Source organism: Patella vulgata, chromosome 2, assembly GCF_932274485.2.
Source record: "Patella vulgata chromosome 2, xgPatVulg1.2, whole genome shotgun sequence".
NCBI lineage: Eukaryota > Metazoa > Mollusca > Gastropoda > Patellidae > Patella > Patella vulgata.
The window spans coordinates 6738778-6882956 of NC_065880.2; the positions used below are offsets into that span (position 1 = coordinate 6738778).

Genomic DNA, 144179 nt, shown 5'->3' on the forward strand with positions numbered 1-144179 from the left:
CATGGTTTCGATCACCCACTTGTACGTGACAAGGATAGCTGTCTAGTCGTTCGGATTGAATGACACACCTAGGTCCTGTGTGCACGTAAAATGAATGCAAAGCTTATGTAAGATTACATCAAAATTAATGTAGTTATACAACCATATGCCAGTTTACATTAAGTGAGCAGTATATTAACAGAAATGCCAATATTTTTACAGCAAATTGTAAATTAACTGTCAAATAGTAGCCACATCGGATATTCCCTCTTTGGCCACATGTAAGATTACATGTAGAAATGCAACCATATGTCAGTTTTCATTATTTGAGCTGTATATTAACAGAAATAGTATTTTTACAACAAATTCTAAATTTACTGTCAAATAGTGTTTAAATCGGTTATTGCCCTTCGACCACATATCGAATTTTGTTTAAAATATTTACTGTTATGTCAGTCAGATTTGTCTATTTTAGAGATATAGGTTATTCAAAACCTGAATGCACCTAACAGGCGTATGGAGACAGAAATATACCAAGCATAGGGTTGTGTGGGACATTTTGCTTCGTGTCATGCCTCCTACTCTTTCCATTGTAAGAAGCAGAACAGTAGGACGTTAAACCCCATTTCATTTAATTTCTTTCCATTATCGAATTATGTTTTGCATGCTCGGCTGAAAGGTCCACAAAACTTTATGTGTTCGCAAGGATCTAACTTAGGACTACTTAGCCGAGTGGGGACAAACACATTCAAATTGTATTTTTACCGTAAAATGACTGACAGAAAGTTGCCAGTATAATCACTGTATTTTAACACTGACTTGTAAATGTACCCCTAAATGGTAAATTTAAATTTACAAACACCACGTAAATTTACATTGAGTGCAAAATAACTCTGAGGTAAATTTACAACCACAGTGTAAATTTACAGTGAGTGTAAGAAAACTTTGAGGTAAATTTACAACCACAGTGTAAATTTAGAATGAATGTAAATTTACGTCACTTTCTATTTACAAGAACAATGAAATTTGCACCGAAGTTAAATTAACACTGACTGTAAATTTACATGGTGTTTGTAAATCTAAATCTACCATTTAGGTGTAAATTTACAAGTTAGTGTTAAAATACAGTCAATTTACTGGCAACTTTCTGTCAGTCAATTTACGGTAAAAATACACAAATATTATTTACAGTGTATATTTTCCGCTCGGGATTATTTGTTAGCACGGAGAAGCCAACTATTTTGTTGGAGACATTATGTGTATATTTTCCACTCGGGAGTTTTTTGTTAGTACTTGGAGAGAGAGAGAGAAAGAGAGAGAGAGAGAGAGAGAGAAATGGGGTTTAACGTCCATTCGACACAAACTAGGTCATTTCGGGACTAACACATGGTTCAATTTTATTTCCATAATTCGCTTGCGCGTAGGGGTCTTTAGCAGTGGGAGGAAACCGGAGGACCCGGAGAAAACCCACGAAGTTGAACAGGCGACCCTACTCCTTGTCACGTACAACCGGGGATTCGAAACCACGCCAGTTGACTCATTGACAGACTTCATGATACAGCACGCACGTGCTTACCATTCAGCTATCCAACTCCCCTGTTAGTACTGGTAGGTCAGCCATTAAGTTTAAGACATCATTTGAAATGGTTGTATAAACATCAAACGTATCTGTATACTTTCAACTCGGGATTTTGTGTCAGTACGGGGAGGTCAACCGTTTAGTTGAGGACATCATTTGGAATAATTTTTTATACGTCAAAACTACCTTTAAGAAAACATGACAAAGGCTTAGGTCTGGTATTGTAACGAATTTGTAAAACAACTGACAACAATAACAACGTTAAGTGTTTTATTTGTGTGTATAGTGTGCGCGGTTTGTGAGTAAACGTGTAGTAGATTATAAACGACCATTCAATTCGCCTTGTAAGACAACAAAGACCACCAATAAAAGACTACAAATGCGGGCGGTAATCCTTTATTCCCGATAAACTTCAGCTATGTAAAGGCTATTTACTGACTGTTCTGTTGAACTCGGCATTTGTATTTTGGGCGGATACAGTATTTATACTATAGGAGGTAGGGGTGGGCGAGCGAAATGAGGTTTAATGCCCACTCGACACGAACTATGTCATTTCGGGACTAACATATGGTTCATTTTTTCAATTTTATTTCAATACTTTACTTGCGCGTTGGAGGAACCCACGGAACGCGGAGTAAACCCATGAGGTTGAACAGACGATCCCACTCAATGCCATGTACGTCACTTGACTCAACGATAGTCCTTGTGATCTAAAGCGCATGTATTTGACCATTCGGCCACCAAACCAACCCTTTTTCTATGGCTTTAGGGGCCTAGCTATAAATAGACATTTAACAACCCAGCGGCTTAATTATAGTAAATGTGTAACATTCGTTCGTTCGTTTCTGGAGTTTTACGTCCACTTCCACAGCAGGTGATATCGTAGACAATATTTCCTAAGAAACATGCCAGAGAAAGCCACAAAATAAGGTTTTTTGGGGTAAGACAAAATGTCTTTGCAGGGAAGCGCCCAAGGTGAATTTCATCGAAAGGAGGGGCTTCTGGTTGAAAAATATAAATATGTTATTAATTTGATTTTTTTTATAAAGGGGATCGGGGAGGGTTGGGGGGGGGGGGGTCACCTAACTTTCCCGTCCTAGATCAGATCCCGGTATACACAAAACTTACTTGATTAACATGGCTAATAGTAATGGAATAGTTGTACAGAATAGCTTAATTGTAGCCTAATTATTACCGTGGTAGTCATTAGAGTGCAGTCTTTGTTGGTCACACAAATGCCAACTCTATTATTTTAAAATCATAAAACAAACTAAAAATATTTATTCGTACTAAAAATCAGGATGCAGGACACAAAAACATTCTTTGTCTATAATATACACATAACTCTACTAATAATAAAGTATAACACATCGATTATATTGTTAATGTCTTTAAGTCTAAAAAAGTAATATTTTGTTAAAGATACGTTATGGGAGATTAGTTACAGAGCTGGCAGTTCTCACTATAATAGTTAACAACTAGATAATGTAAAGGGAATTTGATGAAAATTTCAATCAAATTGATCCTCTCTGATATGAGAATTTAGCGATTGAATTTTCGGCCTAGCCTCGATCATTATACTAAAGCCGGGGCGATAAAAAACATAGTCTCCATTATCCATTTCATGATTAAATCATGAATGAAAGTTGAGCAGCAAATCGAATCCTAATCCAGTAAATATCGCAGGCTAGCGAAGACATCGAAAGTTGATTATGATCTGGATAAGTTAATTTATGTTTAATTAATAATTTAGATAACACCTCAGGCCTAAAAGCAGATTTAGCTCTTGTATAATATATGTTTAAACGTGCATGATGTAAGAGCTAAATTTCGATGAACTTTCTCTCGACCTCCAGGCTAGCGAATCTTAGCCACATGGCCTCCATAGCTCCTCAAATCATAAACTTCTCGAGCGTCTTTTTGTGGGTTTGGAGCGCCGAAAGTTCAGGGCTTGCCGGTTGTATAATAAGATCTGTTATTGAGTCAGGATGTACAAGGAGTAAGGAGAGAGAGAGAAATGGGGTTTAACGTCCACTCGACACAAACTAGGTCATTTCGGGACTAACATAATATGTTTTTAAAAAATTTATTTAAATAATTGGCTTGCGCGTAGGGGTCTTTAGCAGTGCGAGGAAACCGGAGGACCCGGAGAAAACCCTCGAGGTTGCACAGGAAACCCTACATATAGGGATCTTTAGCAGTGGGAGGAAACCGGAGGACCCGAAGAAAACCAATCTGAACTACAGATTCACCCTACCTGCAGAGAAGTGAAAAAAGCCAGCTCCCATTTAATTTTCGTACGTTAGTTACGTACGGAAGAAAACCCACGAGATTGGACAGGCGACTCTACTCCGAGTCATGTACAACCGGGGAGTCGAAACCACGCCAGCTGACTCAATGACAGACCTTATGATGAAGCGCACATTCGGCCATCCAACCCTCCATATGAAATACAATAAATAGGCTTTGGATCTGTGGCCATACATTATCGTTTATAGGACAACAACTATCATATAAGTAAAGTGTTTGGTTACCGAGTGTGTTCCCCCTTGTCAGTGATGCAGGGCTTGACAAGGACAACTGTCTAATCGTTCGAATGAGACGAAAAACCGAGGTCCCGTGTTCAAATTTGTGTGCACGTAAAAGATCTCTTGGTAGTTGGAATTCGATATAGGAGTAGGCCGGGCAAAAGCACACTGTATGGCGCATGCCCGTCTTCATTAGTCAAGTTCGGAGAAAAACAGTAGGACGTTAAAACCCATTTCATTTCATTTCATTTTTAATTGTTGCGCTTTAGATCATAAGGTCTGTCGCGTAAGTTAAGTAGTTTGGTTTCAATCCTAAGCTCGTACATGTCAAGCGGTAGGAATAAATTTCAACCTCGTGGGTATTCTGCGTGCTAAGCTGCGGGAAGGGGCTTACCCCAGATAAAAAAAGAGGTATTTCTTATTTGTAACAATTAATTGCAGGACGTTTCACCTGAAATTGTCCTAATATCGAAATAATTTTATGTTACATGTGTGGGTTAGGGGAGCTGGCACACAAAACAGGAAGTCCGACGTTTGATCATATTGGGTTAAGGTATAAAAAAGTAGTTAGCTCGTCCCTCATCGTGTTCAACTGCCTTTACATTATCTAGTTTTTAACTATTATAGTGAGAATCTCCCATAAAATATCTTTAAGTTACACCATAAATTATTGAGTATAGTAACATCCTATACCGAATGAAGTGTTAAACCCTGTCATTTTGGACGCCTAATAAAACCGGAAGTTATACTTCATGACCAAAATTTTTGATAGAAATTTTTGGTATACATCAGGGTCATCATACATACAAAGGCCAAGGGTCATAGACAGGTTAGGTCACCAGATACATGATGAAGAGTCAAACAAACTTCAAAGTGAAACCGGAACTAAACAAAATCGAAATTCAAAAATCGTCTCCCTAAGAACTGTTGCCATTTTGAATAGGTTCAATACAAAAAGAAAAGGGTGTTCGAAAATCGAAATTAAAATGGCAGCTGAATGTAAATTTGAATGTTTTTTGTAAAATCCAATATGGGGGCCAAGCGGTTGAAAAAGTAATAAGCACGGTCTTTGAAAATGAAAAACCGTCAGTCAGACCACATAATATGTGATTCATATATATATTATACATGTTTCGGGATAATGAAAACGTCATATTAATATTATACAGCTTACAGGATTATGAAAACGTCATAACACACTGTATGACGTATCTAGTTGGAGCAGCGGCCTGTTTCACGAAATTTTAACTAAGATAAAATCTAAATTTTAGTAATTTGACTGGATAATATTAGATTGATATTAGTGCTTAGCCAATCAAAATTGAAGTATCTACTAAAATTTGGATTTTATCTTTGGTTAAGATTTCGAGAAACAGGGCCCAGAACAGTAGGACTGACAGTGAATCATATCTTGAATTCACAGATAAAAGGAAGGACAGCACTACATCCAACATCAGCCAACGTACAATCATATTTACACCACAATGCTATACAATTCTCAATAGTACCACCATTAGGTTCTTGGCCGTATGTTGACGAATTCGTCCAATCAAGGCCGTTCACGAGTGTCCCGTCGTTCCATATAAAGGTCCCCTCTTGATCTATGTCATTGCCTCCAACAAAGATTATTAATTCATTCAGACCTGAAAACAGACAGAAATACAATAAATCTTCAAACCTTGTCTAATTATACAGTTAAAACCATATACAGTGCACTCTGTCACATCCGACCTCTGATCACTCCGACACTCTGTTACATCCGACCTCTGATCACTCCGTTACATCCGACACCATTTTCATGTCCCGATTTATTTCCTTATTATTTCAGCCAAAAATCTCTGTATCTTCAAAACTTGTATAATTATATCACTGTAACCCAGGTATCATTTAATCTTGTGTATCTAGCACTAATTTCTTTCACATTCGTTTAATATCAAATCTTTGTTTCGTAAAAATCGTTTAAAATCAACAAAAATCATCTAATTTGTACATGTGTCCAGTTTAATGCTGACTGATTAATTTTGATAATGAGTGTCCAATTTACAAATATTTAATTTCCTGACCACTGTTCAAAAATGAATCATTATACATCATTAATCAATTATTTATTTTTTAACAGTGATTGAGAAATTAAACATTTAGTTATAGCCATACAGATATTTTCTTCCGTTTTAAATTTTGACTGGATACAGTACTCCATATAACATGTAGAAGAATCCCGGACAGTTGGAATTCGAAATACAAGTAGGCCGCAGTCGCAGTATCAAATGAAATGAAATGAAATGGGGTTTAACGTCCTACTGCTCCGAACTGGGCAAATGAAGACAGGCATACGCCATATTGTGTGCTATGAGGGAAATTTTGCCCGGACAGCGGCACTACGGCCTACTATTATATCGAAGTTCAAATGTCAAGGGATCTTGTATGTGCACACCAATGTGTACACGGGACCTCGGTTTTCGTCCCATCCTAACGACTAGACAGTTGTCACGTGGATGTTGCAGAGTAATGGGACGTTAGCCCAATTTCCGGTTTAAAATAGACAACTCAGACTAATAAAAATTGATCAGAGTTAAGAAAATTCACAGAAATGTTTTAAAAGCTGCTTTGATTTTCGAAGTCCGTGATTGACTGAATCCCTGGTGGGGGGGGGGGGTATGGTTGGATGGCCGTCTTTATAATCCCAGTCGGTGCAGACCAGATGGACGGTAAACCCCATTTCACGCAATTTCCTACACACAACTCATCATTATATTGTACGCATGCGCCATCTGTGTTTATAATATATTTATACATATACATGTAGTTTGTCCATTAGAAAGAGCCAAGTGTCCTCATAATTCTAAAAATGGCATAGGTTTTCCATGTTTACATGTGAAAGCGACATGGACCCTATCGTTCTAAAAATGGTATAGGTGTTCCATGGTTCCAGGGGAAAGCGCCAGGAGCCCCTATCGTTCTAAAAACGGTATGGATTGGCTGTGGTTGCAGGTATACATTGGAATGCACGTACAAGATCCCTTGGCAGTTGGAATTCGATATAACAGTAGGCGATAGTGCTGCTGCCCGGGCAAAATTTGCCTCATAGGACACTGTGTGGCGTATGCCCGTCTTCATTAGCCCAGGTAGGACGTTTAACCCCATTTCATTTCATTTCATTGCAGGTGAAAGCGGACAGCTAGGTACACCAACCGGTTTTTTTTTTTAAAAAAAAAAGGTATGTATGGGTTGTCGGTGGTTACATGTGACAGCATTTGGTACTCCCGGTTCAGAGAGTGCCTGGGTTGACAGGAGGGGGGGGCTAAATTAAAACGTCTCGTGACCCTATCCTTCCGGTTGGCTGTGGTTTTACATGGTAATGAGACACGCCCATAGTATGACGTATGTAGGTAAACGACGCATTTGTCATTAAATGTTAACGGTAGAATGTGGACGAATATGGGCGATGGTGGTCGAATGTACGCCTTTGATATTTAGATTGCACGTAGCAGGATGTCAAAATTCAAAACCCCAGTTAACAAATTTGATAAAATTGCGCAAACGTTAATGAAATTGCAACACAAGAACAATCTTTTGATAATGGTCTTTTGACAATGGTCTTTTGAAAATGGTCTTTTGACTGTGGTCTTTTGAAAATGGTCTTTTGACAATGGTCTTTTGACAATGGTCTTTTGAAAATGGTCCTTTGAGAATGGTCTTTTGAGAATGGTCTTTTGAAAATGGTCTTTTGAAAATGGTCTTTTGCGAATGGTCTTTTGAGAATGGTCTTTTAAAAATGGTCTTGATTGATGTCCGATTGAAACAAACCTCTTTCTAGCAGCTTGTCTGTAACCATATTATGGAAACTACCAGATTTGAATATAGCCAGGCGTCCATTAACTGATTCACAATGGAGTTTAGCATCAGCCCAGTTCTTTTTGTCCTGATATAAACAGAAACATACTCCATAGGTTTTATCCTCAAAACACAAATCTAATTCTTCACAAGCTGGAAAACACATGTTAATTTATTAAAATGAAAATCATGGATTAAAACATTTTGCCTGGAGCCACTCTACTTTGTGCCACATTTTTCTCAGGCATCGATTATTATTTGTGAATGCAGCTGCAATAGTCCGATTGGATGGTTGGAAATCAGGTCGGCATAGAGAATGGGATTTCGATTGCAAAACGATTGGAAACTTTGTAATTGTTTAACTCATGGACTAGAATAGCAGAAAAGCGCATATGCGGCGGTTTAAGTTTCAAAATTTTCTTGGGGAGCCCGATCCCCCCCCCACCCCCAGTTACCCCGCGACGATCGACTGGTTGTTTGGGATTCAGGTAAGCCACCTAAGATATTATATAGGCTATATTGGACCACATTGCTGTATTCAGGGACTGGAATAGCAAGAAAACCATCAAATTTCCTTGCGGGGGGGGGGGGGGCCTAGACGTCTGAAACCCGAAAGTTGTCTTGCATTTCAGGTTCTATTCCGCCCACCCCCCAAAAAAAAACATTCATCGAGTCCGTACGCCTATGAGCTTACTATCTGCACCTTCTCCCCCAATTTCTGGAATTCAGGTGGGTTAAAATGACATATGACTACTATCTAGTTGCTATACTCATGAAGTTCCGGAATATGGAATGAACACGTGTTTCGGATGTCTAATTGTCAAACTTATCTTTTATCGGGCATTTCACTTCTGTGGACGTTGGGTCGTTAAAGTGAAGGTCCCGTGTTCGATCCTAGCTCTGGAGAACGTTCATCTCGATTTTGCGACATGGTTCACCCATGTCAGGGGTGTAGGACATAGGGACTGGCAAGGGACAACGTATAGTCGTTAGGTTGGGACGAAAAACCGAAGGCCTCTGTACACATTGGCGTGCACGTAAAATTACTCTTGACAGATAGGATTCGATTCCAGAGTAGGCTAAATTTCCCTCGTAGCACACTGCAGTATGGTGTATGCCCGTCTTCATTAGCTCAGACGGAGCAGAACAGCGGGACATAAAACCACATTTGATTTCATTTCGTGCATTCTCCGTCTACTCGAATTTTTAACGGAAGCTACCATTTATTTTACCTCTACCCGAATTGCGTCCCATTTTTATGCAGGCGCAGTGGTGAAGTTAATATTTTAAAAAGTTGAACATTTCGGATATGTGAAATATACAATCAAATAATGGATTTTTTCGAATTTCTAGGCTTTATATAAGACCCGATATCGAAAGCAAAGGGGTAACAATTCAAGGTATGGCACTAAGTTTTATCAATTTTAATTAAAAAGTGAAGAAATGGCAAGCATTTTACCTGGAACAGAACTATCAGACCAACCAAATCAACAGTTTATATTGATTTCTATCAAATTGTTCTGTCGGCGGGACAAATAACTAGGAAAAAACCTTCAAGATGTTTTAAGCTCTGTTACAATGGGTGGCGCACGCGGAGCTGACATAGAAACGCAGCCTAATCGTTGGGATGGAACGAAAATCCATGACGCCGGTAATATAATGCAAAGGTACTTTGTATTAGCTAAGACAATTTCTCAACTGAGAATTGTTAATAATCCCAAATGCCACATTGTTTCACTAATGATATGGTTATTTATTTATTATATAGTACAATCACACACGGTAAACGTGAGAGAGAGAGAGAGAGAGAGAGAGAGATAGAGAGAGAGAGAGAGAGGGAGAGAGAGAGAGAGGGATTGGGTTTAACGTCCACTCGACACAAACTAAGTCATTTCGGGAGTAACACAGGGTTCAATTTTATTTCAATAATTCGCTTGCGCTTACGCCTAGGGGTCTTGAGCAGTGGGAGGAAACCGGAGGACCCGGAGAAAACCCACAAGGTTGGACAGGCGACCCTACTCCTTGTCACGTACAACCGGGGAATCGAAACCCCGCCGGTTGACTCAATGACAGACCGTATGATACAGCTCGCACGTGCTAACCATTCGGCCATCCACCCCCCTAACGGTAAACGTAGGCTATATATAAATGAAATGAAATTTAACGTCCCACTGTTCTGCTCCGAACTGGGCTAATGAAGACGGGCATACGCCATACAGTGTGCCATGAGGGAAATTTTGCCCGGACAGCGGCACTACGGCCTACTCCTATATCGAACTCCAACTGTCAAGGGATCATTTACGTGCACGTCAATGTGTACACGGGGCCACGGGTTTTCGAACCATCCGAACGACTAGACAGCTGTCCTTGTCAGGCCCTCCGTCCTATATCACTGACAAGGGGGAACCACGCCGGAAAATCTGAACGAACTTTCTCGGCCAATGCAGGAATCGAACACTCGACCTCCAGGTTAGCGAGCCAGTGTCTTACCCACTTAGCCACCATAGGCTATATATAACCCACAGACATGTTGTGTAATGTTATTATTATACTTTAATGTTCCTCTTGGGACACCATTTAAAACGTGACTTTTAACGATTAGATGGCGCCAGAATAATGGTGCAGTTATTGAACGACCCCCATGTCAATCTTCGGTCGCAACATAAATTACGTTTGGTGGTACCCAAGTATAGACTTAAGACATTCGGTCTTAGATGTTTCTGATAAACTGTACCGAACCTATGAAATTCATTACATTTGCCTTAAAGAATTCACAATCCATTAGCTGTTTTAAGAAGCAATTAAAGGCTCGACTTTTTTCAAGTACTTATTAACATTAGCTGTTTTTTTAATGGACGCAATAAGAACTCACTATTATTATTCTTTAATATTCGTCTTGGGACTCCATTTGAAACGTTGCTTTTAACAATAAGATGGCACCAGAATGATAGAGCAGTTATTGAACGATCACTGTTTCATTTCAGCTACTTATGTGGCATGCAATGCTAGATTCCCACTTTCACGATTCGTGCTGTGATTGAATTCGTGGTTTTAATCGTGGTGACTCTACCAGGGCCCGGTTCCTAGAAAATTCTTAAAGTAAGCACAAAGTCATGCTTCACTTTTCTTACGTAAGAAACTTATAAAAATACCGTCCCTAGAAAATTCTCAAGACCATTCTTACGAAAGCACAAGTCAAGTATAAGTCTAAGCACATTGTGACTGGTAAAGTTTACCATAAACTGAGACTACGATGCTCTTTAACGTCATAAAATCAACTTTGGTATGCGAATTACGTCTTAAATTTGTCGTCTGCTTCATTGACGGCATATATGTATATATGGTTCATTTCGATGCATTTGACATGTCCCCTATTCACATATAAAATGTGCCACAAGATAAAAAAAACGCAGTCGCATACAAACTAACTGAATAATTGTGAGAGCGCCTGATCTTAAAGTAGCCTGTGTGTTTGTAGCCTATTGTTTACTAATTGGCAAATAAATAAAATGGTTTCAGGGTAGGCCTAGAAGCGAAATTTTCTATATCATTCTTAATTTGAAATTTCTTCTGGAGAAGGATTTTCTCTGTCTTGTAATTGTCTCTTTGGTATCAAAAGGTGTCGGAAATGCCGTCGAATAACTCTACGGTCAGCCATCTTTTTGAAGCAGAAACAGACTTAAGGTTGGGAAGCAAGCCGTATACCTTGCTTGGGACTTGTGCTTAGATTGACTATGTTTAAAAACGAAGTTGTGCTTAAGTTTTTTCTTGGAACGCATAATAACGTTCTTGTGCTTACAATGAAGTCTACTTAAAATCTAAGCACAAGAACGTTCTTAAGAATTTTCTGGGAACACAAAATAAGGTAAGTTTACTTAAATGCAAAATCTACTTAAATCTAAGCACAAGAACGTGCTTAAGAATTTTCTAGGAATCGGGCCCAGGTCTTATCGTATATTGGGGTCAGTCGTAGCAATCGTGTTGATCGTATCGAAACGTATCTGCAGGTAACAGAGCGTGGACTCAATAGGGATAATCCCATGGTAACGCATCGCACGACAGTGACAACCTAGCATAAGTTTGTTTTTTTTTTAAATAAAGATACATTATGTAATATTTAGATAAAGTGCTGACCATTCTTGTTATAATTGCTCAAAAATAGATAATGAAAAATGAAAATATTGAAAATTTCATTCAAATTACTTCATTCTGAGCCAAGTTATCACTGTTGGTAGTTTTGACAAGATTTCTGCATAGTGGTAACCAGGCCACTGGTAAATTCGAAATTTAGGCTCGCTTTCCCATTTTTAAATTAAATTTTTAAATGGCGAACCGTTCTAATCTAGTTAAAATCTGGAATATCCGATGCCATTGAGAATTGATTATGGTCTTGTTTTGTTAATAAATGTATAATTAATAGTTTATGTAACATTTAAGGCCTAAAGAAAGACCTGAAATAGGCAGATTAAGCTCTTGCATAATGTATGTTTAATTCATTTTCACAGCCAAGATGTCTGAGTTCTACACATTAGTGACATTTCACATTTCAACAGAATAAGGCCTTTCGTCTTGTCAGTCTGTATGAATCTACTTCACGCACACTGTTGCGCGTGCGGTTTACCATAGCAACGCATTCGAACGTCCAGACACTCGTATCTTTCACACTTCAACACTCCCTAAAGAACGGGCGTTCCATGTTTCATGTTAATCGTAATCGCACTGGTGGATTCTTAGGCACACTTTAGAGAGGGTGAACCCAAGAACTAACAGAAGACCAAGAAGACGAGTACGAAGGTTATGGTGCAAAATGGAACAACGATGCGCTGTCGGTATACAATTCAACTTGATCAATCCTGGCAAATATATGAAATGAAATATGCTATGATCTGTCAAGGGTTATTGTAGGTGCATGCCAATGAATACTCGGGCGGGCCTAGGTTTTCCGTCCATTCTGAAGGACTACACGCATTACGTACAGGCTTTAAGTCGTGTACAACTGGGAAACCAGAATTAAAAACACCAAGAAACGTTCTTAGCAAACATTGTCCTGTTGGCACAGAAACACGGAACGTTCAACCCCATTTCATTCCAAAATTTATTTTGACGTTATATATCAACATAAGGTATAATGTTCTAGATACACAATAATTACTGAGTTTAAAGGAGCTAAGTCGCTAATATTTGGAACCTAAAAATTGACACAAATGAGTAGCAACGCATACAATAATGTAATATGAATGCATATAAATTGATTTACATTCAAACGTTTCTGTTTTTACTGTAATTTTTAATCAGTTAGGTTCGGCGAAATACGCCAGTATTCTCAATCGAATTTCAATCTCTAGCTTCTGGTTATTCCAGTCTACGCCGATATTATTTATTGGGCTTACTCTCCAGATAAGAATATAGCGTCACCGTTTGACATGACTTGTGGAATATGCCTAGCCTCGTTTGTCGAGTCCCTTATTACAAATAGCGCTGAAAAGCATTACGGTACACGATTTATAGTGTTCTTCCTATATTCTACTTGTATAATGTATATGTTTTGTAGTTTAGGAGTGACTTATCAAACTTCCCACTTTAAAATGCTATTGCATTTCTAATGATTTTAAATTTATCCTGATATTACATGTATATATGTCTTTGTAGTTTAGGAGGGACCTATGGAAGATTAGTTTTTTTTTTTGCAAACTAAATACGTTGCCTCATTAAATAAAGTTTTTATTATTATTATTATTATTATTCGTGTACAATTGTAAAATGTTTATTTTGTCTTAAATATTGGATATCAGAAGGCCATCTTTCCCCGGTAAGATCACAACATCAATGTCGATTTAAACCGACAAATAAATCGTGTTTTCAATGTCGAAGATTTTGGATGATATTGAGTTAGAGACTTAGCTACTTTAATACTAAGCGACTTTTGGACGAGGATACTCTCGTTAATATGATTAATTACTTAATACCAATCAAAGAAGGTAATTCATCACCCAATAACACATTCTACAGTGTGATAAATTTCATAATCCACTGCGATATTTCCTTAGGAGATATCGCTTTACATGAATTTGATTGGTCAGTTGAAAAGGAACCACCCTTTTGTATTTGCAAAGAACAGTTTATTTTTTTTAAAAGTAACTTCTTTTTTTTTTTTTTATTAAAAATGAATTATTTTTATTTAATTGACCTTGATGGAAACACTGGGTCAATATAAAGGACTTTGACTGGTTGAATTGCTATCAAAAAATGATGTATCACTACGCCGTTATGTACATGTAATCAGGTTCAGTAAAAGTGAAGTCTATAGCAAAGGATTATATTTATTTACGTGTGCATGTAAGAAAGGATTGGGTGATAAATAAAATCTCCTACTCGTCTTTTTTGGTATCAAAAAATATCAACACTCGTCGATAAAGTAAAAAAAACAAAACAAAAAAACTCGGAAGAGTCTCGGTTTTTTTTACTTTATAGACTTGTGTTAATATATTGTGATATCAAAAAAGACTCGTAGGAGATTCTCTATATATCAAATTGTAAATATAGATATTCCACCTTGAATTGTAACAAGCATACCACAAATAAGAAAAACTTAATTTGAAAAATAAAAGGTAGATTTCTGACTTTAAGTTTAGATTTGCTTTACCTCTCCAGTGTTGCCAGCCAATACTAGATGATGTATTGGATACTGGACTCGAACTTGGGATCAGTTCTGAACACAATTTACTTGTAGGATGGTAGTAAAACGCCAGACAGGATGAGGTTGAGTAACATTTATCTGCACAAAACAGTCGGGATCGAACCTTATACGGATTAATTTTAACATCTGCTGATATCATATATTGTCTTTTGAATTTGTACGACGTAGTCTCTGAAAAAAATAGAGAGGAATATTCCTAAAGGGCGAATAACTCTATTATTTGGAACCTTAATATAGACGAAAATAGTACTCATTCATGTAATTGGAGTGTATATAACGTGATTTATATCCAGTAGACGTGGTACAAGGGTTAATCAGCGAACTGGATGTATGAGATGTGTTGTTGACGTTTGGGAAAGTAGGGCGAGGGGAAATGTGTAGGGAGTGAAGTGCTGTAAAGGGATAGTTAGATGTATTATGAATGGTTAGAGTGGCTGTGGTGTTACGGTGAAATACTATGCCGCCACCGTAACACCACAGCTTTATGATTTGTTAGACAGGAGTGATGTAATGGGTGTCAACAACTGGGTATGCTGGTACCGTCGCAACGTAGCCGTGAAATATATATTGTGGGGGGGGGGGAAGGGCGGAAACGGAAAAATATACAATGTTGACAGTATGTGCCAGGCATGAGGCTGCGCAGACCGAGCGGCAGCTCGATAGGGAGTGTGTGGGAGGGTCACCCTCATAAAATTTTTTTTTTTTAAATTTCAGTTTTCTGTAAGCAGTGAAAACACTATTTTGGCATTGTTTGCGGGGTTAAACCTAAAAATCACATTAATACACCTATTGCACGATATTGTGAAACTAGCTGACGAAGACAGCTCGGGCGGCGATTGTTCGACTCGGGGCTGCTCTGTCAGTATCTAACAAACGCATTTAGTTCGCGTACAACTTTTAAAAACCGAATGTCAGTATGGTATTTCTCACATAATTGGTTATCGCAAAAACAGAGTAAACTGAAAGCGAGTAATCTCGACTCAAACCTATAGTCTATAGCCTACTTACTACACTCGTCACTAAGGCTTCCTATATTATTGTTTGTGGACGGTTTACTACTCAGTGATAAGCCTGCGCCGCAAAAAGAGGTCTCGCCTTTTATTATTAGTATAATGACTTCCTCATGTGCGGCAGGTTAGTTTGCTTCTAAAAACACTGTTTTCCGTTTCAAAAAATACAAAGGTAATTTTCTACCAGATGACCATGGTTCTTTTCACCGAGACTAGATAATTTCTCTCGGTGTAAGGATATAGCTATGGATAAGTTCATACAAGGTCAATAAATCCGCGGTCACTTCGGGTCACACTGTTGAGAAAATAAACCGATGGGTTTGTTTAGTAGCAAATCGAGCGTGAATCAACTGAGTTTGTACTGAAAAATTTTTGAGTGATATGTATGAACTGTCTTCACACATTCGGTTTATAATTAGCGATACACAGGTACAGTGGCAAGTGTTGTACTTCACAGACTGTTTACCTCCGAACTACCTCCGCACGAAATCCCCGATTTGGGTACTTGTTAAAAGAAAAAGAAATAGTACCTGTGCGCGTGCCAGTAAAAAAAACCTAAGAGTTCGCGCATAAAAATGCCCGAACGTACCAGGCGCCAGGTCATCCAGTCTTTAAATTTATGATTGTTATTTCTAATCGGTGCAAGGCGCGAACAGTCCAGTTTGAATGGACGTTATCTACGTCTGCTTGGATCATTCTACACGTTGTTTGGACACAGCTCACCAAATATTTCTAGGGCGAAAGTTATTTTTAGTATTTCTCTCCCTTTCCATTTCCCCCATTTTGCATGGGGATTTGACGTTTGGGTGTAGAATCGAAGAACAGGGTTTGAAAATACATTTACTGCCGGGTTTTGGTGAATATTCATGATTTTGAGGCGGAAGGATACAACAGTTTAAAGGTTTGTTAGGTTGAAATGTAGGGCCGAAAATTGAATGTTTTCATGTCTCTAGTTCAAGTTTGTGTATCTCAAGTTTTTCATGGTGAACCTCATAATGGCGTATCCCCGTCTTCATTAGCCCAGTTTAGGAGCAAAAGAGTAGGACGTTAAACCCCAGTGATTTAAAAATGTTCATTGTGTCTTAAATATAGGATATTAGGATCACATAATTTCAAACTAAGATAAGAACAACAATACTGAATAAAATGGTCTAATTATAATTCGTGTTTTTTTTTTCTTTTTTGCTTTCCAGTATGACAATATTCAGTTCGAGGTTTAGTCCCTTTAACATCGGGGTGGGGGTGGGGATGGATAGGCGAATGGTTTAACATACGCGTGTTTGATCATTAGGTCTGTCATTGAGTCAAGTGGCGTGGTTTCGATTCCCCGCTTTTGCGTGACAAGGAGTAGGGTCGCCTGTCCAACCTCATGGATTTTCTCCCGGTCCTCTGATTTTCTCTAACTGCTAAAGACCCCTATGCGCTAGCGAATTATGGAAATAAAATTGAACCATATGTTAGTTCCAAAATGCCCATCTCTCTCTCTTTCACATCCATCTAAAAGCAAATTTGTCCAAACATCAATCAATGCTCAGGACAGTTACAAATGTCAAAAATCATTAAAATCAATCAATGGTAAGGACTGTTACAAATGTCAAAAATCTTAAAATTAACCAATGGTAAGGACAGTTACAAACGTCAAAAGTTATTAAAATCAATCAGATGCTAATGACAGATACAGTCTCAAAACACATTAAAATCAAGCTGTCAAAAATCATTGAAATCAAACAATGCTTACGGCATTTGTTCCACTGCCTTCTATCATATACATGGAATTGAAAACATCCAACGCTATCTCAATTAAGAAACGCATTCATCTCAACTAAACTAGGTTACCATAATGGTTTACAATACCAGACTATCAGATTAACAAACTACAACATGTTCAAAATTCACTAAAACTAGAAAACATCAACACATCTCCCGTGTATTAATTGCAATCTTTACACTGGCTCCCAATTCAACAAAGAATTAAGTTCAAGTTACTACACTTTGTCTTCAAAGCGTTAAACGGCCAAGCTCCATCTTATATAAAAAGTCTTGTAGAACCCTATATACTACCAGCAGAAGTCCGTTCTCAGAAAGAAAAACACCTTCTAAAATCTCCAGCCATTAACTTACAACTTGGAAAACGTTCCTTTTCTTATGCTGGTCCTTTTCTATCACTGCTGAAGACCCCTATGCGCAAGCGAATAATTGAAATAAAATTTAACCATATAATAATCCGAAGATTACTTAGTTTGTGTCGAGTGGACGTTAAACCACATTTCTCTATCCCTCCCTCAAAAGCACAATCTTAATAAATCAAGTAAATAAGAAATGAAATGAAATGGAGTTTAACGTCCTGATTTTCTGCTTCTAAACTGGGCTAATGAAGACGGGCATACGCCATACAATGTGCTATGAAATAAATTTGGCCCAGGCAGCGGCATTATGTCCTACTCATATATCGAATTCCAACTGCCCGGGAATCTTTTACGTGCACGCCAATGTATACACAGGACCTCGGTTTTTCGTCCCATCCGAACGACTAGACAGCAGTCCACCGCCCTGCACCACTTTCTCGGCCAATGCCGGGATCGAACAGACGACCTCCAGGCTACCGAGCCAGTGTCTTACCCACTTAGCCACCGTGGCCTCCAAAAAGTTAAAAAAAAATGATCCAACTTACCGTTAAGACAACAGAATAGAAATAAACAACCACATAGCCAAATCATTTCTGATAATTAGGTTGTTCTAAAAGTAAGCTCCAAAGATTTAAAAACACAATATTTGGAATCACACTGATAATAAGGTTGTTATAAAAGTTAACGCCAAAGATTTAAAAACCCAATATTTGGAATCACACTGACGATCCAACTAACCGCTACCGCTGAGAAAAACAAAATGTACACAAACAAACACCCTGTCGCATATCGGATACAACAAATTGTGATGTGTAAAATGGATAAACGGATAGGTATATAGTCTATCAATAAATTATCATAAAATTAATACTATAATGAATATTGGAAATCGATATACACAATGCATCGCTATACACTGTAACATGCCTTGTAATAGACATCGCCGTTTAAACTGATTAGAAAGCGCATAGTTCCACGTCAATGATTCTTGACTATGAATTTTATTTTAAACACACGAGTTTGGTCAAGCAAGACTTCATTAAATATATTTCGTTCAGTTGATTTCCGGTCCCAAATTTGTTCAGGTGTTTTTTTTAAACTCGATGCCACTGACCATAAGGTTTTACGATTGAATATTAGTCTTGCAGTGTCTGTAAATTGCGGAGAACACGAGTTACAAAAACGGAAATACAACGAAACCACATGAGTTGTCTCCGAGCTGAGAACCGTTATAATCCATTAATTAAAAACCCCCAAAAAAACCAAAAAAAAAACCGCCGACATGTATCCAAAGTTTTGATGAAGTTGGTAACAAAGTATGTTTAAAAGTCCAACATGTAAAGAATATATATTTTTAAGGGCTTCATTGATAAATATGTGAATGAATATTGTCTCGGGAATACCTATTTTGGACAGCGAATACACGTGCCTGTGACTATTCTTTTCATTCTATTATTTGTCATTATAGACATGCATCATGCTGACCACAGTGATCAGCAGTGTATTTTCGCTAGGCCGATACAATCATAGATAAGGATGGCATCAATGCGACTTAATGAACCAGAAATATTAACTTTTTTCCACCGACAAATTAAATTCTAAAACAATTTTATTTAATGTATTAGAATAATAAATAAACAGGTTTGACGTATTTGTAGGTATCAAAATGAGTAAAGGACTCCATTCCACCCGAACTAGAACGTCTTGTGTAAACAATGCGCGCGCCATTGAGCCAATGATTGATGCCGCGTGATGAGACTTCACGTGATGACGGTAGTCATCTTTTACAGAGATATTAAAAGACTTTCATAATCCTCTGTGAAACAGAATTCATTTCTATTAAAAAATCAAATACATATTTCCATTCAACTGAATGTTGAAACAAAGCTTTGATCAATAAATGATAGCTGAAAGGAGATGAAATGAAATGAAATGGGGTTTAACGTCCTACTGTTCTGCTCCGACTGGGCTAATGAAGACGGGCATATGAGGGAAATTTTGCCCAGGCAGAGGCGCTACGACCTACTCTTATATCGAATTCCAACTGTCAAGGGATCTTTTACGTGCACACCAATGTGTACACGGGACCTCGGTTTTCGTCCCATCCGAACGACTAGACAGCTGTCCTTGTCAGGCCCTCCGTTCTGATAGCTGAAAGGAACCGTACTGTACCGGATATGGAACCAGTTGAATACGCGGTTGGGATCGCAGCATGGAAAATCATTTAACATTGTTAGGTATTAAAATAATCAATTGAGAAAACCAGGAAAGTGAATTTCATGAATATTTACATAAGAATATATGTGCTATTGTTAGAACTTACTAAAGATATCCTGAATAAAATCACATCTTATTTGACATTACCATAATTCTCGAAATTATTGAAAAACGTCTTTAATCCGAATATATCACGATTTGCTCTCGGCATTAACTTTTTATATAGCAAGGATTATTTGAATTGTCTAATCTGGTCTTTCTGTTTAGAAAATACAAAAGATATGATGTTTGATTTATAGATTTAACGTCAATTATACCTTATATGAAGAATATTTCAATTGTTTAACCTGTTTCTTTTTTTAGAAAATACAAAAGATATGATTTTTTTGTTTCATGTTTGATTTATACATTTAACGTCAATCGTTGTATATTGTGTGGACGTATTATGCCGCCATTTTTTCCAATCAACATTTGGCTAGTGAAAGCGATAGAGGCTACACTTTTAAACGGATTTTTGGTTTTATCAAATGTGTGGCGTGAAGCATTGAGATCACAAAAGGGCGAACCCAGTAGAAACAAGCATACATTTTACGCATGGCGTTAAACGTCCACTCGACCCAAACTAGGTCATTCCCGGACTTATACATGGTTCAATTTTATATTAATAATTCGCTTGCGCGTAGGGGGTCTTTAGCAGTGGGGGAAAACCGGGGGACCCGGAGTAAACCCACGAGGTTGGACGGGTGACCTTACTCCTTGTCACGTACAAATGGGGGAATCGAAACCACGCCAGCTGACTTAATGACAGACATTATGATGCAGCGCGTACGCGCTTACCATTCGGCCATCCAATCGAACATGTACTGCAGATAAGCTTGACGCTAGCCTGCGGAATAAAATATATAATTTTAATTAGACTGTTCAAATTTCAAACAGTTTGAAACATTACTTTGTACTGATCTTATAGAACCCGAAGTCTAACTGGAGCCGTGGTGGCTAAGTGAATCGGTTGGGAAGGTTCGGAAATTTCCGGCCGCTTTATATGAATGAGTATTTTGGAAATACTAACACTAACCCTAACCATTTTTAGAGGAATAAAATGTAAATTGGACCCACGTTTAGTCTTCTAAATTGGTTAGGTTTACGAATTTTGGGGGAGAGGTTCAGTCTCCACATAAGCACTGACCTAGGATGGTGAAAATTTGGTTCGTGATATTTCCCAGTTTTATTACAAATACATGCAATACATTAGATTATATACACAGTTGGTTGTGTTGTTTTTTTGTGTTGGTGGCGCTGATGGTCTTCCTTGGATGGTGCTTGTGGTCATGGTATTATGGTATTTTGGTTTCTTAAGAAAAAATAAATAAATTTGAGGCTCTCGAGGTGAGAACCACATAAGGATTTTTTCACTATCCCGGGGTTAGGGCTAGGGATTCTTATAACTAGCTGATTTTATTTACTAAGAGTTAGGGCTAGGGTTTGATATATTATTTGCTTTGGGTTAGGGTGGGGACTGGTATTATACTATTCAAAAAAAGTAGGGGATATTTGATTTTGGGGGCATAATACTAAAATATGCAAATGACTACGAAAAAAGTCACTATAGAACCTAACAGAAGAAACATTTCCAGTTACATGTGACGCCCAAACGCACCAATAGCTACCGCATGTAATGCAGGTGATGCTTGGGATCATCATGGGGGTCCAACCCAAGATTTGCACGACTCTGACTGTGAATGTTACAGTCATTGTGGCATTGAATTCCAGGGTGGAAAACAAATTTTGATATGCGTCGGCTTACCCAAAATGAAAGGTTACGTGCCCTTGGCATGCTACAGATCGGCACAACACAGGCGGTTGTGGCGCGGACGATGAATGTTTCTCAGTCTGTCATAAGCAGGCTATGGTCCAGATACCGTGATACACAAACTGTACAGGACAGACCACGCTCAGGTCGACCAAGGGCGACAACTCAAGCCCAGGATCGATTTATCCGTACCTTGGCCTTGAGAAAACATGTCATCATAGCAAATCAGATCAGCGCTCGTCTTCAAACAGACACTGGTGTGAGAGTGAGTGGCCAGACGATTCGGAATCGACTGCATAGGGGTCACCTTCGCGCCCGACGTCCTCGCGTGATCCCTTGTTTGAGAGATCATCACATTCAGGCAAGACGTCGTTGGTGTAGGGATCGTCAACACTGGGATAATCGACGCTGGGGCAATGTGATGTTTTCAGATGAGTCAAGGTTCACTGTTGATTTTTTGGACAGACGTAGGAGGGTGTGGCGTCGTCGAAACGAGCGCTTCCAAGACGTTAACGTCATCAGACATGATCGATTTGGGGGTGGTTCTGTTATGGTGTGGGGAGGCATCACTGTTGCTGGAAGAACGGCTTTACATGTTGTTGCAGGGCGTGTTACAGGCCAGTACTACCGGGACAACATCTTGGCAGTCCATGTTGTGCCGTTTGCTGTTTGACCCCGGGTATCATTTTACCCTTATAATGGTCAGTCTGTGCCTTACTTAGTCTAACGATCATTTGGAATAAATCGATGAATGTGAACTTCATTTCATTTTGTCATTTGTTTCTTCGTCAGTTTCATTAGGTGACTTTAATAACACTTAAAAATCAAATATCCCCTACTTTTTTTGAATAGTATATTTAGTCTAATTTACTGTGCACTAGGATGTCGCTCAGATTTTTATTTTTAGAATATGCAATTCTAAATTTCTGAGTGAATCGGGTGATTTTCTTGGAGATCAGTATAGTGTTTTCTGATGATTTTGGATGCACTTGCTGCTATTGCGCTAAATGGAACTACAAAGGGCGCTATTGCGCTAGCCGTATGCATATGCAAACCTAGGGGACTGTTGTTTTCAATTTGTCCATACAGAATTATTTCTTTTGTTAGCCTAAACGTGTTAATTTCTTCTGTAGTTTCAAAGTCGTATTTGGTCTTTTCTATTGGCGTGATAATGGTTCCAATTTACCTTTTACTCCTTTAAAAATGGTTAGGGTTAGGGTTAGTATTCCCGAAAATACTCATTTATATAAATCGGCCATTATGCACTCCGGAGATTCCCGAAATTACAATTAGCATCTCCCGGGTGCGTAATGTACTGATTCGCTAACCAGTAGGTCATCCCATACTAAACTTAGGCTGTCTGTCTACAGTTAGCTCCGCTCGAGAACAGACACTAAGCTAGTTGACCGACATTTTAAGTCCTAAATCGACGATTTTAGTCGAAAATATTGAGAAGTATTTATTCTGCTTCCATTTAATGGAACTGGATAGGTTTATTTAGTCTTTGTGTGTGTGTGCCAGATGTGAAACGGAGCAGAACCACATTACAAAACAATATGGCGGCCATTCAGGACAGAGAATTATTCTCGAAGTATGAAGTAGATGAATCTCAGTGTGCAGAATGTAGGTTAACCATGCCATCCTGGTGTTGGCATAGAAAATTTCAAGGAATTTTCCAGTGTGGTGTTTGATCGTCTAATGGTTCTATTCTTCTTTTGCCGGGGGGTTGGGTGGCCGAATGGTTAACACGTGCGCGCTGTATCATTAAGGTGGCAATATATCCTTGCAGAGTTCCTTCTAAATCATTACGGTACTCAGACAGAGACAATATAATCCTCTTAAAACACATTGAGTCGACTGGGGTGGTTTCGAATCCCCGGTTGTACGTGACAAGGAGTAGGGTCGCCTGTCCAACCTCGTGGGTTTTCTCCGGGTCCTCCTGTGCTAGTCCCGAAATGAAATAATTGGTGTTGAGTGGACGTTAAACCCTCCCTCTCTCTCCCTCTCTCTCTCAACTTGATGAAAATTTCACAAACTGACTGGGGGTTTGGATGGCCGAATGGTAAGCACGTGTGCGCTGTATAATAAGGTCTGTCATTGAGTCAACTGGCGTAGCTTAGATTCCCCCGGTTGTACGTGACTAGGAGTAGGGTTGCCTGTCCAACCTCGTGGGTTTTCTTCGGGTCCTCCGGTTTCCTCCCACTGCTAAAGACCCCTACGCGCAAGCGAATTATTGAAATAAAATTAAACCATATGTTAGTCCCGAAATGACCTGGTTTGTGTCGAGTGGACGGTAAGCCCTATTTCTCTCTCTCTCTCTCTCTCTCTCTCTCTCTCTCTCCCTCTCTCTCTCTTCTTTAGCCCAAAGCAAAATATCCAAAATGTACCAGGATATTCACTTCATGAATGTGAATTTTCTATTATAATCCCCTAATAAATCAGCACTCAGAATTATATTTGAATCGTTAAGATAGGATGGATGGCCTTAAGGTATTTGATTTACAATTTAAATCAGAAAACAAAATATTAACATTATTTGTTTGACGTCAGAGGGTTGCCAATCAAAATGTCGGTATGATCGGTGCTATGTGTCAATCATTATATGGGTCATGCGCAATTGTTTTTGTATCTATGATTTATGCTCCTATAAAAATGATAAAAAGGCCTCTAAATGTACTATTTCTATACTGCAATGCCTCGAGGATACATACACGTTTTTTTTTCTGTGTTCGACAATTAAATTTAACGACAAACTTTACCTAGAATACCATTGTATCAGCAACACATAGATTAAAAAAAACCCAAAATATTTATTTAGATCTAAATATGGATCTACAAATTAGTCAATTTTAAAAAGTATGATTCATGAGCTGCCGACAGTCGAAGTATGGCGCCGCTGCCCCATTTGAATGGTTCGGAACGAGCACTTTAGATATAACGCACCGGGTTCACACCAATCAAAGGCGGGGTAACAAGACAATTGCTGTCTAATCCTACAGATGGGACGTAAAATTAAGGTAAAACATGAGTCAACCGATGGATTTGGAGAAAATGCGTGCTCGTTGAACCAGCAGGTCTGTCATTGAGTCAAGTAGCGTGGTTTCAATTCCCCATGGTACGTGACAAATAAAATTAAACAATATGTTTGTCCCGAAATGACCTAGCTCTTGTCGAGTGGACGTTAAACTAGGAGTGGACTGCCTCCGGATCCTAATTATTGAAATGAAATTGTATTATACGTTAATCCCGAAATGACCTAATTTCAAATCAATGTGAAAAGAAAGGGGGCAATATATCCTTGCAGAGTTCCTTCTTAATCATTACGGTACTCAGACAGAGACAATATGTTCCTCTTAAAACACATTGAGTCGACTGGAGTGGTTTCGAATCCCCGGTTGTACGTGACAAGGAGTAGGGTCGCCTGTCCAACCTCGTGGGTTTTCTCCGGGTCCTCCGGTTTCCTTCCACTGCTAAAGATCCCCTACGCGCAAGCGAATTATTAAAATAAAATTGAACCATGTATTAGTCTGGGAATGACCTAGTTTGATCGTCTAATGGTTCTATTCTTCTTTTGTCGGTGGGTTGGATGGCCGAATGGTTAGCACGTGCGCGCTGTATCATAAAGCCTCTCATTGAGTCAACTGGCGTGGTTTCGAATCCGCGGTTGAACGTGACAAGGAGTAGGGTCGCCTGTCCAACCTCGTGGGTTTTATCCGGGTCCTCCGGTTTCCTCCCACTGCTAAAGACCCCTACGCGCAAACGAATTATTGAAATAAAATTAAAACATGATATAAGTCGGGGTTTTGGGGTTCAACGATCTGTTCCTCTGAAAATATGATACAATTTGGGACTGAACGTTCTGTTCCTCTGAAAACATGATATAAGTCGGGGTTGACCGTCCTACTGTTCTGCACGGACTGGGCTAATGAAGACTGGAATGAAATGAAATGAAATCGGGGGGTTAACGTCCTACTGTTCTGCCCCGACTGGGCTAATGAAGACGGGCTTACACCATACGGTGTACTATGAGGTGAAATTTGACTGGAGAGGGACACTAAGGCCTACTCTTATATCAAATTCCAACTGCCAGGTGTTCTTTTACGTGCACGCCAGTGTGTACATGGAACCTCGGTTTTTCGTCTCATCGGGTAATACCATATATTCAAACGGTCAGTCTCAAATATAATGTCGGGTTTTTCGCGCTCTGTTCTTTATATAAATGTGGAGATCAAAGGCTGATCGTATATAAATATCCTTATAAGGTGATGAAAAATGTCAAACACAGTTACACGCTGACATGAAGGGCAGGGCTAGGGCTCACGACCTGCCAGTATAATACCATATCGATATAACTTTAACGGTTGAAGGCTTAAACTTATGCAAATTTCATAGCACAATAATTCATGTCACAAAGTGACACAACATGCAATAAAATCTCGCTAATAATGTTCACAGCAAGAGAAAACATAAACCGTCTAGTAGTTCGGTTGTCTGGGGTGAAGACATGCTTGTTAGTCTGTGAAGTGAAGCGTGTTAGCTTGAAACGTTTAGTCTTAGAGACAAACATTATCTGGATATGGCTGCTACTCTGTGTATTTTCAAAGCTATTTTCGCCCTAACTGTTTTCCTTAATTTCGGTAAGTATCTTAGATTTTTTTTCATACAATGTAGTTCTTCAAATAAGTAACACAAAACCCCACACACTTGCAGAAAGAATGCTCCCCGATATGATTGGTTTCTTGCTCAGTTCCGTCTCGGTTTAATGGGATGTGTTCATTCTTTGAGAGAGAGAGAGAGAGAGAGGGGGGGGGGGGTTAACGTCTACTCGACACAAATTGGGTCATTTTGGGACTAACATATGGTTGAATTTAATTTCAATAATTCTCTTCCACGTAGGGGTCTTTAGCCGTGGAAGAAAACCGGGGGACCCACAGAAAACCCACGAGGTTGGACAGGCGATCTTACTCCTTGCCATGTACATCATTCGTTGACAGTAAAGCACATTTTGATTGCGTGGAAGCATCTCGTAGATTCAAAATCCAATTTTAAGCTTTGTCAGTAATCACAAATTCTGTTCGCTCATCCGAGGGGGAGGATGGCTGAATGGTTAATGCGTGCGCGTTGTATCACAGGTCTGTCATTGAATCATCTGGCGTGGTTTCGACTCCCCGGTTGTAAATTACAAGAAATAGGGTCGCCTGTTCAACCTCGTGGGTTTTCTCCAACTGCTAAAGACCCCTACGCGCAAGCGAATTAATTAAATAAAATTGACCCACGTATTAGTCCCGAAATGACCTAATTTGTGTCAAGGTGACGTTAAACCAAATTTCCCTCTCTCTGTTCGCCTAACCGGGACTAAATTTTCACTGTATATTGTGTTCATATTTGTTACATGTTAAATATTCTTATACGTAAATATGTTGTTCCAACTCAGGCTACATTATAAAATGTTAATGTTTAAAAACGAGACAAATTTTTATTCTAAATTTGACTTGCATAGCCTATTATATTTGTTACATTTAAAATATTCCTATACGTAAATATGTTGCTCCAACTCGGGCTACATTATATAATGTTAATATTTAAAAACGAGACAAATTTTTATTCTAAATTTTAATTGTATATTATATTTGTTACATTTTAAATATTTTTATACGTAAATATGTTGCTCCAACTCGGGCTACATTATAAAATGTTAATATTTAAAAACGAGACAAATTTTTATTCTAAATTTTAATTGCATATTATATTTGTTACATTTTAAATATTCTTATACATGGATATGTTGTTCCAACTCGGGCTACATAATAAAATGTTAATTTCAAAAAACGAGACAACTTTTTATTCTCAATTTGAATTATATGTTATATATCATCATATTTGTTACGTTTTAACATATTTTTATACGTAATGGATATTTAATATTTGAAGAGTCCAGGGGAAGAACGATCTAAGTCACATTTTTGTCTTTTCGCATAAAAGGCAAAACAAAATTTTGGACGAGAATGCTTGACGCGAACAGAACAACGAGTGGGTTTAATTAAAGTCAACTGGCGTGGTGTCGATTCCCCGGTTGTACGTGAAAAGGAGTAGGGTCGCCTGTCCAACCTCGTAGGTTTTCTCCGGGTCCTCCGGTTTCCTCCCACTGCTAAAGACCCCTACGCGCAAGTGAATTATTGAAATAAAATTAAACCATATGTTAGTCCCGAAATGACCTAGTTTGTGTCGAGTGGACGTTAAACCCCATTTCTCTCTCTCTCTTTAATTAAAACTTCAAAACGATGTTTAATACAAATCATGATTACCAGTACAACAACTGACATCCACTTTTTAGCCACATTAAGGTCAAATAAAGAGTACGATGGTCGCATTTGTCCGGGAAGCCATTCCAGACTGACTTGGTTCGATGTGACTCCAATCATTTTTACCTGAAATTGATTGTTCCACAGAAAGATTATACAATTTGCTACCAGATGGCGCCATTATCTGGGGTTCTTTGAAAAAGTGACTTAGATCGTTCTTCCCCTGTGCTCTTGATTTGTTTTATTGTTGTTTGTTATCTGTGATGCTTGTTTTATTGTTGTTTGTTATCTGTGATGCTTGTTTTATTGTTGTTTGTTATCTGTGATGCTTGTTTTTGTTTATGTGTATATAGAGAATCACCTACGAGCCTTTTTTCATATCAAAAAATATCAAGTCGATAAAGTAAAAACAATCCGAGGATCTGTCGATTATGAAGTTTATCACACAAGCAATATTTTCTGTAGAATGTATTATTGGGTGATAAAAATAAATACACCTCTGTGATTTTGTTTAATTTATCTCGATATGTTCACTATGTGTTTGTCGGAACATTACCCATTTGGAGCTGACGTGCCATAGAAAATTCCATTTCATTCATTCATTAAAGTGGTATTAGCATCTTCCATTTCGTTCGTTCAGGGGGTGGATGGCCGAATGGTTAGTGTCTGCGCGCTGTATCACAAGGTCTGTCATTGAGTCAACTGGTGTCGTTTCGATTCCTCGGTTGTAGGTGACAAGGAGAAGGTCGCCTGCTGAAGACCTCTACGCGCAAGCGAATTATTGAAATAAAATTGAGTCATGTGTTAGTCCCGAAATGACCTAATTTATGTCGAGTGGACATTATCCCTCTCTCTCTATCTCTCTCTCTCTCTCTCTCTCTCTCTCTCCATCTCTCTCTCTCTATCTCTCTCTCTCTCTCTCCCTCTCTCTCTCTCTTTCTATCTCTCTCTCTCTCTCTCTCTCTCTCTCTCTCTGATATCTCACAGTTTTATTTTTTTTACAGTACAAATTACACAGAGTGAGGAAGCATACGGTTGCTATGGATCACCTGGATCACCATGTACGCAGCATAAATTAGTCTGTCCCGTGGGTAAAGTTATCGCGTTCTATAAAATAGCTTATGGGAAAAAGAAGAGTACATTGAACTGCCCACGAATAGATGTCAACCGATGCGCAACGCAACCGTGCTGTCGGTTTGAAAATAGCACTATGGACATGGAACCGTTTGTTGATGCCAGCACAGCGGATCGTAAATTTGTTAATAATCAATGTTCCAACGAACGAACATGTACGATAACATCGCCGTATACGCCTGGAGCTGATTACAGCTACGTGTATTACTGGTACGGCTGCATTCCATGTAAGTAGTTACTTTTTATCCATTTCACAATACAATAGTAAATGCCTCCACGAATATGCCTACAATCCAGAAATAACATTTTTCTAGCTATTGCTATCCGAAAATTAATACCCTTAAAGATACTTTCCCAGAAAAGTATTTATCGGGTGGTTATTTCCAATAAAACATATGTCAAATTTGGTATATATAGAAAGTATAGACACTCATTCTTACCAGCAAAATACTGAATTACCCGAAAAACGCCCATGGTTCAAGAACTGGCCAAAATTATCAGGGTATCACTAACTGGCAACCCGACTGTTATCAGCCAGCTTATTGTGTGTCTGCTTAAGTGAGGGAGCGGTTGTTATTTCTCGATCAAATGGTTAGACGGTTTTGGGAACATTGCGGGGTGTCAACGTACAAAAGACTCTGCAAATAAACGCTGGAAAAAGAAGCTGACATAAATGATTAAGAATTTACTTAGGCCTCAATATGTATGGTAAATGTACAGTAAGTAATAATACGTACATTCTGAAAATGGACCCTCCCACAACGAAGCTAAGTTGACAGACATTGCGTCTAACAACAGCTTACTTATAGCTATAGGTATCCCCGGCGAATACAAAGTTTTGAGAGGGAATTGAAGCAAATTGGTTATGTTGAATATGTTTTTAGTCCAAATATATCATCAAATCACAAATTGTGTACGCGGGAATGTATCTTTAAACTAGCGGTTTTACACAGTATAGTTTACACCAATACCTAGATACTGTTCGCTCATATGAGACAAGGGGGTTGGATGGCCTAATGGTTAGCACGTGCGCGCTATATCATAAGGTCTGTTGAATCCCCGGTTGTATGTTGCAAGGCGTAGGGTCGCCTGTCCAACCTCGTGGTTTTCATACAAACATTAAAGACCGCTACACGCAAGCGAATTATGGAAATAAAATTCCATCATGTGGTAGTCCCATCTTTCACCCCGTATGGGATAAATGTAATAAGACAAGTTTAGAGTAATCCCAGCGTCACCACAATTTAGCTTTTAGATTCATTTTGGACGTCGATCATACTAAAGACCTGAAATGAAATGAAATGAAATGGGGTTTAACGTCCTACTATACCAAAGGCCTAGCTCCAGATACTGCAGATCTGAAATTATTAAATGTCAAAAATGGCATTCGCTTAACAAATATTGAAAATGGGCATCAAATTCCAATATTAATGGAGGAGGGCCGAATGGTATCATAAGGTCTGTCATTGAGTCAACTGGCGTGCTTTCGAATCCCCGGTTGTACGTGACAAGGAGTAGGGTCGCCTGTCCAACCTCGTGGGTTTTCTCCGGGTCCTCCGGTTTCCTTCCACTGCTAAAGACCCCTACGCGCAAGCGAATTATAGAAATAAAATGAAACCATATGTTAGCCCCGAAATGGCCTAGTTTGTGCTGAGTGGCCTTTGTGTCATTTCTCTTCCATTTTAACACGTTTTCGTGTATATTTGGGATTGTATTTTTTTACAGTTCACATTGCTTTATAGACGTTTATTGCACATGATATACGTACATGATGCGACAAGCCAATAAATCACAACTAAATATCGTCAATTCCACCCTTTGTGTTCCCATCTGACAGATGTCATAGTTTGATCACGTATTTCAGGTTTAATTCTCAGCTTTTATTTTATTACAGCCGCTACCAACTTTAACATCAAAAACATCACGAACTTGACAACCACCAAAGAGTTTCTCCTTTATGTCTCTGGTGAGCAAATGCCAGAACCGGGTCTATCATGTGCCTGCGACGTTACCAGTACATCTCAGATCCGTATCGCCAGTTTATATGTCAATTTAAATGGAGGGTCTTGTCGAAAGGTTAAAATATCTTCAGGGAATAAGATTCTGTTCAACTGTACCGACCAAGGAAAAGTGGTGTTCTTTCAGTACCTTGATATTACCGGCAACAACATCAAATTCAGCATACAGTCAGCATCACTTTTACCTGACGATATAGTATGGCTTTATTTTCACGTGGGTAAGCTGGGGAATATTTTCATCTGAACAATAACTATTTCTGTACCAACAATAATTAACACTGCCCCCCCCACCGCACAAACATAAACACCCGTATCTGTACCAATCACAATTAAAACGGCACCGCCCTCCTCATGTGCACCAACCATAGTTACCCCCCACCCCCCCCATCCGTACCAACCATAATTGAAATTGCCTCCCCCCCCCCCATCTGTAGCAGTCATAAGTAAAACTGTCCCTGCCTCTGCCCCACTCACCCCCCCCCCCCCCCCCCGCATTCCCCCCCGGCACCCCACCCCCCGTCCTTAGCAATCATAAATAAAACTGCTCCACTCCTCCATCTGTAACAACCAGAATTCAAACTGCCCCCTTTCCTTCCTCATCTGTAGCAATCTTAAGTAATACAGCCCCCACCCCATCTGTAGCAATCACAAGTAAGACTGCCCCCGCCCTCTATCTGTGCCAACCATAATTTAGCCACCCTATATGTTTGTGTGACGCGAGACGCGTTGACATACATATAGTTGTAAAATTCGTTTTAGCCCACCAAGTTATCATAAAACATTAATAAAGTATAACCTTCAACATTGAATATACCGTATTAACATAAATAAATTATACAGACCTCCGACATATACCGTATTGATATAAATAAACTATAGAGACCGTCGACATATACCGTATTGATATAAATAAACTATACGAACCTTCGACATATACCGTATTTCGACAGAGACCATATTTCGTGCCCGTTTACCCAATAGCAAACTTTTTTAAGATCTAAAACGCGCGCTTTAAACGATTAAACTCCAAACCTTCCGCCCAACATGTGTGGATTAAAAAAATGTACATAGGCCATACGCTACGACCACTGTAACGTTGACGTGGTTGACTAAGCAACAAATAACTGTTATAAATGAAAATATACGACACTAATAGATCAAAGTCGTCAGTTTATATACATAAAAAGTATTAGTTAGTTAAAATTGTTAACAAAGATAAAATCCGAATTTTAGTAATTTAATTGGATAATATTAGATTGATGTTAGTGCTTAGCCAATCAAAATTGTAGTATCTACTAAAATTTGGATTTTATCTTAAGATAAAATTTCGTGAAACAGCCCCTAGGCAGTTGTCATATTGTGTTTTGTCACTAAGGTGTTAAAACCGTGACTATGCATGATATACACTACTATTGTCCTGGGTTTGTGTATTCAATAGTGATGGGTGTTATAAATAGTCACACTTTTACACCATTAGTGACATCTCTTACAGCTAGTTACACACCTGCTAATTAATGACAACTTTATAATGTCTAACCACTTTCTATACATCATAAACATTAGTTTAGAATACTGACCACTTATATGATTTAATGGAAAAAAAACCTGTTATGACTAAATGACTTAGCTCCAATAGTCAACGGTATCAGCTGATGGGAGACCAAACAGCTCTTTATTCAGTGTTCTTAGACGTTATTTCTTAATTCATAGTTCTTAATTCTTATTTCTTCAGGTGTTGTCGTATTTCGAAATTTGTACACTAAAATTGACATTTGTATCTTAAAAATCAATATTTGTTTTACAAATCAATATTTGTTTTACAAATCAATATTTGTTTTACAAATCAATATTTGTTTTACAAATCAGACATTTGTCATATCAGATTTGTAAAATGTATATTGGTTTAATTTAATTTTATTTTAATAATTATAAAGATAAAAAGTATTTTAGTAAATCAAGAAATAATTTACATTTCATCATAGACATACAGCGGAAAGCAAATCTCGAACAATAAATTTATAAATACAAATCTCCAAATACAAATCTTGCAAAACATTTCTCCAAAAACATTTCTCCAAAAATATTTTTCCAAAAATATTTTTCCAAAAACATTTCTCCAAAAACATTTCTTCAATAACATTTCCCAAAAAACATTAAGAATTAAGAATACTGAATATAGAGCTGTTTGGTCTTCCATATCAGCTTACCAGTGAACGTAGTCGAGTTTTGTTAAGTAAGGCTGTAAAATATTGTAATTTAAATATATTGATATTTGTTTTTTCCAGATTCAGGATTAATGGATATAACATGTGATGGCTGCAAAAACGTTGTTCCAGGTAAAGTAATTACTAAATACTAATTATCCAGATTCGGTGACAAAGCAGGGCCGTAACTAGCGCAGAGCAACAAGGGGAGCGGAGGGTGTTCTCAGGGGTGCTGAGAATGTATATCTATTTTTTTATGGTCGATTTTATTTGCAGGGGGGGGGGGGGCGACAAAGTTACATAGACAATAAAAAGTGAGAGTAGGACATAGCGCCGCTGTTCGGGCAAAATTCCCTCATAGCACACTGTATGACGTATGTCCGTCTTCATTAGCCCAGTTATAGCAGAACAGTAGGACGTTAAACCCCATTTCACTTCACCATAATAAGTAATTTTACAAAAATTCCCATTGATCTAAAAATTATTAAAATCGACCAATGATCGTCTAAGGTTCACGCTACTCTCCGTTTGATATCGATTCACCTTCTTAATAAAACATACATTATGCAAGAGCTAAATCTGCCTAGTGCTGGTCTTTCTTTAGGCCTAAAGTGTTATCTAAATTATTAATTAGATATTAATTAATTGATCCAGGCCATAATCAACTCTCGATGGGATCGGATTTCTACGATTTAAATAGATTAGAACGGTTCAGCAATATTTTTTATTTAATTTAAAAATGGAGGAGCGACACATAGCTTCGAACAACCAGTAAGTTGGTTGAAATTATTGCACACGTCTTGGCTAACATTCAAAGGCTAATATCTTCGCTCGCAATATAGTAATTTGAATGAAATATTCAAATTATTCATTTTACATTATCTATTTTCGAACTATTATAGCAAGAATGGCCAGCTCTTTATCTAAATCTTACATAATGTATCTTTAACCAATGGGTTAAATGTCTATTCATTGGCACCTAAAATGGACACAAATGGGTCGCAACGCAAATAATATGAATATATCTATATATAAACTGATTTACATTCAATCGTTTCTGTTTTTACTGTTATTTCTAATCTGCTATGTTCGGCGAAATACGCGAAGAGTCCAAATTCAATGGCAGTCTTTGGCGTCTGGTTATTCCAATTTACATCGGTAGTATTCTCGTATGGGATATGTTTAGCCTCGTTCATCGAGTCGCTTCATTAAAAATGGCGCTAGAAAGCATTCTGGTACTTGATTTGTGTGCCAATTTTAAAATAATTTTTAAAAAATATATATTACGAAATGAATAATATATTGAAAGTATCAGTAGGTAGCTAGGAGATCATGGTAGTAAGGAGCTGGCTCGCTAAAAATGTTCGATCCCGATCAGTAGGTAGCTAGGGGACCATGGTGGATCATGGTAGTAAGGAGCTGGCTCGCTAAAAAGGTTCGATCCCGATCACTAGGTAGCTACGGGACCATGGTGGATCATGGTGGTAAGGAACTGATTCTCTAAAAAGGTTCGATTCCGATCACTAGGTAGCTAGGGGACCATTGTGGATCATGGTGGTAAGGAACTGGTTCGCTAAAAAGGTTCGATCCCGATCAGTATGTAGCTAGGGGACCATGGTGGATCATGGAGGTAAGGAGTTGGCTCACTAGGAAGGTTCGATCCCGATGTTCCTAGGGATTGGCAGCCTTGTGTCCACTTGTCAGTTGTGCGAGACAAAGAGTCTGGAACCTAAATAAACCCAGGTCCAGCAATGTAATCATTAGCCAATCTGATTATAAAGTACAGATCTATATTTCGTTTTGTTTTTTTATACTTTCGATGGCCTACACTACATGAAGATCTGACAAGTTATAGCAATAGGTCACGTCAGGGTCAAAAGACCGACTTATGACCCTATGACGTCAGACATTTGATTAACCAATCAGCATTGATGTTACTAGTGGATTACCCACAGTTCCGTGCAAAACACGCCTAAAGCTCGCAGTAACAGACCGTTTCATTGGCTTATCCCTGACACCATTCAGAACACGAGTTAAATAATAACTCTTCCAGGTCCAAGTGTAGTAAAGACAAGTAAAACGAAATTTTGAACTATAAAAACGAAACGAAATTGGATCTGTGTTTTAACCAGATTGCTCATTAGTATTCTCCTAAAAGAATAATGGTTGAAAAAAATTCGAACGTTAAACCATATTTCATTTTATCATCTCTAACAGGATGTCGCCTTTAAAAATTTTGGTTCTACTCGTGATATTATAAATATTTAAAGAACAAAACAGTGTATTTATTAACATTTATTACATGACGTACATTGTGTTGAATCGTGTCTGGACGATTACTAACTACACTTAATGTCACTAATGTTTTATAAACTCTTATATAATTTAACCAATGAATCCATCATAAGATAAAATTATTTATTTTTTGTTACCTATTAAATTATATATCTCTGTTGCTGTTTATCCAAATAACAGACGCGACAATCATAAATCGTGTCTGGACGATTACTAACTACACTTAATGTCACTAATGTTTTATAAACTCTTATATAATTTAACCAATGAATCCATCATAAGATAAAATTAATTATTTTATGTTACCTATTAAATTATATATCTCTGTTGCTGTTTATCCAATTAACAGACGCGACAATCATAAATAAGCCCGCCCATTAAGTAATTTGTGTGATGTCAGAATGCATAAATATCCTATAATTTAAACAATTAATCCATCATAAGTTAAATTGATTTTTTTTTGTAACGTATTAAAGTATAATTTTGGAAAACGTATGGTCGTTAATAGATTTAATAGACAAGAATACGCCCCGCCCATCACATGATTTATCGTGTTGATTATTTGTATTCGCGTAAAAACTCGTTCATTGTCCATTAAAGTTTTGAAATCTTTTATTTAAAAGACAGTATACGTAAAGTCCAACCCATAATTACCTTTTGACTAGTTGTCCACCTGTCCTAAAATGTTGTTCACGAGCCACACCGGAAGATGGATAAACTTTGTATTAATCCTGCAATCCATCTCAAAAAAATTAACAAGCGGTAGGTTTATCATCCGGATCCTTCTGTTCGTTTTTTTTTTATAATAATAATAATTGTCTTATATAGCGAGAGAGGGGAAAGAGAGAGAGAGAGAGAGAGAGAGAGAGAGAGGGAGAGAGAGAGATGGGGTTTAACGTCCAGTCGACACAAACTAGGTCATTTCGGGACTAACATATGGTTTAATTTTATTTCAATAATTCGCTTGCGCGTAGGGGTCTCTAGAAGTGGGAGGAAACCGGAGGACCCGGAGAAAACCCACGAGGTTGGACAGACGACCCTACCCCTTGTCACGTACAACCGGGGATTCGAAACCCCGCCAGTTGACTCAATGACAGGCCTTATGGTCTTATATAGTGCTACATTATGTCCAATGGTCATTTCTAAACGCTGTTTAAAAGCCGCTCATATCACCTCTGACGCGACCCCACAAAACAACTTGTCCGATCTTCATGTAGTGTAGGCCATCGAAAGTATAAAAAACGAAACGAGATATAGATCTGTATTTTAATCAGATTGCGTTTATTTAAACATGCAAGAGAGGGTTTGAATAGCCGAATAGTTAGCACGTGCTCGCTGTATCATAAGGCCTGTCATTGAGTCAACTGGCATGGTTTCGAATCCCCGGTTGTACGTCCCAAGGAGTAGGGTCGCCTGTCCAACCTCGTGGGTTTTCTCCGAGTCCTTCTGTTTCCCTTCACTGCTAAAGACCCCTACGCACAAGAGAATTATTGAAATAAAATTAAACCATATGTTAGTCCCGAAATGGCCTGGTTTGTGTCGAGTGGATGTTAAACCTCATTTATCTGTCTCTCTTTTAAACATACAAGAGCTAAATCCGCCTCTTGCAGGTCTTTCTTTAGGCCTGAAATGTTTTATAAACTATTAATTAAACATTTAGTAACATGGAAAAACCCTAATCAACTCTAGATGCCATCTTTTGCGTTGGATTTTTACAGAATTTGAATGCGATCTGCTGCTCAACGCTCATTGATGATTAAATCCAAAAATGAATAATCGAGACTATGTTTTTATCGTACCGACTTTAGTAATGCTGATCGAGGCTAGACCTAAAATTCAATTGTTAATATCTCGGTTCAGAGTGGAGCAATTTGACTGACATTTTCAGCAAATCCCCTTTAAATTATTTGGCTTTTAACTATTATAGTCAGAACTGTCAGCTCTTTACCTAATTTATCGTTAAATCCACGGTCAATGGTCAATATAACTTAGAGGTTCCATCCACAATCCACATGAAATAATGACAGCGCCTTCATAAACTATTTGGTTACGGCTCATGGTGAAAGGTTGTATAGCTACATTATTGTCAAGACCTTGATACTGATTCTGCCGTTCTTGTTATAATAGTTTAAAATACTCTATTCTGAGCAAAGTTATCGGTGTTTGTATTTTTTTTTTAACCAAGATGTAGGCATTTATTGTTTATTATCAACACAGTAGCGGTACCCAATCTGATTAAAATACAGATCTATATTTCGTTTCGTTTTTTATACTTTCGATGGCCTGCACTGCACGAAGATCTGACCAGTTGTCTTGGAAGGTCTTGAAAGGCGTCGTACGAGCTGCTTTTGACCCTATGATGTCAGACATTGATTAATCAATCAGCGTTGACGTTTCTTGTGGTTCCGTGCATGGCACGCCAAGAAGTCGACGTAACAGACTGTTTCATTGGCTGATCACTCACTTCAACCAAAATGCCGGTAATATAACAACTCTTCCAGATTCTAGTGTAGTGAAAACAAGTAAAACGAAATTTTGAACTATCAAAAACAAAACGAAATAGTATCTGTGTTTTAATCCGATTGCAGCGGTACTTGATACTCGAGAAATCTCGATTAACCAGTTTCAAATGAAGTTATTAAATGGTGACCGTGTTTCAATGCATTTAAATCTTGGTCGTCCGATGATCTAGAGAGCTGATTAAAGGCTTGAAATTAGAAATAAGAGCAGGTCGTACCGCCTCTGTCCGGGCAAAATTTCCACCTCGGCAGCAGGGGCGGATCCAGGAAGTTTTGCAGGAGGAGGTTTGCCAGGTTCCTGAGACAGTGTATCCCCCCCCCCCGCATGGTCCCTATGGTCATTTTGGCGTATATACATACACATTGAGCTTTTTAAACAGAGAAATTCAACACCTCGTTTGATGTCAATTTTTATTATGAATTAATACAATGACTTTGTCATTCAATTTCATGGATGCAAAGCATTAATTGTGATATCACATAATGTCTATATCATCATCTCCTGCTTTGAGTGCCCATGCTGTCCCACATCTGACGATAAAAGATAAAGCACTCGGCCGAGAAACTTTTCTCATAAAAAGTACTGATTTACAAACAAAATTATGTAGCTGAGCGGGGGGGGGGGGGGGTCGACCCCCCTCCCCAACTGCCCCTGCAGCACACTTCATGACATATGCCCATCTTCGTTAGCCCAGTCCCGCGCAGAACTGTCTGACGTTAAATCTTATTCCATTTGCTGTTAATCCATTGCTTACTATTTATGCAGCAATGACAGAGTTTCGCTTGGTTGGCGGAAAATCGAAGTTTGAAGGACGAGTAGAAATAAAATACAACAGCACTTGGGGAACCATTTGTGATGACGGCTGGGGAAAAGAAGAGGAATCAGTCGTCTGTAGGAGTCTAGGTTTCAATCCGTACGTATTATTTAAATTATTCAGTACTATTCTACCTATGTTAGTGTCTAGTTTATAGAGGTCCTGGGCTATTCTACCTATGTTAGTGTCTGGTTTATAGCGGTCCGGGGCTATTCTACCTATGTTCAGTTTCGGGTTTAGACGAAGTAAGACTCTAGGTTAATCCACCTATGAGCCCCCACCTCCACCCCCATGCACACACACCTAATCCCACGCTCTCAAGATCAGAGCAAGAGGTGGCATATACTTAATTAAAATTGTTCAAATCTGACCTACTTAGGCGTTGAAATTTGATACAAGAGTAGGCCATAGCGCCGCTGTCCGGGCAAAATGTTCCACATAGCACACTACCTTCCGTAGGAGCAGACCAGTGGGACGTTAAACCCCATTTCATTTTATTTCATTTTCTGACCCAATAAAATAGAGAAAGTTTTAATAATGAACAAAATTATAAACAAGTAAACCCATAATAGAAACGTATTAAAGGACAATATTGGTGTCAGTCATTACCACATATTAAAGCACAATATTGGTGTCAGTCATTACCACATATTAAAGGACAATATTGGTGTCAGTCATTACCACATATGTCATAGAACCAAATATGATTTTAAAACACGAATCATTGCTATGATAGTTGCGTTATTAAGATTTCGAGAAAGGGAAGCGGTGAACGCAAGCGGAAAACACGAGTTATCCTTCTATATAACTGACTGAAGTGACGAGTGATAACAGATACACGGACGAATTTCTGCTCACTAATTATTCCTTCGAGGACCAAAAGTTGTTATGTGAGGCTGTGAGAGGATATCTGATAATTCAAAAAAGTACTTGAATGTTACTAGATATGGGAAAACGAGGAAAAAAGTCGGTGCATTACCATGTTTTATTAAGTATAGAATGAATAAAAACAAGAAAATGTACGGATTATAATCTAGTGATAGTCAATTATTATTTTGAATTGTCAGATATCCTCCCACAGTCTCATATAACAACTTTTGGTCTTCTAAGAAATTATTAGTGAGTAGAAATTCACCCGTGTATCTGTTATCACTCGTCACTTCAGTTGGTTGTTTTCCTATTACGTTCGTCACTTCCCTTTCTTGAAATCGTCATAAGGCATCTATCGTAGCAATGATCTCCGTGTTAAAATTATATTTGGAACGCGTTTAACCAGTTCTATCACATATGTGGTAATGGCTGACACCAGTATTCGTGAGATTTTCTAAAATTAAACTTATATTTGATTATAATTTTAGATCTAACACCAAGGCCGGTCATGTTTACGGAGGTACTGGACCTATTTGGTTAAATAATATTATGTGTGCTGGTTCAGAAAATTCGTTGGCCGAATGTCGACATGATGGATGGGGTGTACATAACTGCAATCATAGGGAAGATGTCGCTGTTGTTTGCAAAGGTTTGTTTGACATTTTACTCATGTCCCGTGGAAATTTTCCAGCTCCTGGCTTTCATTTGTGGTTTGTTGAGGCCAAGGTCCCTTGACTCTTTGACAGACCCTGTGATCGCCTGACAGATGACATTGGATAGGCCTTAGCAAATTTCCCATGTTCCAGGGGGGTTGGATGGTCAAATAGTTAGCACGTGCTAAAATCCTCTACGCGAAGGGGAATTTTTGAACGATATATTAGTCCCAAAATGACTTAGTTTGCGTCGAGTGGCCGTAAAATCCTGGAAGCTACCTTTGAAATACAAATTCAATAGTACAGGAGCAAATGCCTTTTTACTAATTGAAAGTTGAAAGGCTACCTTTGAAATACAAATTCAACAGGGTAGGGGCAAACGAGACACACGTTTCAAATAAAACAACTGAAATAAATAGGAGAACATAAACACCTACCTGGCATATCGCGTCACATGTTTACAATCCGCTGTTAATAGGCATTGGCCAATTCTTGGTTTGCGTACACGTCACAATAACATGAGTACACATATGACCAGTGGCTCACCCTGGATCAATCTATTTCACAGAGGATTACGAAAAGTCTTCTCTGTAAAAGATGACTACCTTCAAAACGCGACTTCTCATCACGCTGCGTCAATCATTGGCTCAATGACACGCGCATTGTTTACATAAGACCTTACTGGTTCGGGCGGAATGGAGCCTTTTACTCAATTTAATACCCACGTACACTAAATAGGAAATAATTTTACCTACAAAAACGTCAAATGTCTTTATTTATTTATCTAATACATAATGTTTTAGAATTTTATTTCTCAGAGGAAAAAAGTTAATATTTGTGGCTCATTAAGCCGCATCAATGTCATCCTTATCAGTGTGACTCTGGATATGTAATTGGTTAAAGTGGGGAGGGGGCTGTGGTTGCAAAAATCGGGAAGTCATGACGATTTGTGTCGGATATTTGAACCCTAATATATTTTGTAGTTTACATGCCGGATTCGCAATTGCGTGTGATTTACAAAACACAACTAATGAAAGTAATATTTTATTGCAGATATTTCTTACCGTCTAGTAAATGGACCTGGCTACCATGCAGGGAGACTAGAGGTCTTCTTTGACAACCAATGGGGTACAGTTTGTGATCATATGTTTGGACCAGAGGAGGCGAGCGTAGTCTGTAGACAGTTAGGATTAAGCCCGTAAGTAAATAAACCTGACCCCAAGTGCACAAATCATTCTCAGACTTCAGTTAAGAATTTACTCAACTTTCACTCACTGTTTATGAAAAATATCTTTGATCCATGAATTCAAAACTTTGCACATAGTTTCTTGTTAGTGTATTTGATACATTAAAACAACAAAAGTTTTATAAAGGGCTATATTTTAGTTAAAATAAGGTGGACAAGTTTGAGTAAATTCTCAACTTAAGTCTGAGAATGATTTGTGAACTCGGGACTTGGTTTATTCATGTCCTCAGCCACGGTGGCTTGGTGTTATCAGAGTCTAAAAGGTCTCGGGTTTCATCTTGGTGTTATCAGAGTCCAAAAGGTCTCGGGTTTCATCTTGGTGTTATCAGAGTCCAAAAGGTCTCGGGTTTCATCTTGGTGTTATCAGAGTCCAAAAGGTCTCGGGTTTCATCTTGGTGTTATCAGAGTCCAAAAGGTCTCGGGTTTCATCTTGGTGTTATCAGAGTCCAAAAGGTCTCGGGTTTCATCTTGGTGTTATCAGAGTCCAAAAGGTCTCGGGGTTCATCTTGGCATTCACCTGACTGAGAGCGTTTATCTGGAATTGACGGTGGCGCACGTCCCGAGACCCAGCAATCACAATCATGTGTTCCTCAAGAATACATCCACTGACAAGTGGAATTCGAAATTTAAGTAGTCCGTAGCGCCGCTCTCCAGACAAAAATCCCTTCACATCACACCGCGGTATAACATATCTTCATTATCACAATCGGTGCAGAAAAGTAGGACGTTAAACCTCATTACATTTTTATATTTCAGATTACGAGCAAACGCGATACCAGGTGCTTTCTACGGCAGGGGAACCGGTACTGTTTGGTTAGATCACGTGGCTTGCGTTGGAACAGAGCCTGCGTTAGACAAGTGTATACATCATGGATGGGGCAGAAATAACTGTAGTCACAACGAAGATGTCTCCGTTGTATGTCAACGTAAGTCTATATTATGATATTCTCCAAACATGTTTACTTTTTTTTATAATACTTTTATTTTAATGGGAGGTGACGGTGACTCAGTGATCAAGAAGTTGGCTCGATAATCCGGAGGTCCCGGTGTTTTTTGACATGCCCCCTCCCTCCCCTTGTCAGTGGATCTGGACATGGCCCGACAAACGACAACGTATAATCGTTCGGATGGTATGAAAAGCCGAGATCCCGTGTATATACACTGGCTTGCACGTTTAAGATCCCTTGGCTGTTGAAATTCGATATAACAGAAGGCCATAAGTGGCGCTGTATGGCTCTGTTATCCCAGTCGGTGCCGAAAAGTAAAATTAGACTTTTAAGATTAGATCTCGAATTGATTGTAAGGCAAAATACACCAATTACAATTATTACACTAGGGGCCAGTATTACAATAGGAGTTAAGATAAATGTTATTACAATTATTATTTTTATTACAATAGTGGCTGTTATTACACTAGTGGATGTTATTACAATAGGGTTGTTATTATAATAGGGGTTGTTATTACAATAGGGGCTGTTATAATAATAGGTTTTTATTTAAACAATAGTGGCTGTTATTACAATAGGGGTTGTTATTACACTATGGTTATTATTACAATAGGGGTTATTATTACAGTAGGGGCTGTTATAATAATAGGTTTTTATTTAAACAATAGGGGTTGTTATTACAATAGGCGTTGTTATTACAATAGCGGGTGTTATTACAATAGGGGTTGATGTTACAATAGGGGTTGTTATTACAAAAGGGATTGTAACCTGGCACTTAGAACAAAGCCGTATAAATTTATTTTGAATGGCCGTAACGCGTATAATCTTCTGCAGTCTCTTTTCTTCCAACTACATAACAAAACGCCCGACCTTCTAGGCCTGTTTCATTTTTTTGTTCGAACTTTTATAGCTGATACATGATCGATCTTCGAAGCCTGTTCCATTTTTCTGTTTGAACTTGTATAGCTAATACACAGTCTGGCCCCGAGTTCACAAAGCAAAAAAAATCTTAAGTTAAAAATTTACTCAACTTTCAATCACTGTTTATGAGAAATATCTTTGATCCAGAAACACAAAACTTTGCACATAGTTTCTTATTGATGTATTTGATCTATTAAAACAACAAAAGTTTTATAAAGGGCTATATTTTAGTTACAATAAGACGAACGATTTTGAGTAAATTCTTAACTTAAGTCTCAGAATGATTTTTGAACTCGGGACCTGGTTTATTTTTTGTTTAAACTTTTCTAGCTGCATCATACAGACTAGTGGGCAGTAATGTACCTTATGAAGGTCGGGTTGAAGTCTTCCACGATAATCAATGGGGGACCCTGTGTGATGATGGGTGGAGTCCAGAGGAAATGAGGGTCGTCTGCAGCAGTCTGGGATACAACCCGTGAGTTATATTACACTGTTATTAACCGACGAGAGAGAGAGAGAGGGAGAGAGAGAGGGGGTTTAACGTCCACTCGACACAAGCCAGGTCATTTCGGGACTAACATATGGTTCAATTATATTTCAATAATTCGCTTGCGCGTAGCTTCTTTAGCAGTGGGAGGTAACCGGAGCAGCCGGATAAAACCCACGAGATTGGAAAGGCAACCCTACTTCTTGGGGAATCGAAACCACGCCAGTTGACTCAATGACAGACGTTATGATACAGCACGCGCGTGCTAACCATTCGGCAATCACCACCACCCCCTTCCCACCATCAAAGTCTGTTCAGTCAATGAAAATTGTATAATACAGGGTGCGCCTCGGGATAGTAGCCATTTATCAACTGTCTAGGTTGTTGCTTGGAGGCCGTCCTATTCTTGTGTTAATTTTGGAGAATGATTCCATTTTCCTCCAATGTCTCAATTAGTCTCTTTCACCCAGAAAAATATTCTTCGAATATTAGTCTAGATGCTTTGTCCACATTTGAGAGAATAATAGGTCATTGGCTAGATTATCCAGTCTTTTACATTATCATAAAGTCTAATCGAGGTAACTAGTCCCGAAACAAGATGTTCACGCCCATGCAATTAATTTAAGAATGCCATTTCAGAAAATCCATTTGATAGCATTGCCATTTCAGTATCCAACACTCTTATTTTTTTTTTATTGTAAAATTTTTCTCTTCATGAGCCATATTTATGTTTTTTTTTAAAATTAATCCAAATTCATGATTCATGATTGTTTATATAAATGCAAGAGTTATGGGATATATTGCTGGAAGGGGCGCAACTCTTACTTGACTTGACCAACAATACTGGATAATTAACAACATAAACAAACAAACTCCCGGTTACGCCTGAGCAATGGAACTTTTTGTCAAATATTGACAACGGTCCCGGACCCTCCGTACGTTAAAGAATAGGAGGTTCTGGGTGACCGAGACTATGTCTCACGAAGGTCCGAGTTTACCTTCACTGTATACACCATTTTACTGTGACAAAGTAGGTAAGACGCTTGCTCGCTAGCCTGGAGCTCGGGTGTTCGATCCCTGCATTGGCCGATAAAGTTCATCCAGATTTTCCTACGTGGTTCTCCCTTGTCAGTGATGCAGCTGTCTAATCGTTGGGATGGGACGAAAAACCGAGGTCCCGTGTTAAAGATCCCGTGAGAGTTGGAATTCGATATTAGTGTAGGCCGTAGTGCCGCTGTCCGGGAAAATGTCCCTCATAGCAAACTGTATGGCGTATGCCCGTCTTCATTAGCCGAGTTCGAAGCAGAACAGTAGGACGTTAAACTCCATTTCATTTCATTTCACCATTTTACTGTACTTCTAGTAACTAGTTAATTCGTGACAGTCTTGGGGTATTGTAATACGGTTCTCATGAACCCAGCCGGGACAGAACAGTAGGATGTTAACCGCCATTTAAATTTGTATTGTAATATTCGTCAATCCCGTGTGGATCATAGTATAGGTTTCAATATATTGGGTATGACGGAATTCATGACTTAAAGCGAAATGAAATGAAATGAAATGGGATTTAACGTCCTACTGTTCTGCCCCGAACTGGCCTAATGAGATGGACATACACCATACAGTGTGTTATGAGGGAAATTGTGCCCGGACTGCGGCACTATGGCCTATTTTTATCGAATTCTAACTGTCAGGGGATCTTTTACGTGCACGCAAATATGTACAGAGGACCTCGGTTTTTCGTACCATCCGAACGACTAGACAGTTGTTCTTGTCAGACCCTCCGTCCTGCATCACTGACAAGAGGAGAACCACACCGGAAAATCAGCGTGAACTGTCTCAGTCAATGCAGGGATCGAACACCCGACCTCCAGGATAGTGATCCAGCAACTTACCCACTTAACCACTGTGACCCCCTCCCACCCCATGACTTAAAGCACACCGTACCTACACCATTATAACTTGTTTTTAAGGACTACGACTAAGGCGTTTTTCGGTAACGGAACTGGTAGGATCTGGCTGGATGATATTGTATGTACTGGTATGGAACCGAGTATAGCCGAATGTCAACACAGTAAATGGGGTGTACATAATTGTGGTCATCATGAGGATGCTGCCGTTGTTTGTAAACGTAAGTATTGCAGAATAATTAATGTAATATTTAAAATGTTTGGCCAAATTCCAGGCTCAAAAATTGCTCGCGTACGGTTGGCGGGTGAGGGTCGGGTGCTAGCTCCCCTTCCCTCTATAAGGTATGCCGAAATTCAAAAATTGTTTGGGGGGGACTACCTCCTGGACTTGCCAATGCTCCATTTCTACAGATGCCATAAAACAACGGGAATTATGCAACGGGACCAAACGTTTCATTCATCTATTTTACTTATGATCTAAGTTTTGAGTAAGATACTCAAGTTGTAATTTGAAGCACGGTGAGTATGGAGCTAGTCTGACAAGGACGAGGGCGTGGGTGGGGGCGAGGCAGGGCCCTCACGGATGGATTAAAAAACTAAACCGGGTCGCTTGTACACCTTTGCTTGAACGTAAATCAACCCCTGGCAAAGACGGGGAACCTGGTAAGAGCAACAACTAGTCTTTCAGACTGAGGGGAAAAATACAGGTCTCGAACCGAACTGGTGGCAAGGATAGCATAACATCATCTAGTAGTTCGGATAGAGCAACAAACCCAGATCCCATGTTGGCTTGCATGTAAACGAATCCTTAGCAATTGGAATAGTTGGACATGCCCCCGTTTCATTGGCCTTGTTGATGCAAAATAGGATTTTAAACCCCAGCAAGGTCAGCATCATAGCATCTACTAGATCGGATAGAGCAACAAACCCAGATCCCGTGCTGGCTTGCATGTAAACGAAACCGTAGCAATTGGAATGCGATCACGTGTAGTTGGACATGTCCCCCTCCCCCTTTCATTGACCTTGTTGAAGCAAAATAGGACGGATGTTAAACCCAAATTTATTTTACTGTTCTAGCTGTTGAATACCGTCTAGTAGGTGGTTCTGGACCACATGAAGGTCGTGTAGAGGTTTTTTTCAACAATGAATGGGGTACAATCTGTGATAACATGTGGAGTACCATAGATGCTGAAGTGGTGTGTAATGGACGTGGTTTCAGCAGGTTAGTATTGTAGCATAGTATCAAAGGACCTAATAATTTGACTTCTTCATTGTAACAATGCAGGAATACATATTAAAAGCTATTATATCTATAACAACCAATACATCACACAGGAACATAACGCCCACTCGACACAAACTAGGTCATTTCGGGACTTATATCTGGATCAATTTTATTTCAATAATTCGCTTGCGTGTAGGGGTCTTTTAGCGGTGGGAGGGAACAAATGACATTGTCCCATATGGTAATCCCGAAATAGTCCTGAAATGATCTAGTTTGTGGACATTAAGCCTCCCTCCCTCTCCATCTCTCTCTCACCCACTCTCTCTCTCAGCATCACCACTAACATCAATATTGTTTTTCTTTATATTTTAAGGATTGGCGCTGAACCTAAAATGGGGGCGTTTTTTGGACAAGGTCAAGGTCCCATCTGGTTGAGTGACGTCGCTTGTGAAGGCGGTGAAGCATCAATCAGCGAGTGTACACACAGTGGTTGGAGGAGACATAACTGTACCCATGCCAACGATGCGTCTGTTATATGTAAATGTAAGTCTTAATGGTTCCTTTGTTTCAATATTCAACACACCCGTATTACGTCACGGTAGGGGCGAGGTTGAGGGTTGGGGATGGAAGTGTAAGTTATTTCAACCTGCGATACTTTATTAATGTTAAAGTGCGTTATTTGCTTTATTCCCAAAATAGCCAGTTTTCCCACTGCTTAATCCATGCTAAATATGTACTAAAATTGATTAGCCAACATTCACTTAAGAAAAAAATATTAACTCTAGATAATCCCCGACTTTGATTCAGTCGGCCTAGAAAGGGACAGATGCCGAATTTTGATACATTCCCCATATTTTATCTAAATACTGAGGTATAAAATTCTTTGACTGGTTTTCCGTTAAAAGATTCCAATTTCACAATATTGTTATGCGTAAGAAGTCCATAAATTATACCCCAAATAACGTTTAGAGATTTTACACTCGGCAAACCTCAGCAGATTCCAGTACCCTACCCTCGGCTTTATGACGAAGTCCGCCATTGAAACTACTTTCAAGTTCCCGGATTACCAACTGCGTTGCCCATGACGACGCCTTTGAAGAATGTTTTATCATACAAAGATTTCAAAGTCTGAAGCGGTTTTATCCTAACCCTAATCCACAATCCACATATGACGCCATAGATGCTAAAATATGCAGGATTGTCTCCGAATTCCAGGGCACATAGCTCGATAACCTTCTTTAAACATCTTTGAAACGTCACTCAAATATGTTAGTAGCAATCTGATTGAAACACAGATCTTATTTCGTTTCGTTGTTTTATAGTTCAAAATTTCGTTTTACTTGTCTTCACTACACTAGGATCTGGATGAGTTGTTATTTAACCCGGGTTCCTAATGATGCGAGGAATTAGCCAATGAAACGGTCTGTTACGGCGAGTTCTTGGAGTGCCCTGCGCGGAACTGTGGGTAAACCTCTAGAAACGTTAACGCTAATTGATTAATCAATGTCTGACGTCATAAGGTTATTACCGCTCGTATGACCTCTGTCGCGACCTATCACTACAACCGGTCACATGTTCATGTAGTGTAGGCCATCGAAAGTTTATAAAAAAAAGAAACGAAATATAGATCTGTATTTTAATCAGATTGTGTATTCTATAGAATTGTGTCTTGTGTGTTTTTATTTATTGTCTAATTTTTTAATATAAAAATCTAACTATTTTAATATAAAAGTCTAATTATTTTAATATAAAAGTATAAAAGTCTAACTTTTTAGTATAAAAGTCTAATTATTTTAATATAAAAGTCCAATTATTTTAATATAAAAGTCTAATTTAATATAAAAGTCTAATTTAATATAAAAGTCTAATTTTTTAATATAAAAGTCTAATTTTTTAATATAAAAGTCTAATTTTTTTAATATAAAAGTCTAATTTTTTAATATAAAAGTCTAATTTAGTATATATTTGATGTATTTATCGTTGTAATTTAGATGGACCTACCGAGCTGATGCTAAACACTACCAATAACCAACAAATTGTAAATGACCAGATGGTTATTGATGCTAGAGATGGGGAGGAGGTGATTGTAAACTGTGTTACTGATTGTGTACCGGATTGTATGATCCACTGGCACAAAACTAATAAGGAAAACGTCTACAGTGACGCGTTGTCTAACAATAGTAGACTCGTACTGTCACCGATACAACGGAATCAGAGTGGAGAATATTTCTGTATGGCTATAAATCCTGAAATCAGTACCACCCCTGCCACCAAATCAGTTTTCATAAATGTTGTCTGTAAGTCTGTTACTTCCTATTCAGAATTGTTAATCATTTATCATAGACAAAACCGGTACCGTTTGGGAACACCCACCGAAGACATTGTACTAGTGTTCGACCCGGGTATTCAAATATTCGATCGTAGAACTCGTGTATTGTGAAATCATTTAAATTATGAAATGAATATCTATCTCCAGGCTAGCAAGTCAGCATCTTACCCACATAGCCACCGTGGCTCCTCAAATCATAAACTTCTCGAGCGTTTGTTTTTTGTGGGGTTGGATGGTCGAAAGGTTAAAGAGTGACGTGGTTTCGATTCGCTGGTTATACGTGACAAGGAGAAGGGTCTCCTGTCCAACATCGTGGGTTTCCTCCGGGTCCTCCAGGTCCTCCGGTGTCCTCCCACTGCTACAGACCCGTACGCGCACGCCAATTATTGAAATAAAATTGAACCATATTAGTTAGTCCCGAAATGACCTAGTTTGGGTCGAGGGGACGTCACACCCCTCTCTCTCTCTCTCTCTCACGACACAAACTAGGTCATTTCGGGACTAATATATGGGTCAAATTTATTTCAATACTTCGCTTGCGCGTAGGGGTCTTTTGGCGGTGAAATGATCTCTCTCTCTCTCTTCTCTCTCTCTCTCTCTCTCTCTCTCTCTCTCTTATTCTTGTAATACGATTCTTTGATTTCAGACGGTCCAACTGAAGTACGTTTTACCCTGTTTAGCGACGTGATGGCCATGGACGGGGACATAGATCAGTTGACTATCGTGGCGAATAATAACATTTCTATCAACTGTTGGGCAGAGTGCTATCCAACTTGTCTCATCAACTGGTACAGGACAAGCCCCATCAGCGATCCTCTCCCAACTCGGAATGGTGAACTCATCTGGCTGATGGCCAGGGCAGACCAGACCGGTAATTATTACTGCACCGCCATCAACCCGCAACTCACGGATCAAAGAAAAGTGAAAGCTATTGATGTGGCGATTATCATGGTACGTAAATTCTTTTGCTATATGTCATTCGTCCAGTGGTATACATACCTCAGAGAGAAGGGTTTTGTATAGGCTAAGTCTGTTCCCCAATCCAATTGAGATATCCCGAATAAAAATATATTTCTTATTCTTGTAGTCATATAAATTCTGAATACAGAGCCCAATGTACGTACCACTGCTAGATTGATGTCTGTTTCCTGAAATAAAATGAAATAGGGTTTAATGTCCTAGGCTAATGAAGACGGGCATACGCCATACAGTGTGCTATGAGGGAAATTTTGCGGCACTACGGCCTATTCTTATATCGAATTCCAACTGTCAAGATGTCTTTTACGTGCATGTCAATGTGCACACGGGACCTCAAGTGTTCGTTCCATCCGAAGGACTAGGCAACTGTCCTTGTCAGGCCCTCCGTCCTGCATCACTGACCAGGTGGAACCACGAAAGAAAATCTGGATGAACTTTCCCGGCCAATGCAGGAATCGAACACCCGACCTCGAGGCTAGTGAGCCAGCGTCTTACCTACTTAGCTACAATGTATATTATGTTTTTTTTTGTTGTAGCCTAAATTCTAATCGCAGCTTAAGTGGAGGTTTTCAAATTGAAAATACAAAAGCTGATGTCTGGTACACAACTAAAATAGACCAGGAGGTTGATTTGTAAATACTGTAATCCTTTAAAAGGTGAAGAGGAGAATATAATAACGGAAATATACAAGTTATTGATCTGAAAATTATTTAAATTTGTCAGATTAATTTTTTTTAATTTGATTGATGTTAAATTTTAAAATGGCCATTTTAAAATTGAATTATGACCAAATGAAGTTTGACAATTATCGTAAAGTGCTTGGGGTAAACAAATAGCAATTTATTTTCATCAGTCTATCCAAACATTTTTCACTTCTAAGATTTGTTGTGAACTTTCTGGCCATTTAATCTTAGGCCATATAAACAAAATTTAAAAATAAATGAAATTAATACGGTATTTAATCTTATGTCATATAAACAAAATTTAAAAAATAAATGGAATTAAAATGGTATTTTTGTAAAAGTGCATTCAGTTGCATTAATTCCACTGTTTAGTTGTATGCACGTATTATTGTATTCCGGGTATTTTGGGTACATTGTGTATTATTTTATTTTATAACGGTACTGATATTTATTATTATTTTTATCGTCTCACCACTGTATTATTTTTAAGGATCTTTGATAAATATTTTTAGTAATATGTTTTGAAAGAGTTTGTCTAATGTATAACGTCAATGAGAAAGAAAACATTTGCCCTAGAAAGTCGTGAACCTAGCAGAATCCACGAATAATATTCACGAAAATAGATGAAGCCTTTTCATTGGTTCAGTTTTAAAATCGTAGCACACATTTCAACTCTTAGCCAATGAAAAGCCTGCATTCTTTAAAAAAAGGTTTTCTTGAATCAGGCCCCAGGTCGGTATATAGTACACGTACATTGATTCGTTGGAGGTTTATATAATCGTATATGTATTGTACAAAACATTTATTTCACGTCTTATTATTTATCATGTATAATTATCTATCTTCGGTTGCCGGTGTGGTGAATTATCTCCCTTGATTTTGAGATAGTATATTGATATATCTACTTGGTTGTAAACTTTATGTACGAGCGAAATATGCTTATTTGTGTATTCAAAGGTTATATAAATTATTAAGGAATTAAACAACTCTCTAGATCATCGAGTGACCGTTATTTTGTATCGATTAAAGCACAATCATTATTTAATAATTTAATGTAAAACGGAATAACCGAGACAATGTTGCTTGACAATGGGGGCTATAGTGTGAAAACTTCAAGCACTCATATCTTCACTCAGGATCAAGTAATTTTCAATATATCTATTTTTTTCTATTTCTGAACTATTATAGCAAGCACGGTGAGCTCTGAATCTAAATGTTACATAATTTATCTTCAATATTATTTTTGAAAGAGAGTTTCCATCTTCAATAGAAGGAACAGTACAATATTGGCATCCATAATCTACCCGTCCTTAGTGACATAGATCTATAGGCTAAAATTGATAAAAGAAAGAAGCTATTTCATATAAAATCACAACGACGGACAAATTGTTTTGGTAATGACATTGGAAACTATATAAATAAATCTGATTTGTACACAACATGTTATGTGTTTGTATTGTTGAATCTAAAGTCTGCATTCGATGTAAAGCATGAATACAGGTTACCTTTTTACTTCCTTACGGTGAATAACCCCATGCCACCCAATCTGATTATAATACAGACCTATATTTTTTGTCGTTTTTTTTTATACTGTCGATGGCCTACACTCCACGAAGATCTGGCAAGTTGTACTCGAAGGTCGTGCCAGGGGTCGTACGAGCGGCCTTTAACCCTATGACGTCAGACATTGATTAATCAATCAGCGTTGCCGTTTCTATTGGTTTACCCACAGTTCCGTGCATGGCACGCCAAGACGTCGCCGTAACAGACCGTTTCATTGGCTAATTCCTCATATTATCTAGAAGGCCTGTCATATAACAACTATTCCATATCCTAGTGTAGTAAAGACAAGTAAAACGAAATTTTGAACTATAAAAAACGAAACGAAATAGGATTTGTGTTTTAACCAGATTGCATGCCACTCCTCTGAGTTATCCAATAACTGTATAAATGGGGTTTAAAGTGCTACCGAACTATTGAAGATCGGCTAAACAGTGCCAATAATGCACAGCACATCGGATAACGACGTCATAGCACATGTCAGGTAATGGACAGGTGCATTGCCCTCTCATAAACGACACCCGTCACAGCTTGAAGCCACTTGTCATTAAACTCGAGATGTGATCGTGTCATAAAGAAAATAAACTGAGTGGTACTAGTCATGTACAATACGTTTTCTTCTCTAATTTACAAGGATATGGGTAAAGAGTGCGATATCATCATCCGTGGAAGTGGGCGTTAAGATCAGTCACTAATTGTTATATCAACACTCACACCCACCACGGACTCAGACTTTATCTGCTTTTTCAAGAAAAGATTCTTTTTTTTTTAAATCCAATGCAGTAATCAATACAAGGACCTCCAGGTTAGGGAGCCACAGCCTTAGTCATTGACCCCCCCTCCCCTCCCTATTATTATTCTAACGAGCCAGCGTCTTATTCACTGAACCAATTATTTATAACATATATATTATAACATATACTATTAATACTCAGTATAATTTATAACATATATCATTAATACACAGTAACAAAACTGTTATTTATAACATATCTATTATAACATATATCATTAATACACAGTGTTATTTATATCATATAATATTATTTATAATATATCTATTATAACATATATATTATAACATATCTATTATAAAATATACACAGTAGCAAAACTGTTATTTATAACATATCTGTTATAACATATAACATTAATACACAGTAAACAAATATAATCTAAAATATATATACATAAAATATCAAAACAACAAAAATAAAAGGAAATGAAAAATACAAAATCTACACAAAATTACAAAATTACGTTCCTTTATAGGGACACAAAAATATTATACATGCATTTTATAATTAGCCAGATCTAGTCCCAGGTTAATAACGTGGCAAAATAACTAACTACAGACACTCTGAAATAAAAACTGTCCTTGGTGACTGATTTTTTATGTTTTCTGATATAAAAATATATTTACTATTCCCTATATAAATTCAACATTTTAGCTAAAATGTCTGATTAATTTTCTAAATCTATAGTTTAATCTGGATTATACATATCAAAGATTAATAAATGTGTTAATTTGGAAACTTCGAGATTCGGGTAGCATATATATCATTGATTCAGTTAATTAAATCTATAATTCAATGTGATCGTAATTGTTAGTAGTAGCATCCTGCTTAGAGCATGACTGCTCTTTAGGTTTTGTAATATTATCTTTATCCACCTTGCTTCCGGCTGGATTCTCTGCTTCCTTAGTGGTATCAGGGTTATCCCCCTTGAGGTCTATATGATAGTAATTATCTGAAGACGAGGGTTTGGAAGTTATGTGATTATAGGTGTCATCTTCTAGTGTGACATCTGAATCCTTATCTGAAACAGAGTTGTCTTTCTTGATACCTATATGATCGTAGTTATCTTGTTTGCCAGCCCGATTGTTTACTTGTTTTGTTATATGATGGTTGTCTCCCTTGATGTCTATATGGTTGTAATGATCTGGAGACAAGTCACTGGAAGATGTGTGATTACCTTCTGGTCTAGGTTCCTTAACAGAAACAGAGTTGTCTTTCTTGATACCTATGTGGTCGTAATTATCTTGTTTCCCAGCTGGATTCTTTACTTGTTTTGTTGTATGATGGTTGTCTCCCTTGATGTCTAGATGATTGTAATTATCGGACGACAAGGGTTTCCCACCACTGGACATCGTGTGGTTATTGGTAACATCTGTTGGTGTGGGTTCTTTATCTAAAACAGAGATATCGTTCTTGACGTCTATGTGGTTGTAGTTATCAGTATCAGATTTAAGACCGATGACTGACAAGTGAGTTACCTCCTCTTGTGGAAGTTTCAGGTTTCTCTGAGAGATGGTTTTATCTTCGTTAAGGTGGTTATAGGTTGGGTCATTATACGGATCATTCTCATCTATCTGATCTTTATTCTTAGATGTTGAATTCGGGTCCGCCTTTATGACTTGGTGCGGTGCGTGGTTTGTATCAATTTGAGCAACGCTATTCTGACCAAGGTGGTTATAGGTCAGGTCATTATACGGATCATCCTTATCTATCTGATCTTTATTCATAGATGCTAAATTGGGGTCCACTGTGATGACCTGTGGCGCGTTGAGTGTACCAATTGGCACAACGTTATTTTGACCAAGATGGTTATAGGCTGGGTCATTATACGGATCATCCTTATCAATAGAGTCTTTATTCTTAGATGTTGAATTCAGGTCCACCTTTATGGCTTGGTGTGGTGCGTTGTTTGTAACCATTGGAGCAACGTTATTCTGACCAAGATGATTATAGGTCGGGTCATTATATGGATCATCCTTATCTATCTGATCTTTATTCTTAGATGTTGAATTGAGGTCCACCTTTATGACTTGGTGCGGTGTGTGGTTTGTACCAATTGGAGCAACGTTATTCTGACCAAGGTGGTTATAAGTCGGGTCATTATACGGATCATCCTTATCTTTCTGATCTTTATTCTTAGATGTTGAATTGAGGTCCACCTTTATGACTTGGTGCGGTGCGTGGTTTGTACCAATTGGAGCAACATTATTTTGACCGAGATGGTTATAGGTAGGGTCGCTGTATGGATCAGAATCCAGGATTTCGTCTACGTCTTTAATATGATCATAATACGTTTTATCTGTTACTGACGGAGTTAATTCAGTTTGTTTATCTACAGTTGTCTCGGCTCTGACGTGATCGTAGTGCGGTGATGCATTTTCTCCCTGTATTCTGCCTGTCTTCGGTTTGTCCATACTATATTTAAATTTCGGATCAAGTGGTTGTTTTCCAGAGTGTAAGATTGGTTTTAGCTTAATGCAGGTGTCCCAGGGTTCACTATAACCAGATGTTGGTTTAGCCTTGTGAAGAAAGTCGTCTTCAATGACCTGGTAATTTGGTTCTCTGTTAGTTGTAGAGTTCTGGTAATTTGGTTCTCTGTTAGTTATAGAGTTCTGTAAGACAGTATCATCGATATCCTGATAAGCTGATTCGTGTTTACCTTTATCACCATCCTGTATAGTATCATATTCAGGTTCTCCCTGGTTTTTATCTTGGGTAAAATATATCTGTTGGGTATTATCTGTTGATTTCAACTTATTTTTTCTCTTTCTGAAAAATAAAATCGACTTCTTTTCATAATTATCAGATTTTACAGACATTTCTAAACATATAATTATAGCTGCTCGGGTGTTCATGTTGTTGTTCTTCTTCTTAGTGTTTAACGTCCGCTTCCACCGAAGGTGATATCACAGACAAGTCTTATTTTTTTTATTATCTTAGCGCACGCGCAGCGGTCTTTCCCGTGGGAGGAACCCGGTGTACCCTAAATAAACCCACGAGGTTGAGAAGGCGCCCCTTTCTCCAAGCCACATACGCTCACACCAGGGATCGAAACCACAGCCGCAAGCCAGAGGTGACCGGCCAGCTAGAGGTCGAAGCGCGGCACTCTAGACCACTAGGCCATCCCAACCCCCTACATAGATTTAGATTTTAGATACATGTAGATATGGTTATTATCTGTTAATTCATGTGATCACTAATCTGATACAGGTGTTTCCACATTACAATGTATTCATTTATTTGCGAAACAAACGATAGATAATCTCCCGGGTGGGGTCCAGTCGGATTAATCCCGGATTTTTCTTATTGAGATAAAAGTTTGTGTGTGGAGGAGGCGGGACCAATGAGCGACATGGTGAGATGACACGTGGCATTGGGGGGTGGGGTGGGAATGGGCTGCAACCTTGTGCTCCAAATTTGTTCTGAAAAAAACCCCAAACAATTGTATCATATTTTGTATATGTGACTGCTAAATAAATCTATCTATCTATAATACTGACCTACAAATTGCATTTGTGTCACGGACAATGAACAGTACATACCTTATTATATAATACGGTTATCTGTAGCACAATGTATTTTAAGTACGGTGCGTAAATTCAATCATACCTTATTATACAATAAATAACCACCACTACCACTAGAATGACCACAACACCAACAACACAACCAATTATTAAACCCAACTGAATAGAGGAAGTTACACTTGGAGCTGCAACTAACAATTAGATAATATGGAATGTTTATAAATCTTATGTAAGAGGGGTTGGAACATTAGTTGGAAAGCAGAAATCGACCAAATTTGAAAACTGATTGGTTAATGTCCCTGTTCAAACTTCAGTTATTAAGCCTACAGATCAGGATTATGCTTTCTGATACTCTAAATAAAGCGGAATGTCGTCTTTGTGCAATATATTTAAAGACATTAGTCCCAGACAAACAACTCGACAAATCAGTGTGCCTTAACCACAATCAGATGGTGCTTAAAGTGGACACCCTTTTGCAAAATCGGGTAGCAACAGACATTAAACTACAACAACTTCCACTGTCCCCATCTCACATTACACTTTCAGTAGACACCGTGTAACGATGGAGCTAGCCGCATTGTGCATCAGAGTAACGATGGGGCATGTGTGCTTGGTACAAGATGACCCTTGTTCCACATAGATTCCAGGCTAGGGTCGACAATGATCATATTTGGCAACTGCAAGTTAAAAAATATAAACTGATCATAGATAACGTCACATTCACAACAATATGTTCATGGAAAAGTTCTCGTTAACATATATTGGGCAAATATTTACATATTATTTTAAAGATAACACCCATTAGCTCCTGTATCTCTACATTTCTAAATTGAACAGCAGAACTCTGGGGGTCCCCACAAATGATGTTGTTTCAACGATAAAAATTAATATCATCGTACAACCCCATAATATTTAAAAATAGAGAATTGTACACTTTGGGTGTGATCTAATAAAAAGAGAGATAGAGCATTTTGGGGTAGTTATCGTCCATTCCGTATATTTTATATGTGGCCGTATATTTTATTAATTTATTTTCAAGCTAGGGTTATTTGAATCAGGGGGCAACAGTGTAGCTGGATAAACCATATGACGGATGATGGTATACAGATGACACAAACATGGATCGATCTGATGGCAAGCATTGTCAAAGAGAGAGAGAGGGAGAGAGAGAGAGAGATTTTATTTCAATAATTCGCTTGCGCGTAGGGATCTTAGCAGTGGGAGGAAACCGGAGGACCCGGAGGACCCGGAGAAAACCCACAAGGTTGGACAGGCGACCCTACTCCTTGTCACGCACAACCGGGGAATCGAAACCCCGTCAGTTGACTCAATGACAGACCGTATGATACAGCACACACGTGCTAACCATTCGGCCATCCAACCCGTCCCTCTCATTATGGCGAACTTCTACAACTCTGGATAGATTCATGTGATGCGTGTGTAACTAACGTGTCCATTTAGTTCCGATTTCTTTGCTAAATATCAATTATGAGATATTGAAATAAATCCAAAGGTGATTGAACTTATTTACCTGATATACAAGTATAAGGATAATTAATATAATCATATCTTATGTTAGAGATGTTAATTGGTGGTCTGAGACTACAGTTTGGTTTATTAGAACAGTTTCTGTAAACCTCTATACGATATTGTTCATCATCTACGTCAAGTCTATATAAACGATCGTTTAGATTTGTTACACTGTTCCTAGAACATGGTGTATGATTACATGGGTTGGTATCTAGTCTGTAGGGACAGGACGGGTTCTTGGTACCATAATGTATTTTACGTATCTCATTTCGTTCATCTATTGCTATAACTTGACCTTTATCACAGGTCAGTGTATGTTCTGTACCATATTCTCCATAGCAACCAAACTCGACATGACATTCATCATTGTTCACAACTGAAAATAATGGATGAATTATACAGTATACTTTCCTATCATATTTCAATATGGATACCAAATGTGGATACCATGGTTACAAATGATGTATCCTTTAGTCTATGTATATAATGGATACAGTCGATCCACAAAGTTTGACAGGCTGCTGTAAGTAACATGGTAATACAACTGATTATATAAATACAAAATTCAACGTAATCTATCCCAACCCGAGAAGGATCTATAGAGAAAAGTACAATGATTGAACTATAAAACAGAAGTAACTTACCTAAATGTTTAGAGCAGTCATCGCAAGTTATTGTTGAACCTATAATACATCAAATTAATTCCTTATTATATTACACACGTGTTAGTCAATTTCAATTAAACTTTAAAGATCTCCAGCTGATTGGAAATTAATTTCATTATTGATTTTGAACACGTTTTAATAATTAGCTCCTTTAGCGACATATGACATGATTCTTCCTCTGAAAGTGGATCCTAGATTTTAAATAATGCCCCGACTACACCATCATGTAGATCACATCTTCAATAGTCCAATTGCCATAATGACGTTAAACCCATATTATTCATTCAATTATGCAAATTAATATGAATAAATGTGAATTGGGACCACCTAACCAATATACCGAATAATTTAATTAACATATCCACCAAAAGGACGAAGAGTTTTACAAATGCAGTTTGAGCAGTTTGGGTTTGTAGAGACCAGATGGGAATTATAAAGGACATTTATCGAAACGGGAGAGAGGTCATTTTGAGACAAACATATGCTTCGATTTTATTTCAATAATTCGCTTGCGCGTACTGGTCTTTAGCGGTGGGGGGGGGGGTCGGAAGACTTGGAGAAACCCCATGAGGTTGGACAGGCGACCCTACTCCTTTTCAAGTAGAAGTCGGGAATTAAAACCACGCCACTTGACTCAATGGCAGACCTCATCATCAAAGGCGCACAAGTTAACCATTCGGCTACCCAATCACCCTTAGCGAAACGGGACTTACTTGAATTGATCTTTATCCATATGACATCATCACCTTCAGCTGGTAAATTATCAATAACAATATTAATCTGATTCCCTCTAAAAACTGATGAGTGTCTTCCATCAATGAAAATTTCTATCCCACATTTGAACAAACTTTGTGTCCCTGATGTTATCTGAACCCTTTTACTAGATTCGGCACTCAGAAGAATGAACATAGATTCTACCTGAATTCGTCCTTGGTTGGTAATATTACAACATTTGGTGAAAGATGGTGTTTTACCAGAAATATATAAATAGTCACCACTGTTTATAGATGTTTTGGTTATTTCAGCCAGGTTATATATGGAAGAAACTGTAAACATAAAAAAAAGCTTTAATTCAATTTCAACTTATCTCGCTTCCTTCGATTGTATATTTAAGGCCGTACAGAACACAATCAACTGGTTACATTTAAGCTAAAATGATGGCTTATTTCTATTCAGATGATCGAGAATATTTATCTTTAATTATATATTGAGCGCCATGGAAAACGCATCACTTTTTTTCCCCAAATATTTTATTATGCATGTATAATATTATGCAATACTATGAACTATTGTTTCACACAATGCTCCAAAACGCAAAAAATATCGGCCCGTGTGCAAAAAAAAAAAATTGCACGAGATGCTCATGAAAAACCCAATATTCACGTGCAGCATTGTGTGTGAGCCCTTTAAAAGCATGTTTTCAACTTAATGTGCGGTACATGAACTGTGAAACGTCAATCTGTCGTAATTTGTTGTTGGAAGTGTGAAGGAATCGAGCTAGAGATGCCGAAACTTACTGAAAATCAACGGAATGAAGCCATGGGAATGTCCAGGGCTGGCATGTCTACACGTGCTATTGTCAGACATTTCAATTGTCATCAGTTCACTATTGTAAGGTTGGTGGAACGTATTCGAGTTACTGGATCAACACGTGACCGTCAACGTCCTGGTCCACAACGCGTTACAACCCAGGCTCAAGACCGCTACATCCGGTTCACTCATCTGCGTGACAGATTCCGCCCAGCGACCCGAACAGATGCAGCAGTCGTCGGAAGACAAGGACCAGTAAATGCCAACACAGTAAGACGTCGTCTAAGAGAAGTAGGACTCCGTGCACGACGACCTTATGTTGGAGCTATCCTCAGGGATCATCCCCGTCAGCGGCGTTTGATATGGGCTCAAGGACACCAGACATGGAGAAGAGTAGACTGGCAAAGCGTGCTCTTCAGTGATGAGAGTCGCTTTCATCTTTATCACGCTGATGGCCGTCAACGTGTGTGTGACGTCTTGGGGAACGTCTTGCAGACTGCTGCGTCTTCGAAACGAATCGATGGGGTGGGGGGAGTGTAATGGTGTGGGGAGGCTTCACATTTCATCACCGGACCGCCCTACACATTTGCAGGGGTCGCGTTAAAGATGTAGTCTACCGTGATGATGGCCCGTGGAGGACACACGCGCTACTGACACCTGTGCCTACTTTTGGTTTTGAACCCTCTGACTTTGTACCCTTGATTACAGATTAAACATCCATAAGTGTACAAATGTGTTGTTATTGACGTGTTCCCATTTGAATATTGTTCACAATTAGAAGCAAAATAAATAAGATATGTTTACAGGATCATTTTGTTATACGAAAAACTAAGTGATGCGTCTTCAATGACGCTCAGTATGTATACATTTCCAGTTAGTGTTCATATATTGAGATAAATTAAAAGGTTGAGATAAGTGATTGAACTTACTTACCTGATATACAAGTATAAGGATAATAAATATAATCATATATTATGTTAGAGATGTTAATTGGTGGTCTGAGACTACAGTTTGGTTTATTAGAACAGTTTCTGTAAACCTCCATATGGTATTGTACATCATCTACTTCAAGTCTATATAAACGACTGTCGTTTAGATTTGTTACATTGTTTCTAGAACATGATGTACGATTACATGGGTTTGTATCTAGTCTGTAGGGACAGGACGGGTTGATCTTAATGCCATACTGTAGTTTACGTATCTCGTTTCTTTCATCTATTGATATAACTTGACCTTCATCACAGGTCAAGGTGTGTTCTGTACCAGAGTTACCATAGCAACTAAACTCTACATGACATTCATCATTGTTCACAACTGAAAGTAATGGATTAATTTTAAAGTTTACTTGCCTATCATAAATAAATATGGATAGTGGTGATCCTTTATGATCCTAATAGACAGTACAACACTAACTACCTAACCAATACACGAACCACGCGCGACACCCACCACTACCGGTATAAGGGAAACAGACTACAAACAGCGCAAAACAATGCTGCACGTCTCATAACTACAGGACAAAAATTTGATCATATATCAGCTAAGTTACAGAAACTCCATTGGCTTCTAGTTCGGAAGGTTCAATGTAAAACTCTTGTGAATGCGTTTAAATCAATTCATTCTGAAACTGCACCCAGTTGTTTAAAAGGACTCTTTGATTTCTGCGTTCCAACTTTCGATCTTCAGGTGATCGTAGCATTTTGAGGATTCCTAAATATAATAAACGTTCTCGTGAATATACTTTGTCCGCCAGAGCAGCTAAAATGTGGAATGATCTTCAACATACTCTTCGCGAGTCCTCTCCCATCCATAGCTTTTAAAGACTAACTTAAAACATATTTATTTCAAAAATGTTTTTGGACTGTTTTGTTGTGAATGCGCTTAGAAACACTCATGTGTAATGACGCACTATATAAATCGAACAATAATAATAATGCCAGGCGCCAGGATGTATCATTTTGGTTACTTCGTATGTCTGCACGTGTGGTTTAATATAAACTTAAGAAGCCCACGCTGGGAAATGTTTTTTCTGTCGCTAAAATGATATAAGTTATAGTTTACAAAAGGTACGAATTTATCCAATGTTTACAGTAAACTGGGGAATCATCGTCTCTTAATTCGCCAGAGTGTAAGTGAAGTGGGAATACAACTAAGTGTAATCTATCCCAACACGATCTCAAATAGAATACCCAGTGATCAGGAATCTATACAGAAAAGTGCAAGCATTAAACTCAATGCCAACTACTTCATATAAAATAGAATTAACCTACCTAAATGTCTAGAGCAGTCATAACAAGTTACTGTTGAACCTATAATACATCAAATAAATGCTTATTGTAATAAAACATGCATTAGTACAGAAGCGTATTGGGGCCAAATAAAAATAACAATTGTGATTGTGTTTTGAACACGTTTAAATAATTAGTTCCTTAGTGACATAATGGCTTCATTCTTCCTCTGAAGGTGGACTCTACATCGTGATGTAGATAAGATAAATCCCACCCGTCTTCATTTATTAAAATTAATTTAAAGAAAATGTGAATCGGGACCACCTAACCAACATACCGAATAATTTAATTAACACATCTACCTGTTCCTAATTATAACGGAAGTTTAGCGAAACGGGACTTACTTGAATTGATCTTTATCCATATGACATCATCACCTTCAGCTGGTAGATTATCAATAACAATATTAATCTGATTTCCTCTAATTACTGATGAGTGTCTTCTATCAATGAAAACTTCTTCCCCACATTTGAACAGAGTCTGTTTTCCTGGTGTTATCTGGATTCTTTTACTAGATTCGGCACTCAAAAGAATGAACTGAGGTTCTACCTGAATTTGTCCTTGATTGGTAATTTTACAACATTTGGTGAAAGATGGTGTTTTACCAGTAACATATAAATAGTCACCACTGTTTATAGATGTATTGGTTATTTCAGCCAGGGTATATATGGAAGAAACTTTAAAAATAAAGAAAGCTTTAATTAAATTTCAATTTATCTTAGTTCATTCGAATCTATACTCAAGGGCATAGAGACTACAGTCAATTGTTTTCTTTAAAAATCACTTATTAATAGATGAACCCGAGACAGAAGCTATAGTCTCCTGGGTGATCCTAGTAATTCAATTTGTCTTGCCCAAGTCATAGATGCCAAGAGATTGAAATAGACAAACACGGCCATCTTACGCCATGTCGTATACTATGAGGGAAAATTTGCTTATAAGATGACTACAAAATGAAATATTAATCAGTGCTCCTCTGTGGGAAGGAGTTTTATGCAATTATAAGTGACGTTTGAGTTACCAATTGAAGATACTTTCATCCAAACACATTTTACATCTAGTGTTTCTAACATGTCTCGTTTGATATTAAGGACAAAAGGGATCTTTGAAATCGGTACGAAACAAACACAAAAACGAGAATATGTTCCGTAACCTCTACTTTTACAAACGGTTTCGCAGTTATGCTTTATTTCTATATTTCTAATTATATAATACGGATATCTCCAGCTTGTAGTCAAACCATGATTACTCACTTTCTTGCGATTGGCTTACAAAGGAAACATGATTAAATTTAATAATTTACCTGGTATACATATATAAGGATAGTAGATATAATCGTAATCATCCCCAGATGTGAAAGGAGAGGTGAGGCTACAGGTACGTTTATTAGAACAGTTGCTGTAAACCTGTAATCGGTAGTCTCTATCTACAGGTGATGATAGATCTGTTATATGTTTCCTACAACATGTCCTGTCATTACATGGGTTGGTATCTAGACTCGTATTGCAGGAAGTGTTGATCTTGGTACCATAATGTATTTTACGTATCTCGCTTCTTTCATCAATTGATATAACTTGATCTACATCACAGGCCAAGGTGTGTTTGGAACATAGCGATCCTGGTTCTCCATAGCAACCAGACACATAACGACAATCATCACCTTTTGGACCTGGAATAAAAGTATATGTGTTTAAACAGATCGTACAAATTAAACAATCATTACATTATGTTAGATAGTTCGGAGACCAATCTTGTGCTTTGGCATCTGACGCTCGTTCTTCATTATAATTATTATAAATGCATTAAAACTAGGGACAGGTCGTTCGTTAAGGGAGAATTTCCAAGAATATTCCAGGGATACAACTGGTTACGTCGAAGTAAAAATCTCAGTCAAACCTTTAGACTCATTCGGTCATAAACTAAATGCACTTGAGGAATTCAAAAACTACCATATGTCTTAGAAAATATATCTGAAGGTAAATATGTACTCACTTGCATAATTGAATCCAAAGCAGTCTTCACACGTTATACTTATATTTGAATCTAAAATACAGAATTTTATAATAAACAAAAATAAAACAATATATAATTATGATTATAATAAATACGAGGTGTTGTGGACCTTCGGTATCCAACCTTCTATGTATAAGATATACTTAGTCTTCTGACTTTAAACAATAGATGATATTCTTACCGGAGATTAACCGAAACCAAATAAAATCATCATCTTCCACATCAGCGGTATTTAATACAACATGGTACATCGTATCTCCTGAAATTGATAACTCTTCTAAACCAAAGAAAACACCTCCTTCATCTAAACATCTCAATAACGTATGATTCTGTGAATAAATCTTCACGTTGTGGCTTGATTCTTCTGCCAGATAAATGTATATACTTTGGATGGTTATTATTTCTTCAGGACTTGTTAAATTACAACATCTAGTAATTGTTGTACTTGTAGTTTGTGTTTTACCAGAGTAATATAAATAACCTTTAGAAAGAATACTGACATTGGTGATCTCCATCATATTGTATATCTGATCAACTATAAATAAAAACAACTAATTATACCATGCATGATAACCCTAGTTACAACAAATCAAATAAGATTTGTACAGCAAGTACTTTTGGGGCAGCAGTTAGAACACATCAAATAAAACATATAAACCAGATTTACAAAATAGTTGATGCTTCTGTTAATTTACTGTTAGCATATTTTGTACGAACTGAATTTGTATACCGTAGATATATCATCAATCTTTGTTCATTTTTTAATTATTTTATTTTAGTTTACCTACCTGGAATACACCTGTATGTATATATTATATAATCATAATCAATAACAGATCTGTAAGGAGATGCCAGGGTACATGTTTGTTGATTGGAACAGTTTCTATAAACTTCTAATCGATATGTGTTGTTAACTGGTATACGAGCCAAAGCATCTGCATTGTTCTGTGTGAACTTACAGCAGGTTACATTACATAAGTCTACACCATGACGACATCTTATATAATTTCTACCATATGCCAGTTGATTAGTCATCTCAGTCATGGCTATAACTTGACGATCTGGACAAGTGAGGGTATGTTTAGAACATGGTGATTCTGGTGGTCTATAACAACCAGTAGTTAACTCGCCATAAACATCCACAAACATTGCTGTAACATAAACATCATTTACAATATTTATAGCTTACAATACACCATAAACATCCACAAACATTTCTGTAATATAAACATAAAACATTTCATGTCATCTTTATATCATTTACAGTATTTATTGTTTAAAACAATGACAAAACCATAAGTTATATAACAGCAATCTCAATCACCATTGAAATATGCTCTTCAAAAAAAGTAGGGGATATTGAAATGCAAATACCTATACAGGTTGTGATATGATAAATATTCATGGACACTTGACATGCTTTGAGAGTATGTTCACAGATGAAGAACTTATCGCCCCAACAGAACCACTGAGCTGCACATGCGACACGCAATAACGCCATACACGTGGGAGTGATTCATTGTCAAATTTGACACTTCAAGGAAGGGTTGATGAAAACTGCCGCGTGCTGGTTTATTTATCCATGTTTGCTTTCCTATGGGTTCTTGCATAAGACTTACTGTTAAGCGTATCTTTGCTTTAATGTGTTACGTTTAATTTGATCGGGAGACGTGTTCGCCGACGTCAACGCCAACCGACAACACTGCAAGAATTGGCCGTGACACTACAAGAGGGGTGGGACAGATTGCCCCAAATCGTGATTGGACGGTTGATTAGGAGCATGCCACGACGAATTGCTGAATGTCTGAGGATTGGTGGATCAATTACTCATTATTAAGACAAAAGTTTAAACGTCAGCCATTTACATTATCAGTAGCCAAACCAGACTTTCCCCACGAAATCGCCACGATGGATTGAGTTCAAATCTAGAAGGACGTTAACCTAAAAATAAATTATTCAATACATTATTTTAAGACTGTATGTATTATAGATAATATCGACCTAAAAACTGACACTTATTGCAACTACTTTTGCAAGAGCGCCACCCCTTCATTATCCCGGTCGGTGCAGACACGTAGGGTGTTTTATTTTGAAAGGGCGTAGCCGACCTTGACTATAAACTAGCGGATTTTTCAGTATGACTTTTTAAATACGGGTCCCCGAGAAACTTTCTTGGAAATATCACTGATCGCAAATGTGGCAATGGTCGCACATGTCACTGTTATCTGTAAAATCAGAGTGATCTCATATACAGTGGTTTCCTATATCACATGATCTCTAATATCACAGATATATCTAATATCTCGATGATCAGTAATATCACAGTATTGGCCTATATCACAGTGATCTCTTATATCACAGTGATCTCCTATACATCACGATATTAAACGACTGTTTACATGGACTTACCTGCTGTTAAAAGTAAAATAAACGTGATACTATTACACATATTAATATCCTCATTTACAATAATAACACGATCTCTATTATTATTCAGTTTCCTTATTCATTGTTATACATGTTAATAAAGTCGCTTTCTTGGTTCTTATTATTTCCCAATTGTTATTATTGATAATCCTTAGAAGTTCGATTTCTTCCTAAACTCTTCATTTATACACAGTGATAAAGCCGTTTCAGAATACACCAACACCCGCCACATACACTGAACGAACGACTCTCCCTCAAAAAACCGATGTCAAATAAAAACTAATATCGGTACATTAGTTTATGTTCGTCTTAATGTGACCCATTTTGGTTAATCAAACATGTCTGGCTATTTCTTGTAATGAATTAAGTCCTGTAAAAGTTTAGAAAGTAACGAATTACTCTCACATACACAGTCATTGTTACTAATGTTATTTTCTACCTGTTCGTGGACACGTGATGTGTTAATGTATTTTTGTACATTGTTTGATTTGATAAGGATAATTCATAGTATCTGACCTTCCTGGTTCGATTGATCGAGTTAAACTTGTATTATGGGATTTCTATTATAGCGATTAAACCTTGTGTTATACGATTTTTATTATAGCTAATACACATGAACGTTATAGTATGTTCAGGTTGTATAAGTTTGAGGTTTTCTGCATGTCATCAAATTGACATACCTATAAATTATCATGTGTTTGTATTAGGATCGATTTCAAAGGAAGACAATTTACTAAAAATAGTATCACGGGGATTATATAAAAATGTGGTCCACCATCTTACTGTTAACAGCAGGTAACAATAATTCTTTGAATTTTGGGCGGGGGGGGGGGGCGAATGGCTAGCACGTGCGCACTGTATCATACGATCTGTCACTGCGTCAACTGGCGTGGTTTCGATTCTCCGGCTGTACGTGACAGGGAGGAGCGTCGCCTTCCAACCTCGTGGGTTTTCTCCGGATCCCTTGGTTGCCTCCCACTGCTAAAGAACCCTACGCACAGGCGAATTATTGAAATAATTTAACCATATGTTAGTCCCGAAATGACCTATTTAATGATAGCTGGCTATTTCTTGTGCTGAATTATGCCAGTTCGTCATATCAGATACTTTAACTATTTTTTTTAAATTGACCTCAATGGAAGCACAGAGTACATATAAAGGACTTTGCAATGGTTGAATTGCTGTCAAAAATAATGTAATCAGGTTCAGTAAAAGTGAAGTCTATAGTAAAGAATTATATTTATTTAATTGTGCATGTAAGAAAGGATTTCGTGACAAATACAATTTCCTACTCGTCTTTTAGACCGGGCGCCTGCTTCAGTTAATCATACTAAGAGAGGGAAATTGTCTGATAGGGCATAATTGTTTGTCAATGCCTACTAGTCAAACATCTGGATTGCTGCCGGGAACTAACCTGCCCATTTAGGTGGTGTGGGGTCCTAAAGGGAGCCCATTTTCACTTTTAATCATACTTTGGGAGGGATGGACAATTTTTGATAATATTTAATATATAGGTAATACTGAGTCGAAAAACACCATTGACAGCAACTTTTTGTTGACAGTGACCTTGGACAGCAAAGGTCAAGTGCTGTCCAAAATTCATTTATTCATACTAAGTGAGGGATGGCTAAAACTTTTTGAATATGATTCATTAGACGGTTCCAAACATTCCTACATCATTGCCAGCAATTTCACACTGACCGGAAGTGGCGACAGTGACAGTTAAATACCACAACATGGCATCAGGTATAAGGCATCAGATATAATCATACATTGAGAGGGATGGCTGATTTTTTTTACACAATGTTAAAATATGTATATACACTACAAAAATACAAATGACAGCAATTTTACACTGATCGGAAGTGTCGCCAGTGATGATTACGTAATAGGCTCCATCCTCATGAAATTGGTTGCCTGATAAGGCTATAAATTCACAAAATGTTAAAGTATCTCCTACTACAAAATTACGATGGCAGGGTAGCTATATTATCTAAACCAAAGTGTTACTCTTCTATATATACCATGGTCTTCTATATATTCCATGTACGACCAATCTTTTCCTGGTAACATGGACATCAATAGTTATGATCACAGTCATACATAATTCAAACCTCGTTTAAATATCATCTTCATCATCATCTTCACCATCATCTTCGCTCTCACTATCATCAGACCAAGCATCGTCGGATTGTTCACCATCCTCAAAAAGCATATCATCGACATTGAGATCTTCTTCAATATCGGTGTCTGCATCATACTCTCCTTCAATAAAATTAACTGCATCATGATCTCCGTAATTTTCAGCATCATCTTCTCTAATTTCTGTACCCTCGTCTACTGTTTCAGCTATCTTCTCATCATCGGTATTCACCTTCTGTGGTAGACTTTCACCATCAAACCAATGTGGAATAAAGTAATCGTTACCGTTGTCCTTCCAACCATAATTAGTAGGACACCGCCCCATTGTCGGATCTAGTTCAAGTGCATTTATCCAGAGCATAGAGACGTACCTTTGATATCAAAAAATATCAACACTAGTCGATAAAGTAAAAAAAAGACCATCTCGATAGAGCCTCGTTTTTTTTACTTTATCAACTTGTGTTGATATTGTTTTTTTTTTTACTTTATCGACTGTTGATATTTTTTGATATAAAAAAGACTCGTAGGAGATTCTCTATATAATAACGCATAGCTTAAATATCAATTTAGTCTTTATTAGTAATATAATTGTCTACCTGATATTTCAATGAAATTGTGTACATTGTTGGGTTTAAATGCTGCTATGATAATACATGGTATCTAACCTTCCTATGGTTACACTGGCCCATTACAAATTGTATTCTATTATTTCTATTATAGATATACATGTACATATGTTCAAGTTGTATAGTTTAGCTTTACCTATAAATTATTACGTGCATATATATCAAAGTCTGATAGACTAAGTAAACGGTAATATTACTTACTCTATGCATTAGAAAGATAATTTACCTTTAATAGTATCACAAGGATTGTATAAAAATGTGGTCTACCATCTTACTTTTAACGACAGGTAATTATAGTAGCGCTTGATTTAAATTGAATACTTGGCCTGGCTAGTTCTAAAACTAGTTGGGATTCTAGCTGTAATATGACAGAACTACCACGATCTAATGGTCATTTAATACTAGATCGCATTTTATCAATGGCGAATACCGAGGTTCTATAGGTAGATTTAACAACAGAACCTGACGATTGTCGTGACGTTCAAAATAAATTTTGACATTTTATACTTAAATAATGTGCCTTGTGTTGTATCTTTCCTATGTTAATTTGCATGAAGTGTTTTTGCATATTACATTCAGGGCTCACGCTGTCAGTCGCCCAAGTCGCAATAAAAGTGGCGATTAAAATTTGATTTTGGCAATATTTATCCTTGATTGACTATTACGTTGGTGGAATACTATAAAGTAGATAATCCGGACCGTGGCAATGAGTCCAGGAATCATTTGTATTAATGGTTTAACTTGACTGATAACTGCCATTGATAAAATAGAGAGGGAAAAGGAAACGGCGTTTAACGTCTACATCCTCATGGTCATTTCGGGACTAACACGTGGTTCAATTTTATTTAGATAATAAAATGGTTCGTATTAAAAGAATAAAGGGAAATAATCACAATTATCTACAATTTATTTGCTACACTACTTGTAAAGATCTTAACATATTAGATATATTTCATACCTTTCCCGTATTGTTGAAGGGTTTTCAGTTGCCTGTTCCGTAGTCACACTCTCTGTTGTATTGTATATGTGTGAAAGTCGTAAAATATAAAAACTGCAAATGCTGTAGAGAAAACATGAAATAATTATGTTTATATTTCAGCAATGTTTGTGGATGTTCATGAAATGTTTTATGTTTATATTTCAGCAATGTTTGTGGATGTTTATTAAATAATTATGGTTATATTGCAGTAATGTTTGTAGATGTTTATGGTGTGATGTAAACTATAAACACTGTAAATGATGTAAACTATAAACACTGTAAATGATGTAAACTATAAACACTGTAAATGATGTAAAGATAGCCTGGAATGTTTTATGTTTATATTACAGCAATGTTTGTGGATGTTTATGGCGAGTTAACTACTGGTTGCTATAGACTACCTGAATCACCACGTTATAAACATACTCTGACTTGTCCAGATCATGAAGTTATAGCCATGTTTATGAAATAACTACGTTTATATTTCAGCAATGTTTGTGGATGTTTATGGCGAGTTAACTACTGGTTGTTATAGACCACCAGAATCACCATGTTCTAAGCATACTCTCACTTGTCCAGACCGTAAAGTTATAGCCATAGATGAAAATAATGCTCAACTGTCATATGGTAGAAATGATAGAAGATGTCGTCATGGTGTAGACTTATGTAATGCAACCTGTTGTAAGTTCACACAGAACAATGCAGATGCTTTGGCTCGTATACCAGTTGCCAACACATATCGATTAGAAGTTTATAGAAACTGTTCCAATCAACAAACATGTACCCTGGCATCTCCTTACAGATCTGTTATTGATTATGATTATATAATATATACATACAGGTGTATTCCAGGTAGGTAAACTAAAATAAAATAATTAAAAAATGAACAAAGATTGATGATATATCTACGGTATACAAATTCAGTTCGTACAAAATATGCTAACAGTAAATTAACAGAAGCATCAACTATTTTGTAAATCTGGTTTATATGTTTTATTTGATGTGTTCTAACTGCTGCCCCAAAAGTACTTGCTGTACAAATCTTATTTGATTTGTTGTAACTAGGGTTATCATGCATGGTATAATTAGTTGTTTTTATTTATAGTTCATCAGATATACAATATGATGGAGATCACCAATGTCAGTATTCTTTCTAAAGGTTATTTATATTACTCTGGTAAAACACAAACTACAAGTACAACAATTACTAGATGTTGTAATTTAACAAGTCCTGAAGAAATAATAACCATCCAAAGTATATACATTTATCTGGCAGAAGAATCAAGCCACAACGTGAAGATTTATTCACAGAATCATACGTTATTGAGATGTTTAGATGAAGGAGGTGTTTTCTTTGGTTTAAAAGAGTTATCAATTTCAGGAGATACGATGTACCATGTTGTATTAAATACCGCTGATGTGGAAGATGATGATTTTATTTGGTTTCGGTTAATCTCCGGTAAGAATATCATCTATTGTTTAAAGTCAGACTAAGTATATCTTATACATAGAAGGTTGGATACCGAAGGTCCACAACACCTCGTATTTATTATAATCATAATTATATATTGTTTTATTTTTGTTTATTATAAAATTCTGTATTTTAGATTCAAATATAAGTATAACGTGTGAAGACTGCTTTGGATTCAATTATGCAAGTGAGTACATATTTACCTTCAGATATATTTTCTAAGACATATGGTAGTTTTTGAATTCCTCAAGTGCATTTAGTTTATGACCGAATGAGTCTAAAGGTTTGACTGAGATTTTTACTTCGACGTAACCAGTTGTATCCCTGGAATATTCTTGGAAATTCTCACTTAACGAACGACCTGTCCCTAGTTTTAATGCATTTATAATAATTATAATGAAGAACGAGCGTCAGATGCAAAAGCACAAGATTAGTCTCCGAACTATCTAACATAATGTAATGATTGTTTAATTTGTACGATCTGTTTAAACACATATTTTTATTTCAGGTCCAAAAGGTGATGATTGTCGGTATGAGTCTGGTTGCTATGGAGAACCAGGATCACAATGTTCCAAACACACCTTGACCTGTGATGTAGATGAAGTTATATCAATGGATGAAAGATACGAGATACGTAAAATACATTATGGTACCAAGATCAACCCGTACTGTAATACGAGTCTAGATACCAACCCATGTAATGACAGGACATGTTGTAGGAAACATATAACAGATCTATCATCACCTGTAGATAGAGACTACCGATTACAGGTTTACATCAACTGTTCTAATAAATATACCTGTAGCCTCACCTCTCCTTTCACACCTGGAGCTGATTACGATTATATCTACTATCCTTATATATGTATACCAGGTAAATTATTAAATCAAATAATGTTTCATTTCCTAGACCGTTGTAAGACTTCAATAATCGTATCATAAAGTCTGTCACTGAGTCAACCGGCGTGGTTTCCATTCGCCAATTGTACGTGACAAGGAGTAGTGTCGTCTGTCCAACCTCGTGGGTTTTTCCAGGGTCCTTTGGTTTCCTCCCACTGCTAAACCCACCTACGCGCAAGCAAATTATTGAAATAAAGTTTAACCATATATTAGTCCCGAAATGACCTAGTTTGTGTCGAGTGGACGTTAAATACCATTTCTCTCTCCCTCTTAAAATAATCTGAATAATCAATAAAGTTGAAATACATGATTAGAAAATAGGCTAGATCATCTGAATAGGAATATTTTAACATACGACCGATCGTACGTCGAATTGCGAAACCGTGTGTAAGAGGAAACGTGGACGAAAACGTAATCCGGCATTTTTTCGTTTTCATTTTCTTAGCGATACGAAAGGTCCGTATTATCCTGAAATAAGCACGACCCATGTGAGCTAGTGCAGAATAATGTTTAATTGAATCTATCTTTAATAATACTATTTCAGATTTTAATAATTGATAATTCAGATTTCAGATATAATTATATGGGAGCAAATGATTTAATATTTCATTGTGTAGATATTTATGTGTTAAACCCCATTTGATTGCATGTTTTTTGTTTTATTTAATAAAATCTAATTGGCACATATGACTTGGGCAATACGACTTGAAATTACAAGGTTCATTCTGAAACGTACGGCTTCTGTCTCAGGTTCATCTCCATCTGATTAAAATACAGATCTATATTTCGTTTCGTTTTTAATTATACTTTCGATGGCATCTAATACATGAAGATCTGACCAGTTTTAGTGGCGGGGTCGAGTCAGGGGTCACACGAGCAACTTTTGACCCTATGACGCCAGACAATTGATTAACCAATCAGCGCTGATGTTTCTAGTAGGATATCCACAGTTCCTACGCCAAAAACTCGCTACAACAGACCGTTTAATTGGCTAATCCATCATATCAACCAGAACGAGGGTTATATAACAATTCTTCCAGATCCTAGTGTAGTAAAGACAAGTAAAACGAAAGTTTGAACTATAAAAACGCAACGAAATAGGATCTGTAATTTAATCAGGTTCGTCTGTTAACATGTGATTTTTTTTTAAAGAAAAAAAATTGGCTGTAGTCTGTACGGCCATGTATATAGATTCGTAGGAACCAGCACACGTCAGGCATTAATATAAAACTATCTGATTTTATAGTCTCTTCCATAAATAACCTGGCTGAGATAACCAACACATCTATAAACCGTGGTGACTATTTATATATTTCTGGTAAAACACCATCCTTCACCAAATGTTGTAATATTACCAACCAAGGACAAATTCAGGTAGAATCTATATTCATTCGTTTGAGTGCCGAATCTAGTAAAAGGATCCAGATGACGTCAGGGCAAAAAAGCTTGTTCAACTGTGGGGAAGAAGTTTTCACTGATAGAAGACACTCATCAGTTATTAGAGGGAATCAGATTAATATTGTAATTGATAATTTACCAGCTGAAAGTGATGATGCCATATGGATAAAGATCAATTCAAGTAAGTCCCGTTTCGCTGAGGGGGGTGGGTGGCCGAATGGCTAACGCGTGCGCGTTTGGCCATAAGGTTTGTCATTGAGTCAAATGGTTGTACGTGACATGGAGTAAGGTCGCCTGTCCAGCCTTCCATTATAATTCGGAACAGGTCTCTAGGGTACAAACCATATGACATTTAACCCAAACTGCCCAAAGTGCATTTGTAAAGCTCTTTGTCCTTGTGGTGGATATGTTAATTCAATTATTAGATGCGTTGGTTGGGTGATCCCAATTTACAATTGTTCTTATTAATGAAATGCGGTTTAAGGTAGCGCCTTAGTTTTAGCTCCAATCGAGTTAACAGATGACTTAATGAAGTTCATTTGGACCGGACGGGGCCACTTTTAGAGGAATAAAGAAGCCATTATGTCACTAAGGAACTGATAATTTAAACGTGTTCAAAACACAATCACAATTGTTATTAATTTTTATTTGCCCCTAATACGCTTCCATACTAATGTATGTGTAATATAATAAGTATTAATATGATCTATTATAGGTTCAACAATAACTTGCGATGACTGCTCTAGACATTTAGGTAAGTTAATTATGTTTTAGCTGATGTAGTTGGCCATGAGTTTAACCTGTAGTTTTCTCTATAGATTTGTGGACACTGGGTTTTATTTTTTAGGTCGAGTTGGGATAGATTACGCTTAATTTTATATTAATATACTCAGATATATTTCAACGTTACTTACAGTCTGTCAAACTTTGTGGACCAATTTCATCCTATATATACATAGACTAGATGATACATGACTTGTAACCATGCTATCCATATTTGGTATGTATATTAAAATATGATAGAGTAAACTGTAAAATTCATCCATTACTTTCAGTTGTGAACAATGATGAATGTCGTGTTGAGTTTGGATGCTATGGAGAATCTGGTACAGAACATACACTGACCTGTGATGATGGTCAAGTTATAGCAATTGATGAACGAGACGAGATACGTAAAATACACTATGCTAATAAGATCACACCCTCCTGTCCCTTTAAACTAAATACCAACCCCTGTACTCTTACACCATGTTCTAGAAACGATGTAACAAATCTAAACGATCATTTATATAGACTTGAAGTAGATGATGAACAATATCGTATGGAGGTTTACAGAAACTGTTCTAATAAACCAAGATGTAGTATCAGACCACCAATTAACATCTCTAACATAATATATGATTATATTTATTATCCTTATACTTGTATATCAGGTAAGTAAGTTCAATCACTTATCTCACTACTTGGATTTATTTCAATATTTCATAGTAATTAATAGTAAAGAGACCGAAACTAGATGGACACGTTAACTACACAAAGATCACACGAATCTGTCCAGTGTGGTAGGAGGTCGCCATAATGGGAGAATGGAATGACATTTTAGGTCTATATTTAATGGTACGGATGCAGTGGTGGAGATGTCGACTTATTGTCGAAATGTGTTTGTTTATTCTTCTTCGAATTCAATCTGCAAATTATCTGAACGTGTAATATGTTCATACTCGAACGGCTAGATACACTTTCTAGGAGAGTGACGCCCCTTTGTCAAGATCATGACTTTTACAGTTTTATATAATTTATCTTGAGATTAACTTATGGATCTATATACATCATATTAAATATACGTCACCAGTCAATGTATAACAGAGTAACCTAACGCTAGCACCGTCGATTACCAGACATGTTATTGAGTATAGAAGTCAAGGAGTCTTTCAAACTGACAAGAGTACGATTGTTGTTGTATTTACTATTTTGTCTCTGGAAAATGTATTTAAACTATTTTGTATTTTTGCAGCTTCGACAATACATAATCTGGTGGATATAACCCAGACATCTATAAATGAAGGAGAATATTTATATTTTACTGGTACAACATCACCTACTACCCAGTGTTGTAATATAACCAGCCAGGATCAACAACAGATAGAGATAGAGATTGTATATGTTCATCTGAGTCAGCAATCTAACAACAGGATCAAAATATCGACAAATAAAAACTCTTTGGTCAACTTTATCACTGCAGTACTGGAAGATGGTGGGAGTAAATATATTAAATCTGAAAATCTGATTAACATAGTTATTGATGATTTATTGGCTGATTATTATGATATGATCTGGATGAAATTAAAATCAGGTATGTTCCATTTTCGTAATTCCCATCTTAATAGTTTCATTTCGATTAAGGAATATATTTATTGGTTTCCATAATTTATAGTTATATGTGATCCCTTGTCGACACTCATTGCTAAATTTACAAAATTAAATTTTTATATTTGCCATTTGTACTGAAATGTGATATATTGTAGAAATACATTGACCATAACGATTGAACGGAAAACCATTAATAACCAAACATATCTAAAATATTTCTATAAACATATATTATTGTCGACCAAAATTAAATTTTAAAATTAATAGTTCATGGGTTCACCAAATAAAAGTAGAGTTATACTTTAGTACTGCCTATTCCATTACAGATTCAAACTTATCTTGTGATGGCTGCTCTAGTGCTATTGGTAAGTTGCTTCCCCCACATCTTCAAAAGAAGGCTTGATCTGGCTTTAACCCCGTACATCTTATCAAGCCCTTCACGTACCCTGCATATTTCGTCACTAATTGTGATTGGCTACTGACCTGGCCGGTGAACTCTTAGATTCCTTGATAGAAAATATCATCGCGAATACCAGGTCTGTGATAATCGAGCTTCAAAGTTCAAAGTTTATTCAATGTCAAGGTTTCAGTGGAGGTCGCCATGTTTGATTTGAGTGTGTTTGTGTCATAATCTCTGATTGGACAACGCTATTGTTCACGTGTCTGTGGTGAATTGAGATAACGCACCTATAATTTTAAACTAATCTAGCAATGGTTAAATGATGTAAAGCTTCCGGTCGTTATTTCAGGAACATGCTTTCCTCATTGATAGTGCACGTCATGGGTGTTTATCCAGCTCCTTGTTGACACTTGGTTCAAATAAATTATTATAACATGTATGTTAGTCTTGATATGACTTCTTTAAGTGGCATTTAGTGATCTAACGGTTTATTTATTGATTAAAATATCAAACAATAGATTGGTTACGCGCATGTCTCTCGTCGACATTTTATTTAGGTCATATTGTATCGTGTTTGGTGTAATGGAAGATGGGTTTGTGACATGAGAGTCCACTCGACACAAACTAAGTCTTTTCGGGACTAACACATGTTTCACTTTTATTTCAATAATTCGCTTGCGCACAGGTCACGTACTCCTTGTCACGTACAAGCCAGCGATGAATCGAAACCACGCCTCCTGACTCGAGGACCTACCCCATAATCAAACATCAAATTGCTTCATTACCAGATTTAGCCAGTACCGACATTAGTGAAGAACCTAACATTTCCTTTTAATCCCGGTATCAATTGTATTGATTTTTTGCTTCATCAGGTAAAAATAGTACAGATACTGACGAAACAACCATACCAATTGATATCAACAACGACACTGGTATTAATAACATTGATAACAATGTTAATACGGGGTTACTAGTTGCTGTTATTGTTATGGCTGTAGTTATATTAGCAGCATGCTTGATCGGTGGTATATATGTCATCAGGAGGTGTGTAATACTTAGAATTATAAATACTAATAATATAGTAATAATAATTATAATAATGATGATAAAAATTATAATTGTATTAAGCATCCGTTCAATCTACGAGGGAATTTCAGGGTGCTGGGAAATATTATCAATAAGGAATAAGGAAGTTATAAGGAAGTCAAATTCGTTTAGAATGAAATATGCTATTTTTACTTCATTACATATAGAAAGAGAAATGGGGCTTGACGTTCACTCGACAGAAACTAAGCCATTTGGGAACTAATACATGGTTCAATTTTATTTCAATAATTCGCTTTAGCAGTGGAAGGAAACCGCAGGACCCGGAGAAAACCACGAGGTTGGAAATGCGAGCCTACTCCTTGTCACGTACAACCGGAGAATCGAAACCCCGCCAGTTGACTCAATAACAGACCGTATGATACAGCGCGCACGTGTTAACCCCCCCCCCCCATCCATTACATATAGCAAGCAAATTAATTAAATCAACATTTTTAAACAGGAGCTATTTACGAAAAATACCCATATGCCCTTCCTCCGATATCTGCGGTGTCTTTATCTTATATGTGTTAAAACACCGTAACCAATATGTCGTCTTATTACGTCGTTATCTCTAAACTTTATTAATTAAATGTTCGCATATTGAGATATAAAAAAAAACAACCTGAGAACAATACATGCCTTGAAAGCCCTGAAACCATCCCGCGTGTTATTTATACATTGTGACTGCCACCCTCCCAGCTCTTCAACTGGAGCACCCATTTTTTCTAGATGTGCATATGTCCTTCATCAAATGTTTGTGTGTTTTATTCCAGGAAACGAAAACATAATGAAACGACACAGGCTATTCAAGATACAACCAATACCGATGAGACATATTCTGGCCTGGCGAATAGAAACGAACCAGAGCACAATTATTCGGGTTTAGTGATCAGCAACTGACTTCACGCTGGGAATGAGACGCTTGTCAATGATTAGATCATCTCCTGTTTAGCCATAATTTTTAAACTGATTGGTGAACTGCATAGCGTAAAGAACAAAGCGGCATGTCTTATGATCCATAAGTTGGGTCAAATCACACCAGATTCACAGTTTAGTTTAGAATTGACTTAAGGGTTTACTATGTATCAACACTTTAGCTCCAATTATATGAACTTTTATTAATGTATATACCAAGTAGAAACTTTAGATCATCCGATCATAAAGTTCGTTTTACGCCAAAATTAGAAACGCTCTTAAATTTTGGTCAACGTTTTGTTACTGTCCAATTCTCTCCTTAATTCTAGGTTCCCATTATCACAATTCGCGCTACGATTAAAATCGTGGTTATAATCGTTGAGCAATCATAGTGATCCTATTAGATCTTATCAAATATTGAGGTCAATCGTAGCAATCGTGTTGATCTGCACGTACCAGATCGTGGATTTAAAGGACAATATTGGTGCCAGTCATTATCACATATGTGATAGAACTGGTTAAACATGTTCCAAATATTATTTTATCACAGAGATCATTGTTACGATAGATGCGTAATCAATCTTTAAACAATCGGAAGTGACGAACGCAAAAGGAAAACACGAGATATCCCTCTATATAACTGACTAATAATTCCTTCGAAGACCAAAGGTTGTTATATGAGACTGTAAGAGGATATTTGACAATTCAAAAAAGTAATTGAATGTCATTAGATAAGAGAACACGAGAAAAATAGAAACAGTCCGTACATTCACGTGTGTTTATTCATTCTGTGCTTATAAAAACATAGTAAAGCACTGACTTTTTCAATTTTTCTTTCATGTTCTCTTATCTAGTGACAGCCAATTTTTTATGAATTGTCAGATATCCTTTCATAGTTTCACACAACAACTTTTGGTCTTCGAAGGAATTATTAGCGAGCAGAAATTCGCCCATGTATCTGTTACCACCCGTCATTTCAATCAGTTACATAGAGTGATAACTCGTGTTTTCCTTTTGCGTTCGTCACTTCCGATTGTTTAAAGATTGATTACTCATATATCGTAGCAATGATTTCCGTGATAAAATAATATTTGGAACGTGTTTAACCAGTTCTATCACATATGTGATAATGACTGGCACCAATATTGTCCTTTAATAGGGGTAATCCTATCGTAACTCATCGTACGACAGTGAGAACCTAGCATAAGGAAATGAATTATATCTTGATATTAGACCTTGTATTAATCTTGATACGTTTCAGAAAATAGAATTTCCTTCATAGAACCATTTCACATTCATGTACTTTATTTTTCAGATTTGTATGGTGTATATAGATCATATTTGTCTGTAATAACTTGTTTGTTACAATTGGCCCAATTGAAATTTATGCACTTTTTCCCATGGAATCAGAATACGAATCAGGAAAGGGTACTGGTCAACCCATAGCATCGTATTTTTCTTGTACCCACGATAGAGAAAAAAAATGGGGTATAACGTCCACTCGACACAAGCTAGGTCATTTCGGGACTAACATATGGTTAAATTATATTTCAATAATTCGCTTTTATATAGATTCTGATTTGACCCCCCACCCCCCAGTCCCTATTTTCACCCCAATCCCCATCTCCATTCTTGAGAAAAGTTTTTACAACTTACGAAGATATCCAAAGCGAGTATTCATCTTTCATAATGACTATTTATGAAATTTAAGTTTTTCCTCAAAATAACATGGTGAATAATTGTTTTAATTTGATTTTCCTTGTTTTATGGGTTTCCTGTTACAGTTGTTATCTTATTAGTAATTTAAATGTATTTTTTGTTTGTCATATTGTAAAGAAATGATGTCAGTAGCGTTATCTTAATTTAATATAACGTAAAGTTTGTTGATTTAAATGAAATATTTTACTTTATTTTACTTCGTTAAGTGCATTCGAACACTTTATAGTGGGATCTGCGTTATATAAGTTATGTAATAATAATAATAATTAATAGATTCATGCTTTGATAAACTTGATTCCCCGTCCTATGAATACCACAGTCTTTAGTAACTGTGAAGACATCATGGCTTGTTAGCCTGGAAGTCGCGTGTTCGATCCCTGCATTGACCGAGAAAATTTTACGGGATTTTCCGACATGGTTTCCCCTTGTCAGTGGTGCAGTAAGGATGGTCTGACAAGGAGGGCTATCTAGTCCTTCGGATGGGACGAAAAACCGAGGTCTCGTGTATACATTGGCGTGCACGTAAAAGATCTCTTGGCAGTTGGAATTCGATAAGAGTAGGCCAATGTTCCCCTTAGCACACTGTATGGCGTATGCCCGTTTTCATTATGCCAGTCGGAGCAGAACAGTAGGACGAACGAGGCTAAGTGTCTATTGTCCAGTAACTTTGCTTTAATAATAAACAATCTGCGCTACATCTTGCGACAATTTTCAGTACATTCATTTTATATTATCTTTTGTTGACTATTATAGCAAGAATGGTCAGCTCTTTGTCTAAATCGTACATAATGCATCTTTAATTGATTCCGGTTATTCATATCTGTGGGCGTATTATTGTGTTCAGATTATCAAGTCACGAGGATTACATTGTACAGTCTAAACAGGAATGTAAATAGCCATGCGTTAATAGGCTGTGTTGTACCTAAGCTACGGTGTCAATAACAATACTTATTGTTCGTTTTCTCCATCTGTAGTGGTGTTTGGATATTTATATATGTCATGGATTCAGGTAAGAGATTGGATTAACATATATTTTGGCATGAAGAGAGAGAGAGAGAGAGAGAGAGAGAGAGAGAGAGAGGGGTGGAGAGACGGGGGGAGGGGGGTAAATGTCAACTTTAACACAAACTAGGTCATTTCGGGACTAACATACGGTTCATTTTTTTTAAAAAAATTGAATTACGCGTAGGAGTCTTTTAGCAGTGGTAGAAAACCTGAGGACCCGGAGGAAACCCATTATATTTGACAGGCGACCCTACTACTTGTCACATACAAGCGGGGAATCAAAACCAGGCCACTTGACTCAATGGCAGACCTTCTGATGTAACGCACAGGCGTTAAACCATTGTCCCTATCCCTATAAATACACAAATATAATTGCCTCATTAACTGTAACTTCAATTTTATGTTTTTAAACTTTATTTTTTGATAATTAGTATGGTCACTATAAGTAGCCGACGACGTATGCTTACTTTTTGTTGTTGTTCTTAGTACCTAACGTACGCTTTCACTGAAGGTGATATCGCAGATAAGTTGTCTTATTTTTTATTGGCTAATCCCTAGCATCAATCAGAACGCGAGTTATATAACCAACTCTTCCAGAAATTTTGAACTATAAAAAAAAAACGAAACGAAATAGGATCTGTGTTTAAATATTGTTTAATGATCGAGAGCGAGTCATTAAGTAATAATATTAAGTAATAATGTTTTTACAATATATTACGCAATTTCTTAAGCGCGAGACCATTAAACAATTTAAAATACAGACACTCCGCACGTGCTTTTACAGTGAAATACGTCACACGAGTCCAATATTTCACTAGTATAAATAATGTACGATTGGCATGTTGCCCGTACGATTATTTGAAATAATGGTACGCCAATATCAAAGGGTTACGTCACATCTGTATTTTGATCGGATTGATCGTACTTTTAGTATATAATATGCTAGTCTATATGTATTTTATTTCGTGTTTGAACCTTTTGGGTGTTAAAGACAAAGTCAAGTTTTTTTAATCAAGTTTTTTTTTAAATTTTCGATACCAGACCTGAACGTGACAAGAAGAGTTTCGCCTGCTCGACTCGAACTGGTTTTCTTTCTCACAACAAAATATATATTTCATAAATAAAATGGTGTTTAACGCTATACGTTTCGCGTGTACAGAGGTTACTCCGAGTCAATTGATGGGGGTTGGATAGCCGAAAGGTTTGCGCGTGCGCGTTGTATCGTGAGGTCTGTCTTTGGGTCAGCTGGCGTGGTTTCGGTTCTCCGGCTGTACGTGGCAAAGAGTAGGGTCCCCTGTTCAACCTAAATGGGTTTTCTCTGGGTCACCTGGTTTCCTCCTACTGTTAAAGACCCCTAAGCGCAAGCGAATTATTGAAATAAAATTGAACCATGTGTTAGTCGCGAAATGACACAGTTTGTGTTGAGTGGAGGTTAAACCCCATTTCTTCTTCTCCAAGTCAACTGCATTCATTTTTTCTAAACCGTCCGTCATAACTCCAGCTGTCGAGGGTTCTTTACGTGCACGCCAACGACTTCTCAGTTCCAGCACCAGTAACAATGGCAAACCAGCCTGTTAAATCTTGAGAATCTTTCTCTGGTAACGCCAGTGTCATACTCACGGATCCACCGCAGGTCCACATATTTTATAAAATAAATAGACAAGATATACATCTACAAGTAATATGAAACATATGGGTTACACGGAGGATAAGTGAGTAGGACGTTGTCTCGATAAGATCGGGACTTTCCTGCTTGGTTCGCCCTTGTCTGTGAAGTAAGACAGGGGATCTGGCAAGGGACAGGTATAGTCGTTCGGGTGGAATGAAAACCGGGGTCACATGTATATGTACATTGGCGTGCACGTAAAAGAACCCATGACAGTTGTAATTCGATATAAGAGTGGGTAGCCCTTGTCCTGAAAATATTTCCGTCTCATTACATTGTATGGCGTATGCCCGTGTTCATTAGCCCAGTCGGGGCAGAAAAGTAGGACATTAAACCCCATTTATTTCATAAATGTGGGTTTTCTCCGGGTCCTCCGGTTTCCTCCCGCTGCTAAAGCCCCTACGCGCAAGCAAGCGAATTATTGAAATAAAATTGAACCATATGATGGTCCAGAAATGACCTAGTTTGTGTCGAATGGACGTTAAACCCCATTTCCTCCCACTGCTAAAGCCCCTACGCGCAAGCAAGCGAATTATTGAAATAAAATTGAAGCATATGATGGTCCAGAAATGACCTAGTTTGTGTCGAATGGACGTTAAACCCATCTCTCTCTCTCTCTCTCTCTCTCTCTCTCTCTCTCTCTCTCTCTCTCTCTCTCTCTCTCTCTCTCTCAGTATAAGATATCTGAGACTGGTTGTACTAGTATAAGATACTTGTAGTCCCTGTTAAAGTAAATGTCATGTTGCTTCCATCATAATTTGTTGTAACTGTCGATACCAGTCCTGTATACGTGACAACGATCAGATTTGCCTGCCCAACCATCAGCTGATTTCGTCTCTCACACACACAACTGGTCAAATAATCGGGGGTTGGATGGCTGAATGGTTAGCGTGCGCGCGCTGTATCATAAAGTCTGTCATTGAGTCGACTGGCGTGGTTTCGAATCCCCGGTTGTACGTGACAAGGAGTAGGGTGACCTGTCCAACCTCGTGGGTTTTCTCCGGGTCCTCCGGTTTCATACCACTGCTAAAGACCCCTATGCGCAAGCGAATTATTGAAATAAAATTAAAAAACATATGTTAGACCCGAAATGACCTAGTGCAGCACACTTTATGACATATGCCCGTCTTCATTAGCCCAGTCCCGCGCAGTACAGTCGGACGTTAATACTTTTTCCATTTTCTGTTAATCCATTGCTTACTATTTATTTTTGCAGCAATGACAGAGTTTCGCTTGGTTGGCGGAAAATCGAAGTTTGAAGGACGAGTAGAAATAAAATACAACAGCACGTGGGGAACCATTTGTGATGACGGCTGGGGAAAAGAAGAGAAATCAGTCGTCTGCAGGAGTCTAGGATTCAATCCGTACGTATTATTTAAATTATTCAGTCCTATTCTACCTATGTTAGTGTCTGGTTTATAGAGGTCCTGGGCTATTCTACCTATGTTAGTGTCTGGTTTATAGAGGTCCTGGGCTATTCTACCTATGTTAATGTCTGGTTTATAGAGGTCCTGGGCTATTCTACCCATGTCAGCGTCTGGTTTATAGAGGTTCTGGGCTATTCTACCTATGTTCAGGGTCTGGTTTAGAGCTGTCCTGGTCTATTCCACCTATGTTAGTGTCTGGTGTAGAGAGGTCCTGGGCTATTCTACCTATGTTAGTGTCTGGTGTAGAGAGGTCTTGGGCTATTCCACCTATGTTAGTGTCTGGTTTAGAGAGGTCCTGGGCTGTTCCACCTATGTTCAGTTTCGGATTTAGACGAAGTAAGACCCAAGGTTAATCCACCTATGAGCCCCCACCCCACCCCCATACACACACACCTAATCCCGCGCTTTCACGATCAGAGCAAGAGGTGGCATATACTATTTAATTGTTCAAATCTGACCTACTTAGTCGTTGCAATTTGATACAAGAGTAGGCCATAGCGCCGCTGTTCGGACAAAATTTTCCACATAGCACACTGTCTTCAGCAGGAGACGAACAGTGGGACGTTAAACCCCATTTCATTTTATTTCATTTTCTGACCGGATGAAATAGAGAAACAAGTAAACCCATAATAGAGACGTATTAAAGGACAATATTGGTGTCACTCATTACCACATATTAAAAGACAATATTGGTGTCAGTCATTACCACATATTAAAGGACAATATTGGTGTCAGTCATTACCACCTATTAAAGGACAATATTGGTGTCATTCATTACCACATATTAAAGGACGATATTGGTGTCAGTCATTACCACATATTAAAGGACAATATTGGTGTAAGTCATTGCCACATATGTCATAGAACCAAATATGATTTTAAAACACGAATCATTGCTATGATAGTTGCGTTATTAAGATTTCGAGAAATGGAAGTGGTGAACGCAAGCGGAAAACACGAGTTATCCTTCTATATAACTGACCGAAGTGACAAGTGATAACAGATACACGGACGAGAATTTCTGCTCACTAATAATTCCTTCGAGGACCAAAAGTTATTATGTGAGGCTGTGAGAGGATATCTGATAATTCAAAAAAGTACTTGAATGTTACTAGATATGGGCAAACGAGAAAAAAAGTCGGTGCATTACCATGTTTTATTAAGTATAGAATGAATAAAAACAAAAAATGTACGGATTATAATCTAGTGATAGTCAATTATTATTTTGAATTGTCAGATATCCTCCCACAGTCTCATATAACAACTTTTGGTCTTCTAAGAAATTATTAGTGAGTAGAAATTCACCCGTGTATCTGTTATCACTCGTCACTTCAGTTGGTTGTTTTCCTATTACGTTCGTCACTTCCCTTTCTTGAAATCGTCATAAGGCATCTATCGTAGCAATGATCTCCGTGTTAAAATTATATTTGGAACGCGTTTAACCAGTTCTATCACATGGTAATGGCTGACACCAGTATTCGTGAGATTTTCTAAAATTAAACCTATATTTGATTATAATTTTAGATCTAACACCAAGGCCGGTCATGTTTACGGAGGTACTGGACCTATTTGGTTAAATAATATTATGTGTGCTGGTTCAGAAAATTCGTTGGCCGAATGTCGACATGATGGATGGGGAGTACATAACTGCAATCATAGTGAAGATGTCGCTGTTGTTTGCAAAGGTTTGTTTGACATTTTACTCATGTCCCGTGGAAGTTTTCCAGCTCCTGGCTTTCATTTGTGGTTTGTTTAGGCCAAGGTCCCTTGACTCTTTGACAGACCTTGTGATCGCCTGACAGATGACATTGGATAGGCCTTAGCAAATTTCCCATGTTCCAGGGGGGTTGGATGGTCGAATAGTTAGCACGTGCTAAAATCCTCTACGCGAAGGGGAATTTTTGAACGATATATTAGTCCCAAAATGACCTAGTTTGCGTCGAGTGGCCGTAAAATCCTGGAAGCTACCTTTGAAATACAAATTCAATAGTATAGGAGCAAACGCCTTTTTACTAATTGAAAGTTGAAAGGCTACCTTTGAAATACAAATTCAACAGGGTAGGGGCAAACGAGACACACGTTTCAAATAAAACAACTGAAATAAATAGGAGAACATAAACACCTACCTGACATATCGCGTCACATGTTTACAATCCGCTGTTAATAGGCATTGGCCAACTCTTGGTTTGTGTACACGTCACAATAACATGAGTACACATATGACCAGTGGCTCACCCTGGATCAATCTGTTTCACAGAGGATTACGAAAAGTCTTCTCTGTAAAAGATGACCACCTTCAAAACGCGACTTCTCATCACGCTGCGTCAATCATTGGCTCAATGACACGTGCATTGATTACATAAGACCTTACTGGTTCGGGTGGAATGGAGCCTTTTACTCAATCTAATACCCACGTACACTAAATAGGAAATAATTTTTACCTACAAAAACGTCAAATGTCTTTATTTATTTATCTAATACATAAAAAAATGTTTTAGAATTTAATTTGTCAGAGGAAAAAAGTTAATATTTTGTAGTTTACATGCCGGATTCGCAATTGCGTGTGATTTACAAAACACAACTAATGAAAGTAATATTTTATTGCAGATATTTCTTACCGTCTAGTAAATGGACCTGGCTACCATGCAGGGAGACTAGAGGTCTTCTTTGACAACCAATGGGGTACAGTTTGTGATCATATGTTTGGACCAGAGGAGGCGAGCGTAGTCTGTAGACAGTTAGGATTAAGCCCGTAAGTATAACCTGACCCCAAGTTCACAAAGCATTCTCAGACTTCAGTTAAGAATTTACTCAACTTTCACTCACTGTTTATTTTGATCCAGTAATTCAAAACTTTGCACATAGTTCCTTATTGATGTATTTGATACATTAAAGCAACAAAAGTTTTATAAAGGGCTATATTTTAGTTAAAATAAGGCGAACAATTTTGAGTAAATTCTCAACTTAAGTCTGAGAATGCTTTGTGAACTCGGAGCCTGTGTTATTCAAGTCCTCAGCCACGGTGGCTTGGTGTTATCAGAGTCCAAAAGGTCTCGGGTTTCATCTTGGTGTTATCAGAGTCCAAAAGGTCTCGGGTTTCATCTTGGTGTTATCAGAGTCCAAAAGGTCTCGGGTTTCATCTTGGTGTTATCAGAGTCCAAAAGGTCTCGGGTTTCATCTTGGTGTTATCAGAGTCCAAAAGGTCTCGGGTTTCATCTTGGTGTTATCAGAGTCCAAAAGGTCTCGGGTTTCATCTTGGTGTTATCAGAGTCCAAAAGGTCTCGGGTTTCATCTTGGCATTCACCTGACTGAGAGCGTTTATCTGGAATTGACGGTGGCGCACGTCCCGAGACCCAGCAATCACAATCATGTGTTCCTCAAGAATACATCCACTGACAAGTGGAATTCGAAATTTAAGTAGGCCGTAGCGCCGCTCTCCAGACAAAAATCCCTTCACATCACACCGCGGTATAACATATCTTCATTATCACAATCGGTGCAGAAACGTAGGACGTTAAACCTCATTACATTTTTATATTTCAGATTACGAGCAAACGCGATACCAGGTGCTTTCTACGGCAGGGGAACCGGTACTGTTTGGTTAGATCACGTGGCTTGCGTTGGAACAGAGCCTGCGTTAGACAAATGTATACATCATGGATGGGGCAGAAATAACTGTAGTCACAACGAAGATGTCTCCGTTGTATGTCAACGTAAGTCTATATTATGATATTCTCCAAACATGTTTACTTTTTTATAATACTTTTATTTTAATGGGAGGTGACGGTGACTCAGTGATCAAGAAGTTGGCTCGATAATCCGGAGGTCCCGGTGTTTTTTGACATGCCCCCTCCCTCCCCTTGTCAGTGGATCTGGACATGGCCCGACAAACGACAACGTATAATCGTTCGGATGGTATGAAAAGCGGAGATCCCGTGTATATACACTGGCTTGCACGTTTAAGATCCCTTGGCTGTTGAAATTCGATATAAGAGAAGGCCATAAGTGGCGCTGTATGGCTCTGTTATCCCAGTCGGTGCCGAAAAGTAAAATTAGACTTTTAAGATTAGATCTCGAATTGATTGTAAGGCAAAATACACCAATTACAATTATTACACTAGGGGCCAGTATTACAATAGGAGTTAAGATAAATTTTATTACAATTATTATTTTTATTACAATAGTGGCTGTTATTACACTAGTGGATGTTATTACAATAGGGTTGTTATTACAATAGGGGTTGTTATTACAATAGAGGCTGTTATAATAATAGGTTTTTATTTAAACAATAGTGGCTGTTATTACAATAGGGGTTGTTATTACAATAGGGGTTGTTATTACACTATGGTTATTATTACAATAGGGGTTATTATTACAGTAGGGGCTGTTATAATAATATGTTTTTATTTAAACAATAGGGGTTGTTATTACAATAGGCGTTGTTATTACAATAGCGGGTGTTATTACAATAGGGGTTGATGTTACAATAGGGGTTGTTATTACAAAAGGGATTGTAACCTGGCACTTAGAGCAAAGCCGTATAAATTTATTTTGAATGGCCGTAACGCGTATAATCTACTGCAGTCTCTTTTCTTCCAACCACATAACAAAATGCCCGACCTTCTAGGCCTGTTTCATTTTTTTGTTCGAACTTTAATAGCTGATACATGATCGATCTTCGAAGCCTGTTCCATTTTTCTGTTTGAACTTGTATAGCTAATACACGGTCTGGCCCCGAGTTCACAAAGCAAAAAAAAATCTTAAGTTAAAAATTTACTCAACTTTCAATCACTGTTTATGAGAAATATCTTTGATCCAGAAACACAAAACTTTGCACATAGTTTCTTATTGGTGTATTTGATCTATTAAAACAACAAAAGTTTTATAAAGGGCTATATTTTAGTTACAATAAGACGAACAATTTTGAGTAAATTCTTAACTTAAGTCTGAGAATGATTTTTGAACTCGGGACCTGATTTATTTTTTGTTTAAACTTTTCTAGCTGCATCGTACAGACTAGTGGGCAGTAATGTACCTTATGAATGTCGGGTTGAAGTCTTCCACGATAATCAATGGGGGACCCTGTGTGATGATGGGTGGAGTCCAGAGGAAATGAGGGTCGTCTGCAGCAGTCTGGGATACAACCCGTGAGTTATATTACACTGTTATTAACCAACGAGAGAGAGAGAGAGAGAGAGAGAGAGGGAGAGAGAGAGGGGGGTTTAACGTCCACTCGACACAAGCCAGGTCATTTCGGGACTAACATATGGTTCAATTTTATTTCAATAATTCGCTTGCGCGTAGGGTCTTTAGCAGTGGGAGGTAACCGGAGCAGCCGGATAAAACCCACGAGATTGGAAAGGCAACCCTACTGCTTGGGGAATCGAAACCACGCCATTTGACTCAATGACAGACGTTATGCTACAGCACGCGCGTGCTAACTATTCGGCAATCACCACCACCCCCTTCCCACCATGAAAGTCTGTTCAGTCAATGAAAATTGTATAATACAGGGTGCGCCGCGGGATAGTAGCCATTTATCAACTGTCTAGGTTGTTGCTTGGAGGCCGTCATATTCTTGTGTTAATTTTGGAGAATGATTCCATTTTCCTCCAATGTCTCAATTAGTCTCTTTCACCCAGAAAAATATTCTTCGAATATTAGTCTAGATGCTTTGTCCACATTTGAGAGAATAATATGTCATTGGCTAGATTATCCAGTCTTTTACATTATCATAAAGTCTAATCGAGGTAACTAGTCCCGAAACAAGATGTTCACGCCCATGCAATTAATTTAAGAATGCCATTTCAGAAAATCCATTTGATAGCATTGCCATTTCAGTATCCAACACTCTTTTTTTTTATTGTAAAATTTTTCTCTTCATGAGCCATATTTATGGTTTTTTTTAAAAATTAATCCAAATTCACGATTCATGATTGTTTATATAAATGCAAGAGTTATGGGATATATTGCTGGAAGGGGCGCAACTCTTACTTGACTTGACCAACGATACTGGATAATTAACAACATAAACAAACAAACTCCCGGTTACGCCTGAGCAATGGAACTTTTCGTCAAATATTGACAACGGTCCCGGACCCTCCGTACGTTAAAGAATAGGAGGTTCTGGGTGACCGAGACTATGTCTCACTAAGATCCGAGCTTACCTTCACTGTATACACCATTTTACTGTGGCAAAGTAGGTAAGACGCTTGCTCGCTAGCCTGGAGCTCGGGTGTTCGATCCCTGCATTGGCCGATAAAGTTCATCCAGATTTTCCTACGTGGTTCTCCCTTGTCAGTGATGCAGCTGTCTAATCGTTCGGATGGGACGAAAAACCGAGGTCCCGTGTAAAAGATCCCGTGACAGTTGGAATTCGATATTAGTGTAGGCCGTAGTGCCGCTGTCCGGGAAAATGTCCCTCATAGCAAACTGTATGGCGTAGGCCCGTCTTCATTAGCCGAGTTCGGAGCAGAACAGTAGGACGTTAAACTCCATTTCATTTCATTTCACCATTTTACTGTACTTCTAGTAACTAGTTAATTCGTGACAGTCTTGGGGTATTGTAATACGGTTCTCATGAACCCAGCCGGGACAGAACAGTAGGATGTTAACCGCCATTTAAATTTGTATTGTAATATTCGTCAATCCCGTGTGGATCATAGTATAGGTTTCAATATATTGGGTATGACGGAATTCATGACTTTAAGCGAAATGAAATGAAATGAAATGGGATTTAACGTCCTACTGTTCTGCCCCGAACTGGCCTAATGAGATGGGCATACACCATACAGTGTGTTATGAGGGAAATTGTGCCCGGACTGCGGCACTATGGCCTATTTTTATCGCATTCTAACTGCCAAGGGATCTTTTACGTGCACGCAAATATGTACAGAGGACCTCGGTTTTTCGTACCATCCGAACGACTAGACAGTTGTTCTTGTCAGACCCTCCGTCCTGCATCACTGACAAGAGGAGAACCACACCGGAAAATCAGTATGAACTTTCTCAGTCAATGCAGGGATCGAACACCCGACCTCCAGGATAGTGATCCAGCAACTTACCCACTTAACCACTGTGACCCCCCTCCCACCCCATGACTTAAAGCACACCGTATCCACACCATTATAACTTGTTTTTAAGGACTACGACTAAGGCGTTTTTCGGTAACGGAACTGGTAGGATCTGGCTGGATGATATTGTATGTACTGGTATGGAACCGAGTATAGCCGAATGTCAACACAGTAAATGGGGTGTACATAATTGTGGTCATCATGAGGATGCTGCCGTTGTTTGTAAACGTAAGTATTGCAGAATAATTAATGTAATATTTAAAATGTGTGGCCAAATTCCAGGCTCAAAAATTGCTCGCGTACGGTTGGCGGGTGAGGGTCGGGTGCTAGCTCCCCTCCCCTCTATAAGGTATGCCGAAATTCAAAAATTGTTTGGGGGGACTACCTCCTGGACTTGCCAATGCTCCATTTCTACAGATGCCATAAAACAACGGGAATTATGCAACGGGACCAAACGCTTCATTCATCTATTTTATTTATGATCTAAGTTTTGAGTAAGATACTCAAGTTGTAATTTGAAGCACGGTGAGTATGGAGCTAGTCTGACAAGGACGAGGGCGTGGGTGGGGGCGAGGCAGGGCCCTCACGGATGGATTAAAAAACTAAACCGGGTCGCTTGTACACCTTTGCTTGAACGTAAATCAACCCCTGACAAAGACGGGGTACCTGGTAAGAGCAACAACTAGTCTTTCAGACTGAGGGGAAAAATACAGGTCTCGAACCGAACTGGTGGCAAGGATAGCTGTCCTGGCAAGGACAGCATAACATCATCTAGTAGTTCGGATAGAGCAACAAACCCATATCCCATGTTGGCTTGCATGTAAACGAATCCTTAGCAATTGGAATAGTTGGACATGCCCCCGTTTCATTGGCCTTGTTGATGCAAAATAGGATTTTAAACCCCAGCAAGGTCAGCATCATAGCATCTAGTAGTTTGGATAGAGCAACAAACCCAGATCCCGTGTTGGCTTGCATGTAAACGAAACCGTAGCAATTGGAATGCGATCACGTGTAGTTGGACATGTCCCCCTCCCCCTTTCATCGACCTTGTTGAAGCAAAATAGGACGGATGTTAAACCCCAATTTATTTTACTGTTCTAGCTGTTGAATACCGTCTAGTAGGTGGTTCTGGACCACATGAAGGTCGTGTAGAGGTTTTTTTCAACAATGAATGGGGTACAATCTGTGATAACATGTGGAGTACCATAGATGCTGAAGTGGTGTGTAATGGACGTGGTTTCAGCAGGTTAGTATTGTAGCATAGTATCAAAGGACCTAATAATTTGACTTCTTCATTGTAACAATGCAGGAATACATATTAAAAGCTATTATATCTATAACAACCAATACATCACACAGGAACATAACGCCCACTCGACACAGACTAGGTCATTTCGGGACTTACATCTGGATCAATTTTATTTCAATAATTCGCTTGCGTGTAGGGGTCTTTTAGCGGTGCGAGGGAACAAATGACATTGTCCCATATGGTAATCCCGAAATAGTCCTGAAATGATCTAGTTTGTGGACATTAAGCCCCCCCCCCTCTCCATCTCTCTCTCACCCACCCTTTCTCAGCATCACCACTAACATCAATATTGTTTTTCTTTATATTTTAAGGATTGGCGCTGAACCTAAAATGGGGGCGTTTTTTGGACAAGGTCAAGGTCCCATCTGGTTGAGTGACGTCGCTTGTGAAGGCGGTGAAGCATCAATCAGCGAGTGTACACACAGTGGTTGGAGGAGACATAACTGTACCCATGCCAACCATGCGTCTGTTATATGTAAATGTAAGTCTTAATGGTTCCTTTGTTTCAATATTCAACACACCCGTATTACGTCACGGTAGGGGCGAGGTTGAGGGTTGGGGATGGAAGTGTAAGTTATTTCAACCTGCGATACTTTATTAATGTTAAAGTGCGTTATTTGCTTTATTCCCAAAATAGCCAGTTTTCCCACTGCTTAATCCATGCTAAATATGTACTAAAATTGATTAGCCAACATTCACTTAAGAAAAAAATATTAACTCTAGATAATCCCCGACTTTGATTCAGTCGGCCTAGAAAGGGACAGATGCCGAATTTTGATACATTCCCCATATTTTATCTAAATACTGAGGTATAAAATTCTTTGACTGGTTTTCCGTTAAAAGATTCCAATTTCACAATATTGTTATGCGGAAGAAGTCCATAAATTATACCCCAAATAACGTTTAGAGATTTTACACTCGGCAAACCTCAGCAGATTCCAGTACCCTACCCTCGGCTTTATGACGAAGTCCGCCATTGAAACTACTTTCAAGTTCCCGGATTACCAACTGCGTTGCCCATGACGACGCCTTTGAAGAATGTTTTATCATACAAAGATTTCAAAGTCTGAAGCGGTTTTATCCTAACCCTAATCCACAATCCACATATGACGCCATAGATGCTAAAATATGCAGGATTGTCGCCGATCTAGCGTTCTCCGAATTCCAGGGCACATAGCTCGATAACCTTCTTTAAACATCTTTGAAACGTCACTCAAATATGTTAGTAGCAATCTGATTGAAACACAGATCTTATTTCGTTTCGTTGTTTTATAGTTCAAAATTTCGTTTTACTTGTCTTCACTACACTAGGATCTGGATGAGTTGTTATTTAACCCGGGTTCCTAATGATGCGAGGAATTAGCCAATGAAACGGTCTGTTACGGCAAGTTCTTGGAGTGCCCTGCGCGGAACTGTGGGTAAACCTCTAGAAGCGTTAACGCTAATTGATTAATCAATGTCTGACGTCATAAGGTTATTACCGCTCGTATGACCTCTGTCGCGACCTATCACTACAACCGGTCACATGTTCATGTAGTGTAGGCCATCGAAAGTTTATAAAAAAAAAGAAACGAAATATAGATCTGTATTTTAATCAGATTGTGTATTCTATAGAATTGTGTCTTGTGTGTTTTTATTTATTGTCTAATTTTTTAATATAAAAATCTAACTATTTTAATATAAAAGTCTAATTATTTTAATATAAAAGTATAAAAGTCTAACTTTTTAGTATAAAAGTCTAATTATTTTAATATAAAAGTCCAATTATTTTAATATAAAAGTCTAATTTTTTAATATAAAAGTCTAATTTTTTAATATAAAAGTCTAATTTAATATAATTTGATGTATTTATCGTTGTAATTTAGATGGACCTACCGAGCTGATGCTAAACACTACCAATAACCAACAAATTGTAAATGACCAGATGGTTATTGATGCTAGAGATGGGGAGGAGGTGATTGTAAACTGTGTTACTGATTGTGTACCGGATTGTATGATCCACTGGCACAAAACTAATAAGGAAAACGTCTACAGTGACGCGTTGTCTAACAATAGTAGACTCGTACTGTCACCGATACAACGGAATCAGAGTGGAGAATATTTCTGTATGGCTATAAATCCTGAAATCAGTACCACCCCTGCCACCAAATCACCCACCGAAGACATTGTACTAGTGTTCGACCCGGGTATTCAAATATTCGATCGTAGAACTCGTGTATTGTGAAAAATTTAAATTATGAAATGAATATCTATCTCCAGGCTAGCAAGTCAGCATCTTACCCACATAGCCACCGTGGCTCCTCAAATCATAAACTTCTCGAGCGTTTGTTTTTTGTGGGGTTGGATGGTCGAAAGGTTAAAGAGTGACGTGGTTTCGATTCGCTGGTTATACGTGACAAGGAGAAAAGGAGAAGGGTCTCCTGTCCAACATCGTGGGTTTCCTCCGGGTCCTCCGGTGTCCTCCCACTGCAACAGACCCGTACGCGCACGCCAATTATTGAAATAAAATTGAACCATATTAGTTAGTCCCGAAATGACCTAGTTTGGGTCGAGGGGACATCACCCCCCTCTCTCTCTCTCTCTCCCTCTCTCTCTCTCTCTCTCACGACACAAACTAGGTCATTTCGGGACTAATATATGGGTCAAATTTATTTCAATACTTCGCTTGCGCGTAGGGGTCTTTTGGCGGTGAAATGATCTCTCTCTCTCTCTTCTCTCTCTCTCTCTCTCTCTCTCTCTCTCTCTCTCTCTTATTCTTGTAATACGATTCCGATTCTTTGATTTCAGACGGTCCAACTGAAGTACGTTTTACCCTGTTTAGCGACGTGATGGCCATGGACGGGGACATAGATCAGTTGACTATCGTGGCGAATAATAACATTTCTATCAACTGTTGGGCAGAGTGCTATCCAACTTGTCTCATCAACTGGTACAGGACAAGCCCCATCAGCGATCCTCTCCCAACTCGGAATGGTGAACTCATCTGGCTGATGGCCAGGGCAGACCAGACCGGTAATTATTACTGCACCGCCATCAACCCGCAACTCACGGATCAAAGAAAAGTGAAAGCTATTGATGTGGCGATTATCATGGTACGTAAATTCTTTTGCTATATGTCATTCGTCCAGTGGTATACATACCTCAGAGAGACGGGTTTTGTATAGTACCACTGCTAGATTGATGTCTGTTTCCTGAAATAAAATGAAATAAGGTTTAATGTCCTAGGCTAATGAAGACGGGCATACGCCATACAGTGTGCTATGAGGGAAATTTTGCGGCACTACGGCCTATTCTTATATCGAATTCCAACTGTCAAGAGGTCTTTTACGTGCATGTCAATGTGCACACGGGACCTCAATTGTTCGTTCCATCCGAAGGACTAGGCAACTGTCCTTGTCAGGCCCTCCGTCCTGCATCACTGACCAGGTGGAACCACGAAAGAAAATCTGGATGAACTTTCCCGGCCAATGCAGGAATCGAACACCCGACCTCGAGGCTAGTGAGCCAGCGTCTTACCCACTTAGCTACAATATATATTATGTTTTTTTTTTGTTGTAGCCTAAATTCTAATCGCAGCTTAAGTGGAGGTTTTCAAATTGAAAATACAAAAGCTGATGTCTGGTACACAACTAAAATAGACCAGGAGGTTGATTTGTAAATACTGTAATACTTGAAAAGGTGAAGAGGAGAATATAATAACGGAAATATACACGTTATTGATCTGAAAATTATTTAAATTTGTCAGATTATTTTTTTTTAATTTGATTGATGTTAAATTTTAAAATGGCCAGTTTAAAATTGAATTATGACCAAATGAAGTTTGACAATTATCGTAAAGTGCTTGGGGTAAACAAATAGCAATTTATTTTCATCAGTCTATCCAAACATTTTTTACTTCTAAGATTTGTTGTGAACTTTCCGGCCATTTAATCTTATGCCATATAAACAAAATTTAAAAATAAATGGAATTAATACGGTATTTAATCTTATGTCATATAAACAACATTTAAAAAATAAATGGAATTAAAATGGTATTTTTGTAAAAGTGCATTCAGTTGCATTAATTCCACTGTTTAGTTGTATGCACGTATTATTGTATTCCGGGTATTTTGGGTACATTGTGTATTATTTTATTTTATAACGGTACTGATATTTATTATTATTTTTATCGTATCACCACTGTATTATTTTTAAGGATCTTTGATAAATATTTTTAGTAATATGTTTTGAAAGAGTTTGTCTAATGTATAACGTCAATGAGAAAGAAAACATTTGCCCTAGAAAGTCGTGAACCTAGCAGAATCCACGAATAATATTCACAAAAATAGATGAAGCCTTTTCATTGGTTCAGTTTTAAAATCGTAGCACACATTTCAACTCTTAGCCAATGAAAAGCCTGCATTCTTTAAAAAAAAGGTTTTCTTGAATCAGGCCCCAGGTTGGTATATAGTACACGTACATTTATTCGTTGGAGGTTTATATAATCGTATATGTATTGTACAAAACATTTATTTCACGTCTTATTATTTATCATGTATAATTATCTATCTTCGGTTGCCGGTGTGGTGAATTATCTCCCTTGATTTTGAGATAGTATATTGATATATCTACTTGGTTGTAAACTTTACGTACGAGCGAAATATGCTTATTTGTGTATTCAAAGGTTATATAAATTATTAAGGAATTAAACAACTCTCTAGATCATCGAGTGACCGTTATTTTGTATCGATTAAAGCACAATCACTATTTAATAATTTAATGTAAAACGGAATAATCGAGACAATGTTGCTTGACAATGGGGGCTATAATGTGAAAACTTCAAGCACTCATATCTTCACTCAGGATCAAGTAATTTTCAATATATCTATTTTTGTCAATTTCTGAACTATTATAGCAAGCACGGTGAGCTCTGAATCTAAATGTTACATAATTTATCTTCAATATTATTTTGGAAAGAGAGTTTCCATCTTCAATAGAAGGAACAGTACAATATTGGCATCCATAATCTACCCGGCCTCAGTGACATAGATCTATAGGCTAAAATTGATAAAAGAAAGAAGCTATTTCATATAAAAATCACAACGACGGACAAATTGTTTTGGTAATGACATTGGAAACTATATAAATAAATCTGATTTGTACACAACATGTTATGTGTTTGTATTGTTGAATCTAAAGTCTGCATTCGATGTAAAGCATGAATACAGGTTACCTTTTTACTTCCTTACGGTGAAAAACCCCATGCCACCAAATCTGATTATAATACAGATCTATATTTCGTGTCGTTTCTTTATACTGTCGATGGCCTACACTCCATGAAGAACTGGCAAGTTGTACTCGAAGGTCGTGCCAGGGGTCGTACGAGCGGCCTTTAACCCTATGACGTCAGACATTGATTAATCAATCAGCGTTGCCGTTTCTATTGGTTTACCCACAGTTCCGTGCATGGCACACCAAGACGTCGCCGTAACAGACCGTTTCATTGGCTAATTCCTCATATTATCTAGAAGGCCTGTCATATAACAACTATTCCATATCATAGTGTAGTAAAGACAAGTAAAACGAAATTTTGAACTATAAAAAACGAAACGAAATAGGATTTGTGTTTTAACCAGATTGCATGCCACTCCTCTGAGTTATCCAATAACTGTATAAATGGGGTTTAAAGTGCTACCTAACTATTGAAGATCGGCTAAACAGTGCCAATAATGCACAGCACATCGGATAACGACGTCATAGCACATGTCAGGTAATGGACAGGTGCATTGCCCTCTCATAAACGACACCCGTCACAGCTTGAAGCCACTTGTCATTAAACTCGAGATGCGATCGTGTCATAAAGAAAATAAGCTGAGAGGTACTTGTCATGTACAATACGTTTTCTTCTCTAATTTACAAGGATATGGGGAAAGAGTGCGATATCATCATCCGTGGAAGTGGACGTTAAGATCAGTCACTAATTGTTATATCAACACTCACACCCACCACGGACTCAGACTTTATCTGCTTTTTCAAGAAAAGATTCTTTTTTTTTTAAATCCAATGCAGTAATCAATACAAGGACCTCCAGGTTAGGGAGCCACAGCCTTAGTCATTGACCCCCTCTCCCCTACCTATTATTATTCTAACGAGCCAGCGTCTTATTCACTGAACCAATTATTTATAACATATATATTATAACATATACTATTAATACTCAGTATAATTTATAACATATATCATTAATACACAGTAACAAAACTGTTATTTATAACATATCTATTATAACATATATCATTAATACACAGTGTTATTTATATCATATAATATTATTTATAATATATCTATTATAACATATATATTATAACATATCTATTATAAAATATACACAGTAGCAAAACTGTTATTTATAACATATCTGTTATAACATATAACATTAATACACAGTAAACAAATATAATCTAAAATATATATACATAAAATATCAAAACAACAAAAATAAAAGGAAATGAAAAATACAAAATCTACACAAAATTACAAAATTACGTTCCTTTATAGGGACACAAAAATATTATACATGCATTTTATAATTAGCCAGATCTAGTCCCAGGTTAATAACGTGGCAAAATAACTAACTACAGACACTCTGAAATAAAAACTGTCCTTGGTGACTGATTTTTTATGTTTTCTGATATAAAAATATATTTACTATTCCCTATATAAATTCAACATTTTAGCTAAAATGTCTGATTAATTTTCTAAATCTATAGTTTAATCTGGATTATACATATCAAAGATTATTAAATGTGTTAATTTGGAAACTTCGAGATTCGGGTAGCATATATATCATTGATTCAGTTAATTAAATCTATAATTCAATGTGATCGTAATTGTTAGTAGTAGCACCCTGCTTAGAGCATGACTGCTCTTTAGGTTTTGTAATATTATCTCTATCCACCTTGCTTCCGGCTGGATTCTCTGCTTCCTTAGTGGTATTAGGGTTATCCCCCTTGAGGTCTATATGATAGTAATTATCTGAAGACGAGGGTTTGGAAGTTATGTGATTATAGGTGTCATCTTCTAGTGTGACATCTGAATCCTTATCTGAAACAGAGTTGTCTTTCTTGATACCTATACGATCGTAGTTATCTTGTTTCCCAGCCCGATTGTTTACTTGTTTTGTTATATGATGGTTGTCTCCCTTGATGTCTATATGGTTGTAATGATCTGGAGACAAGTCACTGGAAGATGTGTGATTACCTTCTGGTCTAGGTTCCTTAACAGAAACAGAGTTGTCTTTCTTGATACCTATGTGGTCGTAATTATCTTGTTTCCCAGCTGGATTCTTTACTTGTTTTGTTGTATGATGGTTGTCTCCCTTGATGTCTAGATGATTATAATTATCGGACGACATAGGTTTCCCACCACTGGACATCGTGTGGTTATTGGTAACATCTGTTGGTGTGGGTTCTTTATCTAAAACAGAGTTATCGTTCTTGACGTCTATGTGGTTGTAGTTATCAGTATCAGATTTAAGACCGATGACTGACAAGTGAGTTACCTCCTCTTGTGGAAGTTTCAGGTTTCTCTGAGAGATGGTTTTATCTTCGTTAAGGTGGTTATAGGTTGAGTCATTATACGGATCATTCTCATCTATCTGATCTTTATTCTTAGATGTTGAATTCGGGTCCGCCTTTATGACTTGGTGCGGTGCGTGGTTTGTATCAATTTGAGCAACGTTATTCTGACCAAGTTGGTTATAGGTCGGGTCATTATACGGATCATCCTTATCTATCTGATCTTTATTCATAGATGCTAAATTGGGGTCCACTGTGATGACCTGTGGCGCGTTGAGTGTACCAATTGGCACAACGTTATTTTGACCAAGATGGTTATAGGCTGGGTCATTATACGGATCATCCTTATCAATAGGGTCTTTATTCTTAGATGTTGAATTCAGGTCCACCTTTATGGCTTGGTGTGGTGCGTTGTTTGTAACCATTGGAGCAACGTTATTCTGACCAAGATGATTATAGGTCGGGTCATTATATGGATCATCCTTATCTATCTGATCTTTATTCTTAGATGTTGAATTGAGGTCCACCTTTATGACTTGGTGCGGTGTGTGGTTTGTACCAATTGGAGCAACGTTATTCTGACCAAGGTGGTTATAAGTCGGGTCATTATACGGATCATCCTTATCTTTCTGATCTTTATTCTTAGATGTTGAATTGAGGTCAACCTTTATGACTTGGTGCGGTGCGTGGTTTGTACCAATTGGAGCAACATTATTTTGACCGAGATGGTTATAGGTAGGGTCGCTGTATGGATCAGAATCCAGGATTTCGTCTACGTCTTTAATATGATCATAATACGTTTTATCTGTTACTGACGGAGTTAATTCAGTTTGTTTATCTACAGTTGTCTCGGCTCTGACGTGATCGTAGTGCGGTGATGCATTTTCTCCCTGTATTCTGCCTGTCTTCGGTTTGTCCATACTATATTTAAATTTCGGATCAGGTGGTTGTTTTCCAGAGTGTAAGATTGGTTTTAGCTTAATGCAGGTGTCCCAGGGTTCACTATAACCGGATGTTGGTTTGGCCTTGTTAAGAAAGTCGTCTTCAATGACCTGGTAATTTGGTTCTCTGTTAGTTGTAGAGTTATGGTAATTTGGTTCTCTGTTAGTTGTAGAGTTCTGGTAATTTGGTTCTCTGTTAGTTATAGAGTTCTGTAAGAAAGTATCCTCGATATCCTGATAAGCTGATTCGTGTTTACCTTTATCACCATCCTGTATAGTATCATATTCAGGTTCTTCCTGGTTTTTATCTTGGGTAAAATATATCTGTTGGTTATTATCTGTTGATTTCAGTTTATTTTTCCTCTTCCTGAAAAATAAAATCAAGTTAATTTCACGATCATCAGATTTTACAGACATTTCTAAACACATAATTATAGCTGCTGGGATGCTCATGGTGCTGTTGTTCTTCTTAGTGTTTACCGTCCACTTCCACCGAAGGTGATATCACAGACAAGTCATTTTTTTTTTTTTATTATCTTAGTGCACGCGAAGGGGTCTTTCCTGTGGGAGGAAAACGGTGTACCCTAAATAAACCCACGAGGTTGAGAAGGCGCCTCTATCTCCAAGCCACATACGCTCACACCAGGGATGGAAACCACAGCCGCAAGCCAGAGGTGACCGGCAAACTAGAGGTCGAAGCGCGGCACTCTAGACCACTAGCCCCCCCCCCCATAGATATTAGAGACATGTAGATATGGTTATTATCTGTTAATTCATGTGATCACTAATCTGATACAGGTATTTCAAGCTACATTAATACTGTTAAAACCATCGTTGCTTTATTCCGGGGAGCGTCATTTGTATTTTTCGGGACACTGCTTAATCCACATTACAATGTATTCATTTATTTGCGAAACCAACGATAGATAATCTCCCGGATGGGTTCCAGTTGGATTAATCCCGGATTTTTCTTATTGAGATAAAAGTTTGTGTGTGTGGGAGGCGGGACCAATGAGCAACATGGTGAGATGACACGTGGTGGTGGGGTGGGGGATGGGCTGCAACCTAGGGTACAAGTTTTATAAGGTTCTCCAAATTGGTTCTGAAAAAACCTAAACAATTGTATCATATTTTGTATATGTGCCTGCTAAATAAATCTATCTATCTACAATAATGACCAGAACACGTCCTCTTGACGTACAATACGGTTATCTGTAGCACAATGTATTTTACGTACGGTACGTAAATTCAATCATACCTTATTATACAATAAATAATCACCACTACCACTAGAATTACCACAACACCAACAACACAACCAATTATTAAACCCAACTGATCAGAGGAAGTTACACTTGTAGCTGCAACTAACAATGAGATAATATATAATGTTTATAAATCTTATGTAAGGTGGGTTGGAACGTTAGAAAGCAGAAATCGACCAATTGGAAATTGATTACTCAGTGTCCCTACTTACTGGTCGCGAATCAGTTTTATGTTACTCCAAATTAACGGCAAACCCGTCTTTATGCAATCTATTTAAAGACAAACAGCACGAAAAATGTGTGTGCCTAAACCACGTACAGACGATCAGGTGGTGCTTAAAGCGGACGCCATTTTGTAACCGGGTAGCAACAGAAATTAAACCAAAACAACATCCACTGTCCCTATCTCACATGTGTAACGATGGGGCTATCATCAGGACATTGAAGGCCATGTTAACGATGGAGCTAGGTACAGTGCACAATATAATAACAATGGGGGATATGCTATAGTAACGATGGAACTAGGTACAGTGGAACTAGGTACAGCGCACGCCATAATAACGATGAAGCTAAGGAGTGGGTACGCTATATAGTAACGATGGAGCTTGGTACAGTGCACACTATAATAACGACGGAGCTAAGAGGTGGGTACGCTATAGTAACGATGGAGCTTTGAACAACGTAGCTCTGTACATCGGAGCCCTGTACAGTGCACATTATAGTAACCATGGAGTCAGGTACAGTGTGCACTATAACAACGATGAAGCTAAGGAGTGTGCACGCCACAGTAACGATGGAGATAAGGACAGTGCACACAAGGTAACGATGGAGCTAGGGATGGTGCCTGGCATAGTAAAAATAGAGCTAGGGACAGCGCACACTACAGTATCGATGGGAAATAATTTCAGTACACACCGTAGTAACAATGGAGCTAAGGTCAGTACTGATGTAAAGTTATACGGTATTTCATGTTACCTGAGATTGGTGGCGAATATTTAGTACAAGCAATGACCGGGCCTATAAAAAATAAATATAGACATGATACAAGTGAATAACGAAATGGAATGGGATTTAAAGTCCTACTGTTCTGCTTCGACTGGGCTAATGAAGACGAGCATAAAGCATACAGCTAGCTATGGAGGAAAGATTGCCCGGAGAGCTGCACTATATAGTCTTAAATTTGATTCCAAATGGCAAGAGTTCTTTTACGTGCATGTCAGTGGGTACATGTGACCTCGGTGTTTCGACCAATCCAAACAACTATACCTTATCCCTTACCAGGCCCGCTGTCCTGCAGACAAGGGGGACCCACACTGAAAAAGTCTCTTTCGACTATAACACCACGATCGAAAATTGGACCTCAGGTTAGCGAGCCAACGAGCCATAATTGAATAACGGTTTATCTGAGAGCAAATAACGGAAATACGTGTTCAGTTTAGACTTTTTAATAAAATTGAAAAAATGAATGGCTCTGATTTGTATTACCTTGATCAATCTTAATCAACAAAACAGCATCCTTTTCGTTTGCGACGTTTTTATTTGGAACAGTTGTTTGTTCGCTGGATAGTTTTGGATCAACAGAACAGTTGAATAAACTTTGATTCCTTGGAATTCCTTGAACATGTCTGCACGATTCTGTCCCCAAATTCATAAAAACACCGTCTATTAGAACATCGGTTGAATTTGCAATGCTACAGAAAGTGTTAGCTGTGGGAGGTTGTTGACTGGAGAAATACAGCTTGACTTCATAATGCAATGTAGCACAGTTTACTTCTAGAATATTATATATGATGTGAGTAGCTGTAACAATACAATTACCAAATTAATATGGGCAAATATGTCGGTTATTACTTTAATCTTAATAACCTAAAGATATATTATGGGAGATTAGATAAAGAGCTAGCCATTCTTGCTATAATGGTTCGAAAATAGATAATGTAAAATGTGTAATTTGAATGAAATATTCAAAATACTCATTTTACATTATCTATTGCGAGCGAAGGTTTGACAAGACGTGTGCAATAATTTCAGCCATGTACTGGTTGTTCAAAGCTAAGTCTCGCTCCTCCATTTTTAGCATAAATCTAAATATGGCTGAACTGTTCTAATCTATTTAATATCGAAGAAAAGCGATGCCATCGAGAGTTGCGTATGGTCTGGATAAGTTAATTAATGTCTAATTAATAATTTAGATAACATTTCAGGCCTAAAGAAAGACCTGCAATATGCAGATTTAGCTCTTGCATAATGTATGTTTAAGAAAATGAAATGCAATTGGGTTTAACGCCCTACTTTACTGCACCGACTGAGTTAATGAAGACGAGTATAATAATACAATGCATTGGGCTATGATGGACATTTTGCCCGGATAGTGAGGCCACCGCCTACTCTTATATCGAATCTCAACTGTCAAAAGTTATTTTACGTGAACGCCAATCCAAAGACATGGCCTAGGTTTTTCGTCACATCCGCACGATTAAATGGCTGTTTTTGTTACGCCCTCCGGTCTGCACCACTGACAATGAGGAACCACCCCAGGGATAGCGAGCTGGTGTCTTTTTTACTGAGCCACCACGGCTCCCCTTATAACTTCAGATTCAAGGGAACAGAAAAAAGGCCATTATTTTAATAACGGCCCAATGGGTATAGTATTTTAACGTTTCTTGATAGAACATGTCATGATGCATTTGTATCACCAGACGTGCTCCTGTATTTGTGTATATAAACTATTAGAAAAATATTCAACATAGAATCCCCGATAGTTACCAATTGAAAATTATTCCCGCAATCGAAGATATATTTTGATTTACCTGGTATACATATATAAGGATAGTAGATGAAATCGTATATATCACCAGGTGTGTATGGTGAGGTGAGGTTACAGGTGCGTTGATTAGAACAGTTTTTATAAACCTCTTTACGATATTCTGGATTAATTTCATCCCATATATACATACAATCTTCTTGAGGAACATTCGCTTCTTGATGCTGTTCACAACATGTCATTCTAATACAAGAATTATTGTCATGTTTCGGACAAGATTGCCTGATATTGGTACCATAATGGAGTCTACGTCTCCCACCTCTGTCGGTTATTGCTATAACTTGGTCTGTATCACATGTCAATGTGTGCTTGGTACAAGATGTCTGCTGTTCCACATAGAATCCAGACTGGGACCGACAATGACCATTTTTGGCAACTGCAAGTTAAAAAATATAAAATCATAATTCACAGAGTGAGACATCCACCACGTGTTCATGTAAAGGTAGTCTTCCACTTAAATAAATATGAAATTCGAATATATCTGTTCTCGTTAAAATATTTGCCCAATTACAATTTACATACATATTATTTCAGTAAGATGACACACACTAGCTATTGTATCTCTACATTTTTAAATTGAACTTCTAAACCTTAATGTCTCCACAATTCAGCGATATAAAGAAATATCATGGTACCATATAAGATAAAAAAAATACCATAAATTTTAAATAGAGAGTTATGCACTTTGGGTATGCCCTACGGAAGAGATGGTGATATGCGCGTTTTCGGGTAGTTACGCCCACAACCATAAATTAATATGGGCTAAATAAAATGACGACGAGACACTTGCGAGTATCCAATGTATTACCAATTATATTTTAATAAATAAACAAACCGTTAAGTCACCATTCGGTGTGGTCTATTAAAGAGCGAGGTAGATGCGTTTTGGGGTGGTTACCGTCAACCATTCATCGCTGGCCAGGAAATACTAACATACATGCGTTCATTGATTTATTTGAATCAGGCAGAAACATGGTACCTGGATAAACGCTACGACGGTATGCAGGTGACATTACACCTCATCGCGTACCTATGGCGTACATTACCACTGAGTAAAGCAACTTACCTTTAGCACTAGAGCAGCAATCACAAGATATGTTTGAATCTGTAATAGAATAGGCAGTATTAAAGTATCAGAGAGAGAGAGAGAGAAAAATGGGGTTTAACGTCCACTCGACACAAACTAGGTCATTTCGGGACTAACATATGGTTTAATTTTATTTCAATATTTCGCTTTAGCAGTGGGAGGAAACCGTAGGAGCCGGAGAAAACCCACGAGGTTGGACAGGCAACCATACTCCTTGTCAGGTACAACCGGGGAATCGAAACCACGCTAGTTGACTCAATGACAGACTTTATTATACAGCGAGCACACGCTACCATTCAGCCATCCACCCCCGTTATTAAAGTATCAACTTACTATCTTAATCTTATCTGGTTAACCCGAATGATTGTGGTCTTAAACTTTTGATTGGTAATTTATTTATCAAGAGGCACGTTAAAGGACAATATTGGTGTCAGTCATTATAAAATATGTGATAGCGCTCGTTAAATACATCCTAAATATAATTTTAACACAGAGATCATTCCTACGGGAGATGTGTAACAAGCACGTGAAGAAACGGGAAGTGACGTCAAACATGACAAACACGAGTTGTCTTTCTATATAACTGACTGAAGTAACGAGCGGTAACAGACAAACGATCGAATTTCATTTCACTGATAATTCAGTTGAAGATGAAAAGTTGTCATATGAGACGATGGGAGGATATCTGACATTCAAAAAAAGAATTGGCTGTCAGTAGATAAAAGATAACGAACAAATTAGAAAAAGTCCGTGCATTTCCATGTTTTATTAAGAACAGAGAATGAATAAAAACGGGGGAATGCACGGGATTTTTCTATTTTTCTCGTGTCCCTTATCTAGTGACAGCCAATTCTATTTTTGAATTGTGAGATACCCTCTCACCGTCCCATATAATACCTTTTCAACTTCAACGGAATTATCAGTGAAATGAAATTCGATCGTTTGTCTGTTACCGCTCGTTACTTCAGTCTGTTATATAGAAGGACAACTCGCGTTTGTCATGTTTGGCGTCACTTCCCGTTTCTTCACACGCTTGTTACACATCTCCCGTAGCAATGATCTCTGTGTTAAAATTATATTTGGAATGTATCCAGTTCTATCACACATGTAATAATGACTGACACCAATATTGTCCTTTAACACATCGTTCTTCACTATATGTTTATACAAATATTCTAATTGTATTTGGTTATTAAAGATTTTGATTTTAAAGAGACATCTCACACATCAATACAAATTGCAACCATAACAATTAATTTTGTAAATTTGGAAATTACCGTTAACGAAGGATCACATTTATCTATAAATTATGTAAAGCAATAATTATATTCCTTAGTCAAAACGAAACTAATAAGATGAGAATTAGGAACATAGAAAAGAAGTTCAGTAAAATGAAGCATACCTGATAGTAATTTCATCCAGATCATATCATAATAATCAGCCAATAAATCATAAATAACTATGCGAATCGGGTTTTTAGATTTAATATATCTACTCCCACCATCTTCCGGTACTGCAGTGGTAAAGTTGACCAAAGATTTATTATTTGTCGATATCTTGATCCTTGTGTTAGCTTCCTCACTTAGATGAACATATACAATCTCTATCTCTATATGCTGTTGATTCTTGCTGGTTATATTACAACATTGATTAGTAAATGATGTTGTACCATTAAAATATAAATATTCGCCCTGTTTTATAGATGTCTCGGTTATATTCACCAGACTATGTATTGCCGAAGCTGAAAAATACAACAATAAGTTTCATTACTTTTTCGAGAGACAGAACAGTAATGTTAAAGACAATCGTACGCTTGTCAATTTGAAAGACTCCTTGACTTGCATACTGTATAACATGCTTACTGATCTATGGTACACATCTACCAGCGATATACCTGTATATAGGGTTAGATCTAGTTGATAAGACCAACCCTAAACAATCACGTGCCCGGACCTTATTTACATCTCAGCGAGCTCGACGAAAAGTGAGCTGACCTTAACAAATAGAATTAACCCTGTATATAGTGTACATAGGTCCATAATTAACCTCGAGATAAATACAACCGTTAAATACAAACTCTTATCAAAGGGACATCACTCTACTTAAAAGTCTAGTCTTTCCAATAATGAACATAATACACGTTCAGATCATCTGCAGATGGAATTCAAAGAAGAATAAACAAACACATCTCGACAATAAGTCGCCACACCCACCATTACATCCGTACCATTAAATATAGATCTAAAACGTCATTCCATTCTCCCATTATGGCGACATCTTAAAACTCTGGATAGATTCGTGTGATGCTTGTGTAGTTAACGTGTCCATTTAGTTCCGGTCTCTCTGCTAAATATTAATTATGAAATATTGAAATAATTCCAAAGATTGGGATAAGTGATTGAACTTACTTACCTGATATACAAGTATAAGGATAATAAATATAATCATATATTATGTTAGAGATGTTAACTGGTGGACTGAGACTACATCTTGGTTTATTAGAACAGTTTCTGTAAACCTCCAAACGATATTCTTCATCATCTACTTTAAGTCTATATAAACGATCGTTTAGAGTTGTTACATTGTTTCTAGAACATATTGTAGTACAGGGGTTGGTATTTAGCTTAAAGGGACAGGATTGGTTCTTGGTACCATAATGTATTTTACGTATCTCGTCTCGTTCATCTATTGTTATAACTTGACCATCATCACAGGTCAAGGTATGTTCTGTACCAGATTCTCCATAGCAACCAAACTCGACACGACATTCATCATTGTTCAACACTGTTCAAAAATAAATGTGGATAGTGTTGACCCTTTATGATCCTAATAGAAAGTACAACACTAACTAGCTAATTAACCAATATGCGAACCACGTTCGACTCCCACCACTACCGGTACAAGGGAAAAAGACTACAAATAGCACAAAACACTGCTGCACGTCTCATAATAACCCAGGAGCCCAGTGAGATTTAATCAAAATATTAAAAGGCAAGTCTTAAGGTTTGTAACCTATGCATATATCTGGGAGCGCTCCCCCTAAGCCCCTCAAATTTAATGGGAGTTAAAATTCAATGTCCATCCACAATTTTCTTGCAAACGTTTCATGCTTAATACTGAGAAACAGCATACATGACTTAAGAGCATATCATATTGAGCTAATGCTACTTAAGAGCTTAATTAATTAGCACTATTAATGACCGTAATTAAACTGAAACAAAACCTAAAAGCTATCTATCCAAGTCATGAAACCAAAAATATCACTTAAGAGCGACAAAAGGTGAACAAACCTTTTTAAAGACTAGTTCAAAGGTGACATGGGTCAAAGGTCATTAATTAGTGACTGTTATTAACATTTAGAATCCATAACTCTAACAAAGTCTAAAAGATAGCTAACAAAGTCAGGAAACCAAATATACATGCATGCTCTTGAGTCATACATTCTGTTTTTTAGTGTTAAGCATGAAACGTCTGCAAGAAAATTGTGGATGGACATTGCATTTTAACTCCCAGGAGCGCTCCCAGGTATATGCACGGGTTACAAAACTTAAGACTCGCCTTTCCAAAGTGATCTAGGCGTAAAATATGTGTTATAGACCTCAAACCTTTTGGCCTCAGTATTTTGATTAAATCTCACTGGGCTCCCGTACTATAAATAGAACACGAACATTTGATCATAGATCAGCTAAGTTACAGAAGCTCGATTGGCTTCTAGTTCCAGCGAAGGTTCAATTTAAAGCTCTTGTGAATCATTGCACCCAGTTATTTAAAAGAACTGTTTGATTCTTCAAGTGATCGTAGCATATTGAAGATTCTTAAATATAATAAACGTTCTGGTGACTATGCTTTCTCCGTCAGAGCAGCTAAAATGTGGAATGATCTTCAAAATACTCTTCGCGAGTCATCTTCCATCCAGAGCTTTAAGAATAACTTAAAAACATATGTATTTCAAAAATGTTTTTGAACTGTTTTCCTGTGAATGCGCCTAGAAACACTCATGTGTAAGGAGGCGCTTTATAAATCGAACAACAATAATAATAATAACGTCAGGGCCAGGATATATCATTTTGGTTACTTCTTATGTCTTTAGGTTTGGTTTAACAGAGGCGCCCGCTTGGAAATGTTTTTCTTTCGCTTATTAATATAAGCTAAAGTTTACAAAACGGACAAATGTATCAAATTATTACAGTAAACTGGCGCATCATCATCTCTTACTTCGCCAGACTGTAAGTGAAGTGGGAATACAACTAAGCGTAATCTATCCTAACCCGATCTAAAATAGAAAACCCAGTGATCAGGATCTATAGAGAAAAGTACAAGGATTAAACTTATAGCCAACTACATCAGCTAAAACAGGAGTAACTTACCTAAATGTCTAGAGCAGTCATCGCAAGTTATTGTTGAACCTATAATACATCATATTAATACTTATTATATTTACACATGCATTAGTCAATTTCAATTAAACTTTAAAGATCTCCAGCTGGTTGGAAATTGATATCATTTTTGATTTTGAACATGTTTGAATAATTAGCTGCTTAGTGACATAATGGCTTCATTATTCCTCTGAAGGTGGACCCTACATTTTAAATAATACCCAGGTCACATCATGATGTAGATTGTATATACTCAAATTAATATGAACAAAGTGTTAAAAGGGATCACCCAACCAACATACCGAATAAATAAATTTAACATATGCACCACAAAGACAAAATCTTTTACAACTGCACTTTGGACAGTTAGGGTTAAATTTTGGTTTGGAGTTTAGAGACCTGTCCCGAATTATAAAGGAAGCTTAGCGGACTTACTTGAATTGATCTGTATCCATATGACATCACCATCTTCAGCTGGTAGATTATCAATAACAATGTTAATCTGGTTTCCTCTAATAACTGATGATTGTCTTCCATCAATGAAAACTTCGTCCCCACATCTGAACAAGGTTTGGTTTCCTGGTGTTATCTGAACCCTTTTACTAGATTTAGCACTCAGACGAATGAACCGAGATTTTACCTGAATTCCTCCTTGGTTGGTAATATTACAACATTTGGTGAAAGATGGTGTTTTACCAGTAATATATAAATAGTCACCACTGTTTATAGATGTATTGGTTATATCCGCCAGGTTATATATGGAAGAAACTTTAAAAATAAAAAAAAGCTTTAATTAAATTTCATCTCATCTTAATGCATTCTAATCTATGTTCAATTGGTCGTAGAGACTACAGCCAGTTTTTTCTTTTAAAAATCACTTAATAACAGAGACAGAAGCAGTACTCTCCTGGATGATCCTAGTGATTCAATTTGTCTTGCCCAAATCATAGATGGAAATAGATTGAAATAAACAAACACGATCGAATTAAATGGACGTAATGTTCTAGAATAAAGTCTTACTCCGTGTTGTATGGTATTAGGAAAATTTTTCTCGGACAGCAATAATCAATGGTTAGCTCTATTCAAATTATAGTGTACGAGATGACTGCAAAATGAAATATTAATCAGTGATCCTCTTAATGTGGAAAGGGTTTTTATGCAATTATAAGTGACGTTTGAGTTACCAATTGAAGTATGATATCTGGAATAGTACCATGTCTCGTTTGAAATTCAGGACAAAGGGGAACTTTGAAATCGGTACGAAAAAAAACACAAAAACGAGAAAATGTTCCGTAACCTCTACTTTTACAAACGGTTTCGCAATGATGCTTTATTTCTATTTTCTAATTATATAATACGAATTATATTCAAACCTTGATTACTCAGTTTTTTTTAAGATTGGCTGACAAAGGAAACATGATTAAATGTAATAAATACCTGGTATACATACATACGGGTAGTAGATATAATCGTAATCAGCCCCAGGTGTGAAAGGAGAGGTGAGGCTACAGGTATGTTTATTAGAACAGTTTTTATAAACCTGTAATCGGTAGTCTTTATCTACAGGTGATGATAGATCTGTTATATGTCTCCTACAACATGTCCTGTCATTACATGTGGTGGTATCTAGACTCGCATTACAAGACGGGTTGATTTTGGTACCATAATGTATTTTACGTGTCTCGCTTGTTTCATCTATTGATATAACTTCACCTTCATCACAGGTCAAGGTGTGTTTGGAACATGGTGATCCTGGTTCTCCATAGCAACCAGACACATACCTACAATCATCACCTTTAGGACCTGAAATAAAAGTATGTGTTTAAACAGATAGTACAATCTGTTATTGTATTGCCATGCGGTGTAACTAAGGACAGTTCTATCATAATAATATACAGGCATTGTATATACACGGACAGTTCGTTGGTTAAAGAAGAGGTTCCAAGAATATTCAAGGTATAACACTGGTTACGTCGGAGTGAAAAACTCTTTTAAACCTTAGCCTGATTCGATCATCAATAAAATTCAATTGAGGAATTAAAACAAGTACCCTTTGGCTGTAAAATTATATCTGAAGGTAAATATGTACTCACTTGAAATATTGAATCCAGAGCAGTCATTACACGTTATACTTATATTTGAATCTAAAATACAAAATGATTTAATAAACCAAAATAAAACAATATATAATTATGACTAGCATAAACACGGGGGTTTTGGGTCTTGCTTATTGTGTAGCCAACCTTTGTATGAAATTTATTTTTGAACGGCCCACGTCTACTTAGCCTAAGTTTAAACAGCGTTGGGGGAAGATAATATCCAACATTTCCTTAAACAATAAATGATATTCTTACCGGAGAGTAACCGAAACCAAACAAAATCATCATCTTCCACGTTAACATTATCAAGGACAACATGGTATACCATGTCTACTGAAATTGATAATTCTTCAGATTCATAGAACACGCCTCCTTTCGCAAAACATCGAAATAACGTCTGATTCTCTGAATATATCTTCACGTTGTAACTGGATTCTTCTGTTAGATATATGTAGACACTTTCGATGGTTATTATTTCAGGACTTGTTATATTACAACATCTAGTAATTGTTGAACCTGTAGTTTGTGTTTTACCAGAGTAATATAAATAACCTTTATATTGAAAACTGACATCGGTGAGATTCATCATGTTGTATATCTGATTTACTGTAAATACAAAAAAACAACAACCCTCTACACCAAATCAAATAATTTATACAAAGAAAATGTTTATTTCCTTTACAGTAGTCACTGGGACATTAACTACAATGCTAGCACATTATGTACAATCGATAGTATGTTCTTGGCAGTAGTCAGTTGGATAGTATTTATCCTGTTTAGGGCAATGTATAGAACTTAAATTCTAAATGCTAAACATGTATTGTTAAGCCTTTTCCATTGTGTAATTTCTGTAATTCCTATATTATATATGTAGTGTACGTACCTGGAATACACTTGTATATATATGTTATATAATCATAGTCAATATCAGATCTGTAAGGAGGTGTTAGTGTACATGTATGTTGATTAGAACAGTTTTTATAAATTTCTAATTGATATGTGTTGTCCACTGGTATACGAGCTGCATTGTTCTGTGTGTAATTACAACACGCTGCATTACATAAGTCTACACCATTTTTGCATCGTTTATAATTTCTACCGTATGTCAGTCGACCACTATTCTCATACATGGCTATAACTTCATTATCTGGACAAGTGAGAGTATGTTTAGAACATGGTGATTCTGGTGGTCTATAACAACCAGTAGTTAACTCGCCATAAACATCCACAAACGTTGCTGTAATATAAACATAGTTGTCTTATAAACATCTACAAACATTGCTGTAATAATTATGTCACAAGAAAACCACAAGTTTACCGACTGGGATTAACACCGAATTACGCGAATTCAGTACAACTGACATTAAACTGGTTCTGTATGATGGGGCAATGGTTGTCTATAGCAGGCATGTTATGCTATATGGAATGGTAGTATTTATGAAGCATTATGGCCACTGTGGTTGTCAATTCTGGAAAATATCCCTCCCGATGGAACAAAAATATTATCAGCAATTTACCAGGCTCTTCCCACTACATGTTCATGACAGCTACATCATGGCATGTATCATGGCTGGAGTTCCAGTGTGGTTCAGATCTACCTTGGATAACTCAGAATGGTGCTAAATTTATAAAACATTACATGATGTCTGCCTTAAGAAACGCTTATGAAACCCATCTCCCGTCTTTAGAATGTGTCAGAGACTGGCCTGCACAACTCCACCTTTAGAACAATCAAAGATATGCGTTGTTTATGCGATAAGTCAATCTGCTGAATAGGTGGCGAGGTTTGAATTGTGACACTTAAATTGAAATAATAAGGAAACACATAGGCGGGGACGCGTCTCGGGTAGTTCTGGATAGGTACCAAATAATATGTTTATGACCATACCATATTTGTATTACCAGACATAGGGCCGAACCAGTTAATTTACAGGAAACCTAATTACCCCCCCCCCCCCCAATACCGACGAAGGCAACTGGCATGTCTTCATTAGTCCGGTAGGTCCAGAAAAGTAGAGCTTTACCCTTTTAGTATTACATTTATTAAATACATTATCTTATGCTTTTATGTATTATCAATAATGAAAATACTTTGGGAAGAACCACACCCGTTTTCATTAGCCCAGATGTTTCAGAATCTTCGGACGTTAAACCCCATTTCAGTTCATTTTGCAAGGGCGTCAGTCGACCTTGACTATAAACTTGTGGAATAGGAGTTTCTGAGAAATATCCTTGGAAATGTCACTGATCTTAAACGTCACACATGTCACTATCATCTCCGTATTTTACAGTGATCTCCTATATCACAGCGATCTCCTATACATCACGATATTAAATGACTGTTTACATGGACTTACCTGCTGTTAAAAGCAAAATGAACTTGATAATATTACACATTTTCATGTTCTCGTTTACAATAATTACACGATCTCTATTATTATTCAGTTTCCTTATTCATTGTTACACATGTTAATAAAGTCGCTTCCTTGGTTCATCCTGAACTCTTAATTTATACACAGTGATAAAGCAGTTTCAGAATACACCACATACACTGAAAGAACGATTCTCCCTCAACATCGAAACCAATGTAAAATAAAAACTAATACCGGTATATTTGTTAATATTTCTCTCAAAATCAACTGAAATGACCCATTTTGGTTAATCAAACATGTCTGGCTATTTTTTGTAATGAGGCAGGTCCTGTAAAAGTTGGTAAAGTAACAAATAGCTCTCACTTACACAGCCATTGTTACTAATGTTATTTTCTACCTGCTTGTGGGCACGTGGTGTGTTAATGTATGTTTGTACATTGTTTCATTGTTTGAGTTTATAAGGATAATTCATAGTATCTGACCTTCCTGATTCGATTGATCCAGTTAAACTTGCATTATGTGATTTCTATTATAGCGATTAAACCTTGCATTATACGATTTTTATTATAGCTAATACACATGAACGTTATAGTATGTTCAACTTGTATACGTTTGGGGTTTTCTGCATGTCATCAAATTGACGTTGCCTATAAATTATCATGTGTTTTTATTAAATTGTATATGTAACTCTGAAGGATCGATTTCAAAGGAAATATTTGGAAGATAATTTACCTTAAATAGTATCACCAGGATTATATAAAAATGTGGTCCACCATTTTACTTTTAACGGCAGGTAATTATAGTAGGATGATCGATTGAACGTTTCACAATTGAATTCTGTTAAACCCAACATAGTGACAATCGAGTGAAAATATGATTTTGGGCTAGAATGCATGCGCTGACTGCATGAGAAAATATCTCAACCAACCATGACAGCTGAAACATATTCATTAGGATTAATTACGTCACGATTCTACTTACACCACTTCCGTTGTCGGGACTGACGGAACTGTGACAGGACTGAATTCCGCGTCACTCGATTGCGATTCCGTCAATTCGGAACGTTCCGAACTGACAATCGAGCACCACTTAATTCTTGGAATTATATAATATGGTGAATGTTATTTATAGAAGTGGGGGTCACCGGTGGCAAAGTGGGTAAGACACTGGCTTGCTAGCCTGGAGGTCGAGTGTTCGATCCCTGCATTGGCTGAGAAAGGGCTTGACAAGGACAGCTGCCTATAGTCGTTCGGATGGGACGAAAAACCGAGGTCCCGTGTACAAATTGGCGTGCACGTAACGGATCCCTTGACAGTTGAAAATCGATATAAGATTAGGCCGTAGTGTCACTGTCCAGGCAAAATTTCCCTCATAGCACACTCTATGGCGTATGCCCTTCTTCTTTAGCCCAGTTCGAGGCAGAACAGTAGGACGTTAAATCCCATTTCATTTCATTTTATAGAAGTGTGTTGTGTCATAATACTATGATGTATGGCCATGTGTCTGTGTTTCTATTGTTACTTGGAAGGTTGGTTCTGAAACCCTTTTTGAATTTTACCAAATATTACCGGATATATGCGACTTGGTTATCCAGCTTGAAGATATCAAGGGTGGGGTAAACGTTTTCAGGGAACATTTTAATTACGGATCGTTTTGTATTATTTTAGATATTCAAGATACATTAGTTAATACATTGATTGGTACTATAATATTTTTGTCCATACTTGCAAAGGTCTTAGAACAAAACAGAATTTTGTGATGTTATACTTGTAAACTCATGCAATGTTCGCTGTATTTTGACATTTTTGCTTACAATAAATTTCTATGTCGTAAAATATAAATACTATAAATGATTTAGAGAAAACATGAGATAGTTATGTTTATATTACAGCAATGTTTGTGTATGTTTATTAAATAACTATGTTTATATTACAGAAATGTTTGTGTATGTTTATTAAATAACTATGTTTATATTTCAGCAATGTTTGTGGATGTTTATTAAATAACTATGTTTATATTACAGAAATGTTTGTGTATGTTTATTAAATAACTATGTTTATATTTCAGCAATGTTTGTGGATGTTAATTAAATAACTATGTTTATATTACAGAAATGTTTGTGTATGTTTATTAAATAACTATGTTTATATTTCAGCAATGTTTGTGAATGTTTATTAAATAACTATGTTTATATTACAGAAATGTTTGTGTATGTTTATTAAATAACTATGTTTATATTTCAGCAATGTTTGTGGATGTTTATTAAATATTTATATTACAGCAATGTTTGTGGATGTTTATGGCGAGTTAACTACTGGTTGTTATAGACCACCAGAATCTCCATGTTCTAAACATACTCTCACTTGTCCAGACCGTGAAGTTATAGCCATAGATGATTTTGCTCGACTGTCATATGGTAGAAATAGTGTAAGATGCAGTAGTAGCTCACTACAGATGGACTTATGTAATGCAACCTGCTGTAAGTTCACACAGAACAATGCCCCGGAATTAGTAGATATGTTTTTGGGGCATTTTAACGATCATCCATCTAGTCCAGAAGCTAGTAAAGATTGAATTAACATCTCGAGTACAAAAGGTTTAAAGCCCTGAAATTGGTAGATGTTTTTGGAGACACTACCAGGGGGATATTTGCAGGAGGGCCGCATTGTTCAAATTATCGCCTAAATTGGTTTTATTACATATCTCGAGTACATCCATGAAACTTGTGTCAAAATGTTCCTAAGGATTCTTAATGATAACACGAATCCTTCTGAGTGGTCAATTTTGCAATGTAATTCCGATTTTCGGGCACAAACATCAGAGAATCGGAAACATTAAGTTGTTTTTTTCTTAACATTTTGTAAATTTATATTCTTGTCTAAATGTGTAATTAATTTTAAATTAAACAACCATCACAGCTTTGTGGAAAATTTGTTTTAGTTGTCGATTGATCATTCTGAAAATTCGGGTGACAAAGAAAATTGTCGGGCAAATAGCCTCAGCCCTCAACCCCCACCGCCAACAATTGATATTAGCCCCCTATGCCTATGTGAGTGGTCAGCTTGTGTGTGTGTGTGTGGGGGGGGGGGGTGGTCCTTGTTATTGCCTTGGGATTAGATTTGGGCCTCAACTGTCCGAGATTATTTATATCTCCAATCTGATGGCAGCTCACACCCAACCTATTCCCCTTATCTATGTTGGCTTGGGTGCAATACGCAGTATTAAAATACAGATGTGACGTCATCCTTTTGTGAGAGCGTACTTTATTTATACTAGTTCAATTTATGGCCCATGTGACGTATTTCGTTGCAAACCACATGCGAGGCTCCTAAAGTGGTCCACAATCAAGAAGATGCAAAATAAAAACTAATAAAGTTAACAACGGTTACTTAATGACAGCTGGCTATTTCTTATGCTGAATTATGTCAAATCGTCACATCAGATACCGTAATCCTTGTAAAAGTTGGTATAATAACGCATAGCTTTAATATCTATTTAGTCTTTATTAGTAATATAATTTTCTACCTGCTATTTCAATGAAATTGTGTACATTGTTGGATTTAAATGCTAATATGATAATTCATGGTATCTGACCTTCCTATGGTTACACTGGCCCATTACAAATTGTATGATACTATTTCTATTATAGATATATTATGTTCAAGTTGTATACGTTTAGTATTACGTGCATATACATATATCAAAATCTGGTAGGCCGAAGTCAACAGTAATATTGGCTCTATGAATTAGGAAGACAATTTACCATAAACAGTATCACAAGGATTGTATAAAAATGTGGTATACCATCTTACTTTTATCAGCAGGTAATTATAGTATTGTTTCATTTAAAATGAATACTTGCCCCGGCTAGTTCTAAAACTAGTCGGGGTTCTAGCTGTAATATGACAGAACCATCACGATTAAGTGGACATTTAAAACTAGATCGCATTTTATCAATAGCCAAGGCCGAGGTTCTATAGGTAGATCGATTGAACAAATAGAACCTGTCGATAGCCTGGATGTTCAATATAAATTCTGTCATGTTATACTTTGCATATGTGCCTTGTGTTATATTTTTGCTATGTTAGTTTACATAAAATGTTATTTTAAAGGTATTCAGGGCTATTACTGCCGGTCGCCGAAGTCGCAATTCGCAATTCGCAATAAAAAAAATAATATAAAGTGACGATTAAAATTTGATTTTCGCGTTTACCCTTGATTGACCAATGCGTTGAGTGTCTATTACGTGGTGGGGTATTATAGATTAATCAACTAGTAGATAATCTGTTTCGTGTCAATGAAGAATGGGATCATTGTCTTGGATTAATGGTTTAAGTTGATTGATAACTGACATTTACGAGAGAGAGAGAGAGAGAGAGAGAGAGAGAGAGGGGGGAATTACGACTTTGAGCATTATTGCGCCAAAAACCCTAAAACGCTGGGTCGAGCATTACAGACTTGATTTGCACAAAACTGTCTGTTTCTTGGTGACACAGTCTATGTAGCTAATCTAAGGGTGTGAGCGTAAGGTGTGGAATTGTTTTCATTGTTTCTAACCATTTTGTATGCTGATCTGGGCTCCAAGAAATCTACCAACAAATTTGGTGCCATGTCGTCTTTCCATGACAAAAGAGCGCCAATTATCAAGACTTTAATGTGACTTAACAAATTACATCATATTTTGACTGGACAATCAGGTATCTTCTACAGAAACCCGCGTAAAATACTGGTTTCGTACAAATTGCGTACAAATATTGCGAACTAATAGGTGGAACGCAATAAGAATTTGCGTCTTACAATAATCACAATGATCGACAATTTCTTTGCAATGCTATGCTACTTGTAAAGATCTTATTACATTACATAGTTTTCCTAGCTTTCTCGTAGGTTCAAGCTAATAAAGGTCGTTGACATTTTCGATCGTCTGTTCCGTATTAACATACGCTCTGTTGTAGTTGTAGCTGAACAGTTTTTGTTAAAAAGTGTGTCAATGTCGTAAACTATAAATACTATAAATGCTGTAGAGAAAACATGAAATAGTTATGTTTATATTTCAGCAATGTTTGTGGATGTTTATGGTGTGTTGTAAGCTATACATACTGTAAATGATGTTTATATTACAGCAATGTTTGTGGATGTTTATAAAATAACTATGTTTATATTACAGCAATGTTTGTGGATGTTTATGGCGAGTTAACTACTGGTTGTTATAGCCCACCAGAATCACCATGTTCTAAACATACTCTGACCTGTCCAGATCATGAAGTTATAGCCATGGATGAAAAATATGCTCGACTGTCATATGGTAGAAATGGTGTAAGATGCAATAGTAGGTCACAGCAGATGGACTTATGTAATGCAACCTGCTGTAAGCTCAGACAGAACAATGCAGATGACTTAGCTCGTATACCAGTCGACAACACATATCGATTAGAAGTTTATAAGAACTGTTCCAATCAACAAACATGTACCCTAACATCTCCTTACAAATCTGATATTGACTATGATTATATACTGTATCTATACAGGTGTATTCCAGGTACGTACACTATATTATATACTCTATCTATACAGATGTATTCCAGATAGGTAACCCACATTATGGCAGAAACGAGACGAATCAAACAATTGACAAATATTGCCAATGCGTTATTTAAATTTAACAGAAGTAATTATTGTTTAAATGTGTTTTATTGTTTTTATTTGATGTATCGTGGTTGCTGACCCAATGGCTGCTGTAAAGGACAAAATATGTGTTGCCTATTTAATTATTTATATATATACTATTCAAAAAAAGTAGGGGATATTTGATTTTTAAGTGTTATTAAAGTCACCTAATGAAACTGACGAAGAAACAAATGACAAAATGAAATGAAGTTCACATTCATCGATTTATTCCAAATGATCGTTAGACTAAGTAAGGCACAGACTGACCATTATAAGGGTAAAATGATACCCGGGGTCAAACAGCAAAGTTACCACAGCATCACAACCAAGTCAGTAACGGGTAAATCCTCCTCTGTTTGCCAAACAAGCATTGATCCGACGTGGCATACTCCTAATGAGGCGTCTAAGGTCATTTTGGTCCAGATTGTCCTAATTCCTGTTGCAACGCAGCAGCAAGTTCTTGGACATTGGCAGGACGTTGTTGACGTTGACGTAACCTCTGTCCAAGCATGTCCCAGACATGCTCGATGGGGGAGAGGTCGGGACTCAGTGCTGGCCAAGGTAATGTGGTGATGTTCTGTTGTTGGAGGTAACCTGTAACGATCCTGGCCCTGTGACATCTTGCGTTGTCATCCTGGAAGATGAAACGGCGGCCATGACGTCGTGCGAACGGCACAACATGGACTGCCAAGATGTTGTTCCGGTAGTACTGGCCTGTAACACACCCTGCAACAACATGTAAAGCCGTTCTTCCAGCAACAGTGATGCCTCCCCACACCATAACAGAACCACCCCCAAATCGATCATGTCTGATGACGTTAACGTCTTGGAAGCGCTCGTTTCGACGACGCCACACCCTCCTACGTCTGTCCAAAAAATCAACAGTGAACCTTGACTCATCTGAAAACATCACATTGCTCCAGCGTCGATTATCCCAGTGTTGACGATCCCTACACCAACGACGTCTTGCCTGAATGTGATGATCTCTCAAACAAGGGATCACGCGAGGACGTCGGGCGCGAAGGTGACCCCTATGCAGTCGATTCCGAATCGTCTGGCCACTCACTCTCACACCAGTGTCTGTTTGAAGACGAGCGCTGATCTGATTTGCTGTGATGACACGATTTCTCAAGGCCAAGGTACGGATAAATCGATCCTGGGCTTGAGTTGTCGCCCTTGGTCGACCTGAGCGTGGTCTGTCCTGTACAGATTGTGTATCACGGTATCTGGACCATAGCCTGCTTATGACAGACTGAGAAACATTCATCGTCCGCACCACAACCGCCTGTGTTGTGCCGATCTGTAGCATGCCAAGGGCACGTAACCTTTCATTTTTGGTAAACCGACGCATATCAAAATTTGTTTTCTGGTCACTAAAACAATTAAACTGATGTTTCCACCCTGGAATTCAATGCCACAATGACTGTAACATTCAAAGTCAGAGTCGTGCAAATCTTGGGTTGGACCCCCATGATGATCCCAAGCATCACCTGCATTCCATGCGGTAGCTATTGGTGCGTTTGGGCGTCACATGTAACTGGAAATGTTTCTTCTGTTAGGTTCTATAGTGACTTTTTTCGTAGTCATTTGCATATTTTAGTATTATGCCCCCAAAATCAAATATCCCCTACTTTTTTTGAATAGTATATTATGAGATTTTTTAATTTGTTTTTATGTACAGATATTCAGATATACAATATGATGGAGATCACCGATGTCAGTTTTCAATATAAAGGTTATTTATATTACTCTGGTAAAACACAAACTACAGATACAACAATTACTAGATGTTGTAATATAACAAGTACTATACCAATAACCATAGAAAGTGTCTACATATATCTAACAGAAGAATCAAGTTACAACGTGAAGATTTATTCTGAGAATCAGACGTTATTGAGATGTTTAGATGAAGGGGGAGTCTTCTTTGGTTTACAAGAACTGGAAATTTCAGGAGATACGATGTATCATGTTGTACTTGATAACGTTAATGTGGAAGATGATGATTTTGTTTGGTTTCGGTTACTCTCCGGTAAGAATATCATCTATTGTCTAAAGATACTTTCCCAGAAAAGTATTTATCGGGTGGTTATTTCCAATAAAAGTATGCCAAATTTGGTATGGAAAGTATAGAAAACCAATCTTACTAGAAAAATACTGGATTACCCGAAAAACGTCCATTGGGCAAGCACTGGGCAAGATTGTCAAGGTATCACTAACTGGCAACCCGACTGTTATCTGCCAGCTTATTGTGTGGAGCGGTTGTTATTTCTTGATCAAATGGTTAGGCGGTTTTGGGAACATTAGAGGGTGTGAACGTACAAAAGATTCTGCAAATAAACGGCGGAAAAAGAAGTTGACAGGAATAATTAAGAATTTACTTAAATGTATGGTAAATGTACAGTAAGTAATGGTAAATACATTCTGAAAAAGGGACCCTCCCACAATGAAGCTAAGTTGATAGACATTGCGTTTAACAACAGCTTACTTATATAGCTATACAAAATAGATCTTATATACTCTTCAAAAAAGTAGGGGATATTGAAATTCAAATACCTATGCAGGTTGTGATATGATAAATAGTCATGGACACTTGACATGCTTTGAGAGTATGTTCACAGATGAAGAACTTGTCGCCCAACAGAACCACTGAGCTGCACATGTGACACGCAATAGCGCCATACACGTGGGAGGGGTTCATTGTCAAATTTGACACTTCAAGGAAGGGTTGTTGAAAACTGCCGCGTGCTGGTTTATCTATCCATGTTTGCTTTCCTATCGGTTCTTGCATACGATTTACTGTTTAGCGTAGCTTTGCTTTAGTGTGTTACGTTTAATTTGATCGGGAGACGTGTTCGTCGACGTCAATGTCAACCAACAACACTGCAAGAATTGGCTGTGGCACTGCAAGAGGGGTGTGTCAGATTGCCGTAAATCGTGACTGGACGGTTGATTAGGAGCATGTCACGACGAATTGCTGGATGTATGAGGATTGGTGGAACAATAACTGATTATTAAGACAAAAATCAAAAACGTCCATTTTCACTTTTGACTGTGTCTCTTTGGGAATGAAATGGGCCGTCAGATAAGCCGCCCATATGAACTGTTTATGTTCATGTGTAGGCAATTGGCCTGTTATTAACATACACTGGTCACCTCTAATAAAAACAGCAGTGCATTTCCGCAGTTTTGTATTTTTTCTGAATATCCCCTACTTTTTTTTGAAGAGTATATAGAAGGTTGGATACAGAAGGTCCACAAACCCTGTATTTATGGTAGACATAAGTATCTTTTATTTTATTTTGGTTTATTAAATCATTTTGTATTTTAGGGTCAACTATAAGTATAACGTGTAATGACTGCTCTGGGTTCCATATTTCAAGTAAGTACATATTTACCTTCAGATATAATTTTACAGCCAAATGGTTGTTTTTGAATTCCTCAATTGGGTTTGGTTTATGATCGAATGAGTCTAAACGTTTGACAGAGTTTAATCCCATGGATATTCTTGGAACTTTTCCTGTAACCAGTTCTAATGCCTGTATATTATTATGATGAACTGTCCCTATATGATGAACGACAGTCATAAACAAAAATACATCACCAGGGTTACCTAACAATGCAGTGATTGTTTGTTTAATTATTCACGCCGTTATACAATAACAGACTGCACGATCTGTTTTAATACATATTTGTATTTCAGGTCCAAAAGGTGATGATTGTCGGTATCTGTCTGGTTGCTATGAACGACCAGGGTCGCCATGTTCCAAACACACATTGACCTGTGATGAAGGTCAAGTTATATCAATAGATGAACGGAACGAGATACGTAAAATACATTATGGTACCAAGATCAACACGTCCTGTAATACGCGTCTAGATACCACCTCATGTAAGGACTGGGAGTGTTGTAGGAAACATATAACAGATCTATCATCACCTGTTAATCTAGACTACCGATTACAGGTTTATAAAAACTGTTCTAATAAACGTACCTGTAGCCTCACCTCTCCTTTCACACCTGGGACTGATTATGATTATATCTACTATCCTTATATATGTATACCAGGTAAATTATTACATTTAATCATGTTTCATTTGCCAGACCGTTGTAAGACTTCAATAATCGTATCATAAGGTCTGTCACTGAGTCAACCGGCGTGGTTTCCATTCATCGATTGTACGTGACAAGGAGTAGTGTCGTCTGTCCAACCTCGTGGTTTTTTCCAGGGTCCTCTGGTTTCCTCCCACTGCTAAAGACACCTACGCGCAAGCAGATTATTGAAATAAAGTTTAACCATATATTAGTCCCGAAATAACCTAGTTTGTGTCGAGTGGACGTTAAATACCATTTCTCCCTCCCTCTTAAAATAATCTGAATAATCAATAAAGTTGAAATATATGATTAGAAAATAGGCTAGATCATTTGAATAGGCATATTTGAACATACGACCGATCGTACGTCGAATTGCGAAACCGTGTGTAAGAGGAAACGTGGACGAAAACGTAATCCGGCATTTTTTCGTTTTCATTTTCTTAGCGATACGAAAGGTCCGTATTATCCTGAAATAAGCACGACCCATGTGAGCGAGTGCAGAATAATGTTTAATTGAATCTATCTTTAATAATACTATTTCAGTTTTTAATAATTGATAATTCAGATTTCAGATATAATTATATGGGAGCAAATGATTTAATATTTCATTATGTAGATATTTATGTGTTAAACGCAATTTGATTGCATGTTTTTTGTTTTATTTAATAAAATCTAATTGGCACATATGACTTGGGCAATACGACTTGAAATTACAAGGTTCATTCTGAAACGTACGGCTTCCGTCTCAGGTTCATCTCCATCTGATTGAAATACAGATCTATATTTCGTTTCGTTTTTATTTATACTTTCGATGGCATCTAATACATGAAGATCTGACCAGTTGTAGTGGCGGGGTCGAGTCAGAGGTCATACGAGCCACTTTTGACCCTATGACGTCAGACAATTGATTAACTAATCAGCGCTGATGTTTCTAGTAGGATATCCACAGTTCCTACGCCAAAAACTCGCTACAACAGACCGTTTAATTGGCTAATCCATCATATCAACCAGAACGAGGGTTATATAACAATTCTTCCAGATCCTAGTGTAGTAAAGACAAGTAAAACGAAATTTTGAACTATAAAAACGCAACGAAATAGGATCTGTAATTTAATCAGGTTCGTCTGTTAACATGTGATTATTTTTTAAAGAAAAACAAATGGCTGTAGTCGGCCATGTATATAGATTCGTAGGAACCAGCACACGTCAGGCATTAATATAAAACTATCTGATTTTATAGTCTCTTCCATAAATAACCTGGCTGAGATAACCAATACATCTATAAACCGTGGTGACTATTTATATATTTCTGGTAAAACACCATCCTTCACCAAATGTTGTAATATTACCAACCAAGGAGGAATTCAAGTAGAAACTCGGTTCATTCGTTTGAGTGCCGAATCTAGTAAAAGGGTTCAGATAACACCAGGGAAACAAACCTTGTTCAGATGTGGGGAAGAAGTTTTCATTGATGGAAGACAATCATCAGTTATTAGAGGAAACCAGATTAATATTGTTATTGATAATCTACCAACTGAAGGTGATGATGTCATATGGATAAAGATCAATTCAAGTAAGTTACGTTTCGCTAAGGGGGTTGGGTGGCTGAATGATTAACGCGTGTGCGTTTGGCCATAAGGTCTGTCATTGAGTCAAATGGTTGTACGTGACATGGAGTAGGGTCGTCTCTCCAGCCTTCCATTATAATTCGGAACAGGTCTCTAGGGTACAAACCATATGACATTTAACCCAAACTGCCCAAAGTGCATTTGTAAAGCTCCTTGTCCTTGTGGTGGATATGTTAATTCAATTATTCGATGCGTTGGTTGTGTGATCCCAATTCACAATTGTTCTTATTAATGAAATGCGGTTTAAGGTAGCGCCTTAGTTTTAGCTCCAATTGAGTTAACAGAAGACTTAATGAAGTTCATTTGGACCGAACGGGGCCACTTTTAGAGGAATAAAGAAGCCATTATGTCACTAAGGAACTAATAATTTAAACGTGTTCAAAACACAATCACAATTGTTATTTATTTTTATTTGCCCCTAATACGCTTCCATACTACCGTATGTGTAATATAATAAGTATTAATATGATGTATTATAGGTTCAACAGTAACTTGCGATGACTGCTCTAGACATTTAGGTAAGTTAATATGACGTATTATAGGTTCAACAATAACTTGCGATGACTGCTCTAGGCATTTAGGTATGTTAATTATGTTTTATCTGATGAAGATGGCCATGAGTTTAATCCTTGTACTTTTCTCTATAGATTTGTGGACACTGGGTTTTGTGTTTTAGGTTGAGTTGGGATAGATTACGCTTAAGTTTATATTAATATACTCAGATATGTTTCAACGTTACTTACAGACTGTCAAACATGGTATCCATATTTGGTATGTATATTAAAATATGATAGGCAAGTAAACTGTATAATTCATCCATTACTTTCAGTTGTGAACAATGATGAATGTCATGTCGAGTTTGGTTGCTATGGTAACTCTGGTACTGAACATACACTGACATGTGATGAAGGTCAAGTTATAGCAATAGATGAACGAAATGAGATACGTAAAATACATTATGGTACCAAGAACCAATCCTGTCCCTTTAAACTAAATACCAACCAATGTTATCCTACACCATGTTCTAGAAACAGTATAAGAAACTTAAACGATCGTTTATATAGACTTGAAGTAGATGATGAACAATATCGTATGGAGGTTTACAGAAACTGTTCTAATAAACCAAGATGTAGTCTCAGACCACCAATTAACATCTCTAACATAATATATGATTATATTTATTATCCTTATACTTGTATATCAGGTAAATAAGTTCAATCACTTATCTCAACCTTTTAATTTATATATCATTATAAAATAAATATTCTCGATTATCTGAATAAAAATAAAGCATCATTTTAAATATGATCGTACGTCGGATAGCAAATCGCTGTGCAAGAGAAGAAGTGAACGGAAACGTAACCGGACATAATTTCGCTTTGGTGTTCTAGTTTTTACTGTTGCGAAAGGGTCCTATTTTTCTGAATTGCACACGCCAGGTGTGAGATACTGTAGATGTAAATTAGGTTTGGTTAAAAACATATTCAATGACACTTTTCCATATTTAAGATTCCAATTGGTGATTCAGTTATAATTACATACCTGTCCCCCAACCTTAATATTTTAGTTTGTAATTCATCAGATATAAATATGTTGAATAAAACGAACCGTTGGCAAATGTTATCGAGGCAGACCCCACTCTCATAGCATAGGACATGACATAAGCCCGTTTTCTAGGACTATAAACCCCGGTTCATTGAATTTTGTCCATTCTGTAAAATCTAAATAATTTCGCACCTATGACTCGAATCACTAGGATCATCCATGAGAGCACAGCTGCTGTCTCAGGTTCGTCTGTAATGTGATTATTTTAAAAGAAAACAATTCACTGTAGTCTATACGTCCATGAATATAGATTCGAAGGAACCAGCATACGCCAGGAATTAATATGAAACTATCTGTTTTTATTTAAAGTTTCTTCCATACATGACCTGGGTGAAATAACCAATACATCTATAAACAGTGGTGACTATTTATATATTACTGGTAAAACACCATCTTTCACCAAATGTTGTAATATTACCAACCAAGGACAAATTCAGGTAGAAACTCGGTTCATTCGTTTGAGTGCCGAATCTAGTAAAAGGGTTCAGATAACACCAGGGAAACAAACTTTGTTCAAATGTGGGGAAGAAGTTTTCATTGATGGACGATACTCATCAGTTATTAGAGGAAACCAGATTAACATTGTTATTGATAATCTACCAGCTGAAGGTGATGACGTCATATGGATAAAGATCAATTCAAGTAATTTTCGTTTCGCTAAGGGTGTTTGGGTGGCCGAATGGTTAACGTGTGCTCGTTTGATCGTATAGTCTGTCATTGAGTCAAGTGTTGTGGTTATACGTGGCATGGAGTAGAATCGCATGTCCAGCCTTCCGTTTTAATTCGGAACAGGTCTTTAGGGAACAAACAATAGTTTAAGATGACATTTAACCCGAACTTCCCAAAGTGCATTTGTAAAGCTCTTTGTCCTCTTGGTCGATATGTTGATTAAATTATTCGGTATGTGATCCCAATTTGCATTTTGTTCATATTAATGAAATACGGTTTAACGCAGCGCCTTACTTTTAGCTCCAATCGGTCTAACAGAAGACTTAATGAAGTTCATTAGGACCGGACCGGGCCACTTTCAGTGGACTAATGAAGCCACGTGTAGCTAATAACTATTTAAAAAAAAATTTCAATACAATCACAATTGTTATTTATTTTAATTTGGCCCCAATACGCTTCCGTACTAACACATGCTTAATATGATAAGTATTAATATGATGTATTATAGGTTCAACAATAACTTGCGATGACTGCTTTAGACATTTAGGTAAGTTAAATCTGTTTTAGCTAATGTAGTTGTATGTATAGGATATTAACCTACCCGAGGTTGATATCAATCCGAGGGAGAGTAGATTTATATCCGACATATACAACGCCATTTCACCCTTAAATTTAATGGGCTCTTCCATTAAAAGGCAACAGCGATTGAATAATTGCTCGATAGTTTCCGCCAAATAGCGAAAAATACCGAAGTAATCACGTGCAATTACGTACATGTTTTTGTTTATACGTCGCCATTTGGACTATTGAATTGAAAGCAAAAACAAAATGGATAGTAATACGAAGTCAGACGAATAATCAATCCTTTTTAGCCAACATATTGACGATGGAATAGATGTAAATGCAAATATCGACGAGGATCTATCCAAAGCCTGCAGAAAATTTGAACCAAAAGGCATTCTTTTCCAAGAATTCTGACAGTGAACCATGATTTAAGGTTTTCGGTATGTTCAGAGAAGGATTTGACCGACTGTTTTAAGTGGACTGTACCCAAAAATACTTTACAAAGGAACTCTTGGGCGATAAATACTTTCAAGTCTTGTAGTGTGTGGAGAAATAATCGCAATGTGGACGAAAAGAAAATTTTGAAAGATGTCTTAGACATGGATAACCGATCTAAATACATGTATGTCGATAAGTACGCCGTCTATTTCGGTCCTGAATGTTAGAAACTGTACCATAACAAATTTTAATTGTTAAAAGAAAAAAAATTTATTTCTGTGTTTTTTTTGTATTATTTCGATCATCTACGTCATCAGCGGTTGATATGAGCCGAATATACTGACCTGAGATGACGTCATTAGCGGTTGATATGAAATATCAACCTGTCATGACGTCATCAGCGGACAGCGGTTGATATGAACGAATTATATCAACCTATGATGATGTCATGACAGTTTGTTATGAGATATAACTGCTTTGGACATCAAAGTAAAAACTACCGCCAGTTGTATATGTGAGTTTAATTCCTGTATTTTTCTTTGTGGATTTGTGAACAATGGGTTTTCTATTTCCGATGGGGTTAGTTAGATTCCCCGGTTTACGGGACAAGGAATAGTGTTGCCTGTCCAACTTCGTGAGTTTTCTCCGGTTTCCTCCCACTGCTATTGATATACTTAGATACATTTCGATGTTACTTACAGTCTATCAAACTTTGTGGATCAATTTTGCCCAGTATAGCCATAGACTATAACAGGATGCATAATTTGTAACAATAGTATCCATATTAAAATATGATAGGCAAGTAAAGTGTATAATTCATCCATTACTTTCAGTTGTGAACAATGATGAATGTCATGTCGAGTTTGGTTGCTATGGTGAATCTGGTAAACAACATACACTGACCTGTGATGATGGTCAAGTTATGTCAATAGATGAACGAGATGAGATACGTAAAATACATTATGGTACTAAGATCACACCATCCTGTCCCTTTAAACTAAATACCAACCCATGTAATCCTACATCATGTTCTAGAAACGGTGTAACAAATCTAAACGGTCGTTTATATAGACTTGAAGTAGATGATGAAGAATATCGTTTGGAGGTTTACAGAAACTGTTCTAATAAGCCAAGATGTAGTCTCAGACCACCAGTTAACATCTCTAACATAATATATGATTATATTTATTATCCTTATACTTGTATATCAGGTAAGTAAGTTCAATCACTTATCACCACCTTTGGATTTATTTCAATATTTCATAATTAATATTTAGCAAAGAAACCGGAAGTAAATGGACACTTAGCTACACAAAGATCACATGAATCTATCCAGATTTGCTGGAGCTCGCCATAATGGGAGAATGGAATGAAGTACGGTTGTAGGGGTTGGGGCGACTTATTGTCGTGGTGTTTTATTATGTTATTATCTGAACGTGTATTATGTTCCCAACTCGAACGACTAGATATACTTTCTAGGAGAGTGGTGTCCCTTTGTCCAGATCATGAATTTAACAGTTGTATTTATTTTGAGCTTAAATTATACACTGTATACAGGACTAAATTTATTTGTTAAGGCCAGCTCAATTTTTATCAAGGTCGCTGAGGTGTAAATAAGGTCAGGGCGCGTGATTGTTGGCGAGATTGTTGTTTAAGATTGGGTAAGCATTAGGGCTAGGTTCTGGGTTATGGTCAGGGTGGTTGGGATTAGTGCTAGCCCTGTTTACATATCCCAACCCTAACCCTGGTTACCAATTGAATGTTGACTGTGATTCTAGTATTTGTGGATTTAAGTATGAAGTGACGACATTGTCAAAAGATAAATCGTATTTGTATTGCTTCTTTACCAGATTTAGCCAGTACAGATATTAGTGAAACCCCGTAAAAACATTTTATAATCTCTGTTGACTCTATCTGTGCATTCAACTGTATTGATTTATTGCTTCATTAACAGGTAACACGAGTACAGATACTGACGAAGCAACCATACCAACTGGTATCAACAATGGTACTGGTATTAATAATACAGTTAACAACAAGGATAACGATGTTAATACAGGGTTACTGGTTGCTGTTATTGTTATGGCTGCAGTTATATTAGCAGCATGCTTGATCGGTGGTATTTATTTCATCAGGAGGTGTGTAATACTTACAATTATTGATAATAATAATATAGTAATAATAATTATAATAATGATAATAATAATAATAATTGTATTGCGCAACCGTTCAATCTACGAGGGAATTTCAGGGTGCTAGAAAATATTATCTATAAGGAATAAGTTATAAGGAAGTCGAATTCTAGCTTACATGTGTTAAAATGCAGTAACCAATATGTCGTGTTATTATGTCATTATGTCCAGGCTTTATTAATTATATGTGCGCATATTGCTGACATAAAAAAATGCAGTAACCAATATGTCGTGTTATTATGTCATTATGTCCAGGCTTTATTAATTATATGTGCGCATATTGCTGACATAAAAACATTCTGATAATAATGCCTTGAAATTCCTGAAAATATCTCGCGTGTTATTTATACTTTCCACCCTCCCAGTACTAGGCAGAGGGATTTTACATAGCCTAAGCCTGTTCCCTATACCATTCAGACATCCTGAATAAAAACATTGTTTAACTACAGCTGGAGCACCCATTTTTTTGTAGATGTGCATACATCCAATCATCAAATGTCTGTGTTTTGTTCCAGGAAACGAAAACATAATGAAACGACACAGGCTATTCAAGATACAACCAATACCGATGAGACATATTCTGGCCTGGCGAATAGAAACGAACCAGAGCACAATTATTCGGGTTTAGTGATCAGCAACTGACTTCACATTGGGAATGAGACGCTTGTCGATGATTAGATCATCTCCTGTTTAGCCATAATTTTTAAACTGATTGGTGAACTGCATAGCGTAAAGAACAAAGCGGCATGTCTTATGATCCATAAGTTGGGTCAAATCACACCAGATTCACAGTTTAGTTTAGAATTGACTTAAGGGTTTACTATGTATCAGCACTTTAGCTCCAATTATCTGAACTTTTATTAATGTATATACCAAGTAGAAACTTTAGATCATCCGATCATAAAGTTCGTTTAACGCCAAAATTAGAAACGCTCTTAAATTTTGGTCAACGTTTTGTTACTGTCCAATTCTCTCCTTAATTCTAGGTTCCCATTATCACAATTCGCGCTACGATTAAAATCGTGGTTATAATCGTTGAGCAATCATAGTGATCCTATTAGATCTTATCAGGTCAATCGTAGCAATCGTGTTGATCTGCACGTACCAGATCGTGGATTTAAAGGACAATATTGGTGCCAGTCATTATCACATATGTGATAGAACTGGTTAAACACGTTCCAAATATTATTTTATCACAGAGATCATTGTTACGATAGATGCGTAATCAATCTTTAAACAATCGGAAGTGACGAACGCAAAAGGAAAACACAAGATATCCCTCTATATAACTGACTAATAATTCCTTCGAAGACCAAAGGTTGTTATATGAGACTGTAAGAGGATATTTGACAATTCAAAAAAGTAATTGAATGTCATTAGATAAGAGAACACGAGAAAAATAGAAACAGTCCGTACATTCACGTGTGTTTATTCATTCTGTGCTTATAAAAACATAGTAAAGCACTGACGTTTTCAATTTTTCTTTCATGTTCTCTTATTTAGTGACAGCCAATTTTGTATGAATTGTCAGATATCCTTTCATAGTTTCACACAACAACTTTTGGTCTTCGAAGGAATTATTAGTGAGCAGAAATTCGCCCATGTATCTGTTACCACCCGTCATTTCAGTCAGTTACATAGAGTGATAACTCGTGTTTTCCTTTTGCGTTCGTCACTTCCGATTGTTTAAAGATTGATTACTCATATATCGTAGCAATGATTTCCGTGATAAAATAATATTTGGAAGGTGTTTAACCAGTTCTATCACATATGTGATAATGACTGGCACCAATATTGTCCTTTAATAGGGGTAATCCTATCGTAACTCATCGTACGACAGTGAGAACCTAGCATAAGGAAATGAATTATATCTTGATATTAGACCTTGTATTAATCTTGATACGTTTAAGAAAATAGAATTTCCTTCATAGAACCATTTCACATTCATGTACTTTATTTTTCAGATTTGTATGGTGTATATAGATCATATTTGTCTGTAATAACTTGTTTGTTACAATTAGCCCAATTGAAATTTATGCACTTTTTCCCATGGAATCAGAATACGAATCAGGAAAGGGTACTGGTCAACCCATAGCATCGTATTTTTCTTGAACCCACGATAGAGAAAAAAAATGGGGTATAACGTCCACTCGACACAAGCTAGGTCATTTCGGGACTAAAATATGGTTAAATTTTATTTCAATAATTCGCTTTTATATAGATTCTGATTTGACCCCCCACCCCCAGTCCCTATTTTCACCCCAATCCCCATCTCCATTCTTGAGAAAGGTTTTTACAACTTACGAAGATATCCAAAGCGAGTATTCATCTTTCATAATGACTATTTATGAAATTTAAGTTTTTCCTCAAAATAACATGGTGAATAATAATTTGATTTTCCTTGTTTTATGGGTTTCCTGTTACAGTTGTTATCTTGTTAGTAATTTAAATGTATTTTTCTTTGTCATATTGTAAAGAAATGACGTCAGTAGCGTTATCTTAATTTAATATAACGTAAAGTTTGTTGATTTAAATGAAATATTTTATTTTATTTTACTTCGTTAAGCGCATTCGAAAACTTTATAGTGGGATCTGCGTTATATAAGTTATGTAATAATAATAATTAATAGATTCATGCTTTGATAAACTTGATTCCCCGTCCTATGAATACCACAGTCTTTAGTAACTGTGAAGACATCATGGCTTGTTAGCCTGGAAGTCGCGTGTTCGATCCCTGCATTGACCGAGAAAATTTTACGGGATTTTCCGACATGGTTTCCCCTTGTCAGTGGTGCAGTAAGGATGGTCTGACAAGGAGAGGTATCTAGTCCTTCGGATGGGACGAAAAACCGAGGTCTCGTGTATACATTGGGGTGCACGTAAAAGATCTCTTGGCAGTTGGAATTCGATAAGAGTAGGCCAATGTTCCCCTTAGCACACTGTATGGCGTATGCCCGTTTTCATTATGCCAGTCGGAGCAGAACAGTAGGACGAACGAGGCTAAGTGTCTATTGTCCAGTAACTTTGCTTTGATAATAAACAATCTGCGCTACATCTTGCGACAATTTTCAGTACATTCATTTTATATTATCTTTTGTTGACTATTATAGCAAGAAAGGTCAGCTCTTTGTCTAAATCGTACACAATGCATCTTTAATTGATTCCGGTTATTCATATCTGTGGGCGCAGTATTGTGTTCAGATTATCAAGTCACGAGGATTACATTGTACAGTCTAAACAGGAATGTAAATAGCCATGCGTTAATAGGCTGTGTTGTACCTAAGCTACGGTGTCAATAACAATACTTATTGTTCGTTTTCTCCATCTGTAGTGGTGTTTGGATATTTATATATGTCATGGATTCAGGTAAGAGATTGGATTAACATATATTTTGGCATGAAGAGAGAGAGAGAGAGGGGGGGGGGGGTGGAGAGACGGGGGGGGGGAGACGGGGGGAGGGGGTAAATGTCAACTTTAACACAAACTAGGTCATTTCGGGACTAACATACGGTTCATTTTTTTAAGAAAAATTGAATTACGCGTAGGAGTCTTTTAGCAGTGGTAAAAAACCTGAGGACCCGGAGGAAACCCATTATATTTGACAGGTGACCCAACTACTTGTCACATACAAGCGGGGAATCAAAACCAGGCCACTTGACTCAATGGCAGACCTTCTGATGTAACGCACAGGCGTTAAATCATTGTCCCTATCCCTATAAATACACAAATATAATTGCCTCGTTAACTGTTAAGTTCAAATTTATGTTTTTAAACTTTATTTTTTGATAATTAGTATGGTCACTATAAGTAGCCGACGACGTATGCTTACTGTTTGTTGTTGTTCTTAGTGCCTAACGGCCGCTCCCACCAAAGGTGATATCGCAGATAAGTTGTCTTATTTTTTATTGGCTAATCCCTAGCATCAATCAGAACGCGAGTTATATAACAACTCTTCCAGAAATTTTGAACTATAAAAAAAACGAAACGAAATAGGATCTGTGTTTTAAGTATTGTTTAATGATCGAGAGCGAGTCATTAAGTAATAATATTAAGTAATAATGTTTTTACAATATATTACGCAATGTCTTAAGCGCGAGACCATTAAACGATTTAAAATACAGACACTCCGCACGTGCTTTTACTAGTATAAATAATGTACGATTGGCAAGTTGCCCGTACGATTATTTGAAATAATGGTACGCCAATATCAAAGGATGACGTCACATCTGTATTTTAATCGGATTGATCGTACTTATTTATAGTATATACTAGCAGGATACCCGGCTTCGCTCGGGGGTCATAACTCCGAAACCGGAAGTGGTAGACTAACGCCACCTGGCCTATGTTACTCCCCGGTCCGAGCTACCCCTATACCCCAAATTTCAGACTCGGGGCAGACCTAGTGTAGCCGCCAACCCCGAACAGACAGACAGACAGACAGACAAACGACAGTCACAAATAAATGTCAGTCTATATGTATTTTATTTCGTGTTTGAACCTTTTGGGTGTTACTGTTAAAGACAAAGTCAAGTTTTTTTCATCAAGTTTTTTTTATAATTTTCGATACCAGGTCTGTACATGACAAGAAGGGTTTCGCCTGCTCGACTCGAACTCGTTTCTCACAACAAAATATACGTTTCGCGTGTACAGAGGTTACTCCGAGTCAATTGATGGGAGTTGGATCGCCGATTGGTGTGCGCGTTGTATCGTGAGGTCTGTCTTTGAGTCAGCTGGCGTGGTTTCGGTTCTCCGTTTGTACGTGGCAACGATTAGTGTCCCCTGTTCAACCTTAATGGATTTCTCTGGGTCACCTGGTTTCCTCCTACTGCTAAAGACCCCTAAGCGCAAGCGAATTATTGAAATAAAATTGAACCATGTGTTAGTCGCGAAATGACACAGTTCGTGTTGAGTGGAGGTTAAACCACATTTCTCCTTCTCCAAGTCAACTGCATTCATTTGTCCTAAACCGTCCGTCAGAACCCCAACTGTCCACGGTTCTTTAAGTGCACGCCAACAACTTCTCAGTTCCAGCACCAGTAACAATGGCAAACCAGCCTCTGAAATCCTGAGAATCTTTCTCTGGTAACGCCAGTGTCATACTCACGGATCCACCGCAGGTCCACATATTTTATAAAATAAATAGACAAGATATACATCTACAAGTAATATGAAACATATGGGTTACACGGAGGATAAGTGAGTAGGACGTTGTCTCGATAAGATCGGGACTTTCCTGCTTGGTTCGCCCTTGTCTGTGAAGTAAGACAGGGGATCTGGCAAGGGACAGGTATAGTCGTTCGGATGGAATGAAAACCGGGGTCACATGTATATGTACATTGGCGTGCACGTAAAAGAACCCATGACAGTTGTAATTCGATATAAAAGTGGGTAGCCCTTGTCCTGAAAATATTTCCGTCTCATTACATTGTATGGCGTATGCCCGTGTTCATTAGCCCAGTCGGGGCAGAAAAGTAGGACATTAAACCCCATTTATTTCATAAATGTGGGTTTTCTCCGGGTCCTCCGGTTTCCTCCCGCTGCTAAAGCCCCTACGCGCAAGCAAGCGAATTATTGAAATAAAATTGAACCATATGATGGTCCAGAAATGACCTAGTTTGTGTCGAATGGACGTTAAACCCCATTTCCTCCCACTGCTAAAGCCCCTACGCGCAAGCAAGCGAATTATTGAAATAAAATTGAACCATATGATGGTCCAGAAATGACCTAGTTTGTGTCGAATGCGCGCGCTGTATCATAAAGTCTGTCATTGAGTCGACTGGCGTGGTTTCGAATCGTGGGTTTTCTCCGGGTCCTCCGGTTTCCTACCACTGCTAAAGACCCCTATGCGCAAGCGAATTATTGAAATAAAATTAAAAAACATATGTTAGACCCGAAATGACCTAATGTGTGTCGAGTGGACGTTAAACCCCATTTCTCTCTCTCTCTCTCATATTTCGTTTTCCTTGAAAAACAATTAAGTAATGAAATAAAATACCCAATTTCTTGACAAGCAGGAAGTAAACTGGGTTACACTGTATAACGCCGTGAACAATATTATATTACAATCAAGTTATTACATGAAACCATTGAGCGTGTAAATATCTTATTTAAAATAACTTTAAACACGTCTAACTGGGGAACATCTAAACCCTAACTTACTTATAGAAAGGTAGTCGACACTCCTGATACCATATGTCATTAAAGGGTGTATAGCTCTTTTCTTTAGAACATTAAAATATACGACAGTGGGTCTAAAAACACATATACTTATCTAATATGAAGTGCATTTATATTGATTTTCATTTATTTTTTTAACCTTTTTTTTTTCTTTTTGTAGTAAATTCTAATCATTGTGTTAGATAAAATACGTGAACAGTCCAATTTGAACGACAATATTTTGCGCCTGCTTGGTCCATTCTACACTGCCATTGCTAATTACTTTTCTTGTAGAATATGTTTTTTTTTTTCATTTATTCTAAACGATAGAAATACACGACTCGTGTACTGATACAATATGTGAGTGCTCGTTTGAGTCAACCGGTCGAAACGCGATCTCGAAATGATTAAATGTGCATTATAACAGAAATTGCCCCAATTTAAAACTTTTTTTTATCATTTCTAACTTCTGTTAGCATTACATGTAGCTAATATCTACACATTTCTTTGAAATATTTCAGAATTTAGAGTTCTCAACACATCTAGAGCTATAATGATGGGTCGAACTAAAGTATTATTGTTGTTTTTCTACCTGACATTGGTATATAATGGGGCACAGTCAGGTATTATATTTATACAAAAGTATTTCAACCCCTAGATACAAATTTTAATCAAACGAACGTAAAAGAAGACTGGCATATTATATAAAATGCATATTACTATTTTACACGACGGGAATATAAACAGATACACAATGTTCTGATAAACTTTGATTTTTATTTACAGAACTTAAAATATAAATGGTTAAAGTAATAAGTAATATTTGGATATATATTAAACAATAAAGGGGTTGTTTTTAAACTCACTGTTCGCTGGTGTCGGTTGAATAAAAGATCTGATATTGTGACAAGAAACTGATCCTGTTCTTCGTCTGGGGGCAACGTGCTTCGGAAAGAGAATACAAGGCTCCGCCAACGTTGCGTCCATTGACGAGCTTCGATTGTTGATGTCATTATTCCAGGATATCTTCGATGACGTAATGCTCGGTTTCTGGTCCATATAATACATGTTTTTAAAACGACATAATATACAATGCTTAAACATCAATAATGACAATTACATTTATCAGCTATTTTGGTTCGCCACGTAAAACTTTAGATTGATCTTTACCCCAGTGGTTATATCTTAGTATACAATAACAATTCTCGTTCTCAGACGATTTGGACTATGTTGTATCACTAATGGAATAATGTAATAATAATGGAATAATGTAACCTGTATATATTTGATGTAATCATATAATAATGTAATCACATAATCCAATACAAATGGCACATGTATAATATGTGTCTTAATCTATGTTTTCACGGAATCTCTTGTATACAGCATTGTATTGGCCATAATCTGATATATACAGAATCATTGGATGTATTGGATACAGGCTATGATATTATGATGCTGGTGTAGATGATACAGTTTGTAACATGAATCAACATTATTTAAGACCGTTAATTATATAATACTATAGATATATCATTTGTTTTACAGAATCTAAAGTTAGTACAGCATGTTATGGTTCACATACGCATGGTGGTTGTACTAAACATAGCTTAATATGTGCAGAATCATTGGTTATATCAATAACTAATATAACGTTTGGATATAGACTAGGATGTAGTGGTGCTGGTGTATCTAGCTGTGGTAATAAAACATGTTGTAGAGAAGAGACTGGAGATTGTTTTACACCTTACAACCAAACTCTTCTATCACAACTACAACAAACCTGTAATGGTAGATCAAATTGTACTCTTAATAGAAACGATGGCTTGAATGAAAGATCTTCATCTTGTGATTTTACAAGAGCAGCAAAACATCATTCCTACAGCAAGATAGAATATCAGTGTGTTACAAACAGTAAGTTGATATTTTATTCTAACAAGGAGAGGGGAAATGGTATAAAAAATATTATAATAATGATATTTGTTATAAAGAAACAAAACTTTCTGATTAATCTGCTATCGATTTGTTGATCACAAAAATCATTTACAACACTACTCGAAATGATATCGCATATCGCAAAGGTATCTAAGATACATGATCAGAGAGAGAGAGAGAGAGAAATGGGGTTTAACGTCCACTCGACACAAACTAGGTCATTTCGGGACAAACACACGGTTCAATTTTATTTCAATAATTCGCTTGCGCGTAGGGGTCTTTAGCAGTGGGAAGAAACCGGAAGACCCGGAGAAACCCATGAGGTTGGACAGGCGACCCTACTCCTTGTCACGCACAACCGGGGAATCGAAACCACGCCAGTTGACTCAATGACAGACCTAATGATACAGCGCGCACGTGCTAACCATTCGGCCATCCAACCACCGATACATGATCAATCACCGACCGTATATTAAAGTCTAATCAGAACTTTGAAAATAAGGGTTACAATAATATAACAGATCAACACAAATTAACTCCTCAAAATGAAAAGTGTAATGTGTAGCCATCTTGGGATAATGACCTGCTAAAGGACCTTGAAAATTTAACCAGCTTATCTTGCGAACTCGAAAGTAAGCATTGTACATGTATATTACTTTGTTGTATTTAGACACAGTTCGGATGTATATTGTATATTAATTATAGTGGAATGTTCCTTATATATGTATTGTATATTATTATATTTAGATATAGATGTAGGAGCTATTGTTGGTGTTATATGTGTATTGTATATTATTATATTTTAGATACAGATGTAGGAGGTATAGTCGGTGTATTAGTTAAAATATTTTGTATATTAATATATATAGATATAGATGTAGGAGATACTATTGGTGGTAAATTAGCTATTGTATATTACTATATTTAGATGCAGATGTAGAAAATACTAATGTTGGAGGTATTGTTGGTGGAATAGTTGGTGTTATATTAGTGATTGCTATAGTCGGTGCTGTCATATTCTTTGATATCAGGTAGGTTTATTGTTTGGAATTGACAAATCAAAATACCACTACGGTTGTAATACTGGATTCAGATCTTAAGAGGAAACTGTAAGCCTATGCTGAGCAGGAAAATGTCCTTTGTCCTTCATCCGGTACTACAAACATAGGTGCCCTGGTAGTATGCGTAAAATATCCCCCAGCATTGAAATTCTAATAAGGTGAAAATGCCTCTGTAGGGCTATGGACGTATCACACACGTAACAATAGAAATAATATAAATAATAATTATCACTTGTTGATCTCCAAATTACCTATAATATTCGGTCTGGAGACGTTACTATTCACTATATTTGGAACGTGTTACAACACAAAGACATTTTATATAGAATACAAATACTGATACTCATTTGAACTCATTTATTGGAATATATCATATCTGATTGGTGTAACATTGAGAATTCCCCAACCACTATCAATCTGCTAGATAGACTTGTCATGTATTTTATGTATATTTTATTTTAGGAGAGACCAGAAAGATACATCGCCGACTGACTTGACCTTACCTAGAAACATAACCCCTCATTATTCAGATGTCGAGTTGGACAATACCACGTATCCTCCACGTAATAATCCGCCCTCTGGTGACGATTACGATTATATAGTGGGGGATAATCGCGTAAGACAAGCTAATTTGAACCATACTGGCGAGGATAACTACCACCATATTGGAGGGAACCAATCGAATACCGTTACTGACAATGCCTACGACCATATTGGTGAACATAATAAAACTGGACGGGATAGTGGTGGCTACCATCATATTGGCGGTAATCTCGGGCGTCAAGAGATAACGGATGTTACATACAATCATATTGGTGATAGTAATGGACATCCAGTCGTGGCTGGTGGTACATACAGGCATATTGAGGGTGATCATAGCGATGATAAACAAGAAGGGGATTATTCATTGGCTAAACATATTTAATTTAAATCATTGGGTACTAAACATAAATAATATAATATAATATAACTGGTTCTAAACATATTTTTAAATATGTAATATAATATAAATAAATAAATCACTGGGTACAAAACATAAATATGACTGGGCACTAAACATAATTAATATAATATAAATAAATCACTGGGTACTAAACATAATTGCTAGTATGTAGAATAGTAAATTATTATTTTAGTTATACTTGTTAAATAATAAATTAGCATATCTATTGAACATGATTATAGACCTGAAAACTTGATATTCGCCTAACCCACAACAAAAAGCCTCCTATAGTAACCGTAACCAAAGTCCATACTCTTATATTACATGACCACAAAATAAACATATAACACAACACAGTTCTATGAATAACAATCACTATATTAGATATACACGACATTTACTGGCTATAAAATTGATATGCTTCTGGACACGTCGTGTGTATATAATGTTCAATCACTAAATGTCATCCAAGATTATAAACTTATGCCACTTGAATCAGGATACATTCTTGACTTATATAAGTCTTGTATCAGCTATTGTGGAGTTTGGATGGTGTTCTTCGTGTC

General features: G+C 37.4%; 5 protein-coding genes and 4 long non-coding RNA genes across 9 annotated transcripts; 6 read left to right on the plus strand and 3 right to left on the minus strand.

Moving 5' to 3' along the window:
- The first annotated feature begins 26254 nt into the window (after window positions 1–26254).
- On the plus strand, window positions 26255–52773 carry LOC126810228 (soluble scavenger receptor cysteine-rich domain-containing protein SSC5D). The gene is made up of 15 exons (XM_050535205.2): window positions 26255–26417; window positions 29087–29443; window positions 31111–31452; window positions 33520–33570; window positions 39019–39166; window positions 40426–40586; window positions 41644–41788; window positions 42593–42762; window positions 44035–44179; window positions 46165–46322; window positions 47179–47323; window positions 47700–47869; window positions 49318–49623; window positions 50302–50606; window positions 51170–52773. The coding sequence occupies exons 1-15, from the start codon at window positions 26357–26359 to the stop codon at window positions 51179–51181; spliced, it is 2676 nt and encodes an 891-aa protein (XP_050391162.2). The 5' UTR covers window positions 26255–26356; the 3' UTR covers window positions 51182–52773.
- A 1179-nt stretch (window positions 52774–53952) lies between these two features.
- Window positions 53953–63686, minus strand: LOC130010822 (uncharacterized). The gene is made up of 8 exons (XM_056098906.1): window positions 63558–63686; window positions 63196–63234; window positions 61859–62239; window positions 60109–60441; window positions 59375–59413; window positions 58732–59106; window positions 57283–57391; window positions 53953–56442 (listed from the first exon to the last, which is right to left on the minus strand). The coding sequence occupies exons 3-8, from the start codon at window positions 61968–61970 to the stop codon at window positions 54459–54461; spliced, it is 2952 nt and encodes a 983-aa protein (XP_055954881.1). The 5' UTR covers window positions 61971–62239; window positions 63196–63234; window positions 63558–63686; the 3' UTR covers window positions 53953–54458.
- An 868-nt stretch (window positions 63687–64554) lies between these two features.
- Window positions 64555–65750, minus strand: LOC130010824 (uncharacterized). The gene is made up of 3 exons (XR_008786099.1): window positions 65408–65750; window positions 65206–65256; window positions 64555–64882 (listed from the first exon to the last, which is right to left on the minus strand). It is a non-coding gene; the product is annotated as an uncharacterized LOC130010824 (long non-coding RNA).
- Window positions 65751–73006: 7256 nt separating this feature from the next.
- On the plus strand, window positions 73007–75202 carry LOC130010825 (uncharacterized). Its single transcript, XR_008786100.1, has 3 exons — window positions 73007–73058; window positions 73380–73745; window positions 75018–75202. It is a non-coding gene; the product is annotated as an uncharacterized LOC130010825 (long non-coding RNA).
- Window positions 75203–76441: 1239 nt separating this feature from the next.
- LOC130010823 (uncharacterized) lies at window positions 76442–80614 on the plus strand. The gene is made up of 5 exons (XR_008786098.1): window positions 76442–76602; window positions 77184–77522; window positions 77866–77904; window positions 78812–78983; window positions 79799–80614. It is a non-coding gene; the product is annotated as an uncharacterized LOC130010823 (long non-coding RNA).
- Window positions 80615–85548: 4934 nt separating this feature from the next.
- LOC130010788 (CD5 antigen-like) lies at window positions 85549–96285 on the plus strand (the record flags this gene model as incomplete). The annotated part of the gene is made up of 9 exons (XM_056098837.1): window positions 85549–85694; window positions 87282–87442; window positions 88365–88509; window positions 89301–89470; window positions 90760–90904; window positions 92901–93058; window positions 93932–94076; window positions 94451–94620; window positions 96005–96285. Coding segments are annotated over exons 1-9 (1521 nt in total), but the record flags the coding sequence as incomplete, so codon positions are not given.
- Window positions 96286–96932: 647 nt separating this feature from the next.
- LOC130010826 (uncharacterized) lies at window positions 96933–99285 on the plus strand. Its single transcript, XR_008786101.1, has 2 exons — window positions 96933–97231; window positions 97698–99285. It is a non-coding gene; the product is annotated as an uncharacterized LOC130010826 (long non-coding RNA).
- A 1220-nt stretch (window positions 99286–100505) lies between these two features.
- On the minus strand, window positions 100506–106834 carry LOC126810241 (putative uncharacterized protein DDB_G0282133). The gene is made up of 5 exons (XM_050535246.2): window positions 106712–106834; window positions 105387–105701; window positions 104877–104918; window positions 103895–104003; window positions 100506–103003 (listed from the first exon to the last, which is right to left on the minus strand). Exons 2-5 carry the CDS (start codon window positions 105550–105552, stop codon window positions 100987–100989), a joined length of 2334 nt encoding a protein of 777 aa, XP_050391203.2. The 5' UTR covers window positions 105553–105701; window positions 106712–106834; the 3' UTR covers window positions 100506–100986.
- An 18990-nt stretch (window positions 106835–125824) lies between these two features.
- LOC126810234 (uncharacterized) lies at window positions 125825–134694 on the plus strand. Its single transcript, XM_056098852.1, has 10 exons — window positions 125825–125867; window positions 126030–126395; window positions 127663–127995; window positions 128530–128568; window positions 128880–129254; window positions 129965–130297; window positions 130833–130871; window positions 132160–132537; window positions 133281–133464; window positions 134034–134694. The coding sequence occupies exons 1-10, from the start codon at window positions 125825–125827 to the stop codon at window positions 134158–134160; spliced, it is 2217 nt and encodes a 738-aa protein (XP_055954827.1). The 3' UTR covers window positions 134161–134694.
- The last annotated feature ends 9485 nt before the right edge of the window (window positions 134695–144179 follow it).

Excerpts from the sequence above, each read along its gene's own strand:
- LOC126810228 (XM_050535205.2), top strand. The coding sequence starts at position 26,357 with ATGGCTGCTACTCTGTGTATTTTCAAAGCTATTTTCGCCCTAACTGTT. Across the intron at positions 39,167-40,425 it reads AGGAGTCTAGGTTTCAATCC|ATCTAACACCAAGGCCGGTC; the intron begins GTACGTATTATT and ends TTATAATTTTAG. Across the intron at positions 42,763-44,034 it reads TGTCTCCGTTGTATGTCAAC|CTGCATCATACAGACTAGTG; the intron begins GTAAGTCTATAT and ends AAACTTTTCTAG.
- LOC130010822 (XM_056098906.1), bottom strand. The coding sequence starts at position 61,970 with ATGGAGGTTTACAGAAACTGTTCTAATAAACCAAACTGTAGTCTCAGA. Across the intron at positions 59,414-60,108 it reads ATGGATAAAGATCAATTCAA|GTTCAACAATAACTTGCGAT; the intron begins GTAAGTCCCGTT and ends GATGTATTATAG. Across the intron at positions 59,107-59,374 it reads TGACTGCTCTAAACATTTAG|TTGTGAACAATGATGAATGT; the intron begins GTAAGTTACTTC and ends CATTATTTTCAG.
- LOC126810241 (XM_050535246.2), bottom strand. The coding sequence starts at position 105,552 with ATGAATTTGGGGACAGAATCGTGCAGACATGTTCAAGGAATTCCAAGG. Across the intron at positions 104,004-104,876 it reads ATATTCGCCACCAATCTCAG|TTGCAGCTACAAGTGTAACT; the intron begins GTAACATGAAAT and ends TCTCATTGTTAG. Across the intron at positions 103,004-103,894 it reads ATTATTTATTGTATAATAAG|GAAGAGGAAAAATAAACTGA; the intron begins GTATGATTGAAT and ends TTTATTTTTCAG.
- LOC126810234 (XM_056098852.1), top strand. The coding sequence starts at position 125,825 with ATGGATATTCTTGGAACTTTTCCTGTAACCAGTTCTAATGCCT. Across the intron at positions 132,538-133,280 it reads TCCTTATACTTGTATATCAG|GTAACACGAGTACAGATACT; the intron begins GTAAGTAAGTTC and ends CTTCATTAACAG. Across the intron at positions 133,465-134,033 it reads GGTATTTATTTCATCAGGAG|GAAACGAAAACATAATGAAA; the intron begins GTGTGTAATACT and ends GTTTTGTTCCAG.